This window comes from Sprattus sprattus (assembly GCF_963457725.1).
Source record: "Sprattus sprattus genome assembly, chromosome: 4".
Taxonomy (NCBI): domain Eukaryota; kingdom Metazoa; phylum Chordata; class Actinopteri; order Clupeiformes; family Clupeidae; genus Sprattus; species Sprattus sprattus.
In genome coordinates this window covers 22795794-22905793 of record NC_137923.1, presented here as the reverse complement: position 1 = coordinate 22905793, position 110000 = coordinate 22795794, and the positions used below count along the sequence as shown (strand labels likewise).

The 110000-nt window shown below is 42.8% G+C and overlaps 3 protein-coding genes and 1 long non-coding RNA gene across 6 annotated transcripts in view; 2 read left to right on the top strand and 2 right to left on the bottom strand.

Annotated features, from left to right (window-relative positions):
• The window catches only part of stox2a (storkhead box 2a), a gene marked incomplete at both ends in the record, with an annotated part of 69712 nt that extends 64612 nt beyond the window's left edge, over positions 1–5100 (top strand). The window contains 2 exons of the mRNA XM_080837823.1: positions 1–1939; positions 4899–5100. The exon at positions 1–1939 is cut by the window's left edge and continues 762 nt beyond it. Of these exons, the coding sequence (XP_080693949.1) occupies positions 1–1939; positions 4899–5100 (2141 nt within the window). The remainder of the gene's footprint in view (positions 1940–4898) is intronic.
• A 9119-nt stretch (positions 5101–14219) lies between these two features.
• Positions 14220–26617, bottom strand: wdr17 (WD repeat domain 17; the record flags this gene model as incomplete). 2 transcript variants are annotated; one of them, XM_080837143.1, is made up of 29 exons in its annotated part: positions 14220–14339; positions 14814–14997; positions 16172–16270; positions 16543–16644; positions 16756–16858; positions 17022–17163; positions 17312–17423; positions 17630–17650; positions 18162–18301; positions 18429–18528; positions 18743–18837; positions 18937–19069; positions 19189–19253; positions 19548–19703; positions 19939–20064; positions 20352–20482; positions 20643–20792; positions 21228–21430; positions 21740–21904; positions 22269–22355; positions 22447–22529; positions 22780–22871; positions 23009–23177; positions 23376–23566; positions 23807–23929; positions 24330–24581; positions 25371–25601; positions 26092–26275; positions 26495–26617. In XM_080837143.1, the coding sequence occupies 29 exons, from the start codon at positions 26615–26617 to the stop codon at positions 14220–14222; spliced, it is 3882 nt and encodes a 1293-aa protein (XP_080693269.1). The 2 variants fall into 2 exon arrangements, with proteins under 2 accessions (XP_080693269.1, XP_080693270.1); XM_080837144.1 differs by lacking the exon at positions 17630–17650.
• Positions 26618–35105: 8488 nt separating this feature from the next.
• gpm6ab (glycoprotein M6Ab) lies at positions 35106–100143 on the top strand. 2 transcript variants are annotated; one of them, XM_080836838.1, is made up of 7 exons: positions 35106–35196; positions 91679–91871; positions 95189–95345; positions 95539–95692; positions 96263–96339; positions 97165–97230; positions 99801–100143. In XM_080836838.1, the coding sequence occupies exons 1-7, from the start codon at positions 35193–35195 to the stop codon at positions 99951–99953; spliced, it is 804 nt and encodes a 267-aa protein (XP_080692964.1). In that variant the 5' UTR covers positions 35106–35192; the 3' UTR covers positions 99954–100143. The 2 variants fall into 2 exon arrangements, with proteins under 2 accessions (XP_080692964.1, XP_080692965.1); XM_080836839.1 differs by lacking the exon at positions 99801–100143 and adding an exon at positions 99213–99463.
• On the bottom strand, positions 78452–81193 carry LOC308364704. Its single transcript, XR_013968632.1, has 5 exons — positions 81051–81193; positions 80619–80715; positions 80229–80376; positions 78802–78929; positions 78452–78686 (listed from the first exon to the last, which is right to left on the bottom strand). It is a non-coding gene; the product is annotated as an uncharacterized lncRNA (long non-coding RNA).
• Positions 100144–110000: the final 9857 nt, after the last annotated feature.

Here is a 110000-nt window from a genome sequence, read left to right as displayed (position 1 = left end):
CCTTCTCGGCACAGTTCCCACCCGAGGAGTGGCCCCTGCGAGACGAGGACATCCCTGCGGCTGCTTCCATCCCCCGGGAGGTGGAGATGGAGATTATCCGCCGCATCAACCCCGACCTCACGGTGGAGAATGTGGCACGGCACACAGCCGTCATGAAGCGCCTGGAGGAGGAGCGGGCACAGCGCAGCAAGGCGAGCTCATCGGCCCAGCACAGCGCCCGCAGCCGGCGTAGCCGAGGGCACCGCCGCGTGCCCCATGGGAAATCGCGCTCGCACAGCAAGACGCGAGTCTCCCGCGGCGACCCTTCAGAGAGTTCCAACCTGGACCTGGTGGCGGCTGTGAACGCTGAGCGGGACTACCGCTTCTTCAGCCACTCGCTGGTGCGTTCGCCGCGTGAGGGCATGTACACGGTGGAGCGCAGCCGTGGTGGGGGAGCTTACCTGGTGCACAGCAACCCCAACATCGCAGAGTCCCACTTCCCCGTCACCCCTGAGTGGGATGTGTCGGGGGAGCTGGCCAAAAGGCGGACTGAGATGCCCTTCCCCGAGCCATCGCGCGGCACCTCGCAGTCCCGAGTGCACCGCAGCCACAGCCACACGCAGGACCGGAAGTCACGCAACGAGAGGCCAGATAAGGCCAAGGAACGCTCGCGCTCTATGGACAACTCGAAAGGGCCACTGGGAGGGGCTGCATCCTCGTTGGGCACACCCGAGGACTATGACCGCAGTCCTGATGACCGGAGCCGCTACTACACTGATGACGGCACATTGCGGGCGTCGTCACAGCAGGGCCCGCACTACTCGCGCATCATGTTCTCAGCTGCCAAGTTCAGCTCTGAGGTGTGTGTGCCCGACGTTGGCAAAGGCGGCCTAGACGAGTCTCGTCTCTGCAGCCCCCTGGAAAGGAACAAGAGTCGGGACAGCCTGCCCGCCTACAGCGAGCTGAAAGCACTGTCACCCAAGCCTCTGACCGACGACTACTTCCAGTGCAACACATCCAATGAGACGATCCTGACCGCGCCATCGCCCCTGAGCAAGGCCGACCATGACACGTTGACCTCGTCGGACGGGATCAGGAAAGGCTCACCGGCCGACAGGCAGACACCACACCTCAGCTCGCCCCACTCGCTGGAGTACAAGGAGGACTCCTCCTCCAAGGGACACGGTGGCTCAGGCAAGCCCACGCCCAGCCAGACCCCGGAGCCTTTGCCCAACGGACGTTTGATACCGCACCAACATAACGCCGACCCCGGGGGTGGGGGAGGTGGTGGAGGAGGAGTCGGGGGAAGTGGAGGTAGTTCAGGGAGCCTGGGTAGTGGTCTGGTCGACAAACGGAAGGAGATCTTCAGCAAGGACACTTTGTTCAAGCCCCCGCACAACGTGCTGAGTGTGGGCTATTCGGATGGTGGCGGAGGCTGCTACTCCAAGTCAGGCACGCTGCGAAAGGCACCCCACGCCAAGTCGGCTGAGGTGTTGGACAGCATGGAGCCTCAGTCGCTGCAGTCGTTGCCCCCTAAGTCTGCCCCCTCACCTGCGTCTGTGCCCGTGCCCCCAGGTTCGGACCAGGCGGTGGTGCCATCTGCCTCGGAAGCTGGCTTCGACTACTATAACGTCTCAGACGACGAGGACGAGGACGAGACAGAGGATCCCTCACGCAAGGAGACTGGGTCCACGGAAGGGAAAGGGCGAGTCGAGAGCGTGCCGGTGGGTGGTACAGGGGGAGGCGGAGGGGTGTGCGGTCCAGGCGGGGGAGGCACCATGCAGTGGCTGCTTGAGAGGGAGAAGGAGCGTGACCTGCAGAGGAAGTTTGAGACCAACCTGACTCTGCTCAGCCCTAAGGAGACGGACAACAGCAGCAGCCAGAAGTCCGCCCACTCGGCTCGGCTTGACAGCATGGACAGCAGCAGCGTAACGGTCGACAGCGGATTTAACTCTCCACGGTAAGCAGAGGCCCACAGCAGACGACCAGCATTCTTTCAGCAGTCTCTCCCAGTCAGATCAGATGGGTGACTGTGTAGTGGGTGTCTGTTTTGCTTTTGACCTTACTGTTTCTTTTGAGACGCTATGAGAAGGATGGGGCTTTACAGTATCAGTCCACTGAACAGGTGGGCAATAGCAGTAGATTGGTGCAGTGATGATTCAGGAAGGCTAGGAAGGCTAGGTGAACCTGGAAATGGAAATGTTGCTGCCTTTTAAGTATGAGCCTTAAATCCCTAACCTCTATCTAGTTGAGCTGTGGAATCTCCCTTCTCACAGTGACAGCATAGTGAACTAGGAGACACAGGAGTGAGTGGGCATCCCCAGGCTGTGTGTGTGTGTGTGTGTGTGTGTGTGTGTGTGTGTGTGTGTGTGTGTGTGTGTGTGTGTGTGTGTGCGCGTGTGCGTGTGTGTGCATGTGTGCGTGTGTGTGTATGTGTATGTTGTAGTAGCTACTGATGAGCAAGAGGGTGAAGAGTGACACAGCTGCTAAAAATAGTCTCCTGGCGCTGTGTGACTCACTCACCAGGTAAAGACAGAAGAATGAGCCCACAGTGACTGCAGATTCTTTCATATCAGCCAAAGACATTCTTACGTGCATGTGTGTGAGAGATAGAGAGCATTTTCTAGTGTGTTTCTCTGCCCATGCTTATGTGGCCTTCTTTTTTCTGTCTGTCTGTGTGTGTGTGTGTGTATGTCTGTGTGTTTTTGTCTGTGTGGGCGAAAGAGATATTGTTCATGTGTTTGTGGACATTGTGGTTTGATGTGATGCACCTCATGTAATGCCATTGATGTACTTTGTAGTTTTTCATTAAACCTTATTGTTTTGAAATAGTTGCCATTTCTATTACTTATGATTTGTATCTATGTCTTGTAATATCTACATATTGTGTTTGACGCCACGCAAAATGATCCATCCTCTACTGCTTTGTGCTACATTATCACACTTCCTGGATTTTTACGCTCAAGCCTACTCATGGTGTCATTCCATCCAGTGGTCTTGACGATTCAGGGATAAGTTTGTCATGTCTCTTAGATATAGCATGTACTATATTTGTATTAATGTAACATTTGAGGTACTTAGATTGCAGCCAGTGTGGGCTATATTTCTACTACTCAACACAGTTGTCATTAGGAGGACCAGGTGTCCCTCATCTTACTGCACAGCATTTTGACCCTTTGTCCTTTGCATCCCACATGTCAAGTAAATGTCCCTCATTTGCATTGGTTGTGAACATTTTAATTATCGGAAATATGAACACATGGATGTGTTTTTTTTACCCACCGGGAGGCTTATACTGTTGTGGCTAAGTTTCTACTCTATTCATTAGTGCTTTGTCAAAAGTAGTAACCTGACTCATACAAATGCAACCATTTGTATTCAATGGCTGAGCAGAGAGCAGTGAAGGCAGTCATCAAGATACGGCCGTCAACCAAACTGTGCAGACAAGTGGCCAGGAAACTCTTCTGCTACGTCCCAAAATAACAAACCTTCACAGGCATTTAGTAGCCCAAAGGCAGAATACAAATGTTACTTATTCAGTTATGTAGAAATTATATCAAAGTTTAAGGTTACCTCTCAGCATCCCACATTGTCCCACACAAACTTACCACTCGCCTCACATTTGGCCTGCTTGCATCTGATCACCCGAGTTGACCCATCCTCTTGTCCTCTGAGGAGTTCCTGTGGGGAGTGGAGTATGGGTAGTGTAGTGTGCAGGGTGTTAGTCTTAACTGAGAGCCTTTCTCTCAGGAAGTCACATGGTGTGCCCCCAGCTCTCAGCTCTGCAGTGGCCCACTGCATCTCAGCTTTGTCAGCTCTATTATCTCACAGCGTGTGTCTGGTCTGTGCGTATGAATTAATAGACCTAAATAGCTTACGAGAAGGGCCATTGCTGTTCTCTAATTGTAGCCCCCCCCCCCCCCCCCCCCCGCGCGCAACCTATGCACACACACACAATCATTCATTATTTCCTGTGTGACTCATCACATTAGTGATGATGTCATACTGCAGCCTCTGGAAAAGTACCACTATAGCTCAGGCCCCTTCTATCATTGGGACCCTGATTTATTTTAGAGACTCTGTGATGCAATTACATTAGGGTGGGTGTGGGTGTGTGTGTGTGTGTGTGTGTGTGTGTGTGTGTGTGTGTGTGTCTATAGGAGACTGCTCCGATCTATTGGACACTCAGCAATCATTTACTCTATCAGAAATGGCAGCATGATAGGGCTAGACCATTCATCCCACCTCCACACCTATCAGCAACTCTGCTGCTGCTGTGTGTCTGTGTGTGCATGCGTGTGTGTGTGCGTTTGCGTGTGCGTGTATTGTGTTTGTACATTGTATGTTTTTGCATTATTTTAGCTTTGTAACATTTCATAGGGAACATGCAGTATTTCTCATGGTTTTGACTTTGCCTTGTGGGATATTTTGATGCTTAGCAGTAGATCTTTGTGTTCCTTTTGCTTCCTTTTGCCTTTTCTCTTCTTAGAAGATAGGGGATGGAAGCGTACAGTGTCTAGCATGGGTTAAAAGGGACCAAAATAGAGAGATACAGAGGCTCTTATTCCACATTACAGTTGGGAGCAATACAGGAAGGTTTGTTTTTCGTCTGTGTTCTGATTTCTTCTCTCTTTCTATCTCTCCTTTACGTCACTGTTATCACCTCCATTTGCCTTCTTCTACTTCTTCTCCTTCTTCTTCTCCCTCTTCTCCTTCTTCTTCTTCTTCTTCTTCTTCTTCTTCTTCTTCTCCTTCTCCTTCTTCTTCTTCTTCTTCTTCTTCTTCTTCTTCTTCTTCTTCTTCTTCTTCTTCATTCTGTTTGATCCCCTTCTCTCTCCCTCTCTCCATCCACTCTCCTTCTCCTGGTCTTCCGTACCTCCCCATCCCCCCGCCCTACCCCCTCCTCGTGTCTCCTGCAGCACGCGTGAGAGCCTGGCCTCCAACACCTCCAGCATAGTGGAGAGTAACCGGCGGCAGAACCCGGCCCTGAGCCCTGGCCACATGGGCACCACCAGCATCGGCCCTCCCTTCGGGTTCCGCAGCATTCCTGAGCCGCCCACCACCCAGCCCGAGAAACTGCAGAAGTCCCCCAACTGCCTGGCCTCCATAACCAGTGTCTGACAGCGACCTCCTCGGAGAGCGAGAGAGCAGAGGAGAGGATGGAGAGGAGGAGAAGGGGGAGGCATACGGGCTGGTGGGGGTGCAGGCGGTATGAAGGACATGGGTATGGAGAGACAGGGGTGTACGAACACCCAGCGGTAACACTCCAACTACACTTGGGACTGTTAAACCCACAGGCATGGCTTCCACTGACTGTTCCCACAGTACACTGCAAAAAAAGAACAAAAAAGAAAACAAAAAATACAATTATGGAAAAAAAAATTACAAAAAGAGGAGGAAAGAAAATCACATTTTAGAGATTACCTTAGGTTAACAAACTATCAATCAGGAAATTCTCCAGTCTGTATTACCTATTGTGGAATTTTTCTTCTCTTACTCCAAGATTGTTCTTTCTTGACATAAGTTGACAACGCGTGTGAAGGAGAAGGTTGGCAGTCAATAATCTTACACGCTGTTATTCTGAAAGTATCACAATGGTCTTTCTCCAACATGGAAGAGAAATCGTTTTGCTGGTAGAGTCCGCTCGTGCTGGTGTAAGGATTGAATGTTGATGTGTTCCATTGAAAGTGTTAAGGCAATCTGGCTATGGGATTATGACTCAAGGTTTACAAAAGTCAGAGAACCAAGGTAATATATATATATATATATATATATATATATATATTCTTTCTCATTTGACCAACCTAAAAAAAGACATTATTCACAAAGCTGTTGAATTGCACATCAGAATATAAATGCATTCCTTCATAACAATGTTATCTCTCTATTGCTAAAAATAAATATTGGATTCATTTTCACATCTTTACAAGAAAAAAGAATAGATTAAACTAGTAGAAAACACAATCATGTTAAACTCATTTGACTTTACTTAAGGGAAAGCTGTGTATTTTTTGTTGAATTCCAAACTACTAAACACCTATAGTGCACAAAAGTGCTTTGTATGTGACATTTACTGACAGAATTTACCAGTTTTACCATTAGATTTATATCCAACATTTAATCTCAGGTCATGAATAGTTAAAAAGATCAAACACATGAACAAAACAAACCAACCTGGCATCTTGGTGGCTGTTTGCAGTGATTCAGTCCCATGAACCCAGGGTTTTGGTGGACGTCACTGTCGGTTTGGAAACATGCTTGTCCAGTTGTGTTGGCTCCCGTGTCACGGGTCTCCTTGTTTTGCCATCTCAGAGAAAGAGAGAAAGCACGTTTGTCTTACGGCAGGTGGATCTTGATGGCGTATATTTATTTTGTTATTTTTGGGTGTGCGCAAGCACTGTTTGTTGAAAGTTGTAACAATCTCCCCAAGGGGGTTTATTCGATGCTCTTCAGGAGGATCGGACCCCTATTGCTGCTGTGCTGTTATTATTATTATTATTATTATTATTATTATTATTATTATTATTATTATTATTATTATTATTGCTAGGCCAGTTCAATTCAATCAAATGGGCTGGCATTTAAGCATAGTATTTGCACGGGAATCTGGTGAAATGGCACATCTTTCTCCTTCCCTTTCTCCTTTCCAACTCTGATTAACATCCTTCAGTCAGACATTGTAGTTCAGTTCTGCCTAGGCAGGCTTGTGAGAAGGTTGGATTTCATGCTGTGTTATAAAGAATATGTATGCACATGAAAGAAAGATATGAACTGCTTTGATCAAACAAAAGGGGCATGGTTTAGCTTTTCCACATCAGTTCCATTGTTTTCACGTACAAGCTCATTATTCACTTGGCCAGGTAGGGAGGAAGAACGAGAGGCGGATTCATTCAGAAAACCTCTTGGCATTTCCCAGACCATCTCAGTTGGTTGGTTTGTTTTAGCAAAGAGAGATACATTTAGGTCAGGTCAAAGATGGCAACACTCCCTGGCCCCCTGGCTTAACCCTTGAACCTTGGTTGGGGGGTTAAACTGCAGTGGAAAGCTGTCTTTGGTGTGCCATGTCTCTGTCAAGGCACAGATATTACAAGATCAGTCATATTGGATGTCATACAGTCCTCATTATTACCTCAAAACATTTCCCTTCAAGTGAAGATAAGCCGCCTTATCCTCTCCATCTTGGCAGTGACCAATCGGGAAAGGGAGAGTCAATGTGAGTTCCATGTGCTGGGCGTGGGGAGGACCTAGTGGATTGGAAATGACAGGAAGACAGCAGGCTCATTCAGCATCTCCTGGTGCTAACCTGTGGCTTCCCACTGTGTTGGCCTAGGGTTGCTTTCATCAGTGGTCAAGGGGCATCGGGCTATGAGGAAACTGGAGAAACTGTCTCTGTGCGGGCTTTTATAGGATTTTAATTTGGAGAAAAAAAGATGAAAAAAAAAACTCAACCGCTTTTCTGCTCACTGTCTCTTGATCTGTCACATGCATACACACACTCACACACACACTCACACAAACACACACACACGCAGACATACATACATACATACATAGACATGACTATCACACAGATGTGCAGACACATACAGTACACATCTACATATACACACACACATACCTAGCTACCTCCACCATCTGTGTAACGGTGAGATCAAGGCGTGTACAGATTTGGGTTCTTTGCCTGTGGAACATGGCGATATCAGCCTCTACTTTGTGAATGTTGACATGGAGCGGTGGACATTGTAACTAAGAGAACTTTTATCCTAAAGAATCAGTATTAAGTGCTGTAGTACACTCATTTTTCTCTGTTGAAACAGGAGTGTCTTTTTGCTTCCTTGTAAGTTATGTACAATCTCATCAGGCCATGCATTTTCAAAACCAGGGTTTCCATTTGATTTGGCGATTTATTTTATTTTATATTTTTTTTCTTTTGTTGACTTTTTATTGTTTTTGGTTGGCTTTGTGTTTCCTGCAGCCTGTTGCATGATGGTTCATTTGACTGGATCATAGGTTGTCAGTAGGGGGGGGATTTGGTTTGAAAACTCCACTGTCTCACAATGCATCTTGACGGAGGCTAATACTGAACCAGAGAGTCTGAAAATGAGGCTGGTTCAGTATTCTTTAGCACTTTTAGAATCTCAAAATGGCCCATGTCATTATAGGTGAAACATCATGTACATTTACACATGTGATTATATGATTGTGCTCATTTCTGAAAATCCTGGATTGAATGTCAATCCCAGTCTCAATTTTTTTATCCTAATCTTAATTTTCAATCTGTCAGGAGATCCAGACAAAGAAATAAATAAAAGTGTGACTCAAACAATATTTGTTGCACCCTTAGTCATACTGTACATTCATTTGCATACCAAGTAAACCTTTCACCTTTTTTGTTTTAATTGAGATGCATTTTCATTCAATTTGGCCCTCTGTATCCCTATCATTGCTGTTTTTCCTTCAGTTTCTTTTACTGTTTAAAATGGCTGCCACAATTACCTAAACTTGACTTCTAGGTCTCAGTCTACCAATGCACAGCCCTGGATTGGATACATGAAAATCACCCGACATACCGCTAAGATATGTTGGTCATTGACAAAATAGGAAACCTGCCTATCCTAAACAACTTTCTTATCTGCTCCACGGCCCGTACAAGCTGACTCTGAAAACACACACACACACACACACACACACACACACACACACACACACACACACACACACACACACACACACACACACACAGAGACATGCAAACACACACTACATGTCAGGAGACTCCGTCCAAGGATGCATTTCCAAATTCCCGTCGCGTTTTGTGGAGTTGCTTTATGAGAATTGATTCCTTTAGGCAATGTAATCAGTTCCTAATTTTATTATTATTATAATTATTATTACTATTATTTATTGATTGATTTCATTTTTAGCTTTTGGACGTCTAAAGGGAGTATTGCAGCCAAGACTGCCTTGTATAAACATGTTTGCACTGAAATGCCTGGTCTGGTTGCTGTAAAGTCCATCCAAGAAGGATGCCTTGTTTATACTGTAAAATATTTCATATGAAATAAAATGACAAGTCCATGAAATGTCTTCCCTTAACATTATGGATTTTAGAACAGCATCAGACAACATTGTTTCTAAATGGTGACAGTGTACAGTACCATGCTGTAAATGAGGTTGATCTGTCATGCTTAATACAATAACTTCAAAAAGAAAAGTGAAGGATATGGGGGATCTTTTGTAATGTCTATAATATTTGAGAAAAAGTCCCTATTTGTGTAGTAATGGTGTTTAACTGTTGTTGTAGTGTATGTGATATACCCGGTCGGGAGATTGTGTTACTTTTTAAGACAATAAAATAACATGTTTGGTTATATGTTTTAAAATATTGTGGCTGATTTGTAAACATACAAGCGCAATATTGATAACGGCACTTGGTTTTACCAGAACATGCACATGTAGAATCACTGTGGTAGAAAACCCTTGTATTAATTTATGTAGTTTATGCATATTTGTGCATGTTCCATGCGTACTTACTGCTGTTAGAAAACATGTCTAAAAGGGGTCCAAAACGAAACAGCATTTTCACCATCTATCTCAGGTCTCCATTTTTTCCCAGTGATGCTGAATCCTCAGGCCTTGTATCTCATCGCTTTGTGTGCTGCAAACAGCATGTTTTATGAATGTGAATCTCTCAACCAATGGCATTGCAGCACCACTATCTGGTGATTGGAGTAGTGTGCTGCGCACAGGAGTGGGGAGGTGGTGATGTCAGAGCACCATGTGACACACTTACAGGATGAGGAGGAGGCATGTATGGTGCATGGGTGAGCGAGCAACACAAGGAGCACCAGCACCACCTAGTGGATAACAGGCGAACTGTTTATTGAATTGTTGAGCCAGATTCTGTACAGGGTGTGCAGCAAGCACCCAGTTTTCTCTGATCCTGTGAATTGAAAAGACAAAATGAACATTTACTGATGGCAAGAGGAGAGGTCAGCCCACAAGTTTTCTCTTAGAAGAGTTGTCTATTACCTTTCAATAAAGGTGTAAATATTACATTTGAACATCAACCCATATGGATCCACCTATAAGGCACCTTTTAAAATGATTATTCCAGTGTTCTGGTCCATTTTTATTAATTGTTGTGATAAAATAAGATATGGTGATTACATTGTTGAAAATAATAATGCAATCTGTATTTGCAGTAGGTTTCAAAGATGCAATCTATGAGTCAGGCCTCATAAGTGGGAGTCTGATGTAATCACTATATGGTAGAGATGTGTTATTTGAAATGTCAATGTTAACATGTATTAATTTATCCACAGAGATTTGTTTCAACATTCCAAAATTTTATAAGTGTATTTTACATTTTAGGTTTCAAATAGCCCTTGAGTAAAAAAAATATGATGATAACTATGGGTCGTAATACTAGCCTAATTACCTGATACTGCTATAAAAAGAAGGGCTACAAAATGTCTTCTTTCTTCCTCCTCGAGATCAGTCCTTTCCCAAGTCCACCCTGTAATAACTGACAAGTGTCCATGGTGTTATCTAAGGTGACTCCTGCAATGTTACTTCAACTCTTGTTGGGCTACAACTACAAACGTTATCACTTGGGATATGCCATATCAAAAACCTTATAGCATGTGAAAATAATCAGACTACGATACGTTTTCATTACTTGCAATTTACCATGAGCTGCCTCATGCTCCATTCAATCTCAATTTTCTTTTCAGGAAGTCTTCTTTTCTGAAGAGAAAAAAGGCTGACTACTTGTCTGAGAAATCTTGTTTGAAATAATATGAATCAAATGTATCTGTATTGCACATTTCATGAAGAGAGGGAATTCAGTGTGACTGGGGCTTAACATAGATGCTAAGCAGATAAGCAGATGATTACTTTGCCCAATATCTTCACTGCTGAAATGTAGGTGTATGAAAACAATAATTTCGATCTTAGATATAAAAGTGACTGGTCTGGGAAACATCCTAATATGGGGGTATCATCCAGATGTTTTATCTATCTCGTTGAGCAAAATATAAATTCTATGTCTGTCACTATGTCTGTTTTTACCTAGAGGCTTGTGCTTGCTGATCTGTGTGGTCACTATGTTTCATGTTAGAAGTTAATTTGGGATTGAGGCCAAGTAGTGACTTATTAATTGGGAGCAGTATCTCAAGATCAGTGCGCAACATGAATGGGGGCCAATTGGAACGGTTTGGTTCTCTGAAGTATCTGAAGATCAGTGCTGAACTTGACTGGGTGCCAATGGGGAGAGTTTGGTTCTCCACAGCATCTGAGATCAGTGCTTAACATGAATGGGGGCCAATGGGAAGGGTTCGGTTCCCAGGTCTCATTGTCCTCTGAATGAGGTCCTTTAGAAAGACAGGATGGAGTAAATAGTGTTGGAGTACACTGTTTAAATTAAAGCACTGTCTCAATTTAAAATCTTCAAAATCTTTTAAAACAGTTTGTGTTGATTTTCCTTAAATTGCATCAACTTGCTTGACTTTCTAGGTAAGTCTAACTGATTACTACTCACTGCATGAGTTAAGTTAACCAAGTAATGACAACTACAACTACTACACATATTTAACCGTTTTATTATGTTGATCTAGCTTTAAAAACAAATATTTGGTAAATTCAACAATATTTCTCTAGTAAGCCACAGATCAATGCAAGCTTTTGCCTATATCTTCTAAGTGCTACTAACACACAATTAAGTCCACACAAAGTGGATTTGTATTTGGTGATAGCATAGTTATCTCAATGCAAAGGCATCGGGAGGTAAACGGGAGAGGGGCTTCAGATGGACCATTCTATGCCTAGTCAATGAAGTTTTGGTTCATATGAATGGAACAGCCAATGTTCTGGAAGCTCCATTCACAATTCAGTTTTATCAATCTGATCTGTTTATCAGATTATTAAACTCTAATCTGGGGATGAGCCTGAGGCTATACTCATGTTATGAGCAGCCTTCTCTCACAAGTCAAGCTCTTCCATATGCACTTGATATGCACACATCATGAATAGGTAATAAAACATCCAAACCTATATCTAGCACACACCTCCCCATAACAGTTGCAGGTATAATTACTTTAAGAGCACTCAACTTTGAGCGCATGAAAAACAACAGAAATGATCAAATGAAAAATAATAATACTTGAATGAATCTGAAGTAAAACTGAGACATGTAAAAACTTGTTTAAGTGTATCTTCAGGAGTATCTGTTGTGGTCTTTGGTAGAGGCATGTGTTCTAACCCTCTGCGGAAGGAATATTTCTGTGACTCATGAAGTCTCTACAATCTCAATTAGATTAGAGCTGCAATCACCAATCAGTAACCTTCCAAAGAGAGAGGATAGAATTCTACAAATGCTAACATCACTTTTATTGTGTTTAGGCATTCATGGATGCCAAACCTCTGCCAATACAACGTGTGAAATACTATAGCAAGGCTGTAACTCTGACTGTAGTCATATTTGTACAGAGTCTAGAAATACAATCTCAGGATACAACAATGAACAACTGGCTGGAGACAGTGGCAACATGCGCTATCTGTAGCCCACAAGTGCTAAACACAATAACATGGTTGCCAAACCATAGAACCAGAGCTTCAGGATACAGCAACATCAGGCAGGCACCTTCCTTCATCAATGTTTGCGTTGAATTAGGGCCACAACCCTGGAAGGTTCAACAGTGGTGGCTGGCACCAAAGACTCAGCCCCCTTCATACTCATGATGGATTGACTGTAGTTACATCTATGAGAATATAAGGGCAACTTGCTAAAGTACTCCAAATTCCCTCCAGTATTTTTTTTCATCATTGGTGGCATATTGACAAATGTCATGCAGATACCCACCAGCACACTGTCATGGATAAGATGATTCCGCCTCTGATGTGGCAGTGTTGAACCAATCCATAACTTAAGACATACGTTATACAGTATGTCCCCAAAACTAAGACTTGTACAACAGACTGGATCACACTGGATGCATTGTGAAATTTAATGACATTTACACTCTGTACATCTCGATGCAGAGGAACAATGGGTGAAAAATATACAAATAAATACATATCACAGTGCAAATGTATGAAAATAATTTAACTCTTCAAATAACAAATATACATTGGTCTCAAACCAATATGCATATGTCATTTGAGAGTTCTGAAATAATGTGTAAAACATAAGTGTCATGTCTGCTTTCTTCAATCTTAATTGTAAAGCTATGGTGAATAGCAAATATATCTATATACAGTTTGCTTAATAGTCTATTTTGTTTATGTTCTAACCACATCATATAAATAGCAATGATACATTTCTTGTTCCCCATCTTAAGGCACAGGTCCAGGTATTTCACTCAAAGGGACATAACATTAGTCCCTCCATTGAAACAGTGGTTGTCATATTGCCTAAACTAAGATAGCTGTTCCAGTAAGTGAGTTTGAATGAAGACACAGCAAGTACAATCACAGAGACAAACGAACAGCTCCAGGGAAATGCAGCCCACAAATGACTGGCCATGATAACTTTCTATGATAGAGTCCGAAGAAAATGATCATTCCCTGCAGCAAAAAAATAAATCTGTGCTTGTCTCTATTGGTAGTCATCCCTGAAATGGCAATGCAGCACAAGAAAACAATAGATGTGGTACACCATATTTGAGACATCCTATCTCGGCTGCCTAAATGCGTTCTATAAAAGTACATTGCCAGTTATACGCATGACAAGACACCCATGCCAATTTTTTAATGCAGTTGTGGTCAGTACTTACACTGTCTCATTCAAAATTGAATTGAAATATTAACTTCAATTCATTCCACACTGAACGAACGAGAACCCAAAGCAGTGTAGTGCAATGTGCTCCTTGACAGCTAACCAAACATGTACATTCATGCCTAAGCAGACACTTTGCCATGCGCCTGCTTTGTGTTCTGGCTCCAGTTCGCCATCAGCTCAAATTAAATGACTGAAGACTATTGCAGCAAAAATAGGAACATGTTAACTACTGAAAATTGTCACGATTTAACCTTTAATAAGGTAATAACAAAAAAAAAATCTCCTGCACATTTACATTTTTAACACTGTAAGAACATTTATGTCATTCCATAACCCCTGCTGTCCATTGACAAACCATCCTTACATCCCAACTGGCAACGACCCCTAGCAGAATCACAGCTTCTATACATCTATGTTTGCATGTTGCCATGCCAACCCAACTCCTGGCCTCTGTCCTGGATCAGAAAGGGTTGAGGCGCACGCCGGTCCCTAGTGGGGAGAAGGGGTTGACCTTGGCCCACATCAGTGCATCATTCAGAGAGATGGCAGACTTCCCGTCCTCCAGGAAGAACACTGGACCCTATATTAAAATAGATTGGACATTCTGTGAGTTGCCATGACCTATAATCCTAATTTGCAAAATACACTACAGACCATAATACCTCATAGCCATGGCTTGTTTATGCATGGATGTCAGGTTTAGTTTGACAACCCCACAGGGACAATGCTTCAGTCCAGGTGGGCACTTTCAGTTTAATTTGCAGGATAGGTAGAATGCTTAGCAATTCAAGGACTTTTCAGCCAGTGCACTGCTTTAATCAGACATATAAATGCAGGGCTAATGCATGCAAAACAGCGTGTTTATTAATGCAAACATGCAGAGTGTTTATTCATTTTCTTGTCTGTCTGTTCGATCAACTGGTGCAAAATGTTCCAGAATATCTGGTAATTACTTAGTCATTTTACCTAGTATTTTAACTAGTGAATGTAACGTCTTTATTTTGAAAGTTTACTATTGCAGGTTTGGCTAAAACTGTCAAAAGGACAAGCTAACCTGTATCCTGACTCCAGTGAAGCAGGAGATCTGGACGTCGGAGTGGCTGGGCAGATTGGAGCCGGTCACATAGTCAGGGCCCTGCAGGCCCAGGTAGGGCAGCTCTGTGATCCTGCTGAGCAGCTGAGCGTACTCTTCTCTTTGGGCCTCGGACGGAGGACTGTAGGGTGCTTCCTCAGGTCCTCTGGGGATGAGTTTTGGTGTGAGAGGAAGTAGATGAAGAGAATGCAAGAGAGAGTAGATACACACAAACAACAAAAAAAGAATTACATATGTTTAATCGTTTCAAGACTCCCAAAAGGTATGTGTGTTTGTCTGTACTTCATCAAAATAACACTGTCAGCCTGATACTTCAATGTGTTGGATCAGAATAGAATGTGACTAATACTGATTTTATCATTTGAATTACTCATAGCTACAGTGCATACATGTGAATGAGATGCTAATCATCATGAGATGATGTCACTGCTGATCACAGTTAATGCCTCACTTATCACTCACACACTTATTTAGGGGCCGCGTCAATGAGTATGCTGAAGACCATTGTTCAAGACCACCACACAACATTGAGGGGCTCTCCTCAGGACTACACCAAGGTTCTGCATCATTTTGCTGAGAAACATGTTGGTGCATGTAGGTGTCTGTCTATTTTGGTGGACAGATGATGAGAAACATGTTGTTTATAGAAACCCCCCTCTCCAGCCAGTGTTATCTCATCCTGGACAGAGGCACCCCTGCAGGCTCTATGTGTTTGTGTTTGAAGATCCTGCGGGGGTAGCAACACATTGCAGCGGCCCCTGGGGTTCTTTGTGTGAAAGTGTAGTGGCAACAGATAGGTGTTGGATGTATGTGATATGAGTGCAGCTTTGTCAATGAATCAGTCACAAAGTTAAGAAATATTAATAAACTGGAATGTTTTATGATCCCGCTTTGTGATTCTGCCTCTCTATCGCTCATGTGAATGAAAGACTCATTCAGAGAGCTGAGTTTGTGCCATACCTCTGCGTAAGACAAGTCAAGCCGTAGCTGCCGTAAAGGTTATTAGCTTGTCCACTCCTCTTTTCATCTTTACCCCTTTTTTGTTTTAGTGTGTAAATACAAATACTTGTATGCAATGTGGGTGATGACTCTTACTTGTGTGTGTGTGTGTGTGTGTGTGTGTGTGTGTGTGTGTGTGTGTGTGTGTGTGTTTGTGTGTGTGTGTGTGTGTGTGTGTGTGTGTGTGTGTGTGTGTGTGTGTGTGTGTGTGTGTGTGTGTGTGTGTGTGTGTGTGTGTGTGTGTGTGTGTGTTTGTGTGTGTGTGTGTGTGTGCGCGCGCATGTCTGTGTGGGCGTGTGTGTTTGTTGTGTTATACCCACTTGACTCCACTTTGCGTGCAGGCCCTCCAAGCCTCTAGTTCCACCGAGAGCTGTTCTATCTGTAAAGGAACAGCCACTTCTCTCCTCTTCAGCAACTGACTGAGAGAGAGAGAGAAAGAGAGAGAAAGAGAGCGAGAGAGAGAAAGGGGAGGAGGATAGCAGGGGAGATATGAAATGGTAAATCAAGAAAAGTATATATACTCACCGTCCTCAATAACAAATGAACAGTGGCAAATGCTGTAGGTATACAGTGTATATATTTGTAGGTATACAGTATGTGTACAGTGTATATTATTGTAGGTATTCAGTATGTGTACAGTGTATATTATTGTTATTAGTTGGTGTCGGAGCATTATTCCTGTCTATCTTACCTTGTATACTCATAAAGTGCAGAGACAATGCTGATGTATTGTCTTGAGATGGCCAGTAGTGCACCAATGTAGCCACTGAGGATGAGCAGCTCATTGCGATTTCTGAAATCAAAACAAATAAATAAATAAATTCACATTCCCACCCATTCTCACTTTAATGACTTTAGTGGAGACTTTAATGCCTTTTTTCTTCAGGGTCAGTCGCTCACTTACTCACTACACTTGGGGAGGACAAGTCGGTCTGTCCGGATGTAGCCCAGCAGGTCAAGGACAGGATAGAGGGAGTCCACGGTCCAACTTGAACCAGTCAACTGTTCTGTGGGTAAAGATGGATGATTAGATATAGAGTTTCTCCCCCAGTCTAGGATCATTTACTGGTAGGTTATAGCTTGGTTAACAGTTCACTTTGTGGATTATTTTTCTAATATTGAAATAGAAATTTTTGCAATCTTCCACACTTATGAAAACAAATTATATACCTTTCACAAAGGCAATTCCAATGGGTAAGGCCTTCTCTGGCTCTGGGCTCAACAAATGATACTTAACCGCATTGAAGACGTCCCCATCACTCTCAGCAGATTCTGCCAAGTCCTTGCACTCCTCTAGACTGGGCAGACCGCACTAGACAACATTTAAAATGCCATTACAACCTCCAAACTGGCATTTGATCATCTCTGCGTCAAACCATAAACAAACAAAATATGACAGTATATAAATATATATGTAGTTAATCTTATGTCATTTTAATGTGGGATAACTGTCCATTCACCCTCTCATGGAGCTCGTCAATCTCAGCCTTGCTGCCTGGGAAGAAGGCACACAGCTTGGCGAGCAGGATCTCATTGTCTGGGATCATCTGGAGTAGCTGACATGCCAGGTCCCTGAATGGATGAAAAAGATGGTGAGCTTCACCCACAGTGTGCCTCATACATACACAGTACAAACACTCAGTACGGGGTGGGTAGAGCTACAGGGACAGAAATTGAGTATAGGCATTAAAAACACGTGTCTGCCAGTTAAGCAGTAACTGCTGTAAATGTTTGCAGAGAGGCATGGAAAACATGGGCAGTGCATGGTCCTCATCTACCTGTTTGCCACAGATGGAAAGCTACGGAGAAATGGAAATGAACAGAGAGGTAAAACACATTGGGTGAGGGTGAGGAGTGTGACGATGAAGGTGTTGATGTAATACCACAAGAAAAATGAACAAAGTGTTTTGGTACAAGTAGCCTAACTTGTAACTGCAACGTTCAAATGATGGCATATTGATATTAACATTTCTGATCATAAAAAAATACAGATTTTTTTTTAAATCACATTTAGTTATAGTAGTGCGTAGTACACAGATGAATGAACAGAGAATGATCTCATGGGAATGGACAGATCACGTCATCCATGCAATACTCCAAATGACCAGAGGAGGTTACTAAAAGCCATAACTTATAATCTAATATTAAGTGTTGTATTTATGATGTGGTTTTGCAATGTACTTAAAGGGAAAGGGTACAACATATCTCACAGCAAAAAAGTATTAATGTACTCTCCCTAACCCGTTGAGCACATATCTATGCCATCCACTAGCTTGTTAACACATGTGAGTGAGTGTGAGGAGGTCTCACCAAGTCGCCATGGTCATGTACTTCCTGGCTAAGAGCTCCAGCACGTAATGGGTGGCCTTAGCTGCCACCTCTCCCAGCACAGTCCCGACATACACAGCTAGCTCCAGTTCATTACCTCGGATCAGGGAAGCCATTGCCAACTGGGGTGGGAGGGGGAGAAAAACCACACTGAAACTGCACCTGCTTGGAAACTTTTGCATTTTTTTCTGAAACATATCTGTCTGTTCAAAATGAATGCAGCCTTAATGGATCTCCACTAAACCTCACCTCTGTGTTGTCCACTGCCAGATGACAACAGGCTGCCAGCACTGCGCGTCCATCCTGGAAATACCACTCTGCCAACTCTTTACACACACAATGCAGAAGCCTAGAGTGTGTGTGTGTGTGTGTGTGTGTTAGCGAGAGAGAGAGAGAGAGAGAGAGAGAGAGAGAGAGAGAGAAAGAGAGAGAGAGAGAGAGAGAGATAGAGAGAGAAAAGACATGAAAGGGATGGAGACACAGATGAAGAGGGTAAGGGCAATCTTTTCATAAGTTATTAAATAAAGATTAAATAAACCTTCTCATAAAAATAGAGTACTAACCCATTATACGCTTCTAGTATGTCGTCATTGTCTGTGCTTGCGTTGTTGTTGACTGACGAGGCCTGAGGCACATGGATATTCCCCTCACAAGCACCCTATTCAGTTAAACAGCAAGTAATAGGTAAATACATAGTGCCATACAAACAGAACACAGCTATAATAAAATGACCTGACCTTGCTCCAATCCTCAGTACCTGTGCTACAACTAAGGCCTCTTTCAGCTGGCCTCTGCACATGAAGAAATTCACCAGCTTCTTTACGTCGCCCGTGGCAACACAGTAGGGGATGACATCATCATTACCTTCTTGCATCAGTTGGTCTGCTCTCCTGTGGGTATTGAGGAGTTCATTTCCAGTTAACTCCATACAGAGAATGGTCCAGTAGTGCTTTATCTTGATAATATCTGCCTGCAATCTCTAAATGTAATGATAGTGTTGTGACTTCACCTCTGCATGAGCTTCTTCCAGTATTTCATCGACACACCAGGGGCTACTGATAACGCCTTCTCCCACTGAACCATCAAACGGAAAAGCCAAGAAAGGAATTTAGTTGTTTGTACTATTTGTTCTTCCACATAATAACAATGTTAAGTGGCAAATATTTCACACTGCACTCAAAGACTTTATTTCAAACAAGCAAGGATGCACGGTACGTCATTATTCTAACATGGCGGTTTATTCCCAGGTAATCATGCCACAGTAGAGTAGGGTACTTCATGCAAGGTAAGATAAGCAGTCAAGGAATGCTGTAGAAATTGGCTGTGACTTGTATACTTGTATACAATACATGTGGTGTGTTGTCGTACCTCTCCCAGCTCCACCATGAGTTCACAGTATCTCTGAATCTGACCCAGCCTCAGGTGGATCTCAGCAGCATCCTTCAGCCTCTCCTCTTTGCTAGGGGCACCAATGCCCCCTCCAAACTTGCTCATCTTTACAATCGTCAGCTCTTGGGCCTCTGACTGTATGGGAAAAACATTATAACATTATAAGAGAACAAGAATTATAAATAGTGAAAATAATCACCTCGACTTAATTCAATAAGATTATTTTTTTATCTTTTACATGAGTGAACAAGATGCAAGATACACATTTACGTTGGATTTCATCCAAAATGTATGTCACAGAAGAGGTAGGTTTTAATGGGACTGAGAGGCAGCCTGACAGGTCATTGGAGTGAATGCCGGTGGGACTCACAGTTTTGAAGCGGATCAGGTGCTTCATGTGCATGATGCCCTGGCCGTAGCTTTGGGGCAGTAAGCTGTCATCCTGCCCATTGATTACAGCCACCAGGTTCCACAGGTTATGGCTACCGCCAGGAGGCTTTGCAGACAGATAGACCAGCTTCATAAACACTTACGTTTTACACAGGCCTATCAGTATATTTGCCTTTAGTAGTTATAAAGTAATTACTCCACAAAGTATTTATGATTTTATTCATAAACAACTTACTACTACTTAACTATAGGAATTCACTTTGTCAGAATGTATGATTCCTGGGAATCACATTTTTTAAGGTATTGTTATTCACAAATATACAATTTTACTCCATTTCTAGGAATCACACTAATGATTTCAGACAAATGTGTACCTCAAGACACAATACTTACAGAAAAACATTCAGAAAACCGCGTCAGTTTCTTTGTGTGCAGATCACCATTGAGTTTGTCCAGTTCCTGTTTGATGTCCCTAGACACTTTTCCACACAGGAGCGGAGGCGCCCCAGGCACCATGGCACGATCTGTTCAAGCAGAAGCATGGCACAAATAAACAAGGACTCCAGTTTCCATGATGCTTTATAAACCTATGGCGTAAGATTCTGACACACATAACCAGCAATGCATTATTCAGATGGAGATTCACATTTACATCCATAATCAGAACATAGCATGCATGTTAACCTGTGTTCCCAATGATGTCATCCCAGCTGTGGTCAGTAAGAATGTTTACCAGGAGGGGAGCAATGAGGGGCGTTAGAGACCACAGTCTGACTGTGGAGTCTCGGGAGCAGGAGGCCATGGTGAAGGGCCGATTCGGGTGGCAGGTAAGGCCTGGAGATTGGAAATGACACCATTAGTCTAGTTGATCATGTAACACAGTCTCGAAGAGTTAAGTCATTAAAACAAGATGAAAGATTCACACAAGAGAAAGCTCCATAGGTTGAAGCAAGAAAAGGCATTCTTTGGTGCTAGCACAAACATGATTCAAACTGGTGAGACAAAGCTACAAGCTATTGGGGGACAAATGTGCTGATCGGGAGATTTTTGTTGACAATAAACCACTTTGTGTAAGTTTGTGTGAATTACTATTATATTTATTACTATTATTATTATTATTATTATTATTTTAAGGTATGCTTCAGATAAACATTCAGCCAAAAAATGGCCAAAAAAGGAATGTTGCGTGGTAATGTTCTAACAGCATTCCTGTGTAACAGGATCCCTGTCACTTCTGTGAAGTCTGAGTGAGACGTATAAATGCGGCACCATAGACGTCAGCCCCGTGGTCATAGACGGTGTCCAGGCAGGTCCCGTCTCTGGTGTCCCACACACGGATGGAGTAGTCCCAGCTGCCGGAGGTGAGCAGGTAGGGCACCTCCGTGTTCCACATGAGGCCCCGCACGGGCGCGGTGTGCCCACTCAGCACGTTGATGCAGGCGTCCTGCGTGTAGTCCCAAATACGGACCGTCCTGTAGGGATGGCACTCAATTAAGATGACCATACCTTCACTTTGCCTCATGCTTGCACACATTTAAATGCTTTAGATACAGTGAGGTATGCAATGCTTTGAAATGGCAATCTTGGCTCATACAATGGAAAGAATACCAGTACTAGTAATTTTTCATCCAACTTTCGAATCATGACAAAAAGAATGGTTCGATTCATGAAACCTGCATGACTATTCATAGCATGGCTATGAGGAAATGCCCCATTGGTGCCAGGGTCAGAGTTAAAGTGGTGGGATTGTGTGAATAGGGCCCTAGTAAATGATTCATTACCCGTCATCTGAGCCACTGCAGAGGATGCCCTCCCTCAGTGGGGACCAGCGCACGTGGAACACCTTGGCCGTGTGCCCTGTAAACACTTTGAGGGGCTGGTCGGAGCTGGTGGCCAGATAATACACGCGAACGCTCTTATCTTCACAACCTGTGGCTATCATATCTCTGAGAGCCCGTTACAAGGGAGGGGCAGAGGAGACAGAGAGAGAGAGGGAGAGAGGAAGAGAGAGGGAGAGAGAGAGGGAGAGAGGAAGAGAGAGAGGCGGGAAGCAACAGGGAGAGGGAGAGAAATATGAGCTGCAAGCACAACCACTGACTGCCCAGAGAGAGTCAACAAGAACAAAGAGGCATTGGACAGGAGATCCCACTTGTTTTCAAAACATTAATCATTCAAACAGAGCCTCCAGGTTAGTGCTGGAGTACGTACTGATGTATATTTTGGCTACCTGCACCTTTGCAAATCTAAGGATGAAAGCGCTTTGAGCAGGGCATGTCACCGTACATTTTGTAGGACAAAATGAGAACTTACTTGTTATTCTGACTCCAGTCACAGCCAAACACTGCAGCAGGATGTTTATACTTGTGCAAGACTTTTCCATCAATAGTGCGTATTATACTAGAACAGAGACGGAGGGCAAACTTCAGATGTAAAACAAAGTAAACCAGGAAGGATTTGAATAAAAGCAGAGTAGCAGTCACACACTTACCAAAAACCATCAGCACTACAAGTAGCTATTCTTTTTGAGTCCTTGTGGCTCCAAGCAATACAAAATATGCCATTCTTTCCATGCTGTAAAATAAGCATACACAACCAGTAAGTACTCAAATGCTCCACATTCTCTTGGGTGCTTTTGGACAGTCTCAGGACTCAACAGACAGTCAAGATGGCATTCTTATCAGTATGCACACTACAACTGAATGAAAGTCATCAAAAGTGTGCATTAACACTGGTCACTATCCAACCAATTTTACATGAACTATTGACAAGCAATGGTAAAATACACAGAGATAAGACTCAATAATTGCTTAGGTTTACTCACCTCGTTAAATCTTGTAATCATTTTGCCTTTTTTCACATCCCAGATAAAGGCTCCATTTCTGGATGTTGCTCCAGCAATGCAGTTAAGATCTCCTTCACATATATGGGAGAAGAACAAACAACCCCAACAACCCTTTCAAAATCACTGCCATACTGTACAGCCAGTGGTCTATTATATTATTCTTTAAACCTTCAATTAAACCCCTTCATTTAAACCCCTAGAACTTTACCAGGTGCCCAGGACAAGGAGTAGACCACGCCCTCGTTGCCTGGCGATGTGTAAACAGCAGTGAGAGTGTTGATGTCCCACACTTTGATTGTCCCGTCGAATGACGCTGTTGCTAGAAGGTTTGGGTCATCTGGCTTGAACTTGCAGTCAAATATGGTTTCCACATGACCCTGGCAAAAGAACAAGCAGAGGGAGGCATGTCTGTCAACATTCATTCAGTGAAGCCTTTCAAAAAATGAAACAGGTAGAGGAAGTAAAAGATTTTAAAGCACATGCAGAAGTTTATCTGTGAATCTCCCTTGTTGTGTGCTACATGCACTTAAGCCTGCAATCAGCACACTCATTGCACCAGTTTATCAATGCCCTACCAGATCCCTCAAGAAATCCCACTTCTTGGCCCCCATGTCGTAGAGCCCCACTCCCCCATCCATGAAGCAGCAGACAGCGTGGCCAGGGGGCAGAGAGAAGGCCTGGTTCTGGGACAGTGTTGGGGGAGGCACCGCCTCACTGTTGGAGGACGTATAGTGGTTCTTTGTTGGGGATATCGTGTTGCTAGAAGCTAGAATTAGGAAAACATAAAGAGAGATTCTCATTTAACCTTGGGGTATGTTTAATTGTCTGAATTCTGAGTTAATGCTTTCTATTCACATCTGACGATATCTCATGATATTATGCTGAAGACTAGAGTTAGAGAAAGATAAGAACGAGATTTTCATTTAATTGAGTAGTTAACTGTGTTGGTTAATTGTCTGAATTTATGTTTTCTATCCACACACATTTATGGCCAGATCTGACTCACATTTCTTTGCTGGTGGGGAATTAAGCACATGGAGTGCATGGAATCCAGTCTTCTTTAACTTGAAATTATCTAGAGGTGTTGTCCGTGAGACATTCCATATCCTCAAGACACCAACTTGGGAGTCTGCCAAAACAGAAGAGGAACAGGTTCAAATTGAGAATTGAGGACACTAGAAAAACAGTAAATCCACATTGAACATCAGTAGTTCAAATGGTCCCCCCCCCCCAGATAAAAACAATCAAAGCTTGTGGCATGTAAAAATCTTGTGTAATGACACTTCAGGAAGCAAATCTGGACTGGTTTTGCATAGATATCGTAAGTGTCTATTATAAGACAGCGTGTGTTATCGGCAAACGTTTGCGTTGTCATGGTAATTACATGTTCATGTAATATTATATATTAAATTTAGCATTTTGATTGTTTAACAGAATGGCCGATGTTTGACACTGTCCGATAACTGAAATAGCAACACCAATTAAGTCTACTGGTGAGTGAGAAGGTTTAGACGGCACTCATCGGATACCTCCAGTGATGAACATGCCAGGGGCACTGGGCACCCAGGCCAGACACTGCACTGAGGCAGCCGCACTGGGGAAGCTAAAGGTGGTGATGCAGGACAGGCACTCGGAGTCCACCAGACGGATGCCGTTGTGCAGGTTGGCCACCAGCAGGTAGTCTGTGGAGAGAGGGTCCCACTCCAGCGCCGTGACGGGATCCTCCTCGTCTGTGCCCTCTAGGGACTCTGGCCGCAGGACGTGCTTCTGGTTCTTGGAGCCTGTGGGCAAGAAGATGATTCAGGGTTTGTTCCAGTGAAGACAAATGAGAGGGCTGAAATGAACATTACGATTGGTTTCAAATTAGACATTCCACTGGGTGCACATTAGCTCATTTACAGTGGTGGACTGCATGCCCTATGGAATGTGAAAAGCCTGATTTGTTCTCATTAAACATTTTGAGAAAAGGAGTTTGACTTTTGACTAATGTTCACTATTCTATTACATTCCAATTCACTACACTGGAAGAATGGTGATGGCAAAGGCCTCCAATTTTTCATCTGGAGTCAAACCCTTTTCATTTTGCAAAAAAGAACAACATACATTCTTCCCAGCCATCCATAACTCAATGTTATATCAGGAATAATTATCTAATTCCAAGTAGGGTACATCTCTTCAAATCTACAGGGCTATTTAGCTTGTTGCATTAACGCTCTGAAGCATAGGCAAGATCAACATTTCAGCTTCTGAAAAGTCTTTGGAGGGATAGATTGCAAAGATGCAATGCAAAGGACACCTTTGGCAGACACCTGGAGGGGGGTGGCAAAAGATTTAGCACAGGATGTCAGCTTTTTAATGGTTCATCTTTCATCAATTTGAGTATACAACTATATAGTGCTAATGCTTCTCTGTTCTGTAACTCTCTCCACAGGTGTGCATTTTCAATGGAAAATATACTTTGAAGATCCTGCAACACCTGTGTTTGTGGAAAATAGTACATTTCCATGGCAACCTACTGTGTCCAGATGTGACCTGTGTGTCCTGGCCAGATGACTTGTATTCCTCTTTACCTGGCTGAAATACGGACAGGCTTCCGTCTGTGTGTCCAAACACCACCTTGCCCTTCTTGACAGGATGCCAGCGGAAGAGGCAGATGTCGGAGAGGAAGCTGTGGGCGTCCTTGTGGACGGTGACCCCTGAGTCGGGCCCCGAGACTACCCAGATGTACAAGGGGCCCCGGTGAGACACGAACGCCATGCTGTCAGACGTATTCCAGCACCAGCTTAAAGATGCAGGGATACCTAAAGTGTACGTAAATCAACATACATGGGTGGAACACACACACACACACACACACACACCCATACAAACATTAAATACACAATGCAACAACTGTGAGAAGGGTAGAGAACACAGCCCTTAAACACACACACACACACATACACACTCTCACACTCACACACACACACACGCTACCCGGAGTGCCGATAAATACACATGAGTATGGCCTCTGACTGCTAAACAATCGAGCCTGGCTCTTTGGCGTTGTGGTCAGAGTGCAGGTTTGTTCATGTCCGGGTGTTCAAGTGACTGCTCTCTCTGCCTTCTCTACACACTCCCACACAGAGTGAGAATATATCTCATTTATGGCTGAATCCGATATTTCTATTCATAACAGACAGAGCTTAGCACATCAACATACACACATACCCCACACCAATCCACCCACACCACCACACACACAGAGAGGGCACAGTTGTGCTGTCTTGCCATAAGGTATGACAGCAGTACCTTTGGTGTTATCTAGCCTGGCCACAGCCTTCTGTTCGGCCACGTTCCAGATAATGAGAAGGTTATCTGCACTGGCGCTCGCAAACACCTCCGGATTGTGTGGGCACCAGGAAATGGCTGTGATGGTTTTCTTGTGCTCGGACATGATGGCTCTGAGTTTGAATTCATTATATCTGTGATCCAGCTACAGAGGAGAAGGAAACCATTTACTCTATTGTAAATGCATTGACCTGTACATAAGACAGTCAAAGCTATCAGTGAAACAATTAAATCATTTTGAAAATGATTTGCATCAACTGATCGAAATTGTCAACAATTTAATTTCAATAAATACTGCAGAATGTTATTTTTACAATGTAAGGTGAAACTCTAGTAAGATGGCAGTGATTTTTGAAACACTTGCCTGGTAAATGTAAATGGCAAGTGTTGCACAGTATGCAAATCTGTCGCCGCTGGCAGCACACACATCTTTGTTCCAGGGCTGGCAGCCGGCTGCCAGCAAACCAACCTGTTTCACCTGGGACATCTTTATCTGGGGATGAGAAGAATGGTGCCATGATGCATAGTCTCAATTATAATCAAGCATTAAATAAAGGACTGGTTCCAACTACAACACAATTTGAAAATCAGGAATAAGACTTGGATTGTACTCATTTATGCACATTATTGCAATAGAAAATTCTGAATTATGTTAATTTACATCTACAATATGTTCTATAGCACAGAAAAAGTATATTTATCACATAGTCAGACTTTCAGCTTTATCACAGTTAGACTGTATGTTATCACAGTTGGACTCTATGTTACCCTGTAGAGCCTACAGTGTACAGTGTAAGCCTTCTTCACCACTAGATCTGACAGCTGTGCATACTATGTGACCTTTTGTATACAATTTGACAAAAGTTTCCATTTAACTTACATATATTTTTGAATGGGTGAATATACATACATTTCTGTGATTTTCCCCTTTTCACAAATATGTTAGTTTGTGCAAATAGTGTTATGACTCTCACATAGACAATCATAAACTTCTGTGGCCCTGTATTCTCGATAGGTGAATACACTGTCATGCATATTCTAACTGTGACTGTAACACAAGCTCTCATACACATTCCCTGCAGTATTATTACATCTCAGCAACTAGCACAACTTACACCTGGGAGCAGTACTCACATTAACCACAGTGCTCCAACGCAGAGGTAAAGGCACAATCACTGCTACCAGGGAACACAGAGATACACCACACTGCAACGTGTCCTTTTTTTTTTTTTTTTGCTGCATTACAATCTCAGTTTCTGGGTAATCAAGACAGGTCAGGAGACAGCTAGCCACCATAGCCAAGCAGTCACTCGGCTCAGCCTAGAGAGTTTTCATGATAGTGATATCTTCCTCTATGTCTGCATGTGTGTTTTAGAAAGAGAGAGAGAGAGAGAGAGAGAGAGAGAGAGAGAAGGAGACAGATAGTTTCATATAGAGAGAGAAAGATAGATTGTTTCATATAGAGAGAGAAGGAGAAAGTTAGATAGTTTGATATAGAGAGAGAACGAGAAAGCTAGATGGTTTGATATATACTGTATATAGAGAGAGAGAAAGAAAGAGAAAGATAGATAGATAGTTTAATAGAAGCGGCTGTTGTCTGTCCTAGAGAGTGACTATGTGTTTGCAAGCATGTCTTGTGTGTGTGTGTGTGTGTATCTGTGCTCATTGACTGGTGCAGTCTGCCCATGAGGGAGAGGTGGCAGACAGGAGCAACAACAGATCCTCTGCCCGTAGCCAGGCAACTGCAGATCCTTTTATTTAAACTATGTGCCTTTAGCTCTCCCACACCACTCACCCAGCAAACACTCACACTCACCCACAGAGACCTGCCAACACCTCCATTTGACGCAGACTTCATTAAGGTGTTTCTCTTTAGTCTGTCTCATGATCCACGCACCCTTTCTTGTCTGAGCCATTTCTCTCTCTCCACACACACACACACACACACACACACAAACACACCAACACACACACACACACACACACACAAAAACACACACACACACACACACACACACACACACACACACACACACACACACACACACACACACACACACACACACACACACACACACACACACACACACACACACACACACACACACACACACACACACACACACACACACACACACATTCTCTCCTTCTTCTATCCAGCAAAGTGAGCCAAAACTGCCATTTGCTAAGTGCAGCAGCAACAAAGCAAAATGCTGCCTCCACTTATGAGGACACATACACACACTATCTCTAAGTACAAATACGTCAACAGTCAGTTTTTATTTGTCCCTTTTAAATATCATATTGGCATAACCAGAGCATTTTCAAACAAAACAGGGTGCTCACAGCCTCTCCTCCCTGGCTTGACTCAGGATCAGAGACCCCATGATGAGTGTGTGTGAGCGCGAGCAGCTGGGGGTGAAGCCTAAGCAGACGGAGGGCGCAGTCCTCACAGGACCCCTCTACAGCCGATGGAAGGAGGTAGAGGGAAAGACGCAGAGGATGTGACAGGAATGAGCACAGAGGAAACAGAGTGCTCTATGTGTGTGTGGATATGTGTGTGTGTGTGTGTGTGTGTGTGTGTGTGTGTGTGTGTGTGTGTGTGTGTGTGTGTGTGGATGTGGTTGTGTGTGGGAGAGTGAGAGAGCGAGCGGCCACTCATAGCTGTTTCCAAGGCGATGAAGACAGGGAGGAAGAGAGGTGATTGAACTGAAGTGGTCCGCACGAGGAGTAGCCCTGAGAGTGAGAATGGGAGGAGGAGAGGAGGGGAGGAGGAGGAGGAGGCCGTGGAGGAAGAAGAAGAAGAAAAGAGGAATGGGGAGAGGAGGAGGAAGTTGGATATTTTCTAAAAAACGAATAGAGAAATCTCCCGAGCTGTGCATGCATATTGTTCTGCATACTGTGAATCAGATGTTGCACACTGTGTATTAGCCCCTACATGACATACAAACAAATGTTTTTACGACCCTTTAATACTTCATGGGCACATTAAGGGGCTGCATTAAGTGTGGGTGTGGCGTGTGTGCGTATGGCGGAGAAAGGGATTTGAGTCTGCGACCTGGACTGAAGTCGCACTTAAGACGCACTTACAGTGACTTGAGATTTGACTAAAGACTAGTCCTCTAAAGACTTGAGACTCGACTCAGACACGATATTTGGGACTTGTGAACAATCTTTATTTGTATTATTTTATTGCATATTTTTTTTACGCATTTACAATGTCTGACGAGCTGAATGTCATTCCCTCCCTTATTATCACCCGTAATCTCATGCATCTGGTGCAAGCAGCCACAAAACAACTGAAAACGCACCCAGATTGGTCAGTCACAAGTCAGAGTTAGCGTCTATGGTAGGTTGCCAAACATGTTTGGCTCAGCATCAGCTTTTTAACGTTAGCTTGCTACTGGTAGGTTAACTTGATTACATTTTTTTTCTCAGTAGTTGTGGTACATCTCTCAAATCAACGATAACATTTTTCAACAGTAAGTGCATTTCTCAAGACAGCTTGCACAAACAGTATGACACAATAGATAACCTGCAAAAGGCTGTGACTCTCTCAAAATGCTTAGTATATGCCCGAAAAGTAAATAATGACCTCAATGAATATGTCAGTGGCACCAAAATACAAGTCCCTTTGCCATGTTTTGTGACACAGAATGTCAAATTATTAAATTATGACACAATATAAAATGATTTTCCTAGAAGTCTATCACAATAATAAATCACCATACCAGATTATTATTAGTTCCCAACTAACTGAATATTATTTTTGTATCAGGTTGAATATCATTGATTTCATATCAACAAGTCACCTAGTATAATAGCTAACTATTTTACCTATTGGCATATCATTTCTTGTTTTTTTTTTTGGGGGGGGGGGGGGGGGGGGGGTAGGACTAAACAGCAGATGATTTTACATAGTCTTTTGAATGTGCAACAGCATTTCCAAAATGTTCAAAAGAATGAGATATTGCTGTAAGTAAGTGCACAAGTGAATAGATGATGTCTGAACCGTTTTGAGAATTAAAATGTTTATCAAAGCAACTGAGAAAACTGAAGGTAACTTCTTAAATAGACTTATTTAATGGCAACTGGATCACCAAGTAGTACTAAATGCATTTACTAGAAATGTATTACAGATAAACTAGTTAAGGTAGATTCAGACTGTATGTTCTCTTGGGAACTCACACTGATTCTGTCCTATTTGTTGGGGAAAAAATATTCTGTAGCCACATGTTCAGTGACCAGGCTTAGTAGCTAGAGCCAATGCACACTCAAACATACACATGCTCCCAATCATAATGGCAGCAATTTCTTTCAGATCACACAGAAAGTGTTTCATACTTAGAACAACTATAGTTGATACAAATCACACTGAAGCAACTTCAACAGCCACAACACTGGACATGAATCCCAGCTCTTTGCAGCAGACCACTGGCTATGGCCACAGGCTGTCATAATCACCGGGGCAAGCATGACATGTGAGTGGACCTTTCGGAAGAGTTCGCGTCACACCAATACAAAGCATTAAAGAAGCTGCCAAAACAATCAATTGGGCCCCCACACCACATCTGTATAGTGCACAGAGCACTGGTATGCCTCCATTTGAAATATCGCCTTTTTGAAGCAGTCCTCATAAGCAGGCCAATAAGCTACAGTACAGACACTATAATTTCTTACATAAGTATAACGTATCTAAAATGAAGCACTAGACTCACTGTTTTAGCTGGAATGAACCCTGCACAATATCCTTGCAATGTAGAGGCTAAGGTTATGCCTTTTTTTGCCCGCAAACTATTTCAGTGTGCAGGTGGCAATCAGTTTAACTGGATTAATGTACTGAGTAATCAAGGCCAATCAGACTCCCTCCTAATTATTATTTAGACATATGCCCTTTATTTAAGAGGCACAATCTGGGAAGCAGTGTTCGCTCAGTGCTGCTACGTGAATTAATTTTAATCCTAAAATGAAAAAGATAGAATCGATTTCAATTGATGCAAGTATAGTCTTGAAAAAATATAAAGTATAATGGTTGAAATTCAAAATGGGCCTGAAATCCGAATAAAAAAAAATAAGCAAGTCATTCTTGGAGTGATGTACTCTATATGAATGAACAGTGGGGCTTGGTAATCCAGGAAATGCAGAGAAAGCACTTATTCATTACGAGTTCAACTAAATGAGATGTGGCACTTGATTACACCTTTGCCTCCTGATTAGAATCATCTTAAGACCTACAGTCTTAACTTACTCTCATGGATGCCAGCTTATGGCCTGATTCCCATGGATATGTGTGGTTCTGTTTACGTTGTTTGAAAGCCCGATTGCAGTGGCGCATCTACACACAGTCTGTCTCAGTCCTCGAGATCAGCGTGGATCAGCATGATTGAAAGTGAAAGACTTGCTAGGGATTCTCTAAATCTCTCCTTCTATTGGCTAAGAGCTCAGACTTCAGAAGCATCAATTACTAGCAAGATGTTGAGTGGCTGTGGATGTGTACGACTACCCAACACATTCTGTGTGGCATCATTAGAGGTTCACTGGTGAATGCAAGGAGAGCAAGTGGAAACAATGTAATCAAATTATGGCTTATTGGTTACCACCGTAACTCAATGGTTACTAGCTTCACACCTTTACCTTTTCCTAAACAAGCTCTCTATTCATTAATATTGCCGTACCTCTACTGACAGTAGTAGTCTTAAGATATGTGCACTTGCAGATATTGCATTGCATCGATGATACATTTAACCACTCCTGGTAACTGATTTTAAACATATAAATAAAATAATTAACAGACTGCCCAAATGGATACTATGCAACAGTAATACTACACAAACTCTCATCCTACTCTGCCACTGTAATTAACTGGAATGGATTTATAGGGCTTCCATCATTCTATAAGTTCACCAAACGGTACAGAGCTGTGTTTCAAAAAATCAAAAGTTTGAACACTTTCTAGTTGCCATGGTCATTGCACAATGAAGCTTGTTGAAGACACATGCCTGGTCGGATGCACAATTGAAACGGTATTGTAGTGTTATTTATTTCATTATGTCCGTCTATTAGAGCATATTTCTCATCCTGGTTGATAGAGATACTTGTGACAACTGGTTTGTTTGTTGCAGTTTTCACATTCAGGTGTAAATGTGTGTTGCTGTCGCAAGAGTTTAGTTCCTCCTGTGCAAGGGAAAGTCTGCCTGTCTCTCTGGTAGTATATAAAACAGAGAAATGTGAAGACCAATATCAAGAAAGACGATTGACAACATAAGAAGTCACCTTTTATGACCTTCAAACAAAGGATCTAACATCTTCTGAGAGTCTTGGCCCCTTGTCAGCCCAAGGTGTCATCTAATATTCTGAACTACAGCTAGTAAAACATGAAGAATGAACGCAGACAGTGACCATCATCACAAAGCATGGCTACCACAGTGTGAAGAGAATGATCTCACATTTATGTGACTGTGTGGTTTTCCAAACTCAAACAGTTTTGGTCTGCTGAGGGTAGATGTTTGCCTCAGATATAATGCGACTCATTTGAATGTGCCCCTAAGAATACGTCGCCCTGTCTCTAAGGATGTAATTTGCGCTAATAACACATGCCTGGCGCAGGTGAAAAATACATAATGGTGTTGATTAGCAGCTGACATCAACGAACTACCTCCAGGGCACTCCACCTGTAGCAGTCCTTCAGTAAACTGACAGATCGTATATGTTATGTACTCAATCAGAAATGGAGAAGAAGCATTGATGGATATACAGCCTCTTAACCATTTATATCAATGCAACTAATTTTTCATACACTCGGAATGCCACCAGAAACCTTATAAAATAATCCGGTATGCAACATACATGTGTTTGCTAATCCGGTAGACATAATGCATTATATCAGAAGTTGTGAATGTGCAGAGTGACGAACATTACTATCGACATGAGTACGAGAGGATACACGTTCTTAATGTTCAATTGTATTGTTTACGTGCCTTACAAATACATGTTGAACATAAGGAAGCATATTGAGGCTCGTAAATCACTGTACAATGTTAATACATTTCATTCCATTACGCGACAGACAGAAGGGTCGATATCGAGTTTTTGAAGAACGGAAATGACAAATAGTAATGCGTAAATAGGTGGAAATGCTTACCGTTGAATCTGTTGGTGGACAGCGAAGTGGTGCTGAAATTAGGTGTATTGCTGCTCAGAAGCACTTGGTTTATGTAGTTTGTTCTGGCTCCTTCCGGATTACTTATTTGATTGGCTATTTCAAGAAAACGGTCTAGCTTCGTTGGCATAATGATTGGCTCTTTACCACATCAATCGCAGGCACCAATCCGTGTATTAAAGGGCTAGATGCCAATCATGAACAAAATCCCTACCGTCTGAAAAGCAAGGCGGTGCTTGGCACCATGGAAATGTATATGTAGTTTGTATGAACGGGTTCTATTTAATTGATTTAACCATGGACAGACGGACGTCACGAAATCTTGCTTCGGTTTTAAATCCATCGCCATTGCTAAGATAAATCCTGCATTTTAAGATTAGGCTGAAGTGTTTTGGGGACAGGGGGCTGAATATTTTCTGTGAACATGACATTATTCTGCATGAACCCCTCACTATTCACACGAGCTCATGGGTTGGATTCTAGCTACACATTGTCCCATCTCTCTGTCCCATCTCCAGTAGTCCCATGTCACAGCACAATAACAAAGCAGCTAAATAAAGGTGCAAAGTTGCAAGAAATTTTGCCTTGCATTCTGTTTGAGAAATAATTATTTTGAGTATGCAGCATAAATAAATGTATGCATGGCTATTTCAAAAACTTACCACTGGGCGGCGCGCCTAACCTCTTCAATGCAACAGATTCCAAATGCCTACAGCAATAAAAAGGGCGTGATCAGCAACAGACCGGTCGCCATCAAGGCAGCATATGAAGTTGGATACATTAATTTGTATAGCCAACAAAAAAAGCTTAGGTTTCACCAAATCTCTTGCGTTTCGTTCAACTCTACCAATTCATGTTATGTTTACTATTATTAGTCTTTTCTCGGATCAAAGTCGGCTATTTAATAGCCTATATTAACAAACGTGAAAATTATTTCAAATTCAGCACAATGACACAAAGGAGACTGATATAATGTGTTGGTTACAAACATCTTACTATTGGATAAACAGTAGGCCTATAGGCTATGTCTGTATGAAGCACCGTACGGGCTGCTTGAGACATGCATTAGATGGGCGAGTACCTGCTAACTGCAAGTGTTTCTTGGTTTCCATGGTGAGCTGCTACCCTGTCTCTATGAACTTCAACGCTACACAGACTGAAAAATATGATGGACGGATTTAATTGGGGTTTTCCCCTGCTGTGTAACTGCCCTTAAAAAGCACAAGTTAAGGCTTAGTCGCCCTTCATTCTGAAGTCTTAAAGGGTAGGCCCACCCACCGGTAGATCTCTAATATGTTGAAAATTATGTCAACGTAGACATAATGCATATACTACTTGTTAATTAATTATTTTTTATAATTTTAATAGGCCTAAATGCTATCAGTTTCATCATTTGTATCCCACATTCAGACAGATTGTATCAGCAATATAACAGGTTACACGGCGTAGGGGAAATCACATGAGTGATTTAATGTTCCCTACAGACCTGCTGGAAGTCACCCAGGTGGGATGTACAATCGAAAAGCTGAGAGATGGTTCATCGGATCTTAATAATGTCCTGCCACACACATTTAACCACTTCATCGAAATTGCTTCTTCCACAGTTTTCTACGAGCAGCCGAAAACACGCAGTCACACCAAGCAAAACATCAAGAAGGCCCTAACCTTTGCTGGATTTGTTTTGTGGACTTGAAATGAATTCAGTCGCACAGGACGACCATTGATTCCGCCTAGACAGACTTTCTGACTTCCTTCTGAAGAACACCCCCGCCCGCGCTCCTGACTCAGTGACGTCGCCCTATCCCGCTGCCTGCCGGTCGCGACCCACTTTGCTCTCCTGTTGATGCTAGTGTAGCCTTTAATCTACAACCGAGAACCTAACAGCACCGAATAAGAGCCTAAAATGGGTATGTAATATTTCTGGTTGTTTCATCTAATTGATCAGTGAAACGATTCATCATTATGACACAGTGGAAGAACCACTGGAACTTAAAAATCAGAATCGCGCTGTACACGTGTTGCTCGTTGCCCAGAGAGATCCTTATTGTGTTGCTTTGGTGATGACACAGATGGGAAAGTGGTTACAAACTTTCTCAATACGATTCCACAGAAACAGCCGTTGTTGAACTTTGGAAAAGCAATGTTACTATGGGATGATGATGCTTTGACTCTTAATATAGAAAAACATATATTGTAGACCCTACTGGGCATGTCATATTAGGTATGTCAGAAAATAATGACAAATTTGTGTGCAGGATTTACAAGATTTGTCACTACTTATATGCTTGATAGATTGAGAGACAGGCAGAGAGAGAGAGAGAGCGGGAGAGAGAGAGAGAGAGAAAGAAAGAAAGAAAGAAAGAGGGAATTTTGTTATTCTGATTAATAGTTGTGGAGTGGACCAAAAAAGTGTCTCTCCACCTGGCCATTTTAACATAGACACACATGCAGCTACTGTCTGGAGAATGTCCAAGTACATTACAATTCTAGTTTGTAACCTGTTTCAACCTTTTTATGCTGCTATTATTATATAATGAAATAGGCATCTAAGAGGATAATGGGATTGTGCTGGTAGTGCACTTGCTTCAACTGTGTATGTAAGACGCAGACACTTTCAGCAGACCTCTGCCATTTAACCCCTGTTCTGCTAAATACCTTGTAAAAAGCTTGTTCTAGTTAGTTTTACTCATCTCATTGTTTTCATTGTTTTTACAAACAGTTGATACACTGAATGCCATCAATGTTGCATTTGTCCTCTTTCCTGATTCAGGCAACTGCCAGTCTTTCTTGATTGTTTTTTAAACTTAGCCTAAATTCAAGACGTTGTTTATGTAACACCCCAGTCTAGAAAACCAATGGAAAGCGCCCGAGTGGATCATTTAAGCTTATCTCTATTGTGCCACATGTCTGTAAGGTGGGAAGATGTGCCGTTTCTTTTTATCCCCTGGCCAACAATCACAGTGTACACTTTTTGCACTGCTCTTTGGCTCTGGGTTGCTACAGAATAAACAGGTTGGAGGAAAAGAGTGAGGGCTGTCATGGAAACGCCACATGAATGGCAGGAAACAACCTCATCTGCCTCAGAGCTACAGGAAATCATTCTCCCAAGTTTGCATTGTTCCCCATACACTTGGGCCTTTTCAAGCGGTTGGCTAGTGTGACCAGGTGCAGAGGCATTCTTCAGTAAACACAGTGAGCCTGCTAGCAGCATCTGCTGCCTGGCACAGACTTCATGCATAAGCAGTGCAGGAATATTCCCCCCGCTTCCTCTGAATTTCAGATGGACTTTCTCCATACCACAGCTGTAGCGAATATAATCCTTGCATTCACAGGCATTGTAACAGGGGCGTCAAATTATGTGTGCTGGACCATGAGCTGTGTATTGTGTCATAACTGATTGCAATTTTTTTTTTTTTTTTTTTCGTTGTAAAAATGGGAGCTTTCTTCTGATCAGAGAACAGATACTATTGAAATGGCTATTCATTCAAGTCCTGTTCTTCTCCCGCTCTGGTTTTGTTTTCCCTGAGCTTTTAATGTATGCACTCAGTCACATGAAGGATAAATAGCAACATTATGTACCACTTTTTTCAACCTCCCCCAAACATTCTCCTCTTGTGTATGGGGCCTTTGATAATGGCAACAAGCGACACAGTGTTTTTATTTGAAATGTCGCCACTCTCTGTTGCGTGAGTTTGGCTGTGCCTTTGCTCCCAGTCCACTGGCAGCTAGGAGCTCAGTCCTATGTGACTGTCTAGCTTTGTGTGTCATGCTAAACTGCGCGACCAAATAAGAGAGAGAGAGAAAGAGAGAGAGAGAGAGAGAGCGAGAGAGAGGGAGAGGGAGACAGCAACGCCATCCTCTTTCCATCTGGTTATTAAGCTGATGTTGGCCACTCATGTGATGCACAACAATCTGTGGATGACACAGGTAAAAAAAATGTCCACCTGTCCCTGACTAAGAAGCTGACATGGATGTGGTCTGAGTGGAATGAGACGGACTGGTACAGAGCATCATTTGATTTCTCTCTCCCCCCCCCCCCCCCCCCAATCTGCCAGAGGGTCTCATAAACAGTGGCATGGATCCTCACACTAGTTCTACACACGATTGGCTGCCAGCGATCTGTGAAAAGCCACGGGTGAAGTTTGAAATATTAGCTCTCTTGGCACAAAAGTTGTATGGAATAGCAATCACTGCTTGTGTGGGACATGAGGCCAGGCAAGCCTATTAGTTCCACCCCATATTTCCCAAAGGGAACTGGTGAGGGAGTGGATGTTGGCGTTACAATGCTTTTTCCCATATAGAATGACGGTCAACATTTCAATAACTGCATGAGGGCTGGAGCAGACTGTATTGGCAGCCTGCATGTTTTCCTTCTCTCATCTTCCTGTAGGCCTGTGCCGTTTTAGATTTCCAAAGCCATAATAAACAGCCTTGTAAAAAGCATTTTTTTTTTGTTAAACACCCTCAGTTCTGTATTTCTCCTTTCTTATCCTTATTCTTCTACTTCTGTGTTTGCATCCTTAGCTTTGTTTTCTTGACTAAGCAGCCTTGATCTTATTTGACTTTCACAGAGGTTGTGGTGAGAGAAAGTCTAGTATCATTGTTTGCTTCAGATTCGGTTGGTTACACATGGTACTACAGAGTTATCGTATGGCTGAGATTACATACTGTCACTCTGTGTTCATAAGAAATGACAAATGTTTAACTTCCATCAGCACTAAACAATGATTCTACAAAGTACTTCATATTTTCTGTCCCCATTCATAGCTCTCGGTAAGCGAGAGAGTTGCTGTGTCTACCGCACACTTTCAGTCATGGTACAAAGCCACACCAGTCCCCATCCAGGAGCTCTCCAAGCTCATAGAACAGGACAGGCAGAGAGGGTATTTATGAATCATCATCATGCAGTCACACATTCAGTCTCTCTTCATACCAGCTTGTAGCAATAAATGGGTTGAATAGTTCCACTTGTGTAGTGTGTGGACCACTTACACAGAGTTGGGGCCGTTGACTCCAACACTCCAGTCAGAATGCATAACCAGGTGCTTAAGCTTCTGGACTGCTGGACATATAACTCAGAATCTCTTTAGCACTCCCCTTTTGTCGATGGGCTCACCCATTCAGACTGAGATAGAACAGTTTTAGTGTTTGCTGAAAGCATGGATGAAGCACATAGGGCTTGCTCCTGTTATTGTGTATTTAATGGCTGTTTGTTGGTGAACTAATCACGAGAGCTGCTCTGAGAGATTGCAGTTGTGACTGGCTGTTATGCTAATGTTTTGCTTGTGCTTATAGGGACTTTTAACTCTTTTTTTGGTTTCTTTTTTTTAGATACTCATTTTGGATTTCTTAGAGAGCAGACATGAGCTCAGCTCACTGTTCCCATCCCTTGAGCCATCATCTTTGCCTACTGGGCGTTTAACTAACTTATTCTCTCAGAATGATTTCCTTAACAAGCCCTCTCTTTCTGTCAAAGAACAGCCACAGCTTGTGTGAGAGACCTGGAACACAATGGGGCATTTCATTGCATAGCACTGAAGTAGCAAAGTCCAAAGCACTCTCTGACCTGATCGCTCTTTCACAAGACTGAACAATGCTTCGCTATGCTGCCGGATTGCTGCTGCTTGTGATCTGTGCAGGTCCAATTAAAAAAAGGTTGCTTGACTCTGGCAGAGGGGCTGCCTGGTGCTTGGGCTCCGTGTGAGGGCCCAAATCCCCTGTGGAATTCCCTCTCTGTGAAGCAACTGGTGACCCACACATCTTACAGTACAATGGCTACCGTAGACGTAAGGGATTTGGACAGCTGGGGTCGTTGCAGATTGAGGTCTGTGTTGGAGAAATAACACACACATATGCACACATACACAATAACTCCCAAACATACTCAGACAGACACACACACACACACACACACACACACACACAAACAAACAAACACACACACTCTCTTTCTGTGTGCGTGTGTGTGTGGGTGTGAGAGAGAGAAGGACGAAGAGTGTGTACATATGTGTGTGTGTGTGTGTGTGTGTATGTGTGTGTGTGTGTGTGTGTATGTGTCTGTCTGAGTATGTTTGTGTGTGAGTGTGTGTGAATGCATATGTGTGCGTTCATTTCTCAGGGGCGGGGGCAAGGCTTAGACACACATTCCTATAAAAGGGAGTCACATGGTTAGTTTTTTAAAAGCCTTTACTCTAATAGGATCAAGACATTCAAAAATATATATATATAATTGCACCTACATGGTTTGGCTATTCAGAGCCAGGGTGTGACTACAACTAGGTAAAGGAGCTAAAGGTATGAGTATGACAACAATCATCTCTATTGTGTTTCAGTATTGGAGTTTTAAATAAACCACTGGACTGAGAATTAACAAAACAAAACAACACAACACAACACAACACAACACAAAACAATGACACTGATCAGAATTAAGGGGCAAGAATCTTCACCGTCATAACATGTTTCCATACTTGGCTCTAAGACAAAATTAAGTTTTCTTTTAACTAACTTTTAAACTTTTTAACTAAACAGTAGAGTGCAGTGCACAACAATGCAGACATGGGAACCAAATCAAAGATTTGTCAAGTCTTAGTCATTTACACATGCTGTCTGCCTATTTGACATGTGTAGACGCATTCCTGAAATATTCCAGCCCTTTTCACTACTGACAACCAAGGGCCTGATTTACTAACAGGATTGCGCCAATTTCTGGCGTAAAATAGCGGTCGTAAACATAAAACGGTATTTACTAAGGGGGCACATTTGAGTAGAGTCGCATATTAACGCTTTGAGGGTGTGTACCCGCAAACAGGTGGGATGGTTCCGAAACGTGGGTGGTAACGTAGGCGTGAAGCGCTATTTAATGGGAGGAGTGCGCCTAATGATGTATTGCGTCGTATTTACTAAACTGCCTGGCGAGCGCACATCTCTGATTTGCAGGGTAATTCTCCGCCTCATAAAAGCACGTCTTAACCAGGAAGCGCATTTCCACTGAGTCTGTAAACGTTGATATGGCAGCAGCAAGGCGACGACAGAGACAGAGACAGAGACAGAGAACAGAAATATTTTTTTTTTTTTTGTATAATTCATATATTCATAAATATGAAATTAAACTTTCCGAACGTAATTGGAGAAATTGATCGCACCCACATGCAAACAGTCCCACCTTCAATCCACGAACACGTTTACTGAAACAGAAAGCACACATATTCAATGAATGTCCAGGTCATATGTGATGCCAACATGACCATTACTTACGTGGTTTCACAGTTTTATCTTCTGGAATAGTGCCATCTATCCATGATTGAGCAACGGTGATTTTGGCTACTTGGTAAATGTATTTGTTTCAGTGGGGATATATTGTAGTGAACTGCATGTCCCTTGTAGAATGTATTAATCTCGCCATGTACACATCTATATTGTTATAATAGACAGTTTATGCATTAATGCCACCAATAGCATATTATTTATAATCGTGTTATTTTAAACATCTCGCTGTAGGTGATGGTGGGCAAAACAACAATATAACCCATTGAATCAGGTTCAGTGATTGAGCGAACGTGAACCAATATATCTATCTCTCTATATCTATTCGCTGAATCTTAGTTTTTTCTTCCCCGAATCTCCATGGTGGCAGTAACTTGCTAGCCTGGCCATTACCAGCCTGTGACTCCATTTCATTCCGTCTTTCCGTCTTTCCGTCTTTGAGTATGAGCTTGAAATCAATTCAGGCGGAAATACGTAGGCTGGTGTCACCAGGCTAGTAACTTGCTGGCAAGTTCTCCAGTCTTTTAACGGTGCGCTAAATAATTATTGCCCAGCGCGTATCTGGCTTGATAAATATCACGGAAAATGCGAGGAAACACAGTGCGTTAATGTGCGCCTGGCAAAGGTGCAGATTAAGATGCGTTCGCAAATCAATGTTAGTAAATCAGGGTCTTTAAAGGGTGGAGTAAGCACAGTTTGCCCAGCGCAGATCTGGCTTGATAAATACTACGGAAAATGCGCAAAAACACCGTGCGTTAATCTGCGAATGCAGATTAAGCAGCGCTCGCATATTAGTAAATCAGGCCCCAAGACTGTAAAACTGTGCATGAGAGAAAAAGGTTTGTAAAATATAATTATTAATATAAGGAAACATTATTATTAATGTAATATTGTTTTCTGTGTATTTGTGTGAAGATATTTACGTTGTCTTTTAGGATTGGTGTTCATTCTTTAATATTACATGAGGCTTATGATCTGGCTGACTAAATAGGAATGAGAAGAATACCTGTTTAAATGACCTACTGACCTTAGCAGAGATCTTAGCCCCAATGGTTTATGAAATTGAACATCAAGGATGTAGGATATTAGATTAGCTCATCCCTAAAGGATAAACTCGTATGAGAGTGGCCAAATCTGGTATCTGGTTTCAGTCTGAATAATAAAGAATAGTACATAGGCTAATGGCAGAACCATTATGTTTGGCAGTTACACAGTTTAATTTTCAAATGGTATGATGTTTAGCAACTGATACTTAAAAACATTTTAAATGAGATAGTGTGTGAATGTGTCCTCATAAGTTGTGGCAGAGTTTGTGTGTGTGTGTGTGTGTGTGTGTGTGTGTGTGTGTGTGTGTGTGTGTGTGTGTGTGTGTGTGTATGTGCAGATGTGTTTGTCTTCCTGTCCATCTCTGTTTGTGTGTGATTGTGTGAGAACTGATCAAACATGCAATGCACAACACTGGTCAGAGCATGATTGGCACCTGTGTTCACTCGTCATGAGTTTGTACGTGGGATTGGTTCAGTGAGGTTTAGAAGCAGTTCACTTCTTAAGTCAGAACAGCGCTTAGAGTGGATAGCATCAGGGAGGATCTTGTGTAGGTGCCCAGTCACTGATCTGATCCCATCAGACACGTCAGCGGTAGCCTTTGCAGCTGACCTCCCGTCCCCCTATCCCATCCCCCTAGATCTCTCAAATGCAATCACCTCATGAAGGGTTTCTTCTCTGCTGCTGTGGATAGTTTTACAGTGGTCTTACGGGTGTGTTCAGCCTCTGGTGAAAGGGATGGGTTGGAGCGAGACAGGGCAAGATCAACAATGGAGCATCTACAGGGGTGGGTTGGACACAGTTTCTTTTCAGTAATTGCATGAATGTCTGGGCATTAAGCTATAGAGGTGTGCAGAAAGAAATTGTGACGCTTGGGTCCAGTTATCAGAACCTCCTTCCCTTAACACCCCCCCCCCCCCCACACACACACACACACACACAGGCGCACACACACACACCAACTAACACACATGCTAACACCAACTAACACACATGCAACTTTGCCACTGCAGTCTATGAGAGTTTGTTGCCATGGATACAAGCTAATATTGAAGTGGGAGCAAGTGGTAAGTCAGAGCTAATTCCTCAACTCCTGTTCAGGGTGAGCTAGGAAGTGACCATGTCTCTCTCTCTCTCTCTCCCTGTCTCTCTCTCTCTCTCCCTGTCTCTCTCTCCCTCTCTGAGTGTGTGTGTGTGTGTGTGTGTGTGTGTGTGTGTGTGTGTGTGTGTGTGTGTGTGTGTGTGTGTGTGTGTGCTTGCATGTCTGTGTGGACTGTATAGCTCTTGCTGAAGGCACAGTGACCAGAGTCGATTTCTATCCCTGAATGTGCCAGGGTTTAGGCATTGGTGATCTGCCCAAAAAAAAACACATCATGATCTTTTTAACAAACAGTCATGATCCGTGATCTGAATTAGAATCTTTCTTCCCAATTTTTAAAATGTACTGTCAGTAATATACAGACTCGCTATCTGCACCATTTCAAATACAATATTACATTAAATCAGTGGCGGTCCGTGCATTTCACGACTAGGCCTTCAGCGAGGTCCTACACGATGTTAAACTGAGTGAATCCACCTCCTAATACCATCATTATGACGCCATGGCTCTCGAACCAGTATATTTTATACAGAAAGGCAGTATAAGTGAGCATTGCATCACCTTAACATAGTCGAGTACAACAGACTTTATTAATATTTCCGGAGCATTTCAAATCAATACACCCGTATTAACAATACATTAAGAGTAGTAAACTCTAAGTTATATGATCGCTTGGATATTACTGTCACAACTTAAAAATAAAAGGCGATTTTCAGGGATTAGTCTACAAAGTTTTATTAAGTCCACCAAAAGTAGCCTATGTGACTCAATGTGAGGTTTAACAAGTTTAACAAGTAACATCGCATTGTCCCACCTGCAAAGCAGTTTCATTAAACTTCCCATCCTCACGATATCCAGTTTTTCTTGAAAGTTCCGTCTTGAAAATGGCGTTGTAATTGTATCAAAAACTGGAATTATCAAGTTTGTGTAAACTAATTTATTTGAGTTGGTTAATGTAATTATATTTAGTCTTACCAATTGAAACAACTAGAAGAATAAGCATTGAAACCGATGTACGTCGTTTTAGCCAGCTAAACTGAGCACTGAAGCACTGCACCGGTCTGCCTCAGTATCCAATCAAAGGACGTTTACGTGTCACGTTCAACACGAGGAAAGAAATCTTCCGGGCCTTCTAGAAGGCCCAGTGTCGCCAACTCGAAATCTGATTGGTTGTCACAACTGTCTGTTTCAGTTCATTCAACTTAAATGAACTGAAACAGCAAGTTGTGATAGCCAATCAGATGTACACGGGCCTTCAATGTGAATTCTGAAGGCCTCAGGGAAGATTTCTGTTCTCTGGGAAGATTTCAAGGAGCGTGGCAACACATGATAGCGGAAATATGATTGGATGAAAACTCTAACATAAATGAACAACGCTGGAAGCATGAAATGAAGATAATGGACTATGGGGAATCATTTAATACATATTTATGAAAAGAAAATATTAAAATTAAATTTATTTTATTACATTTATTTTCTGATGATGTTTAGGCCAGCAGAGAAGGCCTTGAAGGCCCTGACGGACCGCCACTGCATTAAATACACTTTTTTCAAAATGGTCATGAAAATCTAACTTAAAATGTATTTAAAATATTAAACAAATTTGTAATAAGATGTCAATAGATATTTAACATAACCATTAAATAAATGTAAACTAAAAAAAGGCGTAGTAAAATGTAAACGATACAAAAGAGCACTTTTCAAATGTTACCACTTTCAGACTTACATAAATAACACAAGTCTGCATCAGTGTCTTAAACCTTTACTCTGTCCGCAGCTTTGAACGGAATCATATCCCTAGGTAGACAGAATGGGATAGAATGGTCATATTTTTTCGACTGTTCTAATGCGTCAATGAAACAGTTTTATGTTTAAGACCTGGTGAGATACAGATAAGTGTGGCCGAAACACTTTCTGCATGTTCGTTCGGATGCTTCCTTTTAAGGTGATTAAAAATAATAATCGTATTACCTCCAGAAGTGCCCACCGTTGTCCAATAAAGTTTGCAGATTACCTTGCTTTGAGAAATATCTGACAGTGCACGGCCACTGCCACACGATTGAGTCCTTTTTTGGCAACAGCACCTCACCTCATCAGCCGTACTGCTAGCTCATGTTTAATTGTTTTCCAAATATGCCACACATAACAGAGTCATGTGATGTAATTTGGCCTACCAGCACAGCCATCTAGTAGGCAATCATTTCTGTTGATTTGTCAACGCAGCGTGGGTCCATAGTTTCATATGAGGTTTTTATATACATTTGTAGGAGGACATATATTGTCATGACCTCTATGAATCCCTTGAAAAGGTATATTGTTGACGTCTTCACAATCAGTCTCAATATACAATTGTTCTTCAGATAGTCAGACTGTCTCTCTCTCTCGCTCTCTCTTCCTCTCTCTTCCTCTCTCTTCCTCTTTGCACACACTCACAACCTATTTCAGCACAATCGCTCTTCAGGTCACATGTGTTACCAGTGGGCACCAGGAGACATTTGCCATAACTAGTAGTAATCTTGTGCTGGAGAGGCATGGAATCCCTTATTCATTGTGTGGTCCAAATGTAGATGTCATCACATTTTCTTGTGTGCTGTATTGTCAGGAATTATAGCGTGTACTGCTGCGTTGCCCAGTGGCGCATGCATAAACATCAGTCCTGTGAACCCCTCCGCGGGCTTAAGCCCTGTGACATCAGCCTGTGATATGAAGCCTTGAAAAGGCACAACAGACAGACAGCCAGGCTAGGTGTCTGTCTATAAATAAGGCACTCAGAGCTCCAGTTTGTACACACTCTTTTTATGTCTTGCTGTTGCCTTCTACCTTCAGCTCTCTATTGCTCTCTCTCTCTCTCAGTTGCTCATTCTCTCTCTTTCTGTCTCTCTCTGTTACTCTCTTTCTCTGTTGCTCTCTCCCGCTCTCTCTCTCTCTGTTACCCTTGACAGGGTGACAGTGGTACAGGAAGTAGAGAAGTTGTTTGGTAATCAGAAGGTTGCTAGTCTGCAGTCTCTCTCACATCTTGAATGCGATGCCTGCACAGCCGTAGCTCTGTAAGTTCCGTTAAGGGACTCATTCCTTTCATGTAATGGTGCATTTGCAGCGAACCGCAGCCCCTCTGGAGCTCATTTGAATGGAGACGAGGGGGGCAGCCAGGGCGGGAGAGGAGGGGAGGGGAGCGGAAGGGAAGGGAGGGGAGGGGGGAGAAGAAGGTGCTCACACGTGCCTCCACAGGCCCCCCCCAAAAAAGAGTCAGCTCTGGAGCCTGTTCCTGTGAGCCCACTCCTAAAATAATTTCACAGATGTGCCTCCGAGAAAACACACACACACACACACACACACACACACACACACACACACACACACACACACACACACATGCCGTCATAATGGCCCAATGTACAACGTAAGTCTGCATGAAAGGTGCATTGAAGTAGCTCCCACCAGCCCACACTCACACACAGACACACACACTCACACACAAACACAGACACACACACACACACACACACACAGACACACATGCACACCCACACACACACCACATACAAACACAAACACAAATAACTATTGCATAGACATATTAAGTAAACGACAAATTTAAGATTGATAAGGAGTAAATTGCTAAAAGAGGAGTGAGAGCGAGAAAGGTGTGGTTTAATTCCAACAGCACCAGGTTCAAGGGTTGACCTTATCTCTGGGGTCAGGCTTGTGCTCTATGGGCCTTCATTAACCTGCCGGAGGGGGGAATGACTTAAAGATTTATGGGAAGAATAAAAAGCAGACCTCATCCAGTCTGAAGTTATTACATTATCATATATTACCTTGTTTCTATACATGCTGTGGTGATACAGGTTGTGTGTGCATGGTGATAGCGCCGGTGGATAAATAAAACATAACTGGACATTTATGTGCATGTGCGCTCGCCTTGTGCTTCAGCCTGTATCTTCTCTGCGTAGCAGACACAGACACAGCATTTCCATCAGTTCTCCAGGATCCCCCAAAAATGGAGGACTGGAGAAGAGCGAAGAGGGGGAGGGGCGCATGAGATTTTTTTCATTATTTTTCTTTTTAAAGAAGGAGAAAAAAGGGGAAAGAGTGAATGAATTTTTAATCCTGCTTTTTTGAGAGCTGTTTTAAACATCAAGGGAATCCTTGGAGTATGCTTTGCTTGCAGGCAGACTGGAGAAGAGGAGGAGACAGTAGAGCAAAAAATATCAGACATTTTCGTCTATGGGCCAGCCTTCTTTGCCTTCCTTTGGCATCTGCAGCTGAGCCTTAAACGTAATGTGAGAGTGTGAGACCAGGGATGACAGAGAGTAGAAGAGGCCTTTGGAAAAAGAAGAAGATTGAACTGTACCATTAGACATTTGTGGGAATCACATTAGCGAGCTGAATGATTATGATGGCTGTCGACAGCAATGGGTCAGTGACACGTGACTTAATTCTCCTCACTTTAACACTGAGCCTCTCCCAGCAGGGGAATGCCAGAGCACCCCTCTTACGCTTAAAGCAACACAAATGCACTTATGCCATGTAGAGCTCTGTCATTAAATCTATACTAACCCAATAGAGGTATCAGCATTTCCATTATTTTTTCATTTACCATACAACTCAGTCACTGATTATTAGGAGGATACAGTGAGAGGTATTGCAGTACAGGCTGCATCAGTGTGTGCCGTTTTGATCAACTCACAACAAGATTGCCCATTTATTTTGCCAGTGGACTCATAACTTGGCTGAAAGAGATCTGTTCATTCAGTGCCCGGTGGATGTCACTGCAGATAAAAGATGTCTATTGCCCTCGCAGTAAATGGAAATGCAAAAGGCCGTTTCCCATGGCGACCGGACTCTAGCATAGCAGTGTCGATGCTGACAGTCCTAAAGAAATGAGCCTTGAATTAGATTCACTGCAGTTCCTGGACATGTTTCAAGAGAGAGAACTGTTGTCAAAACTGAAACTCTGTCCGTGTCTGTTTGTCTCATTTCTGTCTCTCTCTCTCTCTATTTTGTATTTCCCAGCCAACAAACGAACCCCTCTTTTATCAGTTCTACTGTCATGCATATTTTCTAAAAACTTAACAGTCAGTCAATAATTGAAGCTACACTGTGCAATAGCTGATGATATTACCAGTGGTAACCAAAGATCTGTTCCTACCTTTCCTCTTACTTCCTTCCCTGCCTAACCCATCAACAACGTTATCATTTTCCACTGACATACTGGCGGCCAAATCCCCCATTCTTAGCTGCTCATTGGCTAAACACAGGCCCACAGAGAAACTTCAGAGTGCAATATCTCTGTCACCAGCCTGTGGTGTTCAATCAGAATGGCTCCCAAAAGCCTTTGGGGAAACATGCACACAACCAAAAAATAAATAAATAATGTTTTAGGTCCATTTCAAAGAAAAACAACTACATGCATAGAGTATCTTTAAACCAAGCTGGATAGGGGCATGGCCAGTCTCCTCTCCACCGTGTACTAAAAAACCTGGATCATCTTTTTTAGTCACATGCTGCTTCCAGGCTAAGACAAGTGCCGTCTCTGAGCGCTGTCCTGCATACATACATACATACAGCATATAGAGCAACACCACATCAATCATCCTCCACCTTGCACACTGCCCTGAATACATACATATATACCATACATACATGTATACAGTGGCGGCTCCTGAAAAAATTCTCAGGGGGGGCAATTTTTTTGATAATGATTAAGGCAACTCATTCAGTAGTTACATTAAGTTAGTCGATTTACTCATCAGCAATACCTTTTTGTCCACTATTGGCAGCAACCAACTAGCCTGGCCGTTACCAGACTGTGACTCCATTTTATTCCGTCAGTCAGTCTGGGCCAACCCAATGCATTTTGGTTTCCGAGATGGGCGGGTGCTTATCTTGAGGTTTAAAATCATTGGAGTTCCCTTAACCAATCAGCAACGTTTAGTAAGCATTCGGTAGATTAAACTCTTCCCAAAGCCAGTTGGGAGAAGAGCTACGACGTCCTTTCCAATCATAAAACTTACAAGAAAATACTCTTGTTCTCCTTTTAATTTTCTGATGTTCTCGAGAGTTGAGACAACTTCTCCGATAGCTTTTCGTGTCTCTTCCTCCGTAGCCATTTTTGCTATACTGTTAAACTACAAACTCAGCTGGACTACATGCAACTCGGCAAGGCGAGTTTTGCGTCACAGCTCTGAACTGTTCGCCGATTGGTCCAGCAAAATTTTGAGTTCTGGAAACGATTGTCAATGGGGCTGGGCCAGACTGAGTATGAGCTTGAAATCAATTCAGGCGGAAATACGTAGGCTGGTGTCACCAGGCTAGCAACCAACAGTAATATTTCCCCTCTTTCTACATAGCTAGAGTAGCAAGTTACAGGTGGACCGCTATGGAGGAAAGTTACATTCAGGAGCCTTCATAAGCAACTGACTGATCTTGAAAGTATTGGCTTACAAAAGCAAAATAAGTCATCACATAAAAAATAATTCATAGTTACTGTGAAACCTATAAGTGACAGTGGTATATAGAAATACAGACCGCATAAGCCACTTCACGACCGCAATTTTCTTTCGTTCCAATTTCCCTCCATTTGTAGGAACCTGTTGAAGTCCTAATAGTTTTTTTGGTCAATTTATCTTCATTAGTACGCTGACTAAAAAGAAGTTTCTGTCAAAGAGCGGATGGAGTTGTTGTACTGAACAGGTGCCATTGTCACTACCAGATGGTTGTCCTCTACCGGATGGTAGTCGCTCATGCGCAGATCAGATCAATCGCTACCCAATGGTAGTCGCTAGGGGTGGGGGGGAAAATCGATTATTCGATTTTAATCGATTCTCTCTAAAACGATTCTGTCTCGATTCAGAAAAGTTCATAATCGATTTTGTAATTTAAAAAAAAAAAAAAAAAAACATTTTTTTTTTTTTTTTTTTTTACACATCCATTTTATGTTGAAATGCAAGCTGCATCGATTATTGGATTGTTCATAGTAAGTCAAAATTGTGACAAGGAAAAGCTTTTTCTCTCATAAAAAATAGAGAAGGTAATTCATCTGTTGATTTTCTTTAATTATCAAACACAAAGTAGGAAGTGTAGCAAAGACTCTAAGTAGCAAACTCAAATGTTTTAAAAGTCGAAATGGATTGATAATCGTTTTATCGGTTTAAAATTGATAATCGTTTTTTTTACACATCCATTTCATGTTGAAATGCAATTATCGATTGATTATCGAATATCAATTCGAAACCGATAAAACGATTATCGATGCATTTTGACTATTGAATCATTTGAATTTGCAACTCAGAGTCTAAATTGAAGAAAATCAACCGATGAATTACCTTCGCTATTTGCTTTATTAGAGTAAAAGCTTTTAATGGTCACAATTTTGACTTTCTATGAGCAATGCAATAGTCGATGCAGCTTGCATTTCAACATAAAATGGATGTGTAAAAAAAAAAAAAAAAAAAAACAATTTTTTTTTTTAATTACAAAATCGATTTTAAATCGATAATCGATAATCGATTTTAAATCGAATCGTTGACCTCTGAATCGATTTCGAATCGAATCGTGAGGTGCCAAGAGATTCCCACCCCTAGTAGTCGCGCACATCGCGCATGCGTCACTTTGCGACACTGTCGTCTGCATAATTAAATATTACATTAAATACACCCGCATAAAGCGTGAAAACAACCCCAAGATGTTGAAGTTGAGCCTTATGCTGTAAACCGTTTACAACATAATTAAATATTACGTTAAATATACCCACATTATACGTGAAGACAACCCTCATATGTTGACGTTGAGCCTTATGCTGTAAACCGTTCACAACATAATTCAATATTACATTAAATATACCCACATTATGCGTTAAGACAGCCCCCATATGTTGACGTTGAGCCTTATGCTGTAAACCATTCACAACCTAATTCAATATTACATTAAATATACCCACATTATGCGTTAAGACAGCCCCCATATGTTGACGTTGAGCCTTATGCTGTTAACCGTTTACAATATTATTCAATATAACGTTAAATAAACCCACATTATGCGTTTAAAACAAGCCCCAAAAGTTGATGCTGAGCCTTCTGCTGTAAACCGTTTGTGTTTGAGCATGCACGATTTGCGCAACTACCATCCGGTAGAGGACTGCCATCCGGTAGCCATCTTGATATGCCTCTGTCGAAGCTGTGTGACGTCCTTATTGGCTTTTACCATAGGCTTTTACGTCCATTACTTATGACACGACATGGAGGGGCGAGCCCTACCGGAAGCCATAGAGAATGCATTGAGAGCTCTGTTTTGTGAAAAAAATGGATTTAACATGGGAGTCAATGTGAGAGGTCTGGGGTGAAATTCACTTTGGCCCAAATCGGCCCGAAGGGGCGGGGCAATTTGAAGCACGACTTTTGCCTTGACTGCCTGGCTGTTACCTGATTGGACAATTACATTCAAAGGCATATCAGACAGTCTAGAGCAGGGCTGCCCAATTTGGGGCCCGCGGGCCAAATGTGGCACGTGCTGGATTTATTTTGGCCCGCGCTCCGGTCAGAATTATAGTTAGAACGTCATTCGTTAGACAGCATTTTAACCCATTTTTAACAGGGTCTCTGTTTCAACGTCATATTTAACTAAGACTGGTTGCAGTTCACTGCTTGGCCACAGTTTTAACATTGTTTCAGATGGGTCAAGGGGGGCGCTATTGACCTTTTGTCAATACAGATCCATATCTATGGTTATCTTGTTGCTATGCTAGCTAACTAGCTAGCTTTTACCTTAACCTTAAACGATTTAAATGGAAGAGCTCCGTTTGCATGAAATGATAGCTAGTTATCTAGCTGATGTTATAGTCTTCTCAACTTACATGTAGGCCTATAATGGGAAAAGGTAGAACAAGTTCATATTCATGAGTTCAAATTCACACATGTCAACACGAGTTTAGCAACTGCCAACTGTAAGTACCTTACTTATGTTTGTGTAAAGAATGTTGATATGAAATATGAAATCAACCAGTAGTCAATGTGCAAGCTCTCTCTCTCTATCTGAGTTGGGGCAGTCTGTCCTTCAGTTGAGGTCAAGGCATGACGCTCTCTTGCTACAAGTTTCACCTGCTCGTGTTAGCTTAACAAATGTTTGTGGAGGTAGCCTTTGGAGTCAAGTGCTGTCACGGCGCTTGTTTCCACGGCACAGCTTACACGTAACTGTTATATCTTTCTCTTTTGACGGATACAAATAGAAAATAATGGGAGTATTTCCATCGAAACATCAGCAGTCACTCTTGTTGCCTGCAATCATGTTTATTAGCCTTTAACTTGCTGTTAGTTGATTGGCCATTATAGAAGTCCCCTACCTATCTTCCCTGTGTATACTAATAGATTACATAAAATTAGTATGATATGTTAATAAATGTTTCTTTTTTTACCTGAAGCAAATGTTATCTTTCCCCATTATTTTCGTCTTGGAGTATACCAGAATGCTTAATTTACATGTTAAAATAACAAAAAAATCTGGGGGGGATACCCCCAGACCCCCCTACAGGCAGGGCTTGGTTTGTCACCTTTTTTTAGCCCTTCTGAGTTTGCAGGTATGTACATTAAAGGTAATGTTAATTGGGTACACATATGCAATACATTTCAATATAATGGGACATGACCTAACATGAAACTCTGGTTTTGGCCCGCGGCCCTCCACTCCGATTAATATTTGGCCCCTGACAAGAAAGAATTTGGGCACCCCTGGTCTAGAGGTAGAATCCGACAGAAAAAAATATGACATTTACATTTAGTCGTTTAGCAGATGGATTAATCCAAAGCGATTTAGAAGGAAATTGAATTTATACATCAGGATTTTACATTTCTTTTTTCTCCCTTTACCCATAGGCAGTGCGTCGCCCCAATCGCCCTTATGGAAGAGCCGCCCCTGATATATACAGTACAGAGAGCAACACCACATCAATCGTCCACCTTGCACAGCACCCTGCATACATACATATATACAGTACAGAGAGCAACACCACATCAATCATCCTCCACTTTGCACAGCGCCGGTGCTGATGCAGCGCTTGAGCCCGCTGGAGGCAGCGGTTCCCTTTTTTTCCCATTTCAGATATGGATATTAATCTCAGGCTCGGCTCACAATAGAGAGCTGAAAAGGTTCCCATTCGCTGGGCTATAACTGCCCGGTACGGGTGATTAGTGGAAGTGGCAGCGGCCATATAAATACACATTAGCGTCCGTGCTGTCCCATGTCTCTGTGCCTCCCTCCTCCCCTACCAGCTGCACAGAGGATGAAAAGCATTGTGTCGGTTATGATATGGAAGCTAATTCCCAGTTTATCAGTTAATTCTGGGTTTATCTGCGTTGTAAACTAATTGATTTGGTAGAAGCTGTCAGGGATATAAGTAGTGGGTCATTTTGGGGAGAAGTTTGTCATGTAGGTAACTCATAACTCTCTTCTTTGTCAGCAGAATGATTTTCGTCTAAAAAAAGGCAAAAGAGCCCCTGGACATGTATAATGCTTCCTCGTTTGAAATGTTGTGGGAGTATAATGAGATGTAATCGTGCAAAAGAAAACCCCACTGAAATAGGGACCAAGATAAAAGGGTAGACACAGCCAAGGGCACATCCTTTCTTCTACATAGACAGTGCTTCAGCCGTGCATGACTCACGTCCGTGCCAGTCGCAAGCCCTGTAGCCTCCTCTACAGCATGGACAAGCGAGGAAGCCCTCAGTCCAGCTCTGACGAAGCACAGATCCACTCGTCAGAAAATAATGCTTGTAAACTGGGAATGAGAACACAACCACAGCTCAGTCAGAGGAGAGTTGGCAGCACCACTGATGTCTGTGCTGGGTAATTAGCAGACTGATCAGCAGCTTCCTCAGATGGGAGCTAGACGGTCATGGCTAGGGTGTTAATGTGGGCTCAGAGATGATGAATGTTTACTCACATCCAAGGTCATGAACTCTGCTGCCTCTCATTGGGTGTTACCATTGTTATTTGAAAGTGAGGGAGGACTGAGGCGTCAGCCTCAGATACAAGCGTACATCAGTCAGACAGACTTCAGTTTGCTATGGTAAATCCATGTTAAGGTTAGGTGGGTCCGTATGCAGATATTGCTCCTTCTGGTGTTTGTCGTCACATTCGGGCTCAGCCTTGTCAGAGACCTGGTCTCGAAACCTTTTTCGAAAATCTTTTAATCAACAGTAATCAGGGGCATATTCACATTTACACATACACAAAAATGTGTTGCTTGAAGAAGCCAGATATACCTGGAAAATGCAGATGAGTTGCAGAAAGCCTCCATGTTTCAGCACCGAGGGTGTGGGGAGACTGTATTGAGTTAGCCTGTGATCGTTGTTGATAATTACTGTTGTGCTCAGCTGGAGCTCGATCTCACCCTGCTCTCTAGAGCGAAGAGAAATAGCCACCAGCACACCTCACTCAAGGCTGCTCTCTTCAAACCTCACCACACCAACTCATCCTGATTGGCCGATAATTGTTTTGCTCAGACTTTGAGTGTGTGTGTGTGTGTTTGTGTACGCGTGTCTGTGAGTTTGTGTGTGGCAGTGAAAAGGGTGAAAATTGATCTGCTCAGAATGGAAGATGTAGGATTAAGGGGGTTTCAGGTGATGCGAAGAAATAAAGCTGCTTCAAGCACTATTGGACGGAGGTGAGCTCAAGCAGGTCTAATTAATATCCAGAGAGTATACGGTTTCAGCTGCTAGCCCTTAAAGTAGGGCATACTGTATGATGCAGAGGGGCCGTCATCATAACTGTGCATTAGCTGCTCTACTAAATGCATTCAGTGTGATTCTGCCCCCGGTGTGGTGTATAATTCATGTACTGGATGGAGTTGAATTCATTCGGTCATTGAAATAACGAAAAGGAAACTGTTTTTGGTGATTTTATTTAACATTCTACGGACATCTGGGCGTTTAGTGGCTACAAATGGATCTGATTTGTGGTTTGGCCTGGAAACTGCCACTCGGCGGCATGATAAGAATATTTCTTTGTTTAGAAAATGAGCCGCAGTGATGAGTCTAAGAAGCCGGCCTAGTCACCACCAACCCTTTATCCATACACTTCAAAGCCATGGACCTCGCAAGCAGACCCTGCTGTGTCCCATCAGCTTCCTGCCATATCTATTTGAATGTCAAACCTGTAGAGTGGAACCCCAGTGCATTTGGGTGGGTAGTGACTGAGTGACTGAAAGAGACGCCTCCTGGCCGGTTGCTCCAGAGGGGGGGGGGGGGGGGGGGGGGGGGGACTGTAGGCAGTGCGCCTCTCTGCCCTCTATAATGTATGTGCAGGCCCAGTTCTGTCACTTTGCTGCTCCTCTGAGTGCCGCTCTCTCATTGGCTGCCTGGCCTGAGCAGCGGAGATCCATGGGGGGTTGCGGTTCTCCTTTCACTTTGATTTGTGTAGGCAAGGCTCTGGGACGCTGACACGACCCGGTGGGAGCTGCTGCCTGTGTGAGCACATGGATGGCATGAGGTGTGACAGAGGCGCCTTTCTCTCATGTCTCCAGTGGAACGCATCTCATGACACACGTCCAGAGAAGTCAGAAGGAACAGACTGCTATCTGTTGATGGTGGACAAAAGATGGGTGATTTGTTGTCTCTACAGGTTATGATCAGAGCACAGTGAAACAATCAAACACACCCTGGCCCTTATTTTTCTAACCATTCTTTTTGCATGGTAAAATGTGACTGCCTGTTCAAATTTAGATATCTTAGCTCTCTCTACCATTCTCTCTCGCTCTCGCTCTCTCTCTCACACACACACACACACACACACACACACACACACACACACACACACACACACACACACACACACACACACACACACACACACACACACACACACACACACACACACACACACACACATAACCAGAGACACACATGTCTGTACACACTATTTGGTTGATTCTCAGCATTCTCTGCTGTATTGGAAATAATTTTGTAGCAGGCAAGCAGGCTTTTCTCCTTATGACTGTCATGAACTAATTCCAAAAGAAGCTCTGTCCAACTGTCCAGTGTGCGGTATTCCCCTGTTTAGGAACCCTGCACACGGGCACTTTAGTCTGCCCTCGTTTAAAAATGAAAATCATGTCAGTAGATAAATTATCTAGGAGTACATTGTTTAATAATGCAGAATGAAGTTTAGTTAGTAATCACATGCCTGCCTGCCTGTGTGTGCGCGTGCGGGTCCTTATTCATTATGTGCATGCATAGTTTAGACTACATGTTGTTGTTATTGTTTCCTTAATTTACTTTAGTAGATGCCAAAACCAGCATGAAGACATAATTTCCCCTGCAATAAAGACAGCCACCAGTCAGCACCAAATGTCAGAAGCCTTGATGACCGTTTATGATTTTGCTACCACTCTACACAACCACACTACAAACATTAACAAACAAAATAATGAAGAGCTTTGCCTAATGTTTTTATCTGAATGCTGACTGCTTGTTGTGACTATGAGTTAATGGGAGCCTCTCGTAAAGGTTTAGCCCTTGTAGATGCAGTGGACAATGTAGACTTGGCAGCGCCATTAGCAGAGCAGCGCTACCTCACACTCACACATCTCAACCAATCAGCAGCAGAGTGGCAGGTTGTCATGGTAGAGCTATTAGTTTTGTTTTAACATTAGCAATTAGTAGGGCCATCATTTGTTTGAATGTCTCTGTGTGTGTATGTGTTTGTGTGTGTGTGTGTGTGTGTGTGTGAGTGTGTGTGTGTTTACATCTGGGTCTGATTCATTCCCCAAAGGACTCCCCATCTCTGGTACAAGCATGTTTTGCATTTCAAGAAATGAAAAGCCACAGCCATTACTTTCTGTGTAACTGAAACCCTGGCAGATGGATTTTTGACTGGTTGTATATTAAGTATTGAAAAAAGACAGAGCGTCATTTAATATAGCTGCTTGATCTATTGTATTTGGGTTCTCGGGGGGTGAATGGGTGGGTGGTTGGAGGCCTTGCCAGGGTGCAGAAGCGTGGATCAATAGCCATTGCATTCAGAGCAGAATGGCCCAGTGCACACAGATGAATGACTTGGAACACGACACGCAGATTTCCCCTTCGTAAACCATGTCCAATTTATGTTTCAGCAAGTGCCATTAGTCATTAATAAGAAAGCAACTCCCATAAGTAGTTTTGGTAGGTTGCATACATAGTATTGTGGCTATCGATGGTTACTGTTAGTGACTAGAATTTATTTGCATAACATCATAAATCTATTTTTATCATTGTCATCTAGATACAGCTGACATTATGAATGTTTGTCCACTAATGGTGTGATGGAATGAGCCTGTGTAACATCTTATGCAGTAATGAAATGAAATCCACTTCTGTGTTGTAATTCACACACAAACATAAATAAATAGTTTACTTTTCAGAACTGGTGGGGATTCCTTGGGGTTCTGTAAGATCTTGTCTGCATACAATGTCAGCACTGGGTTAATCTCTCCTTACAATATACATACACTAGCATAGATATTAATGCTTTTTGAAGGATCTATTTCTCTGTTCTTATAGAAGTGTTGGTAGGAACAGGAAGAAACCTTGAGCAGAACCTCTATTCAAAAGGGGAGGATCCGCATGCTTGAAGCTGGCTGGGTAGAGAGGTAAAGATAGAAGGGAGGAGGGGCTTGCAAACAGAAACATGGAAGATGAATTCATACTCATATCAGGATGAGCATGCTAGCACGCATGTGGCAAATGTACACAATACATACAAACAGAAAAGTATATACATGATACATACAAACAAAAAAGTATATACATGATACATACAAACAAAAAAGTATATACATGATACATACAAAGTGGATATGATGGAGCGAGAGCATTCAATTATTGTAAAACAGCGAAGTGGTTATAGAGTGTGCTTGTGAGGTTACTATTAGGGTAAGTAGAGCAATGAAACTGAAAACTAGGTTCATGGTGGCAATGATTTACATTGTGGGTAAATAGGTTGACACAGAGTATGTAGATGTATCATGAGTGGGGTACAATTAATAAATTACATGATAAGTGATAAGTGTAGGCAGAGGGTAGATCAGGAGGAGAGACTACAGCAGCATCCCACGGCGGAGACCGTCTAGACTAGGAGGGGAAGAAAAGAGACAATGTGACAATGTAATATGCAAATATGTTCTTAATGGTTATGGTGATGAGGAATAATGTCTTCAAATGTTTTATTAGTGGGAAATCACCGCATTCTTTATACCATATGAAAGTTGATCAATGGGATCCATCAGAGAAAACTGAGAATATAAGAATCTAGACTGCTTTTGGACCTGCATGGTCATACATGACATCCGTCACATAACCCGTCTAGTGTCACCTAACCCCTGTAGTTACAATTAACCCTTCTGCTGACACCCCACAGGCCAGTTCACCACAACTGTTTTACAGCAGGTCTAATGTCTGCACCATGCATGCAGGACTGCTGTAAGTCTAGCTCAAGGTTTCATCCCATCCCCCATAGTCTCTAGTGTGAGCGGAGCCTTGCCCCTACATCCTTTTCTTCTTCTTCAGTATCATCATTCTTCTTATTCTTCTTTACCATCATCATCATCATCACCATCACTATCATCATCATTCTTCTTCTTCTTTTTCTTCTTCTTCTTCTTCTTCTTCTTCTCCTTGCCTTGTGTAATGCAGCTGTTGCATAGTTAATGCATCCCGCTGTCTGTATCCAATCATGGCATCTCAGCCGCGCTCCTCTCTGGACTGCTCTGTTGCTAGGTTCTAAGGGCTGCTGTATGCACTGAGGATGTGTCTGCCAGCTGCGCCTGTGCTCTGTACAATTCATCACTCAAACACACATGTAACTCCTCACTCAAACACACACAAACACACATGTTACTCTTCACTCAAACACACACAAACACACATGTTACTCTTCACTCAAACACACATGTTACTCCTCACTCAAACACAATCACACACTCTTATAGAGTCCATTTATCAATATTGCAGATAAAAATGTTTTGGTTTACCCACACACATGTGCAGGAAATACCACTGAGTTAGCCAATGTGCTGTATGTGTCTCCCTCTCTAGGTGTCTCAGTGTCACACGGTCTCTCACAGCCAGTGGTTTCTCCTCTTCTTCTCTCTCTCTCTGTCTCCCTCTTTCTCTCACACACACACACACACACACACACATACACACTCACACACACATACTGTATATGCATGATTGCATTTGATCTCCCACTCTCTCCATCTTGTCTTTCACACTCATGCTCTTTCAGCCCTTATCTGCCAACAATAGGGTGGTGCTAGAAAGTTACATGCAACAAAATAACAGGCCATTTAGTATTGAATGTAAATTCATTCTGAACATATTCTCTGGTATTCAGTGTGAACGTAGTGTTTTAGGTGCAGCACATTCATTTATATTATATATTAATTTAATTATATCATATCAACAAAAGGAATCTACATATTGTAAATGATGATTTCATCTTCAGTCTAATTTTTATACACAGATTACAGTAAGAGACTACTGGATCTTTATGTATTTAGGGTATGGTGCTGACACACCCACAACGACCCCCCCCCCCCCCTACACACACACACACACACACACATCCACACACACACACACACACACACACACACGCACACACACACACACACACACACACACACATCCACACACACACACACACACACACACACACACACACACACACACACACACACACACACACACACACACACACACACACACGTTCACACACACACTCTCACACACACACGCCCTACAGGGATACAGTAATGACCTGCCAAGCAGAGTTATCTTCTTCATCGAAACACTGCCATCCGTGATCGCACTGTGAAATGCAGGAGAGACCCCTCCCTGTCTTCACCACGCCCATTTACTTCACACCAATGAGGTGTGGGATCTGTCAATCATAGCTCAAACCATAATTTCATTTCAAAATGAGATTAAAAACCCCTTTTCTCTGTGCTTTGTTGAGCTACGGCTGTAGCCCATATTACCCAGGACTAATGGGCTTTTCCAATCCGTCTGGGGGAGGGGGAGGGGTAGTGTGTATGTGTGAGTGTTTGTGTGTGCGTGTTGGGGGGTGGGGGCTACTGTTGGGGAGAGGGTCCAGTGGTCCACCCCTTCCATCTGTTTAGAGTGCAGCAGGCTCTCTTCAGTAGAGAGCATCCATACCTCTCAACATAAAGCCCTCTCTGGGTGATAACACCTGCCCTGCCCTGTCCACCAGCACAGCACTCTCTGTCCCTCTCTCCTCTCTCACTCAGTCTTTCTTGACACCCATCATTGTGAATAGAACACTAATTGCCTGGTCTCCCTTGGGGCATAGAAACTGGGGAAGGAGGGAACTTTTGCACGCGCGTGTGTGTGTGTGTGTGTGTGTGTGTTTGTCTGTGTGTAATTACTCTGGCACTTACATGCGCCTCTGCATTGTTGTCAGTTGCGCTTTCTCTCGCCATGGCCAACAATTGAGAGGAGCTTGGTAATCTTCACGGACGAACGGATTCAGAGAGATCAGTGGGAACGCGCAAAGCCTGGGCTGACAGGGCTGAGAGAGAGAGAGAGAGATAAAGAGACAGAGAGGGGGACAGAGAGAGGGAGACAGTGATACAGAGAGGGGGGAGAGAAAGAGAGAGAGAGAAAGAGACAGAGAGGGGAGAGAGAGGGAGAGCGAGAGATACAGAGAGGTGGTGGTCTGTCCGTGAGACGCAGAGATAGAAAGAGAGATAGGGAGCAAAACAGAGAGAGGACTTCCCTCAAGTCACTGGTCCACAGCGCACCAGATTTCAGGAAAAAAAAATCAGCGTGTGCACACTCAGGCACACACACACACTGACACACACCCTCTCGCTCTGACACACGGAGGTTTAACCGTCTTACCGAGGGCTTTGTTAAACAGTGTAAGAGCACAGCAGCTTCAGGAGCAAGCCACAATGGAGGAGAACATGGAAGAAGGACAAACACAGAAAGGTATTTTGAAAGAAATTCTTATTTATTTTTTAAGCCATCTTTCCACTTTGGTCCATTAATACAGACACACATGCACCTGCATCACTGCCGTTGGATGTGCCAGTCGTTCATCTTCACGTGAACACTGAGATAGACCTGTTTGTTCTAAAAATATTATAGCAATTAAACATCAAGTAATCATATTCATTTGACAGACTGAGTGATTGAAATGATTGAATGATGATCATTGCCTTTTTTCCCCATTGTTTCATAGTTTGTTTATGAGATGTCAGTCAGTAGGAGGGCTGCATGTTGAATAGTTGATGGCATGCTGTTTTTAAATAGAGCACTTGTGCTGTTGACTGGGACAGGACACAGGACCATAGGGGCATGAGGGGGGGGGGGGGGAGTGGACAGTATATGGGAATTGTCTTTGTGAGCCATTTATTGGTGCCGTGCTTTCACGCGTGTCTTGATGGGTCACCGGAGACTGGAGGATAGGAACAAATTAGCTGTCTCTCTATTTCTCCATCTCTGACTCTCTCTATCTTTCTCTCTCCCCGTGTGCTCGGTTACCGTTACAACACTGCCATTACGAAGCAATCACCAGCGCAAATCTGATCAGCATGGCTGTCACCAGCCCTTTGTCCCTCTAACAGTTGTTTGTTTTGTTGCGGGCTGCCGTTCATGTGATTAAGAGCAGAACCGTGTGAGTGTCTTTGTGTGTGTGTGTTTGTGTGTGTGTGTGTGTGTGTGCAAATATGTAGAGGGAAAGAGCTTGGAGGGTGGGTGTGTTATTGCAGAGTATGGGAGCGATATTGTGCTGAAAAAAAAAAGACAAAAAATGCGTCTAAGTGAATTGTCTCTCTTTAGTACGCCTCTATCTCTCTTTTGGTTTCCAACTAAAGGGAGGGAGCTGAATGTCATGAATTATCAAAATCTAGATGTTGCTCAGGTTCAAAGCCGTCTTCCACCGAAATATGTGCAGCCAATGAAAGGAGGGCGTAGAGTGTGTGCTGAGACTCAGTCTACCCCTGTGTCCACCCTAAAAAAGATTAGAAGAAAATAAAGAAAGGATGGGATGTTTAGAGACTTGATGTAGAAGGCAGTGTGGGACTGCTGCGAAGAGGCTGATTGGTGTCATATTGGTGTTCCGCAGCTCCCTGCTTCCCTGCCTCCTTTAAGTAACCGTTCAGCTAACTCATTAGACCTGACCCACTTATTATTCAGGGGGACAGGGAAAAAAATCAGGGCAGCTGTAAACATACTGAATTTTTACAGTGTCTCCGGTTCTCTCTCTCTCTCTCTCTCTCTCTCTCTCTCTCTCTCTCTCTCTCTCTCTGCGTGTGTGTGTGACTCTCACATACCATATGCCACAAGATCATGTTACAAAAAAACCCTGCCCTGACAGTTTTTTGTCAGAAATATGCTACAAAGATCTTGTTTGTTGATGAAGTATGCTGTGGTTTCTGAGGCATGAGCAGGGTACAAGGTGTTTGGTTGGCTTGAACCTGTCACTGCTGTTCCAATAGTGTGTACACACAGCAGCTTGCACGCATCTGAAGCAGTCGCAATCTCAACAGCTGCTAAACGGGCTTTGGTATTGCCTGCTGAAATTAGTTCAGTACTCAGAGACTGAGCTTTGTTTGCCCTGCGGGGACAAGCCATTGTGATTTTTGTTACAAGCGTGGTGACATTGGTTTACCTACATATTTCCTGTCACTGGGACCATAATTAAATGTCTTAGGGAAAAGGCAGTGCCCCTCCTCTTCCCTGTCAGTCTCTTTCCATTCCACATCTGCTAGTTTGGATTGCTTCATTGCTGTCTGCTGGATTGATGGCAAATAGAGACAGAACTAGCAAAAGTGAAGGTATTACTGTAATGTAGGTCTCCTTAGACGAGGATGGTGTGATTAGAGGAGAAAGAGGGAGAGGTGTGTGAAATGGAGCGAGAGGATCTTGTTTTCCCTCCAAGGATCTTGTTATTGTGACCAGGGATGGGACAAAAGGAGGGGCAGTATTTGTGTGTGTGTGTGTGTGTGTGTGTGTGTGTGTCTATGGTTGTGTGTGTGTGCGTGTGTGTATGTGTGTGTGTGTGTGTGTGTGTTTGTCTATGGTTATGTGTGTGTGTGTGTGTGTGTGTGTGTGTGTGTGTGTGTGTGTGTGTGTTTATGTGTGTGTGTTTGGGTGTGTGTGTGTGTTTCTGTGTTGTCGGTTGTAGTGTAAGAGGCCCAGGCAAATACATGGAACACTTGGTGACTTATGATGGATACCTCATACTTAATCCCTCCCAATGTACCACGGTACATACAAACAAACATAGACACATACAGTTATACACTCATAGCCAATGTGCTAAAAGATCTAGGACCACTTCACAGGTAACAATCTCCCGGTTGGATGGCAAGGCACCCAGTCCCTTATAGATTTCCGCTGCAGCAACAGTACGACAGGTTCTTTGCAGCTTTCACAACAATAAGAAGGAAACAACAAGCAGAGCACCGCCCACAGCATCAGACCCACAATTTCCACTACACGCACAAAACCTAAGATGAGTGTCCTGAGGCGGGAACCCCAGCAAAGCAGCAGGCCCTGATGGAATGCCTGCACTACTGCTGAAAGGCTGCGCTGCTCAAATAGCAGAGGTATTCACCAGCTTTTTCATCATGTCTCTGTCACAGGCTGCTGTCTCAAAATGCTTTAAGACAGACACCACTGTTCCAGTTCTAAAGAAACAGCCACTACTGTAGAGCCTCAATGACTCCTGTCCGGTTGCACTCACCTCAATCGTCATAAAGGGGGTTTGAGAGACTAGAACACATAAGATACACATAAAATACATAAGCCACCATCCAGCCAGACCTTGATCCCCAACAGTACGCATGCCATTCACACCACTCGACCCCACCTTTTAACACCCAGATGCATATGTCCGGATCATGTTCTTTGACTACAGCACAGCACTTAGTACAATAATCCCCAACTAACTGGTCTCCAAGCTCCAAGACTTGGGCCTAAACCAACACCTCTGTACCTGGATCATGGGAATACATCACTCCTCTTCTCTATTACTGAACACTAGGGTTCGTCAGGGCTGCGTTCTGAGCCCGCTCCTTTACATTTACGACTGTGTTCCTGTCCACAGTGCAAACATCATAATTACGTATGCGAACGATTCAACAGCAATACGGTTGGTCTCCGATAACGATGAGTCTGGCTCAGACAATGGCTTATCTCTTAACACCAGTAAGACCATGGAGCTTATCAGCGGCTTCAGGAAAAGAGGTGGTGGACACACTCCAGTTTTCATCAATGGAGACAAGAGCGTCCACATGCTGAAGGATGTATCATGGGCTGCCAAAAACCACAGCACTGTTAAAGAAGGCGCAACAACGGCTCTACTTTATGAGTCGCTAAAGAAAGTAAACTTTAGGAAGGACCTGCTTCTCAGCAGCTACTTGAGAACTGGGGTGACAGTGGTACAGGAGGTAGAGGAGTCGTTTAGTAATGGGAAGGTTGGAAAGCTGCAAGTTCAATTCCCCACTCCTCCTACCAAGTGTGGAAGAGTCCTTAAACAAGACACTGAACCCCTTCCTGGTCCTGATGTATAAAATGCAAAGATTCCTTGTAAGACACTTTGGCGTCTTCTAAAATGACTAAACGTCTCACAGCAGGTCATCAACTGCACCAAGAGAGCCATCGTCATGATTCCATTTAAACTGCATATTATATACTGCATTGCTGCTAATGTTTTACATAAAACTGTTCACTGATACACTGATACAAGGGAATGAGCAGTTTTACGTCCAGAGACATCACTGGACGTGACCCATGCTCACACACGATATGCATATTGCTTTCCTTCATTTCACATACCTATTTACCCTTGTCTTTTTTTAAATTGTATATTTTCAATATAAATCCTCCTATGCAGCTTGGTACTGCACACTGAATCTCGTTGTACATTTACAATGGCAATAAAGGCATTCGTATTCCTACAGTGGCCTTGAGCAACACAGAGGCTGTGGCCATATCAGTGCACCATGGCGCATGGCTGTGGAATCAGGCGTAGATTAATCATTCATCTTTAGCAGATGGCAGAGAGTGGCAGATTAATGCCCCTCTTCGCTGCCCTAAAGTGGATCAGCAGAGAGATGAACCACTGTCATAAAGAGGGTGACACCCCTGTGTGTGTGTGTGTGTGTGTGTGTGTGTGTGTGTGTGTGTGTGTGTGTGTGTGTGTGTGTGTGTGTGTGTGTGTGTGTGTGTGTGTGTGTGTGTGTGTGTGTGTGTGTGTGTGTGTGTGTGTGTGTGTGTGTGTTAGAGAGAGAGAGAGAGAAGCAAAAAAGCTGGGGCTGAGGAAGAGACAAAATGGAAGGGGATGGCAGCCCATGTGATGATGTTGATGGTGATAATGATTAGCATGATGAAGAGGAGAATAGTCAAGGTGGGACGATGAAATTGACAATCATGTTGATGTAGGATAATGACACCTGTGTTGAGAGACACCTGTGTTTGTCAGTTGCACTGTCTAATTTATTTCTCATACGTTAAGCTAATGGCATAATCATACTAGCGACGTTGGGCACAGTACATCAAAATTCTTCTTGAACTTTAGCACTATGTATCTAATTAGAAAACCAGACTGGAAAGACTAATTATATTCCAGCTGAGTTGTAAACCAGCCTCTGACTCGTCTATCAAGCGGTTATATTATGGATGCCGTATCGATTAGCTTTCTGGACTGCATACAGTGAGCAGTGAAATTAAATACTTGCGCGGGTTCCCTGCGCTCTCTAGCTTCATCAATCAGGGGCTGTTGTTCACCGCATTCTCTCAATGCACTAAGGCCTGATTGATCTGCGACTGTCTGAAAGAAAATCACATGCCAGCAAAGCATTATTTAGCCATGGCTCAGATTTACCTTGGAATTGCCCTACTTTTCACCCATTCATTAATTATTTAGAATTCACTAATGGTATGCTCTAAATGACGTAAGGTTCTAACGTGTCATTTTACAATGGCGCATGTGTAGTTTATCAACATTCAGTTTCAAAGAACACTTATCTGTTGAACATCCATTACTAAGCTCAGGTGTTCTGGAAAAGATAGTCTCTCTCTCTTTAACTGTATCTCTCTCTCTCTCCCTCTCTCTCTCTCTTTCTCTCTCTCTCTCTCTCTCTCTCTCTCTCTCTCACACTCCCTGTATGATGGCAAAGCAGCCATAAACGTTTTCATTAACGGCAGTCAATCACAGGGCAGTATTGCTAGAGAGACCTGCAGTGCTTCCATAAACCCACACAGCCATGTGTCAGCTCACCTGACGGAGGACAGCACCATAAAGCACCAAACGATCTCATCATGAGCCATAATCACATTAGTCTGTTGAGGTTAGCGGTCAAATCAGGGTCTGGTTGGTGATGGGTTAGCCTGTGAGGAGCAGCTCAGAAAAAAACCCACACTACAGTGGCCAGGGCCAGTAGAGCACAAGGATGGGTGACTAATGCTGCACTAGTGTGTTGATCAGTAAGCAGTGGCTAACCATTAGCCGTTTCAGTGCTGGAGGCTCTTGGCATGAGGTGAAACAGTTGCTTTCATTCGGGACAGTGACTGAGTGTCCTTCTGTCTGGTGTAAGCCTTAATTATGCCAGAAAGTTTAATTAGTGTTCCGACCTGAGGAGCAGCCTGTGCTTTGTGGGCTAGGGTCAGCCTTCTTCATTTGGGATTCCTGGATTCCGCGAGGCTCCGTTTTTTTCCCCCTTCCAGCACCAGTTGTGATCACAGTCCTATTGCTAACACAACAATGGACAATTTGACACAGAGCTTGAGGGAAACAGCTGTGATGTACTTCTGTTAGAGGATGGCCTCAGCGTTACACTGTGTTGATAGAATCATGTGGCTGACTCATAGGTGAAAAAAAAAGAAAACGTGTCATATCTTGTTAATGTCACAGGCAACAGCATTATTGTCATGCAAAAAATGTATACAGACTTACTCAAGCAGGTCATATGAGTTTGTTAAGCTGCTGTCAATCATTCTGCGCTCCATGTAGTTATTAAAGCTTTAGACACTGGCCATGGAAACAATGATTAATTACCTATTTTACATGTGAAAGGCTGCTGCCAGTGGGTGCGTCTGTGTCTATGTTCAACTGTACATGCTAGTTTGTTTGCTTCGCACCCATTTCTTTTTTTTCTCTTTAAAGTTTGTATTTCAAAACAAAGCCATAGAAATCATTCGCACCAGAGGCAAATTCCAGCAGGTCCATTAGGACACAGATAATAGGTTTTTGTAGCCTGGCACAAATTTAAATGCTTGGGCTTTCATTGATTCCTAGCCTTTATTTCTGTGACTTCTAAATATCTTTCATTTTGAGATGCAGTGTGACAAAGCTCAACTGTGCTGGGCTATGTTCTGAGCCTTATGTCTAAAATGGATTCTGTATATTATACAGCTTGTAGACCCGAACCTGGTAGACTAGTATTCTTTGAAGGATAACAGGGACATTTACAGTTAAGGTAATCAAGGCAAACTGCTGGGCATATTCAGCAATAATGTGGTAGCATGACGAGCAACAGGAACTGTCACAGGTGAGTGAGAAAGCAGATATGATACCCTGTCTTCCCTTAAAGATTCCAATTCCGGAAGACAACCCTAACAGGGAAAAGAACACCCGGCCTTTACAGACTGATGTCGTCTCCCTAATCTATCCCTCTTGAGATTGTAGTTGCTTGTCTATTTTTTTCCCGGTGATTATTCATTTGAATGTGTATGAAATGCGGTTAAACAACCACACAGCCTGTGCAGCAGCAGAGTAATGAGAGTTAATGAATGAACCACAGTTGAGATATGGTACATTAAAGCAGGAACAAAGGGAAGCACAGCTAGTGAGAATGTGGGCACGGTACCAGGGCCAGCTCCCCAACCGTCCGAGCACCATCCTAAAACATCTCACTCAGCTGTGCTGCTGCTAGTCCATTAATGAAAGCAGAGAGGTGCTGCTCACACACAGGACAATAACATAAACCTGAACCTTAGCTGTCCCCTTAATAAGACAATGAACCTGCATTTAGGGCTGTCATTTATGTGACTATTGACTTTCAGGTATAATCACGGGGTGCATACTGCAGAGATTGTGACTGACTTTTGTGATTCATTAAATGATCACTGACAACCTGCAGTTGGTAAAACCAAACAGAGCTGAAACTGATTCACCTTTAAAGCTGCGAGGGCTCTGTTTAGAGCACTGCAGAGATATCAACCAGCAGGGTTTGGGACCAAGTGCCTTTGTACACTCAGTCATCTGTAGGGGTCCTTTGTTACATGAGGATTTCTGTCTGAGCCTGAAGGGGGTCTTAGTATTAAGGGCCACGTGTGTGGGGCGGTGACTGCACCCTGAAGGGAAGTGTTTGACCTCTGAGCTTGTCCCTGTGAGGCCTCTGGGCTTTCATAAAAGGCCTCTGCGCATCGATTGACACTCTGGGACCTGTGCAGACACACATCACATTAATCATTCACACCTAAAGAATACACTGTTCTTGGAGTGATCCAAAGAAGTCCAAAACACATTTTTTCCCCACTGTTTAAAGCTACTCAAGCTAAGTCTATGGTTTAAGACTACCCTTACATACTGCTGTGACTGACATTTCTACTGTGCTATGCTATAGTATTTCAGATAACGGTTAAGTTGGTGCCATTTCCCAAAATAACTAACATAGGTTTCTATGGCGATAGATGACAGCTAAGTCCAGGGGAAGTGATGACCTCTTTAGCACCACATGTGCAGATACGTATGCCCTGAAGCAGTGGTTTTGGCGTTTAGAGGGACCTCATAAAGATATGGTCTGAAACCATTGAGGGTACTAGGTGGCATCCTTTGTATAACGCATACCGGTATCACCTTCATGGAATTTAAATACTTCCCAAGGCCGTGGAACAACAGTATTCTAATGGATAAGAAGCCGCCCACTTAAGTGTTTTATGAGTCTGTGGTGGTAAATGACCTTCTCACTTTCTTTTGGTTGGGGTTTAGGTAATGAGTAGTTTAGTAGATTAGGGAGACTGTGCCTGTGTCCTTGCCTGTGTAGAGTTAAATATGCATTTGCAATCTATCTAAAGTGAAAGAAAAGACAAAAAACTAAAGCACTTTTAATGCTGTAAGAATGCTATTGTTTATTTAATTGACAAGACAAATAGTTGTTTATTTATGCAAATAAGAACATATGGGATTGCAATGAGCTGATCATACATTTGAATACAAGTATATTAGACTTATCAAACAACTGCATGCACCTTTGCATACATCCCATAGAATCATACTTGATCTTAGATATTGTGAAGTAAAAGAACAGAAGGTTGATTAAACATAAAGGCTTTGTTATATCAATTCGTCCAAAGTTTTGAAATATTGAAAATAATGAAGCTGAGCTCATCTTTCACCCACACATAGGGCTTGAGTCCTCTGTGGCCTGCGCTACTGAATTCTATTTAGTGTATCAAATGCTTTACTGTGATCATTATGTTTTTTGGTCGTAAAATATTTATGATCAGTTTGTCAGTACTTGTCGTAAAGTAGCATAATCCAACCAAACTGGGCCAACAATCTCTTGTGGTTAGTTGTGGTCAAAGTGCTCTTTTAATGTTCTAAAGAGCATTGGTTTTGGTTTTTACACTGAGACCTGAAGATTCAATCAGGAACACTTGACTCTCCCAGAATACTTCAATTTTTACTCCAATTTTGAATATAGCTACCCACAGCAACCTGATTTTCAAAGCACTGACTCCTCACACTTTGGTCTTATGCTTTCAAAATGACCCAAAACTTAATTACACACAACATCAACAGTAAAATAGAGGCCGCCCTAATGACTTACCTTCACTGGCCTGGAGTGACAATACATTTTCAACTTCTGTGACATGACTCCAATACAGCTTTTTGCAAATGAACAGCTTCATGTACACAGTCAAGTGCTCTGAACACACCAATATTTACAAAGTCGTACAAAAAGTTTATAACTCTTTCTTACTTCTCCCTACCCACTTACACTCCTTTTGCTCGTTCCCATGGAGAGTCCACCATATTTATTGCCAATTTGCCATTCAAAACCAACAGGGTATGGAAGTAGCCCGGAAGTTAGTTGTTTCTAGTGTTATAATTTTCCAACTACCAAAAAAAAAATCAATGGGATTTTGCAAAATCAGTGAAAAAAAAAGTGAATTCAAGAAACAGCAGAAAGGCAAAAACCTATGATACTAGCTAGCTACTCATTTCTGACATCAGTGTTACAAATCCCAAACACAACATTGATGTGAGCAATTAGTAGCTATGCTAACAAACAGCTATCTAGTCAACAAAGCTAGTTAGATAGCCATCTTTGTTTGTGAGCATCTATGACAAATAAGTAACCCGGTAAAAAGCTTTGGTCTCTTAAAATGGAAGTCACAAAGTTTTAGTTAGTCATATTGATAACGATAATCCTGCCCCTGATGTACGTGGTTCTAAGTTCTATACCAGATTTTTAGACCTATTTTAAGGTTTCTCCTCAATCTGCAAGCGAAGAACTACTTTTATGCTTTGTGAATACGGCTCCTGGTCTTCAATGGGCCGGTTAAACATCATGTGTAGACTGTCAAGACTGGGATCTGACAGGAGCTCTTTCAAGCTGGCATAATTGGCACCTGGCGATTGCTTTGTGGGATCTTCAAGCGCGGTTGGCGGAAATGCAGTCAGCCACAATCATTCACCCTCACAATAAGGCGTTGAAACCAATTACATACTGCTCTTGCTTTCTTGGCCCCTGGTGGCATCACACATAGTCACCTCATACACATGTGTAGCTGTGAAAGAGCATCAAACACATATCTCAAGTCTTTGGTCTTTCACCCACAGGCGGCACAGATAGGGGCAAAACATTTGACTATATACTACAGTATTCTGTGCAAAGTGCATAGGATCTTTTTTAAGGGTTACTTGAAAGCAATGTTCATCCTTTGTTGCTCTTGGAAAAAAACTGGGCTGTGTGAAGACTGATGTCCATGGATGTTGGTAGGGTTGCATCACACATTTAGCCAAGCTGGGAGGGCTCATGAGACATGCTCAAAGGCATCAATTGTAGAGTAAGAGATGGAAATCAAAGAGCAATTCAAAATCACTTGTGTAGTTTTGATTGGCAGCTCTGAAAATTGTTTTAGGGGATGGTTGCCGTGCCGCCACTGACAGCCACAATCACATGCCACTCACCAAGCTTTGACTGGCGAGGACGCAACATGTGGCTGATTATCCCCCCAGCAAAGGGGAACTGGGGAGAGGAGGCTGCTTTATCCGTAGCCAAGAGGAAAACCCCATGTTTCACAATGAGTGTACAACCACAGACCACACACACATGCACGTACACACGCACGCATGCACGCACACACACACACACACACACACACACACACACACACACACACACACACACACACACACACACACACACACACACACACACACACACACACACACACACACACACACACACACACACACACACACACACACACTCTCACACACACAACTAGAAGCTTTGTGGACATTTACACAGGCAAGCTGAGGTCCCAGTGCTGGTTTGCGGTGAGGCACAAACTAAAGATGACCTTAATGCACTGGTGATGATCTTAAAAGCTCTCCATTAAGGCTTCTTATGAGGGGCTACTCTGAGGGATTGTTTCTCCATATGGTCATCATTAAACTTTAAAGAGGGGAGATACGTCGATGCTTTGCATGGCCACTCAAAAAACCATAAGGAGACAACACCACCTGGGTCCCAAAGTCCCAAAGCCAATAGACTGACCAGCAATTACCCTCACCCACAAATCATATCTCAGTACCTCATAAATCATTATGGATGACCCATAAGACTGTCAACAAACATACTGGGATCATGAATCACCTCTGGATAAGAGCCAGTGCTATTTTGTATTTAAACATCCAAAAGAACCACAGCAGTGTTTTCCGGCTCTTTAGTTCATTGCCTGTGATGGTAATTGCATCTCCTATGATGTATGTCCTGCTGTACCTAGTGTTAAAGTATGCATTCACATTAGCAGTCTATCTGGATTTGTGGGTGACGTGCTCAGAGTTTGGAGATTTACCTGAGCTTAGATTCCATTAGGTCGTTCAGACAAGGCTTGTTTGGTTTGTTAGAGTTTGCAACATGTAGTGGAATCAGCTTAACCTGTATGTGTCTAATGTCTGTCTGTGTCAAACAGCTGGCTTGGTCAGATGGCTCACAACCTCAGTGCAGGCTAATCAGTGGCATCAGGTAAGCCATTTAAAATTGAGGCAGAAAATGGCTCCCGTTGATAAGCAGGGAAATTAAATAATTGGTGAACATGACTTTTAGCCCTTTTTGATGCAAAGTGAATAATTAACAATGGCTATAATGGCTAGCTGCCATTTTGAGCCGATTGAGGCGCTGATATAGCCATATTAATTTGCATGACAAAAACCCCACATGATTACACTATACTGGAGGCAGACCTCTGCATCTCTCAGATGTGATTCCTTTACTCTTGCTTATTCATTGTTGTGGCGACAGCACTTGTTTAGCACTTATGGATGTTGAACACACGCTAAGACAAAAGCGTTTTTTCATTAAAAGTTTAGCTTGAGCCCTGACCCCATCCTCTCAAAGGTGATGACTCATCTATTGCAGATGCTCGCTATCAAGCCTTGCAGAGCTTATGTTTTTTTTTTTTTTGAACGGCCCTGTGAAAAGGCAGTTGACTCCTGTCTGTGCTCAGCCACAGTTTGATGAATCTCAGACTTGGCGGACAGAATCCCCTCATCACACAGACAAAAGCAGGCGCTTCAAACAGTGCCTCTCATTCACAGGCCCGGACCTGCTGACTCCTGCATCAGAAACACTGGCCTTACATAATCTGGATCTGGCCAACTTGTCTTCATGTCCGCAGAGGACGCATCGGGCCTTGTCAATACAATAGAGAATAGACGCGACTGGCTCTCTGTCCCTCGGCCAGCCAAACTGTTGGGCAAATGAGACCATAAAGTCTTCTTTTAGTTTGTCCAACAGAGCACACTAGCCAGAAAGTGCTAGCCAAATGACCAGGGCATCTAAGGGCAGAGGCCTGTGGGGAATATGGTCTGACTGGAACTGTGCAACGACAATGCCAGCCAACCCACACAGGGCCCTGTTATTATTGATGACCTTATGTGCCTTATCTTTCAGGTGAAATAGTGTAATGAAATAATTTCATTTTTTCCCACTTTATTTTTTTTCTTTGCGGGGGGTTGTGAACTGGGTTTGGGGTTGTTTAAGATGGTGAAGTGAGTTTGAACAGAACTGGACAACTGAGAGGTGATAAGACATTCATCAGGTTTTCACTGACATCAGATCAAACTGCCTTCATGTGTGAATCCCTGGTGTCATTAAGGTCTTTTCTCGGCTGTCCACCACAGGTCATCTATCTTGAATGACATGATCTGACTGTGATCAGCGGAGCCACCTTAAAGCCCTGAGACACATCTAGCCTGCTCTTGCTGCTTCATGTTGTCTCTTTTCAAATCTGTCTAGTTTTTTCTTCCTTTTACTCTCCCTGTGGTTATCGTGTGTCTCTCTTTCTTTCTGGCAACGGGCATCTTTAAATTTAAGATATCCATTGAAAGAATGATAACTCTGGTCTAAACGGTGCCGAACAGAAGGGATACAAATAATTTAGTCAGAACTACTTCCCCCAGTGTAGAAAGCGTAGTGTAGAAGTCTGTCTGTCTTCAGCACAGATCAAGACATCACAGAGTATGCCCTGATCCCTTCTGAATTGCCTATAGAAAACAATTATTCTGGGATTAGCTGAATTAAACAAGGAAATGAAGGAAAATGAAGGAAACAGTAAAAAAACATGCCCCCCTCCATGTTCTGACCCAATAGTGGGTCTCCAAACCTTCCATATTGTCCTGCTGAATTTGCTGACATACAGTAAGTGGGTCATCACACCCAGGCTGGCAGAATTTGCACCATTCCGTCGACATGGTAACGACTCTGGTCAATTAAACAGGCATAGTCAAGTCAGGAAGGAGACAGAAGGCTTGTGTGTATGTGTGTGTGTGGTGAAATGCTAAGTGTTGTGTTTAAAAGGTTGAGGTTTTTTTAAAGCTCCTGGGATACCCAGGCAACTATCGGACCACCTCCCTACTGTGTAGAGAGTCATAAACATTATTGAAGACTAGGCAATACATGTCCCATTTCCACCACTTCCCTTAAGTGCTGTATCTCACCCGCACCGTTCATGTCGAGTGCCATTCAAAACTCAATTTTTTTAGCACAGTGTTAAGCAACCTAACTATTTGAAATACTGCAGTACCTGCTACCTGTTATATTGTCCCCTAGGCTTTTGTCTTCCATTTTTATTTATTTTTTGCTGGGGATTGTTATTGTTGGTGGGGCTTCAACTCCTTCATTAAGTTATCATGGAAAAGATATTCATGCGCTGTATGGTTTGTGTGTGTGTGAGGAGTTTTTATTGGGGGGCGGGGTGTTTAAAAAGAACGGTTAGAGTAAAGTCTCATCTTTCAATTAGCCACTGGCCCTTGCTTTATGGGGACATGCCTGCTCTTTTCTTCTCCTCTGTAGTAGCCATTAGATAATTACGACCTCCGACCCTTAGAGAACACAACATCCTGAGCCCACCCACCCCCTGTAGCTGTGAGACAGATGGAGAGAGTGAGTGTGAGACAGGGAGGGAGGACTTAAACAGAGGGGTGGGGCGTGATAGTGGGAGAGGGAGAAAGAGGGGGAGGAGATGGGGTGGGGCGAGAGGTGCTCCCTTTGTCACCAGGGAGATGCCTTTTTGCTCGCTTGCCGTGGGGCTACTGTCTTCCATCTGAGCCCAGTGAAACGGGGTCATGTTACATCAACACATTAGGGCTGTTGGGGTTGTTTGTTCAAACAATGGCTTTAATTGAACATTTGATTAGCTAGCTGCAGAAACAATAGGTGTGGAGCAAGAAATATATATTTTTCTGTATATTTACCAAAGACTGTTTGGTATATTGGTGTATATTATTGGTGTCTGTTATGTTTCTAAACAGAAAACCATGCAACCCACATGCACATACAACACAACCCTATAACATATCGACACTTCTCACCACATGAACACACACAGTGAAACACAACATACCCCTAGTGACATGATGCAATGGAACAGTATTGGAGTGATTGAGGCAGATAGAAAGAGATGAATGAGAGAAAAGATAGGGAGAGGGAGGAGAGAAAGAGGGTGAAAAAAAGAGAAGACGACAGCGAAAAGGGGAGAGTAGGAGAATGAGGTGGAGATTAGCAGAGTGAGAAATATGAAGAGAGAAAGAGAGAATGACAGAGACTGTGCAGAAAGAGAGTGAGCTGGAGAGAGCGAGAGAGAGAGGGAGGTAGGGAGGGATGGAAGTGTGGGGCTGTGGCTGAATAATTGATGGTGATGGCAGGCACCTCTCCGAGCAGCGCTGCGCTGGGCTCTGAATTATGGATGAGGCCCTCCTGCATGTGCTAACTCCCCCTCACCCGTTTGTCCTGCTTTAACAACACTGGCTCCGTCAGGGCGCGTAAACGCTCGGCCAACGCATCCCTCCACCCCTCCCGCAGGTGATGGAGCTCAGCAGCTCCAGAGGGTGGGAAGGGGGGGTTGAGAAATCCATTCAGTGAGATCGCCCCAGATTTCAGTTGTGCAATGCTCGATTAACTGTGAAGCAATTAGCTTGGCAGGTGAGCAGACAGTGAATTGATAAAGGGTGGTGCTGAAGAGTCCAAAGGGATGACCGGTCCTCTCCACTACGACAGACAGTGGAGTTGAGCTCGGTAGAGCATAAGAAATCATCTACAGGAAGAAGACATGGAGCAGCAAGGCAACATGGATCTGACTCTACCACGGTCTATCCCATATCTTTAGATATCTGCCATCATTAGGTCAGGGAGTTGGAAGTACATGCACACTGAGAGGATAGTGTAATGCAAAGTGTTTGACAAGACAAAACAGTTAAAACCTTTATGTAGCACTGCTGGCACAGACTTCACCTCCGAGTCAGAGGGCCTCCTGACACAGACCGACCCTCGGGTAGAAGGACCCTTGGCTTTCAGGTCACAGATTCCAATAGCGCACCTGATGCTGTTCAGATGCTCAGTGGATTAAAGCACACCTAGGTGACCCTGACACAGTTATCTTCCAGCAGTGGGGGAGTGAGGACAGCAGAGAAAGCCATGCTGAAGCGCATCCCTCAAACCAGCTGATGCGATTCTACCTTTTCTCCGGGGTAAGATATCTGGCGACCATACGGTTTAGAAAGATATAGAGAAAGAAAGGGAGGGAGAGAGAGTGAAAGGGCGTAAGAGAGGAGGAGAGACAGAGGGAAGCCAGCAGCTTCGCACTGCTGTTCCCAGCGGCACAGCATGGAATGCTGATGCTTCTGTTTCTCTCTCCAAATGCTCTTTTAACATCCAAGTCCTCTTCTCATTTGCCCACACTGTAAAAAAAAAAATCGTAAAAAAACGGTTTTTTTCCGGCAGCTGGGGTGCCAGAAAAATACCGTAAAATAACAGAAAATTACTGTACCGTAAAAATACGGTTATTTCCCGTAATTAAAATACAGTTTTTAGTTGTAATTTTACCAAGATTTTCCCTTATTTTCAGGTTTTTTAACATTAAATAACAACATTTTCACATTTTAAAACAATTAAATGACCTAGAAAAACGGTAAATAAACGTTATATTACGAACATTATTCGTAATACAACATTTATTTTCCATTTTTCTAGGTCATTTAATTGTTTTAAAATGTGAAAATGTTGTAATTTAATGTTATTTTACGGTATTTTTACTGGCACCCCAGCAGCCAGAAAATTACCGTTTATTATAATTTTTAGTGTATAGTCACTTACCAGGGCCCTGTTCGGCGTACAACTGAAGCTAAGATAATTAATTTAGCTCGCAACTGGAGATTAACTAGCTCGCTAAATGAGAACAGGCCAAGCCGGTCTGGCGACGGGCGCTAATTTATTTTAACCTCAAGTTAATTTATCTCATCAGCTAAATTGCGCGTGCACGTCCTGCTTTAAAAGGCATGAAAGGTCGATAACCAAAACCAGGATTTTTTGAACGGCATTATAGTCTAAACTCAAAGAAAAAGACTCATTGTTTTCTCCGCTAAGGCGGGATATGACCATGAACGCGTTATGAAGAATTCAAGACCATAATCATGTCAAAATTCATCACTGTCGCGAGTGCAACAGCATTCAAGAAACTGTCCATAGGCTGTCTATTTAGTGATATCTTTTCTTGACCCTATCAAGTGACTTTGGTACAGCGGGCAGAGCGTTGGGCTTGCATGCAGTAAATCGCCTGTTCGATTCCCTTCACCTTCGTAAGAATTGTAGTTTTAAATCGCTTTGAATAAAACCGTCTGCTAAATGACTAAATGAAAATGTATTAATAAGAAATTCAATAAATTGAAGCAATCCAAATAAATTGTGTTTCTTTCTCTCTTCTTATCATGCACCCACCTTACCATCCACCTCCACCATCCACCATTCACTACCGCACAAACACTAGACACGTTTGCAAAACTAAACGTTTGCAATGATGTAAGTTAAAGTAGGTAAAACAACTTTAGCCAATATCTATTTGGGTTATGTGCTCAAATTTCCTGGGATCAAAGAAAACGTTAGTATTGTGTATTAGCATGTGCAAACTAAAAATCACGTCTCAGGCTGCATTATGAAAGTTATTTCGGGTTTATCAACTGTACCAATGTCTCAACTCTACTTTAGGCTACCACTGTCGGTGGTGCAATAAATGACTCGAGAAGGTCTTCTAAATTAATTATTCCTTGTCGGGTGGATCGGTAGCGCTCATACAAGAACTCATCATGATGGAAAAATGGATCTTCTTGGCGATCGCAAAGAACTCTTCCTACGCTAATCAAACTATGACTCCTTGTCAATGGGATCCCTCCTTTTGGCGTGGGTGTGGCAAGTTTAGCCAGCTAAACTTTGCTTAGCCTGCCCTGGAGCAGGCTAGGGCTAAGCGATTAATTACCATGGAAATTGAGCAAAAGTTGCTTCGGCGAATCCGCTAAAGCGGTGTTGTCTTTTTTTAGCCTGGAGTTTAGCTCGCTAAACCGCTTAGCGAGTGTCGGCGAATAGTACCCTGATCTTTCAGCCTTTGAGAATATGCCTCTCTCTATCACTTGTTCACACACTAAATCCATTTATTGGTCTCATAATTACAGAAATGTGCTGTTAAATTAAATTACCCATGAAGATGGTAGATTAACATTGTTATACGAGTAATAATGCTTACATTTACAGAAATGTGCTGTTATTAGTTGGTTTTAATGGCATTATTTGTTTAAAAATCCTGTATATAATTTTTTATGAGATGTAATATAACAGTATACAACAATAATTTGATAAATCTTTAAAAACTAGTTAAAAAAAATGAATATTTAAAGCACTTTCAACTTAAAAAAAAACTATACTCACCTAATAACACCATAATTATTTTAATTTTAAATGGTTTAAACCAGTTTCTGGCCAGTCGGAAAAGGGGCTTAAATGAATTGTGTTTGAACAAGACTAAGCTAAACAAGAACAACTACAATTTCCCATTCTCTGTATTTTTATTCTGTATATATATAAAAAATAACTAACAGGTAACCATACAGCAACTGGTTCTGAAACAAACAAAAACAAATTCAACTGAATTGGAAATGAAAGAAAAAAAGTAAACAAAAATCCACAGACTCTTGATATCTTCTAATATAATTTCCAACTCGACTGCAAATGTAAATGTTTTTTTTCAATAAGGCCCAATACATCAGCCCTTCATCTCCAAGTGGCATAGCAATCTTGTCACTTCTTGCGACGATCAGCTACTGCTGGGCAGCTCCGCTTGGGTGTCCAATGCACACAATGCTAGGCTGGTGGCCTCTCGATGAATCAGGATTCTCAAGCAATGATGAAATGCTCGTTCTAGGCTGTAACACAAAACGTTTGAATTACTACATTATTAAACCAGCATGGGGAGGAGACCACAACACAACATCAGGAGGTTCAGTGATGCAACCAATAAGTCATAAGACACAAACATACTTGCACAAAGTCCATGAGGTAGGAAATGGCTGATTTAACACTGCAGCGACTCCATCCAGCCCCTCGTCCTGATGGCATTGGTGGAAGAAGGTGTATGAGCATCTGAAGTGCTTTGAAGCAAAGCATGTCTACATGAAAATATTAGAATCCAAATTAGATATCTACCATAACACAAGGTTAAAGTGCATATGACACCTAAAAAAAAAAGGTAAACGGCATATAATTATCAAGACTATACATAAAACATAGTACTTTGAAGTCATGTGTAAACCCGATGATTGAAAAATTAGGTTTGTACACGATTTCAAAGTGTGGTTTTCGCGACGCTCTTCGGCAAGCAGTGCCGGCTTACCTGAAACCTGAAGTCTGTGGCAGAAAATTGCTCAAAATTGCTGAATTCTTCACCCTCCATCGATAGCTGTGTGGTGTGGGAATGAATGAAGTCTACCACCACTGACATCACAGGGTCACCTGGCGGTAGACCTCATTCGTTCCCACGCCACACAATTAGCGATGGAGGTTGAAGAATTCAACAATTTTGAGCAATTTTCTGCAACAGACTCAAGCAGAGATGAGATTGAGGAAGACTTCGATCCGGATCAGTTTGTAAAGGTGATTGTGAGCATTGAGCCGTATCTGGAAGACGAGCCAGCAGAAGAGCCGAGTTCTGACAGTGATGACATAGTAGCTAGCTAGCCTCGCTGCTAATAAGTATAACGCCCCCCTCATTGAGGCAGATGTACCGTTTGCCTCCAGTCTCTTAGCTCTTTCACAGCTGTTGTTTTTTAGGTCAGCCATTCTAAATACGTGAAATACATTCCCTATTTAATGGATAGAGAGCAATGCTTCCAGCATTACTTCACAGCAAATTACTTTAGTTGTCATTTCAAGCTTGCTGGAGAAGGCACTCTTGTGCGACACACATTCTGCACCCACTTCTCGCGTACTTCCTCGTCTTTTGGAAATTTGAAAAGGCTAAAAGAATGGGAACTGACGTTCGAGCAATATGCTGCAACACACCCTGAAGGCATATTTACAACTGATCCTTAAGAAATAGCCGGTGGCTCCCTGAGAAAATGTGTTTTCTGTCAGGAAAAATGGCGACCAAGTGCAACAGAGTACCTCCGTTTAAGTAATTTAAGTTTTTTAACGCAGGGTGGTAGTGAGTCGCTTGGGAAGTCGGTAGCTCAGTGGCGCTGCATTCAAATGATGATTTTAACAAGTCAAATGTGTATATTTTTCCTCAACATATATATATATCGATTGTGAAATACCACCTTCGTTCTATTTATTAAAAAAAATTAGTATTGAGGTGTCATATGCACTTTAAGTCATCTTGAACAATTAAACTGGCTTCAGTTATTATCCATTGCATAAAAGTTATAAGTGCATTTCCCCCCTATCTTTCTGTATGCGAACCAACATACCATCACTGTTGTTCCTGGTGGTTGAAGGATTTTCCAGATCCTCAGACAACTCCAACGCAGCAACCTTCATTAGCTTAGGGATGATGTTCATCTGCCATTTGCGAAGGAAAAGATCAGCTTTCCCCTCAAACTGGCTATCGAAGTCGAACTAAGATGTACAAAGATAAATATTCAATCCAATTTATTCATTTGAATTTACAGGCTATATTTACTGAGATATTGGGGGGGGGGGGTAAGTGTTCCTTTTCATGGGTTGAAGGTAGAGAGTGGACATGAGGCATCAGTCAATAATACCAAAAATACAATGGCCCTTATTTCTGAAACAATAAACATTTGGTACATCAGTAAAATGTGGGGTGGGAAGGTAAACATCATTTTTTTTTCACTTACATATCCCTCATTGTGTTCCTGGATTTTGACACTCAATTTAGGAAACGTGGTGACAACATTCTTGTCAAGACGCACCTTGTCATCACTGGATGGGTAACTGAAAATAACAGACAGCATCAACCAAACCATTTCTAAACACACATTGAAGAGTTCAGAAGTCCACCTGACCTTTTTTGTGGTAAATTGGAAAAAACACAGCTGGCATGATTATCGTATAGTAGGCACTGAGAATATTTCCCTTTATATCATACCTACATTTTTAAGTTTTTGCACCTGAACTCTTCAATTAGAAACATGTATTGCCATCAGTTATACTCACACTTCACATGTATTGACTAAAATATTAATTTTAAGTATGAGATATATAAGAACAACTTCCACTCCACTGTCAATACTTTTGAATCTCACACTTTGACAGTGTCGTCAACTTACAATCCTCATCTCTCCTCAAGATTGCTGACAGCAACCCTCACAAGTAGCACCCTGTTTTTTGTGCATATGGTACCAGATTTCTCATATTCTGTGAGTATGTTTGGAGCTTTTGATTGAATTAGTACTTTGAGTACTCCAATCCACTGTCGTCCAGCCTGTCATGGGAAGGTAGAAAATGTGTCTGTCTTGGCAGGGGAGGAGGCTGGAGAAAAACAAAAACCAAAGCAAAAATGTATGAGCCATTGGTGCAGTTTAAAATCCCTAAACAAACATTTAAAACACATATTTTCAACAGGACTGCAACTCGAACAAACTAAACTTAAAAGGCATTTCACAACCAAACAACACAATAACATGTAATGCTGGTGTGCCGTGAGACTTTTTTCCCCATAGAATACATAGATTGTGCTTCGAGAGAAAAGGGTTTGGGGAAAACTGATTTCCACCACTGGCGTTGCCCCTGCTCTATGGTTACAGTGTTTCCCCTACAATGATATTAGGGTGGCGGCCCGCCCCCCCAACGGCCCCGCCCGCCCCCCCTGGAAGGTCAAGTAAAAAAAAAAAAAAAAAAAAAAAAAAAAAAAAATTTTTTTTTTTTTTTTTTTTTTTATAAATATAGCGCCAGATCACAAAATAAGTCATTTAAGGTTACCTTTACCATAAAACATGTAAAATTATACTTATTGACTGCTGTCATTCAAAGAAACACATGAACATCATAATTCATTTAAGTGTTTGTGTCCGTGTCCGCCGCCGCAGCGCGCCGCGCCCCTGCCGCCGTCCCCCTCCCCCCCCCCCCCTAAGCTGTAAACCTAGGGGAAACACTGGGTTATAATATAAAATGGAGCAAACTAGCCAGCACGATATGCTAAATAGCTAGCTTTAAAGCTATGGCAAAAGAGTATCTATGATATGTGCTTAAAAGAGCCTTCGTCATTAGAAAACGCAATATGTTACTAGCCAGGTTTTTACTTTCTCTCACTCTGCATGTTTTCAATAGCAAATACAAAATGCCAACCAATTTTACAGATTAAATTATCCAGGTTGGCTAGCTAGCTAACTTGAACTGTACATGTTACCTTAGCTAGCTACTATGGCTTACATTACCTTACGACTACGAACTGAAGGTTGTCAGTGCAAGCTAGCTAGTCAAAGTTAGCCAGAGCCTCATATGGTGTTGGCTACACTCACATTACGTCCCCCATTCAGCACACCAACATGACAGCACGACAACCTATACACAATGAGCCTTTCATCGTCCAATACAATGCCAGGGTATTAAACGTTTTATTTTTGAGAACTCAATTAAAGTACAAAGACATTTACCTTTAGTCTTCTGCTGTCGTGTGTCTTGTCAGTGTTGAAACTCCGTGGTAACCAGTGCAAGAATGTTCTATTTGGGCGCGCGCAGACCCTACATCGGCCTCAATGCGGGAGGCGTATGAGAGCATAGACATAACACATGTATATGTCTATGTATGAGAGCATAATCTGTATGCTAACGGTATACTTTTAGCAGAGAGGCTAGCTAGCTTAAGCTACTATGTGTCTTAATGGAGTTTTGGTCTACGCGAAATCAGCAACCTAAAATAATATTTGAGAGCTTCAGTTAAGACCACCAATACTGTGCACCATCCGTGTTGCACATAAACAACTAACCGAGTCAATGTAGACGTATAAAAAGTCGTGTAGATAGCTTAATTCACATCAAATATTTCCCACTAACAGGCTACACGCCGCCATCTTTGTTCAGTTTCGATATTTTTGAGTGACTCACTCTCAACCAATCAGAATGCTTGATTTCATCTACCCGTGTTACAACAGTAAATATACGTATTTCTAATGGGTTTTTTCTGTGTAAAACAACAGAAATATTCTGTGTTTTTACATTTACAGTGATTTCATGTTATTTTACATTTGTCATGTAAAATCACAGTTTCTTTTTGTAAAATGAATGGTATTTTAAAAATACAGAAAAAAACTGTAAAAATAAACAGTAAAATTCTGTTTTATTACATTTTTTTTTTACAGTGCAGGCGGAATAGCTCAGTGATGTTTCATTCACATAGTATGTGTTCCATTTGTTACTTATCTATACTATGACAATTACTATACAGTACAGTCACAATTACTCCCTCATACACTTGTAATGCAGTGATAGCTCAGTTCATTAACCATCTTTACTTCTAAATGAACCTCTGAGCACTGCAGTTTATGAGAGGTTGTGAGTGGATCATAAAACCTAAAGCTTCAGCAGTAAAATGCCATTTACTGTAATGAGTGTGCATTGTGAGTGTGTCGAATAGGAGTGTGCTGCAAACAAACTATCAGATATCACAAATACTGAAATAAATGCACGAATAAGGGTATGAAGCCAGACTAGGCTGAGTTTAACCCTCATCAGAGGACTGGTCTTGACAGCTATTTGTTGTCATTCCTCCTGCTGTTCTGCCGCAATTAGTCCAGCTCGGTGTCAATTTAAGAAGAGTACAAAGCAATCAACACAATATGGGTTCCTCTCATTCACACATTTTAATGAGTCTCTGGCATGTTGGCAGCGTAAGTTCTCCCCAGCAGGAGTTAAGGCAGGCACAAGTCATGGCAGGCACGCTGGAGAGTTACCATGGTTTCCGGTCCTCTCATCCCCTAAAAAAATGTTGTTCAGTTCAGTTCAGTTGTTCAGTTCAACACAAGCAATTGATAGTATAAAGCTAGTATTTTTATATTGTATGAACCTGTTGAATGGAATGTAAATGTTTTTGTAATGCTAATCTACTGGTAGAGTAGTATGTGCGTTAAGATACAGCATAGGCTGCATTGCCTCACTTTCAGCGGCCTCACTCAGCTGTGGTACGGTGCATGGAGACTGGTGCTATTTTAGGCTTTGGTTAGGATCTTTCCAAGTCTCCACGCACACATACCAAGTGTACCACCTTGCTTCCTTTTTTCAGTGGGAGACTCAGTGATGCATCTCCTCCATGGTCCTGAGCCAAGCTGCCCAAAGCTGGCCCGGTGAAAAAGGCTGGCAGGTTCACGTCTCAGATTGGCTCGACCAAAGCCGGAGGTGGCAGGGTGTTGGGGCGCGGCTTGTCTCTAAGCCTGTTACAAGAATCTGAACCTGTTAAAGCATACAGGTCATAACAGGCGAAGGGGACGTGTAATTGGTTACTGGCGTCACCGGGATATTTAAACACTAACACCACACTTAGGTGGAAGGATTTGCTGTCTATATGACCACCGAAATTACACATTGAGGGAGCCTGAATAACTGGGTGTGAAACTGTCAAAGAACGACGGAGACAACAATAGCCTGCGTAATGTAAAAATAAACTTTACAACAAAAATGTTCAAAGCATAAAATCATGTTTTACATCAGTGGTCAGCATCTAACTGAACTGGATGTAGAGCTTGTGTATGTTTCACTTGTGCCATCAGGCAGCTTGTGCTGATCACGCAGCATGGTGCAGCCTGAGGTGGTTGGAATAGTACATTTACTTATTTCATCCAGATTTGGTGCAATTTCTTTTTTCCAACATTACCAAAATGGTCTTATCCATTTCCACAGCTGGCATTTTCTCTTCTCTTCTCATTATTGAATTGCACCTCTCGATTGTGTCATGGTGGGGAAGACTTGGCTCAAGGAATATTTTCTTGTGAGCTAATTAAATGAAAACATTGGCCAAGATAATTGGGTTATCTTTAGTGCACCTAAGAAAAGGTCATACCACCCATTTGCATTCTGATGTTGTCAGATGCCCATTGCCATTTAAATAGGACAACTGAAAAAAGGAGAAGAACTGTCGTGCATTTGAAACCATGGAAGTTGTGTACGTGTTCAGAAATAATGATACAAAAAAGTAAGGCATGCTGCTCAACAATATTTAAATATTCGTCTGGGGGGAAATAAATAATGAATTCACCATCAGCAGCCCCCTGTGGTGAGAGCATTATGGGAGTTGTCAGTGAGATGCCGATGCATTCTGGGATTGCAATGCTGACAGAGGTAGCCAAAGGGAGAGAGAAGCTGTTTTACCCTTGCATGCTCTATCATGTACCAAACATTGAATTCCAGTAATTTCCTCTTGCATGTGTGTTAGGCATGGTTGAAGTTCCCTCTTGGCTATGCAACTCTTAAGATTGAATAATGATGACCTGAGAGAGTATGCCGTGCCAATGAGGCTCGTCCCCTGGCTCCTTTAGGTTTCATTGTACAAGGCTGCCTCATCGTGATAAAGCAATCGCACTGCCACTCTGCCTGTCAGCAGGAGGTCTACCCCTCAGGATACATGTACTGTATGTAAAATGTGCAAGCACAAGGGAGGGTCTGGTTCTTTTTTGTTCCTTCTTTGACTCTCTCTTTCTGTCTCTCTCTCTCTCTCTGCCTTTCTGTCTCTGACACTATGCGGCTGTGTGTGTATGTGTGTGCACATATCTGGCAATAATATTGTACTTTTTTTTAAACATCAGTGTCCTGTACTGTGTATCCGAAATTATGTTTTCAGCAAAATGCGCGCTAATTGATAATAATTCACACTTTTTACGGTGCACTGTAAAGTCTGCCAGAGCTCCTCATGTGCCTGTTAGCTCCATGACATTTATGGAGGAGTCTTTAAAACCCCTTTGTGATCCATCAGCCGTATGCTGCCATTTGAAACACAACAAACTGTTTGCTGAGGAACACCTGTCAACATTAATGACAAGGTGGACAAACACGGTCGTGATACACCAGCACGCTATCACTCACATGCACATGCTCTCACTGCTTTCAGCAGTTACCGCTATATTAATGACTCTCTCCATGAGATGACAAGTTGATGGTGAATCAGTTTTCCATAATAAAAAACAAAAACAGGTACGGGGCATTCAGCTAAGATAACATTAGTACTTGAATGACTGCAAATTAGTCATTTGTGGCATATGATGGATACAAACGTATCATCTAGGCACACCAGTTAAAGTAAGTGAAAAAGAGCCAGTCCTCTAGTCAGTCAGATGAGGGAGTGTTTGCCATGAGGTGAGGTGCGAGGGCCCTTACACTGGAGCCTACTCTAAAATAAGGGTTCTCATCCTCCACCGCCACCACCAGTCTCCAGAGGTGTTACATCTGTGGTTGGCTGTCACACAGACCCAATACCACACTGGCTCATGACGCTGCTTAGTATTCCAGTCAGCTCTGTCGCTGGTGCTGGCTGCAGCTAACTGTGCGTGCCTGCCTCTGACTCACTGCACTGAGGAATTGCCCCACCAGCCAGCCTGTGGGGGAGATTGCAAGCTGGACACCACACGAGAGGAGGCTCAGGTAGACAACTGGGTTTGGAGGCATTTGTTGAGATCCAAGTGTCATTTACTGATGAGGAACTTTTTTCTCCTGTGTGGGGAGGACTGATGCAGGGCAGACTACTTTAATTTGCCTCTACACTGATGCCGCATTGATTACTGCTAATGATGAATATAAAGTCATGCAGTGTAAATAAACTCATTGCCAAAAGCAATGATAGACTATAGGAATATTTTTGTGGTTTTAGCTGTAGAAGCAGTGACATTTTGTCTATTATTAAGTGACAGTTCTTTATGCTAACAGCCATAGTTAACAAATGAGCCACTGAGCTTTACCAACAGATAATTAAATCAGTGGCCAAATTAAAAAGCTAATTTCGCAGATGGATGGGCCACAATAAAGAGCCTAACAATGCAGGATTGGATAGCAACAAATCAATTGGGCCATCGACACATAGGAGCTTCCAGTACATTCTCGGTCAAATTGGTCTGTACTCTGATAAATATATCAACAGAATAAACTCAAATACACAGTATACATTTCCCCAAATTTCAGAAGCGGGACAGAGTTCCCTGATAGGCTTCAAGATTAGCCCCCAATTTTCCTCCATAGTCGACGTCCAGTGATGTGAAGGATCGCTCTCAGACGGAGAGCTAAAATGCCTACTATAAAAAGATCTATGGCCACATAGGTGGTTAGTATGTCAGCCAGAGGACGATTGGTTTTGGCTGCAACCACGTCACTTATTCTCTCTTATGCTTACCTTCTTTTCAGGCTTTTTGGATCTCCCTTTGCCCTTTCACAGTAATGTTTAAAATGGATTTACATGACTGTCACTGAATGACTACTAACTGTAGTATTGATACAGGATTGATTATGGTGGTTGGCCCTTTAATCATGCCAAGTAAGAGTCCTCGGATATTGTGGTACCGAACTGTGATGAAACACTGAAAAGGGCTATTGTTAATTGAAATTCCTAGGCAGGAGTTCATAAAATATCTTATTTTTTCTCTCTCCAGAGCTTCCCTCCTAAGGGGCAGAAGTAGGATAATTACCATTTTAATGAGTTCCAGCTCAGGTGGAGCCTGAACCTGTGGACTCAGACTGAGATATGGAGCTGTGCTGATAACTTGCTGCCGTGTGGAGGGATTGGAGAGCATCCACCTTCATACCGCTCAAACATCTAGCACAGTCCCATCAGCCCACATGTCCACCCCATGCTGTGTGTCACTCAATATCGCCCCAAAATAACAGCTCATCAACCCCACATTAGTTTGATAATGAGACAAATGCAGACCCTCGCCTACCACTCCGGTGCCTGAGTGGATGTCAGGTAGTTTTAGGACAGCATAATGAGACGTTCCTATCAGGATGAGTCAGGAGTGTGAGTGGGTGAGACATATTGTACTTTGACAGATGAGTGACCTCATAAGGCATGGACGTGATCTCTGCTGAACCACCCACTCATTGCATCTCTTTGATCAAGATTGTATGACTCACGCTGCATCAGAATTTGCATTCATTTTCTTGTTACACTGATCAGGTAGATGGAAGGATTATCAGAGGGCTTAATCAGATTGCAAGTGGTGACCACAGGAAGAAGCTCTCTGACTAATCCTGAATAGACTAGGTTCTATGTATAACTTAAATATACTATTTCAATCATTTAATTTTCTCCATGAAAGCATGTGGTAAGTGATTGACAACTTGAACTCAGGGACTGATCATCTTAGGGTCATGCCCAAATCAGTTGGATGGCAAGACTGGGTGCTGGGATCCTTATCCATGTCTGTAAATACTCAGTTGAACATGCCCTGACCATGGTACATGGCAGTGGAGGTTGTAAGGTCTTGCTTAGGTCTTGCTACAAGCTGACCCATAGGAGTGTCTGTCTTTATGGGCACACTAGACTATCACGGCCAGCACAGAGAGAGCTGCCTGTGACAGTGTTTTAAGAGGGTCAGGACCAGGGTCTAGAGGGCTCGAGGGGCTCTAACCAATCTGATGGGGTCAGTCTGAGGCACATCAGACAGTTGGCTGTGACTGACCCATTCTGTGGGTTGGCCGGGGGGGGGTGGGGGTGGGGGGGTAACTGGTGTCCTCCTGCCCTCAGACAGAGAACATGGGATGTAGCAGCCTCCCACTGTGAAATCTGGTTTAGTCATCCAATCATTTAATTCGGGGGGGGGGGGGGGGGGGGGGTCATGTCCTGCGATATGGAGGGGGATTGTCTGTGAGGATCAGCAGGGGTTACCCAAGATTATCCCTCAGACTTCACTGAGAGAGGGGTGGTGCTGGTCAAGGCCATATGAGAAAGAGCTCATAGGGGCATTAAAGTACAGCCTGATGGGTCTTATGATAGGGGAAGGGGAAGTGTTGGAGACCCAGGTTAATAAAAAAGGTGCTTTAATCCTCCTTGCAATCACACTGGCGGACGAATTCCACCAGCCCATGACTGAGTATGCCACCATGTTTCCGGAATGCTTGATGACATGTTTATGCTAATGTGAAAATGTTATTATCATCAGTGAGGCATTCAGTCATCTCCAACACGCTGTGTGTAATGATAAATAAACACATCATATTATTTCTGGAGTCCAGACTGCAAAGGCTGATCCCAGTGCCTGGTTGAATGCAGTCTAAAAGAGAGTGTAGACATTTATTTTTTCCCCCATTTATTTATTGGGTAATTCAGCTTCCTGTTTTGCTGCAAATAGCTGACAATGGCATTCGTGGGTCCGGTCCTGAGGGCATCCAATCAAATGGAAAACCCTCGGACTCTTTTCAGTGTTGTGGAATGAGGATACTCTATGCAGTAACATTAGCATTCTACCCAGGCCAGGCAGATCGCACACAGATTCCAGTGGTGCAGTGCTGTTGAGGAAAAACTAGCACGTAGATTCTTCCTGGTACTGCTATCCTCACTGACAAGTATTTAACTGCAGATCTGTGTAACTGCACCTGAGACAGGACACTTAACATCCTGATTATTTCTCCTCCCTCTGCTTCAAGCACTGAACCTATCGTGATTGGTGCTCACAATACATTGGTCAGCAGATTTGATCTAGCGCCTGTTGAGAGAGAGTGAGTGAGTGGCTGCGGACATCATGTTCTTGGATCCAGAGGAGCAGGTTTTGTGCTGACAGACTGTCCCAGCAGGCCATTGATCTGAGACTTCCAGCCCACTGGGATCAAAGCGCGCAGACGCCCGGCCTCTTCATCAGTGTTCCTCGGCCTACTGCCTCTTAAATAGGCCACAGGGATGCCGCCTGCTCCCCCTCCGCATAATCAATGCAGCTGACATCACTGGGATCATAACCAGATGGCTGTGTGTGTGTGGTGTATGTGTGTGTGTGTGTGTGTGTGTGTGTGTGTGTGTGTGTGTGTGTGTGTGTGTGTGTGTGTGTGTGTGTGTGTGCAAAAATACATTAAAATGTATTTTGAGATGATACAAAATAATCAAGTATCAAAATATAATACAAAATACAGGAACCCTGTATTTCCACTCCACATAGGCATCCTCCACTATACATTTAATAATAATGCACAGCTTTTTACTGTTTAATAAGGTGGCTTGTATTGGAAGTGTATCTGATGGGGAGTATTCACACTAGCTAGATGAATGACTGTAGCCATGCCAAGAAGGCAAAAAACACATCACATTTCTTTTCATCCAATCAGAGTGGTCAACATTAATTTTCAATGCCTGCAGAGAAGACACATGAGACATCAGTTGGTCTGAAAACAATCATGGGCAAAGCGCTCAGCTCACCGTCGCCATCTCCCAAAGATGCATGCAGATGCAGAGATGTGACACTATCATGTAAACAGTTCTGAGGGAAATATTTTCTGCAAAATACAAAACACTACACTATTTTGATACAAATTACATAATCATTTTTATAAGGCTTATCAAATCCAAATCAGTAAATACTATCTTGTATTTCAAATACACGTATCAGAAATACTGTCCATCCCTGTGAGAGAGAGAGTTTTACATGTACAGCGCCACCCTGACATCAACACTAAAGGTTTGGCTGTCGGTGTGAGGCGGATCTTTTATCAGTCACCAAAATGCCAGATCCTACGCACAAGATATAGCATCTATTTCTAGCTTGTCAGTTTCTTTCTCCCCCTCACTCACTCTCACTTGATCTCTCCTTCTCTCATCTTCTGTGCTATCTGGCTGAAGACAGAGTGGGATTGGAAGATTGAGTTTGCTATGCTGACTTCTGTTCCCTCCCGCTCCGCTGCATAGACACTCTCGAAGGCATCAGAAGTCTCTGAGGCGGCAGGCTAAGATAGAGTTTCGGGGCATTTTGAAGGTGAAGCGTGGGTGTTGTGTTTATTTATTCAGCAACAGCTGGGCATCTTCTGAAAATGACATTATCCACAGTAGCTTAAACAAGCAGCAGGTCCACAGCAGTGTCTCACCACAAACAAGGTGGAGCGCCCTGAGATTTTTGAATCTAACAAAAGCAAAGACAGGAAGGGTCACAGGAAAGCTAAGCACATGGCAGACCATAGACTGAACCAAGGAAGATTAACGACACTCCAAAAGTAGAAACGATATCTCTGTGGCAGAGTGTTTTGGTTGTCAGTTTTGAAGAATGAAGTCAACTGTTTCTTCCTTTTTGTCCAGATAGATTTGCAAGTTACCCAATTCATTGTCATGGGTGGGGTAGGGTGGGGTGGCGGGGGAGGCAAAAGTGATTGTGCTTTTGTGTGCTCAGCACATCCAAATCACACACTTCCTTCCTTCTTCCACTGGAGACGGACACTGTTATCACTTTTCCTGAAAAATTGATAGAACACATCCTTTTCCCCAGGTAATCTGTTCCAAATGTGGCAAGCTCTGATTGGCTCAGTCCTGGGTGCTTTGTTTTGCGGCTCCTCGCTCTGTTTATGACGATCCATAAATCATGCCTGCCCTGGTCCGCGCTCGCTTCTGCAGCCTCCATTTGTAGCTTACAATGTCAGATCAATACTGTTTGCACGCTGAGCATTTACTGTCATAAATCTGTCACCTGTGCTTTCAAGATTGGCTGGGCTGACAGTAGAATTCCTGCCCAGTGACAGCACTGTGGATGGATGACATGTGGGGTCAAGTAGGGATATGCATCTCAACCTCCTCCACATGAGATTACAGTGAAAAAAAAACCCTTAATTGTTTGCCGTGCATGTATGTGACCACCATTAATGTAACCACTTGCTACACCTGATCTAAGGTCAGAAAAATATCCCCAAATCCAACTAATGCTTAATGACTTATGCTTAAATTCATGATCTAAACATCACTCTTCCAAAGCATAACTAATTGCACCTCTGCTTCTATGTTCTCTCCCCACAGGGTGCCTTGAGTGCTGCATCAAATGCCTGGGCGGCATCCCATACGCGTCCCTCATTGCCACTATCCTGTTGTATGCTGGGGTGGCCCTGTTCTGTGGCTGCGGGCATGAGGCTCTTTCAGGCACTGTCACCATCCTGCAGAACTACTTTGAGGTGGTGAAAGGACCCGTGGAGTCTTTGGACGTCTTTACCATGTGAGCTAATCTCCAAAAATGAGTCTAGTATGAGCTATGGGGGCCATCATATGACACCAGTGACATATCAGTAAAACTGACAAAATACAGAATCTTAAAGTAGCACAACAAAATAACTTTATAATTATGATCCCAAAAGTGATCAGGTTTCAGAGAGGTGACTGCATTGACATAGGGCAAATTGAATCCAGCAGAAGCACTGCCTAATGTTCCTTGAACATCAGCGGTAATTATGTGTCTGATCTCTGATCAGTTTTGTCTCAGGCTACAGAGACATTAGTCTGCCTGACCTCTTTGCCAAATGCAGTGGATAATTACTCTAGAAAGACAACTACATTGTTTGAAAGATTGATGAACACTCTGGCCTTACATTCTCGAGGGCAGTGCAGTAAAACTTCATTTAAAGTTTAGACCCAAACATCCTCAAAGTGGCCTATTTCTAAAACTGTATTTGGAAGTGCAGATTAAGGTTCTTCATACATGCAATATTAACAAAAATCAAACTGATTACGAAATGAAAAGAGTGAGTGACAAAAATGTATGGGTGTGGGGGGGGGGGGGTGGTGTGTTGGTCATGACAGTACAGCATTTTATTTTATGGGGGTAGTATTGTGCAAAATGAAGGTATAATCAAAGAATTTGAATTTGGCTTTCGCATTAAAGCTTATTTTTGTAAACATCTTGCTGCATGGTATGGCATAAAGCTTCAGTACCAGGTGCTGCCCAAGAATATGAGTAAGGAGAATTTCGCCTGATGCAGCAACACTCAAACACACACACACACACACACACACACACACACACACACACACACACACACACACACACACACACACACACACACTCACACACACACACAGGGGCGATTCTAGGGAGTGTGGGGGCCCTAGGCAGACATTCTTAGGGGGCCCTACCGACCAGTGTTCATCACCCTTATGTTAGGCAAAAAAATCTGACGCCGACGCGAAATGTAGGAAATAAAAGCTTTTTTTTATTCAAAATATTAGAACATGTTCCAAACATGAAAAACACTTATTTCTCACTGGAAGTGGATGATGCTAGACCTGATCTGCAAAAAAAACAAAAAAAAACAGGGTAGCCTATATCTTAAAGAATCTTTTCAGAGCATGTCACATGTTATCAATTGAGGTAAAATATATTGAACTCCAGAGGTGTAAAAAGTACTGAAATGTTGTACTCAAGTAAAAGTACAATTACTTCGATAAAATTGTACTTAAGTTCAAGTAATATTACCCATCTAAAAATCTACTCAAGTAAAAGGTAAAAGTAAACATAGCAATGGTCAATTATCGAAAAATAGTTGACCACATAACATTGGGAAGCCCCATTCAAATGAATGGAGCATTCTACAGTATTAAGAAGAGCCGTGTATGCTCATAAAGAATCTTTACAATTAATAAGCAATCAAACAGGTAGCAGCTACAGTTAACAATTCAAGTGGAACACTGGACTTAAGGTTTTCATCATCAGGCTTTGGTAGGGGCACTTTATCTGTCCGTTTCGTCATAAATTTAAGTTATGATCCTGAGGAGGGAATAGAGATAGGGAAGAGATGTTTCATTTTTCTCCTTGAGCATGGCTTTCATTGCTATCACAGCATTAACAAGATAAAAGCAACATTATGCAACTATTTTACCCTTCAGAATGGGTTAAGTGTGTTGTTGTGTTGCACTTGCTTAATGTTTGACTGTGTTATGAAAGTTGTTCACTAATTAGTTCGTTAGCATCCCTAGCGATTAGCTATTTTTGCATAGGTTTGCTTTAACGCTAGCTGCTATTCAAGTTATTAGTTGGACAAATTAGCCTAGCCACATTTTTCAATAACAGCAGTCGTCTGTTAATGTTATGCTCTAAGCCTAAATCATCCACTCCACTCCACTTACCGCGGCCTTTCTTTTTCTTTTCTTCATCTTCTTTTTTCTTCTTCCTCTTCTCACTACCAGATGGGTAGTAGTTCCTCTTCATTTTCCCTCAGCTTCGTTCTGTTCCGAACATCTCACATTCCCTAACGTTGTATCCACCTGTTCTATCCTGGGCTGGATTTTGACTTGGCAAAGCCAATGTCAATCAATCGGAATTTTGATACGCACTCGTCTTTACCCACACTGCCCTGCGCTTGGCCCTCTACCCATCCGAGTAAGAGAATGAATTTGTTCATTGAGAGTAAAATAAGGTGTTATAACAAATACATTATTTTACTATACACATGCATAATATATGCATGTATAATTCATGCTAACCTATATCGTGCGTAATCGATGGCTTGGATATTTTCACAGGGATCACAACGGTACACACCGTCACCGTGAGACTTTCTCATTCACTCCTTGACAGAGAATCTTCCTCTTCTATAGCTTATTCTCATCGTTGCGTTCATTCCACACCATAGATACAAATTTGGATACATGTAATTCTATGAGTGTGAGGTTAGTGCCGCAACCGACAATGTGAAATTCGCATTATAGTTTGAATTTTTTTTATCAGACCCTCTTTTGGGGGCCCCCTAGTGGCGCGGGGCCCCAGGCAATTGCCTGGTATGCCTAATGGGATGCAGCGCCTCTGCACACACACACACACATACACACACAAGCACACACACACATACACACACACACACAATCGGAAACACATGGGCTAAGATTGATTTTCCAGGGATGGTGTGTGACGTGCTGGCGAGGATCCCACACAGGGAATTAAGCCCTCTGAAATCGGTCCGGGTCGTCCACCACACACCTGCTCACCGGAACTCAGCCTGCTGAGAGTCTGGGAGAGCTGATGATATCCCCAAACTGGGATTGGACACATGAGCTGGGACCTGCGCAGACTCCCATGCCTCTGAAAAAGCCAAGCAACCAATATAGACTGAAATAAACACCTTTTCTCTGAATGTTTCTATCCATAACATCCTGTTTCTTATCTACGGAGGATATATGGATATTCTTTGAGAACAAACTAACAGCAGATAAACAAATATGTAAAGGAATAACAAACATTGATGTATGTTGTTCAGCTGCACATTGCCTGTAGCTACGCTTGTTCTTATCCTCTAAGCCTGTGGCTGAATCATTGAATAAAATAGTCTGAGGTATGCACAGGGGGACTTGTAGTGATGACCCAAACAAAAGCCTGTTGCTAATGTGCTTCATTAAATGTCACCAAATATGACAGCCCCTAAAACATTTCTTGTCAATTAAAGCTTTCCTCTAGAATTTACTGCCATGGCATGCCAGTGTCAGCTCAGCCCTGCTTATAGGAATTTGATTCACCTCGAGGTGTGCGCTTTCCCCCTCCTGCAGGATTGACATCTTTAAGTACGTGATCTATGGCGTGGCTGCTGCCTTCTTCGTGTACGGCATCCTGTTGATGGTGGAGGGCTTCTTCACGACCGGAGCCATCCGCGACCTGTACGGAGACTTCAAGATCACCACCTGCGGACGTTGCGTCAGTGCCTGGGTAAGGAAACTCGTCTGTGAGCCACCAGAACAGCAGACAGTTAAGGAGCTAGTTTACAGAGGATTTTTAGGGTTTCAAATGTACTTTACTTGACAGGAGGGCTAATAGTGTTGTTGGCTGCCCTCTGCACTTAATAGTCAGTGTTGCTCCGTCAGTCATGGTCTTCCCCCCTTTTGTTGCTTGTGTTTCTCAGTTCATCATGCTGACCTACATCTTCATGCTGGCTTGGCTGGGGGTGACGGCCTTCACCTCACTGCCTGTCTTCATGTACTTCAACATCTGGACCATGTGTCAGAATGCCACCATCACCGAGGGAGCTAACCTATGCCTGGACCTGCGCCAGTTTGGTATGCAGCTCTGCAGTCATATAATGCTACAGCAGTCTAGTATACCACTCATGTTTGCAAGCAATACCAATTATAATGACACGCATTCATATATATATATATATATATATATATATATATATATATATATATATATATATATATATTCATGTCACTCGATGGCAAAGTTGGTGCTCTATTCCGGTTCATTAATGAAATATTAATTCATTGGTTCACAGTTTTCTTTCAGTCTTATATATTTGGCAAATGGAATATTTAATATATTGAATAGAACAGCCTCTTTGCGACCCAGTAGATTTCTGTGATTTGGACTGTCTATAGTATCTTCAAAACGTCCACTGCTTGAGCTAAACAGAGCTGTTTAAACCACTGCTACACAGCAACAGCCTATTTACATATTATCAGCATTTCATGAGGCACTGATGAACAACCCCTCGAAAACAGAAAAGATATTCAGATAGAGTTTTCCTTCTGATCTGAATGAAAATACCCATCTGTAGATACTTTGTGGCTTAATGGCTGAATGACTTGATGAGCCACTTGGTCAAGCCCTCCATCTCTGGTTTGTAGGCATTGTGACTCTTGCTGATGAGAAGAAGGTGTGCACAGGCTCAGAGAAGTTCCTCAAGATGTGCGAGTCTACTGAGGTAAGTGGGCATCGCGGCTGCTTTAGGCTGACAGACACGCAGACACACACAGACACACAGACACACAGACACAGACACAGACACAGACACACACAGACACAGACACACAGACACAGACACGCAGACACACAGGCACAGGCACAGACACAAACACAGACACAGACACAGACACAGACACAGACACACACACACACAGACACAGACACACACAGACACACACACACACAGACACACACACACACAGACACACACACACACACACACACACACACACACACACACACACACACACACACACACACACACACACACACACACACACACACACACACAGGGGTAGAAAGCAGGGACTCCACTCCATCACAGTTCTCCTATTTGATATGTGAGAGCCATAAAACTCCCTCAGCTGTGCATGGCTGCTTAAGGTTACTGTCTCAAGTGAGAGTGAGCACCAGCAGAGATAGTACAGGGAGAGAGAGCACAATTAAATTCCAGCTGAGAAGCACACTGCCATGCTGTGATTGATAAGTCCAGCAGCATGGTGTTCATTCATGCATGTCTTGCAGTGTGAATACATGTGCTGTGATGCTGCAAAATACAACACAAAATACACTTTGCACATAAATGTGGCGTAACAAACGACAATTTAGAGTGAGTAACTGTACACATGATGGGTTATGAAAACGGAGTTTCTTGCAGGTTATGTATAAATGCAGTTAATGAAAAAAAAAACAAGTTAGCCGTGTTTTACATTTAGCATTCACTGAGGCTGTTCTTCTGTAAAAGGTCAGTTGTTGAACCCTTCGTGTTTGTTTTGCCTTGCAGCTGGACATGACATTCCACCTGTTCATTTGTGCTCTTGCTGGGGCTGGTGCAGCAGTCATCGCAATGGTGAGGGCGGCCATTTTATCCTTTATGTCTCTTCCCATGAGAGCTCTCTTCAGTGACCAGTTTTACTGACGATGCTCTCTTTGACCTAAAAACAAGAAAAAAATCGAACCATGTTGGATATGTTGATATCTGGGTTACCTTGCATGATCCTATCCTAGTCCGAGCTACATCCAAGCACCAACATTTTTGATAACATCACACTTCAGTCCTACAGCACTAGTCTATGAACACACACATATGAGCAATGTGAGAGAGCCAGGGACCCATACTGCCAACAGTGTTGTGTATCCATAATAAGCCCTGCTTTGAAACATTAATAACAATAGCCCAAGGATATCATTATCCTGAAGCAAGCATTCATAATAAAGACCAAATGTCTCTGCTTATAGTTTGAAATCATATCTAAGATTGAGGAAAATTAGGAAGGAAATTAATGCACAATGTCTGTTATCAGCGAGGAGCAATGTGCACTTGGGAGGATTGGCCTGCTCTGCATGCTTTCCATGTAATGGAAAGGCACTGTAGCTACACTGTGCTTCATTAATGAACAAAAGCGCAGGATGCAGAGGTAGATGGGAGGGAGAGAGAGAGATGGAGAGGAAGAGAGGAGAGGAGGGTGAGTGTGAAGCAGTGAGAAAAGGAGTTTGGGAGGGGGCGACACTCGGCATTGGAAATGCATGGGGCGCAGTTGCCATAGAAACTGGGAGAGAAGAGAGGAGCTTGTTGAACGCAGGGGCTCATAGATGGTGAAGAATCATATAGGCTACAGCTCAGCACTAGGCCATAATCTGCTAGGTCCATCTTCCAAGACAAAAAAAAATGTGTCGAGTTAAAGTAATAGATCATTCATTCATTTAGGAATAATTCATTTAGGAAGACAGTCTTTAGAATGGGCTGGGACACCCGAATGTCAGAATGATTGTATTTTATATCACTATGATCTCAGCTGATTTGCTTACACCGCCTGTTGAGGTTCTGTAAGATAGGTGTCAATTTTCATCAAAATCTGTCATGCTAACCAAAGCCTTTAGGATATCCTTCATTCATTAAGTAACGTGTCATGTGATTGGTAGAAGCAACAGACCCTTAAAATAATTTAGTAAACATAATTTTCCCATCTAAATCAACCCATTATCATACTGGCTCAAATTGCCTTCTCAACAAACCCTTCTCAAACCCTCAGGGCGCCATTAAAGAACAGAAAGGAAAATGTTTGCCTAGCAGTGATTTGTGTGGCAGGAGCGATCAGTGGCTTTCAACAAACCCGCAATCGTTTGCTGTATGAGTTGTATCGCCACCTGCTGGCTGCTTTGAGTACGTGCAATTGGGTTCGAAACATGTACGTACATCTATCTAAAGCAATGTCAATCTGTGAGGCAGTTTATTTGCTAAACACACATAAACCGTTTCAGGCAGTTTCAGCAATACTAGAGTATACTTGAAGATGGTATGCCTGTGTATATCCCATAACATTAAAGGAACACTGTAACTGCAAAAAACATCTGAGGACCCAAGGATGAAAATAGCAGCCTAATGTTTTTGAAGAGAAACCTGAAATGAATGGTGCATTAAAAGACGGGGCAACGGCTGTGTTAGATGCACTTTTGATTATTTAATTACATCATTGCATTTTATGGGTGCAGCGCTTGGCTCTGCAGATTAACTTTGTGTGTGAACAGCAGTGCCACCCTGTGTTGAATACTGGCATTACAAGTGACTACCACAACTGTATCAGCCCTCGATTACTGGTCTAGAGTAGTCATCCATTGCTTAAGTTTTCTATCAAACAAGGGGAAAATGTAGAGAATAATTTATGCTGAAGGGTTTGGCCACAGTCCCATATTTGATCTGTGGTCAGCAAAACTGTTGAAGGCCGTTTGCTTGTTCTCAATATAATGCTGCTTGACAACAGTGGAAATTGAATCCTGCTCCTGTCTCTCTGTCTCTCCTTACTGTCTGTCTCTGTGGTCTGTGCTGGACAGGCGGCCTGCATCATGGTCCTCGCCCGTAACTATGTCACCCTGGCCTCCCAGAGCTTGGGGAAGTACTGCACACGATTCTGAGAGGACCTTCAGGGGGGGCAAGGCCATCGTGCCCCAGAGCATATGCACTGGGCACAATGAGCAAAGATAACATCCAACCATCAAGAGACCATTTGTTCATCCAAGGGGGTGTACAATAACCCCAAAAAGCTTTAAAGCCCCTCAATAACCTGCCTTTACAATCCCATGGCCCCCAGGCAATTCCACTGCTCTGGCCTACCCGTAACTGCCCCTTCCTCCGTAACTGTCAAAAGCAAACTACTGAAGGCACAACTAATATGGCTTATACAACAGTTTGGTTGCTTTATCTATAATATTTATAAGACTCTAAAGACTTCTGAATAATCGTGCTTTGACGGTTGTAATCATTACTGAAAAATAATAACATGGATTATCTTCACAAATAAGACCTTTCTCTCCCTCTCTCTCTCTTTCTTTCTCTCCTTCTCTCTCTCTCTCTCTCTTTCTCTACCCCTGCTCTTCCTCCATGGTAACCCCCTAACCTGTCTAACTGCTGTCCTCCCTCAGGTCCACTACCTAATGGTGCTGTCTGCTAACTGGGGTTATGTGAAGGATGCCTGCCGGATGCAGAAATATGAGGACATCAAGTCCAAGGAGGAGCAGGAGCTGCACGACATCCATTCGACCCGCTCAAAAGAACGGCTGAACGCTTACACATAAAGCACATCTCCACGCCGATGCGTACATAAGACAGGCACACATACACACACACACACACACACACACACACACACACACACACACACACACGCACGCATGCCTCCCTTAGCTACACACTCGAACACACACAGACACACACATAGACATCTGCACTTGCTAAAGTCTCTGATGTTATTGTTTGCCAGGGTGAACAGGGGTGGTGTGGGTGGGTTGGGTGAATGTCCTTCACTTACTTATGTGCTTACGGGTGTGACAGAGAATGTTGGTCTTGGAGGTCGTTCAGAGCCTTCTCCATGACAACCTGTCTGACTACCCTCCACTTATATCTGGGATTTGAGATTTGCATTTTTTTTCTATTTCTATTTCTTATGTCTTATACCAAGACTTCTTGTGGTTCTTCTTTCGATCTCTTTTTCTCCACCCCCTATCCATTTTTGTTCTTTCCAGAGACAGCACACCTTTTCAGAAAGCACACAAAGTGAGTGGTTCACTGTCATTAAATCATCACTTATTTCTACACCAGTCTGAAGTTAATACAGTTTTTCGCTTCAGAGTTGAACAGGAGGCTTGGTTAAACCTGAAAAATGTATGTGACTCCATCCTTTTTTATTTTATTTTGGTTCATTTGTTTTGTACTTTTTTGGGACTGATTTTGAGGTTCCTCAAACACATTTCAAATGGGGGTCCACTCCTTGCTACATCCACACTTTGTTTTCCTCTCCTTTTTGTTTCATTGTGACTTACTAGACCAAAATGTGACCAAACTTGTATAATTTACAGGTAGAATTTCATACGCTTCCGAAAGGTAAGCACCAACCGTATAAACAATGTACAGATTCTTTTCCAGCAAATTCTTTATTGGTTGGGAGTGCCAGGGATTTTTAAAAAAGTACTGTAAAGTGACTTTTCATACTGCTATACTGTAGCTCGGCCTAACTGTCAGAACTATATGCTAGCTGTACGTAAGTGTTAACTGAAGATGTGACGCTTTGATTGATACTTTGTCAATAACAGTGTTGGTTAGACTGTGAAGTGGATGATCGCTTTACTAGTAAGTCATCAGGTAGATGGGCTGTTGAGGTGGTCAAATGAAAAAAGGGGGAACCACGATGTACTGGAAAGTCTGATAGATTGGCCTTCTAGGATTTGCCTTGGATAGACTCTATAGATGTGATTGTTTTCTCATCCATTTGCAAACCATACTCACATGCAAATAACATTTTTATCATGGTATTTTTATTTCTATGTTTTAGCTGAACTTTTTTAACATTAGAAAGAACTGGACATGAACAAGTCACTGCTCTGCACTGTATATATATCTATACCTATATAAATATATACATACATATATGTTGAACACTTCAGGTCATTTCATAGGAGCCTAACACACATGTCCCAGTGGTCTAAATTGAGTGGTAATCTCGTGAGTATGTCCATTTCAGAGATATAAGCTAATCAATGGACGCTAAACCTAGTGGCAAGTCGACATTTTACCATCTGCTCCTTCTGGGGAAGGGATTTGAACATCACTGAACACTAAGTCTAACATTGGTTAAATTATTGAGGAAATAACAATACATGTTAATAAATAAAGGAAGAAAAAGTGCAACAAAAGAACTACAGATATGATTCATGATAAAGGACCAAACGTAATGTTTTGGCTCTGTCTTGCCTATGTCCACTGTAATGCTCTAAGTCTGTAGGGCAGCATTTCATGATATCTTTGCCTGACTGTTCTGTCAGTGTAATAAAAAATGTAAAAAGACAAGAAAAAAAGATAGTTTCTTGTGCACTTATTGACCATTGTGAGCTCTTTCTTGGTGTTAGTGCATTTGGATTAAAAACTACACACTAGTCCTAGTTATACAGCATTTGGTTTACGAACTGAAAAAAAATGTATTAGGTGAAAGACTGTGTATCTAGTTGTTATTTGTGGCATGGTTATGCATATAATGGTAAAAGTTTTATTCAATTCAAAAGTACTTTTCTTCTTTCTCTTGGTTTTGATTTATACACTTTGACTGTCTTGCTGGGTCAACTGTTTTCTTATATGTGCAGTATAATGGCTCCTTCGATAACAGTATTAAAAGCTAAATATATTAGGTTGTAGTGTTTGATTTGTGTCCTTATATAGGTTGTAATGATTTTCAAACCATGTCTTAAACTGATACTTGTTATGACGTTGCGCATTCAGTATTGATAACCTGACAATGCTTTCGGCTTCCTCCTCGTATTAGTCTTTTGTACTTTCACTAAGAATGCTTTGTAGCAGGCTGTAAAATGACTCTGTTTTGTACATAAATGTGCCAACAGCTTGACAGTGGCTTTTTTTGAACAGTAGGAACAAAAATTGCTTGCGTAAATAAATACACTTGTGTACTTGTTAATAATTAATTTAGTGTCTGTCTCATTCTGTCTGTTTTGTTATTTTCCCTCCAATTTCACAGTCAAGCAGTGATACAGTTCTGGTTTATTTAAGGTGACATTTGTTTATCTTTAGCTATGGACATGCTCAGGTGCTTGCAGATTTAAAAGCTGTTTAAAGGTCATTGAAATTTGAGCGCAATAGTCAATCAAATGACACGCTTAAGCAACGTGTTAATTGGCTGGATTTGTTTATGGTCCCGCCCAAGCCAGTGTTTGTTTCCCATTGACAGCACCAGGACTGTGTGTAACACCAGAGACTGAGTGCTGATAGTATCAGGAATTAGGATTTAGTTTAGTAAACATATTCCATAGTCAATAATTGTATCTCATCCTTAATGGTAATTAAGGCTACCGGCAGAGCTCTCATGTGTATTCTGGATTTCCCACATGGTCAAGCCTCATGAATAGGTTTTAGTCCTTGATCACTGTGGGAATGCTGACACCCCTGTGAATATATAGCGAAGCCAAGTCTTGTTCTCTCTCCTCTGATGCGGATCATTGCAAGAATAAACAACCTGACCATTGAAATTCCATCACTTTGACTGAGTCTCTGATAATTGGGATAAATTCATATCCTTTTAGTGCACACACTGAAGAGACAGCTTGAGGACCAGGGGAAGCAAGGCGCTGAATTTGACAAAAAGTGTATTGAATAAAATGTAGGGGTTCCCACTTTTCCTCCTTTAGTTCCTTAGCACTGAAACCCTTCTGTCTGTCTCTCTAAGCACAAATGATTAAAATCACTTTAATGGAAATCCCCTTGTTTGGTGAATGAGGCTTGTTGAGCTAATCAAGAATTTAGCTCAGTCTGGTAAAAATGGACAACAGGTAGAGCAGCTGGCCGCAGGGGAGCAGTGGCAATGACTAATGGCAAATGCATTTGCAAGTCCAGGCACATTTCACCGGACTGCAGATTCCAAACATTCTAAGAATGTAAATAACAATAAACATGTATGGACCTGACACAATCACATGGACCAGATATGCTTGTGCTTGACATATAAGAAAAGGCATGTTGTGGCTTCTAAAGCAGATTTCTGAAGACGGATACCGCTTACCTTCAGGTTCAGTTTCAGTCTTGATATTCTGCTTATCTGCCTCAAATTCTCCGCTTGCTGCCGCATGCCCCAATGTCACTCATTAATCTGAAATAGCACAGTGCCATGACCTTATAACAACACAAGAACAGGAAATAGATATAATCTCACATTCAAATGCCATGGTATTTCCAAGCACAATCAGACCATGACATGCCTACATTAGAACAGGTACAATGCTCTTCTATGTTACAAAAAATGCTGCACAAAATGTGGAGCCATCTATCTGTGTCATCTTTGGTTGGGAAATAAAGGCAGGAGCACATCTTCACAGCTCATTCTGCAATTCTGCGCTCTCTTCCTGGTTCACTGGAAACGCCTTCCCTGGGCCCAGAGCTGGCAAGAAACAGAGGTGTGCCATCTTGAGAGGAATGGCTGTGGGGGGGATTAGCTGCGTGGCTGTGCTGGATCCAGGCCCCTTGACAGCTGGGCTGATGTGTGAGCCTGGGCAGACAAAGCCTGAAAAGACCAGCTGGGCCCATACAGAGCGCACTGGTTGGCTGCGCTCCTCTCAAGACATAAGCAGGTATCAAGGCCTGCCGGGGAAAAAATATAAACGCGAAAAATGTTCGGGGAGGATACAGACAGATGATGAGCCCACACCCACATGAAAAGGGTCGGCTCTAGAGCGAGAGCGAGGGAGAAAGTGATGTGAGGATGCAGAGCTGTGATTGATGTGTGCAGAAGTTTGTGTGCAGAAACAGTAGTTGTTACAGTATGTGACTGCTGAGGTGCCGTTTGATGTCATGGATGTCATCTTAAATAACCTAAAACAGCAACCATACCAAACAAAAATGAGGGGAAAGCCAAGTCCGAAATGTAGTGTTGATGTTTCAGGAAATTGGTAAATAAAGGCTTCACACATTAGCATTAGTCAGTGTTTTGGGAGTCAAAATTCCAAACCCTTTCGAAGGTTATAGTGCTTCAGTTATTGATCCAACCTCTGTTTTGTCCTGTTTGTTCCACCCAGTGTTGTGTATTTTAGTGCATGGTGGTGTTGAGTAAGTTGAAGTTCCTCTGTCTGCCACATAGTGGCAGTAGCGAGCCACCAAAGACCACCTCCACACCAAAGGATCTTCTTTTCTTCTTCACTGTTGACCTTCTTAGATAAGCAGTTAAGCGACATTTATTATCTGCATTTTTTTAAGAAACACTAGTATCTGGTCAATGTATGACCCTTTTCATGTTTCAGTCAAAGAGGCAGGGAGAAATCTGAAGCCTCCTTCGGTTGCATGAATTATGGCTGTGTCCCGTGATCGACTGGTTGGAGGTAATGATGAGTGCTTTCACAGAGTGTATGGGTTATGAGCAGGCAGCTATGAATGAGAATGAGGTGCAATATCCAGTGTTCTCAGGTAGTTTGAAAGAGGGGTGAGTTCACCTAACCTGAGGGAAGGGAGAATAAATGAGAAGCTGTAGGAACACGTGTATGTTCCTGAACTGGATGACCTGTGAACTCTTTCAGTAATTACCTCTGAAATGGGAGAATGTCTTGAATTTGAAATGTGTGTAGACACAGGGATGAACAGATTGTTGTCCTTGTTCTTTAAATATCCCAGGAGTTAGGAAGATTCAAAAGAGAAATACAGCAAACTCTTAATAATGGCAGATACGATTCACAGTTTTTCATTATTATTATCGTGGTTTGAATGAATTCCTGATTAGAATATGTTTCCAACCATGGCATTGGCAATGGCCGCTGGCCTGGATTACATCTATGGTGAGAGGATCAGCCCTCAAATCAACTGCCATATCCCACAGCACGTCTATTGTCTGAATATAAAAGACAAAAAAAGACACAACTGTAATATGATCCTGGCATTCTATTGCTTCAGCAGATTCCTGTTTGAAAATGTGTGGGTGAGGTTGAAATTTCACACCTCACCTGATAGCAGGTGACATCTTAGATTTGACCTGTTGAGACTGGGTTGTTTTGACAAGTGTGATATTTTTCACAGCTTCATAGTTGAGCAGGCCAAAGAGAATAAGAAGGGGGCATGACACCGCTAGAGAGTAACTACAGAAAATGCGACCTGGAGGTAACTGACCCAACCTCATACATATGAACAAATCACCTAAACAGGTCTCATATCAAATATTAATTTAGTTCAATGCAGTTGATTGACGTCAATAAAGACGTTTCTTTTTTGTTTTTGTTTATTGTGCCAAAGAGAAGTGACAGTTTTGCCATTCTGAAATGACCTTGAAAAAGGTTGAGAGGACAAAAGGGTCATTAATCAATCAAATGTCATTACTCTCCAGCCACATCTTGATGTAAAATGCTAATAAAACATGTCATGAAGAACATGTTCTCTCTTGCTCCGCTTTTGCCTGCCTTTACCCTGCTTTGAATGTATTTCCATTTAATCAAACTTGACTAATAACACATTCCCAAGTAAGTAACGCAGCAGTGGGCTGGGTGGGTAATATGTGCCTTCATAAACACCTCTCTCAAATTAGGACTGTAATAAATTATCAGAAAGGTCATACCACCAGATTAGTATTATTGCCAGATCCGTTCCAATCTGTTACAAGGAAAGGGAATAGAGATAACTTGAGATGAACTGCTTTCAGACACACACACACACACACACACACACACACACACAAAAAAACACAATTTCAAGTGCATTCCACCATTTCATCAGCGCACTACTAATTAGACCTTATAAGACATTAACTCCATTGGAAGATCTCAGCACGACTCCTTCATCACAACGTGCATGAAAATGTAAGTGAGTTAGTGACACGGCACAGCCCCCCCGCTATTCACATTTTAGGAAATTAGAGAATTCATCTGTGCTCAAATTCTTTAGTATCGATTCTCCGCCGGCTGCCCTTGGCACGGCAGGTCGATAGGCACGGATCCCCGCCTCGCTCTCAGAGCTGAAGGAGCACGTCGCCTGGACGCACTGAACCTTATGAAATGGTCAAAGGCAGCCAGGGATCTGAGGAACCTCGCTGGAATGACCGGGGCAATCAATCCGAAACCATTTCACATCATAGCAGCTCATTTTGGATCAGGACTTGGAGGGTGATAGTGTGAAAATAATACATGACAATAAAGTCTTCCTTTGTTACTCCAGGTTTCAAGCCAAGGAAGATGAGGGCATCGCAACTGTGCAACTGAGCCGGCCCACCTCCAAAAATGTTGAGTGACTCACCGCACAAATGTGCAATGAAGCAAAAATAGTCCTAAAATATCCTAATAACAGCTATCAAGACAGAAAAAGAATTAGGGGTCTAGAAATAAACTGCAGAGCCATTGAGTATTGTACATTTGGAAAAACAAAACGACTACCAGTATCCTTGTGAGGCCCTAGAGTCCCCCTCACCTCCACCACCAGCAGTGTCCATTTTGCCACTGCTGGGAAAACAGAGCAGAGGAGGAGGAGGAGGGCAGCGATCTCCAGTGTGGAAACATAAGAGGGCTTAGCCTGCAGGCAGGACAGTGTGTTTGGGCTTCGCACTGTGTGTCCCTCTGAGAGCAACATGACCTTGAGAGAGTGAGCGTGAGGGAGAGAGAGAGAGTAAGGGAGAGAGAGAGAGAGAGAGAGATAGAGAGAGAGAGAGTTTGCAGTATGCACTCTGTGAGTGAGGGCCTCTGGCAGATCCACACTAGCATGCAAAGACACGTACTGTACACACACTCACACAAACCTGTACACACAGTTACTTACTCAATCTGATATTCCAGTCACAAACGTCAGGGCAAATCTGCTGAATGGGAAGTGTACACACACACACACACACACACACACACACACACACACACACACACACACACACACACACACACACACACACACACACACACACACACACACACACACACACATGTAAAACTGTATAAATTGCTCCCAAACTCAACTTGATCCCCAAAGCAATTAGCTTGTGCTGTAGCCATGGTTATGCTAGCTCCACTAGTGTCTGTCTGAGCCCGGCTTCACCATCCTCTTAACAGACTGCCCCTGTCATGAATTAAACAAAAGGGATGTATCAGCAGTGAATCAGAAATGATTTGATTGCACTTCAGCCTGGCTACTTATTGTCTGTCTTCGCTGTGTGTGGAGGGCGGATGGCATTAGCATAGAGACGTACGGGTGGATTGTTCTTTCTTTTCAGTGCTTGCTGTTCGGCTCTGTGACCGCCAATCACACACCACACTGGTCATCAACTTCAGTGGGAGGAGAGGAGGCTATTTTTTGAACAAACAAAGGCCACAATGTTGCATACTGCGACAATGTGTGTGTATGTGTGTGTGTGTGTGTGTGTGTGTTGGGGGGGGGAGCACTTTAGAAAAAGTCGTCTTTACTGTGGCTGCCAACACTAAACAAAGGCATTGAGTCCATCTCACTCCCCTCATTGACACACTGCTGCTGCTGTTGCTGCGGCTGCTGCTTGGACTTACTGCAGCTGCTCCTATTAGTTGGCACACATTCACAATATGTACCACTGAGCACATGTGATGTCAAAGGAACAGACTGGGATTCCAGACTAGAATTTCACTGAATTCCAATGGCATTTCATTTTGTAGTTCTTGTCTGTACATCCTCCCCAGCCAATCCTTCACCGATTTTAATTGACAATAACGAAAGCCTCAAACATCCAGATTTTCATCCAGATGAAGCTAAATTAGTAGCATTTTTAGAGTACCTCACTCTTTAGACGGATGACAGTGACTTTCTATCTAGGGCTATTTCATCGGCATTCCTAGTGAGTGAGCATGCTCTCCAGGGTTGTTTTGGGTAATCAATGCTGAATAGAGAAACAGAATGGAAAAGGTTGTCTCTTTTTATTGCCTTCGATCTTGTCCTCTGGGTCCCTAACACTAACACTTTCAGTCAACTTCTCAGTCAACACGTGGAAAAAAGGAGGATTAATTAAGATCCCAACATCTGCTTTGACTCCCAACAATTTGTTTAGTCAATAAAGGTCTACAAAGATTCACTACTTATACCATTAACTAAAGACAAAATGTATTAAGAAATATGAATGATGTGAATAGGCCTGTTGAGACTATTGGGTAGGATATAGAAATAATTATTACTAAACAGCAAAGTCCATACAGCAACCAGTCCTTCAATCAGTATAGTGTATTGTCAAGGTGTAATTATCTGCTCTGTTATTGTTTCATCAAATATGCAGCAGATAATTAGGAGCCCTTTTTGCCAGTTAGCCTTAGGAAAAAGAAGGCAGCAGGACTTCATGAGGTGCATCTGAATAACTGCTCAGTCAGTCCTGAGGTTATGCTGGATCCATGCCCATGGACCTTCTTGAGGACCAACCGGTAGTCCAGCTGACATGTCATAGTTAGGGGGAGATGTGGGGAGAGAGATCCTATATGAAAGCTACACATTCAGCCCACGTTGAGGTGGTGGTGATGGGGGAGAAGGTAGAGGACACTGGGGCTGCATTATTCATACTTCCCTCTCGTTTCTGCGCGTGTCTCTTCTCTCGGAGGACATGGGCGCTGAATTTACAGGTCGCTGTCTGTGGACTGCTGGAAATGTTGTGAAATTGTCTATAAGTGCTGCTGGAATACAGACAGGTTCATGGCTTCATGAAATACTGCAAGACTTTGCATTAATATGATGTCTCAGTGCCAAAACCGGTCCAGGTCCCGGAGAAAGAAAGTGTGACACTCACAATCAACTTCTGACTATGATTATTGTGCACATTCCAACCTCGTACTGTAATGAAGACCACTTCGGGCAACGATTATGTTCATCCCTTTTTGTTCATGCTGTTCACATAGTGGGTTCATATTTGGAGCATTCAATGTAAAAAAAAAAAAAACATGTCCATCAATACTTCCCACTGTTTATGCCTTCATAAATATGTATCTATGATAAACAATATTGCTGTCAGGCACAGCTCTCTGTAATAATTTTTTGTCTCAGTAGCCTTAGGTTTGTCATGCATAAAACATAACAAAATATGAACCCAGTTTTTCATTTTGTAACGTAATTGTTTTTTGGAGGGAAACTTCCTCCCCGTGCGCATGTTTTCACTTCTTGGCAATCAGGCAGAGCCAGGGAGAGCACACACTGCCACAGAAAAGCAGTCCCCACCTGAAGCTGGAGCCCCAGTCGACTTCTTCTGGGGTTTTTGTTGTAGGCCTTGCCACTGAGTTGTCTTTTAAAGCCCTCACTGTCTATCCTTGTCCTTTTCTCTAGATTTGTATCTCATCTCATATGCAGACAAAATTGTCGTATCTTTTCTTCTTCTGCCCCCCATCTCTCTCTCTTTCTCACTGTCTCTCAGATTCTGACTACTACCTCAAAGCCAGCGGCCCTCTCTGTAGCGAAGTCAAGAATAAGCCAGGGTTGTATGCAGGAGAGATGGTTATTTATACATCCGTACCATGTTAGCAATCTGCATCCTACCGGCGAGCGTGTTACCGTGCAGGTCGGCTTGCGTTGCTAGGGCATTCTGCATGAGCTGCAGTGTGTTTAATTGGGAAAGGATGCACAGGATGTGTCTATCTGAGAGCTTCTGTCATGCACTAACAGGAGCGGGG

Bases quoted from the DNA above. Each gene is read 5' to 3' on its own strand.
- gpm6ab (XM_080836838.1), top strand. The intron at 95,346-95,538 runs GTAAGGAAACTC...TGTGTTTCTCAG, and splicing joins GACGTTGCGTCAGTGCCTGG to TTCATCATGCTGACCTACAT. The intron at 96,340-97,164 runs GTAAGTGGGCAT...TTTGCCTTGCAG, and splicing joins AGATGTGCGAGTCTACTGAG to CTGGACATGACATTCCACCT.